Source organism: Oreochromis niloticus, linkage group LG4 (genome assembly GCF_001858045.2).
Source record: "Oreochromis niloticus isolate F11D_XX linkage group LG4, O_niloticus_UMD_NMBU, whole genome shotgun sequence".
NCBI lineage: Eukaryota > Metazoa > Chordata > Actinopteri > Cichliformes > Cichlidae > Oreochromis > Oreochromis niloticus.
Window position 1 is genome coordinate 27,332,879 of NC_031969.2, and position 132,351 is coordinate 27,465,229.

Sequence of the window (132,351 nt, forward strand, 5' to 3'; positions counted from 1 at the left end):
ATTGGCTGGCTGCATAACTTTGCTGTAGCTGGGAAGTTGTGTGAATTTAAATTTAACAGGAAGGAGCTAAGAATGTAAATTTGACAATGCTAGGATTTTTTTTTTTTAAAGCTGTCAATAACTTATATAGTACTGTTATATAAAATCCACTTTAATGATGTGATTGGGTTTTTAAGGATGCTTCATAAATCACAAATCCATATAGTTTCTAAAGACCTTGGTTATGAGTTTTTAATTGCCCAGGTATATTAAGAGCTCATCTATAGGCAGGATAAAATTTGGCAAACAATACAAACTGCCTTCTCAACTGATGGGATCACCAGGAGTCAGTTAATGTAACTTAGAGTATAGCATTACTTAAATGCAGGTTTGATATTTTCTTTAGGTTTTTGTATGGGAAATGTTTTCAGAGTTCCAAAAGGTTGATGGTGCAGTATCCCAAATAACTCCTTCTGAAAAATCCAATAAAAGCATGAAGAACTGCTTGCAACTCAGCATTTAGGAGACCGTGTTTTTGAGCAGTTTAAAGTTACACAATGAGTGATCCTCCAGCCAAATCGGCAGCAGAGAAGTGGATAATGCTGCAGGAGCAGTTTGAGAGGCACCATCTGCTGTGAAACTTGATTTCAAACTGACCACAGCCATTGCTCTTGGTGGAAGATGAAACTTTCAAGCCTGTAGGGTGTAAGCATTTGAACATAAAACCTATATACTGAGTACATTATCACTCTAAAGAGCAGCTTTTAACTTCACTTCAGGACACATTGGTTTGCGCGTCTTGTCACACCTTCGGAGCACAGCGGTGTCTGAACAGCTCGGTCCTTCATCACTCACCACTGACAATCCCTCAAACGGTACCGGAGGTGATGGAGACTGGGAAGGTTAGCCCTGGAATAGGAAGAGTTGAAAATGGCGAGCTACTTTTGACATTTGGACTGAATGTCAATCCTGTTCAGGGTGACAAGTGATTTTTATGTATTTATTTATTTTTGGCAAATGTGGGTGGATAGCAGGGGTAAGGGTAGGGGTGGGGTGGGGGTTTCTCTGCCCTTTACAAATGCTTCAGGGAAGGAGAATTGAAAGGAATTGGATATTTGTGAACAAGAACTCACTAATATGAGCAGCGAAGCTTCCTTTCTCATCGACGTATTTAGATGCAGGTTCTGTCAGAGGTTTACATCCAGTTACCTCTGTTCTATAAGAATATGATCAACTCTGTGCATTTGTTAAGTAAGCGTGCACTCAGACACGGTCCCATCACTCCTCCCTTATGCGCTGGCGTGAGATCGTGCCTGGCCCCGGGCGCAGAGACGGATGGCAGCAGTTCTTGCCGGTCTGAACACAAGGCCCCGGAGCAGTCATTACAATCTGTGGTCCCTGTGCTAAATATAGACAGGAGCAAGGTTCTGCCGTGTTATAGGGCCAACTAGGGGCACTCTCCTCCTCCTCAGTCAGGCCTTTTCCTTTGCATCTTCATCTGATTTCAACATCTCATCAGTCACCTTATCCCACAGTGTGTCCGTCCTCTGCTCTTACTTTTTTATTCGTGCTGTCCTTTCTCACTGCAACTACACACCTCTCAGGCTCTGCCATGTGTCTATGACTCAATCACACTTGTCTCTTCCTGCTAACATCATGAGCGAATCTCTCCCTCTGGAATATCCGGCACAACGTGGACAGCTATAGGCACCGAGAGTCCAGGCAGACGGTTTCATAATAAGAATCTGTTTATAGCGAAGACGTAGCCACAATTATCTACTCGCTGAAGGAAGATGATGAAGGTTGAGTCAGCCTCCAAACAATGTCATGACTACAGCAACTACAAAGAAGCCAAAAAAGAAAAAAAAAACTCATACAAAGTGAAGCAAAACAAACAAGTGCAGCTAGGACATAGAACAAAACAGCCACAGTGGGTAGTAGTCTTGTACTTTCACACTGGATGTCTCGCTCCTATGTTGAGGCCTTTCATACATGTCTGCACCAGGGGCCTGCTTTCTCATAAGCAATAAAGGCCGTTGATCTGGACGATGTTTCCAAACCTCCCAGAATATATCCTATTGCTTCTCTTTTCATATCTACCTTCCAGCAGATCCATGAAAATCTGAGGTTGGGGATTTGATCTGGCACACAAAGAAACACATGACTGTGTGACTCCTGCACCCGCGGGCACCCAAAGAACCAACAGTACTGATTCATTTCCTATCAGGGGATCCAGAGGTTAGTTCATGCCAGAGTGTAGCTCACATACTCATTGAGGCTGCACATGCATGGGTGCCTGCAGAATCAGAGGGAGGGTGGATGGACTCGTGAGCCACCCCGCCTTTAGAACAATCAAGCTGCAACCTCAAAGCAGCTAGCTGTCTCAATTTGCCAAATGAACCATATGTGTTCCCATGCTTGAGGCCTTCTAAACAAGTAGATTGAGACCAGACGTGGGCCCTCACACAGTGGTGCCACTGAGCTGGTATTGAATGGTAGAACACCTTGAAATGATCCATATCATTTCATTAATTACTCTGTAAGCCCCTGAAGAACCCTGATCCCTTCAGTCACTTCCTTGGATATCATTTGCAGCCAAATGATTATTATTTGTTTTTTGTCAATGGTTAAATTAATTAACCTATTTTTTTCCCATATAAAAAGCCAAGTATGTCAAATTGACACTTTATTTGTGCTTTATGGACTTGGACCACAAATGAAACTACACCAGACTAGACCAAGACTAATCTTGCTAAATGAAGACTTTTTTTAAACTTTGCATTTCTTTATTTATTTTATCATAACTTAATGGGTTTTTGTTTTTTTTGTATTTCTCCAGTTTGCTTTTATGGGAAGAGAAGTCTCCCCCATTTGCTCTGTAATGTTTTGCTGAAAGATCTAAGATTCACATCTACACTCACCGGCCACTTCATTAGTAACGCCTTGCTACTACTTGCTCTGTTGGACCCTCCTTTGCCTTCAGAACCACCTTTATTCTTTGTAGTATAGATTCACCGAGGTGCTGGAAACATCTAGAGATTCTGGTTCATTTTGACATCATAGCATCACAGTTCTGCTTTAGGTTTGTTGATTGCACATCCATGATGGGAATCCTCCTTTCCGTCACATCCCAAAAGTAGCTTATTTGGATTGATATCTGGCGACTGTGGAGGACATTTGAGTACAGTGAACTCATTTTCATGTTCAAGAAACCAGACTAAGATGATTTTAGCATTGTGACATGACCACCATGATTTACATGGTGGTCATAAAGTAGTGGTCATGGGAGATCCATGCTTTCATGTTGTTTAGTGTAAATTCTGATCCTATTTAAATGTTGCAGCAGAAACCGAAACTTAGACCTGGCAACATTTTGCAGTTTTCTGTTGTCCAGGTCTTGTGAGCTCAGCTGCTGTAGCCCACTGGCTTCAAGGTTCAGTGTGCTGTACATTTGGAGATGCTCTGCATTCTCTGTAAATCCTCGAGATGGTTGTTTGGGAAAATCCCAGCAGAACTGCAGTTTCTGAAATACTCAGACCAGACCTGACTGACACCAACAACCATGCCATGTTCAAAGTAACTTATATCATATTGTCTCCCCATTCTGATGCTCAGTTTGAACTTCAGCATGTCTTGTTGACCATGCCTGGTTGCTTCCATGTGATTGGCTGATAGATTAGATTTGCATTGATGAGCAGAAAACATGTGTACCTAATGAAGTGTTATTTTTACTGCACTATGACAGGCTCGCAGAACAAAAACAAGTATAATTACTATAAGTCATTAATGGAGCAAATTTAATTGTGAGGACTATTAGGTAATGTTGTTTGTGAAAAATGGATAGAATTTTCGCCAAATCCCATATTTTCCCAAAGCACGGTCAAAATACATATTTTTTTGTACCCTTTATTTAAATTTAATAGGTAATAAAAATATATTTCCAAAACCGAATCTGTAAATCTTCCACCCCAATGTCCCACCAAAAATAAAATAATACCTTTGAACCTGGGTTTATCTAATATTGCTCATATAAGTGTTCCAGACTGACACACATTTTATTAATAATGCCCCACTGCCATACTAAGGAAATACACTTGCAGTAGAATACACTCCCCCCCCCAAAAATATCTGAGAAACCACCAGCGTCTTCCGTTAATTGTGGATAAGCAGATTAAGAACATAAAATCATAGCAATACTAATTTGACAAAATAAATTAATATTACCTCTGACTTTGCCAGTGCTTTTTTAAATTAAAATATATTAAATGTAGTATTGAAATAATACCATAGCAGATAATTATCCTATTGATTATTCCATTATAAAACAGTAGAAACACGCCGAGCCTCTAACAGTGACATCTGAACGGCTGCACCACAAACAAAAACTACAAGTACAAACTGCCCCTTCCTTAGACAGATGTTTATGGACCCGAGATGTGTGACCTGTCGGGTACGCGCACTACCAAAGACACGTACGCGCAACATCGCTGCTCCCCTTCTGCAAAGATGGGTCTCCAAGCTTACAGTCAGAGACTCCAGCTGTCACTCATCGATATCGGCGTTCAGCTAATGTCAGACTGCATGTGGAAAACGGCGAAGGCTCCGTTCCCGATAAATACGAGACAAGGACACCGCTGGATGGAGGTGGACCTCCAGTGATCAACAGATCAGCAACTCCTCTGTTCACTCCCCCTGCGAGGAACAAGACGAGGGACCCGAAAGACAACGCTGGAGCCAAATGGCACATGTGAGCCGCTGACGTATTTATTAGCAAATTCTCGAGCCGGTCATAGAGATATGGACAAACTAGCGCTGAAGATTTGGTTTTAAAAAGCCGATACAGCTGTTATCGGAGCTGGTGTGGGTTCGGTTCTTGTCAAGATGACCAGACTATTGTTTAGCATCGCTGTAATGGAATGGGCCCGCAGGAATTTTGGCACCGGTTTTACGCAACAGACCACATAGTTGAATCGACGTAGCTCGACCGAAGACAGAATAGCGTGGCTGGCATGGACAAAGACTGCTTACACATCTCGTAGTGATGCTCTGAGACAAAATTGAGACACGATAGTGAAACATCCTGCTGGTTCCTCCCGAGAAGTGGAGCTGATAATCAACGGCGGGATTCAAGTTTGGACCTCACCAAGTCCAAAACGACCTTCCCCTCCCAAAAAAAGGATCATCTTATATCTTAAAGCATCCTCACAGACTCGCATAGCGGTAAGAATACGCCTGTTAATTGCTGTAATAGTGTTACAGTGTCCCTCCTTTGTTCCTAATGGGGCTAATTTAACCCAGCGGGCGCCCTGCTACGGTTGCTTGGGGGGGGGTCATAGACGCACCATTTGGCACCATAACGCACAGAAGACGGTTTCAGCTTTGCGTTTCATTTCTGTTGAAATTTGCACCGAATCTCCTCTGTTGTTTGGCATGTGTAACAGAGTGGTCAAGGCCAAGCTGTGAGCAACAAGAAATCAACTTCTTTGTACAAGTGTGCTTTGGGGAAGGAGCTGCAAAGGACACGTCTAATTAATATAAGCTGTCAATTCAGAGCCACATATCCGCGCAACAGAAAACAAATATAGGTTGAAAATCCACGCTGTGTATGTTTTGAGAATCAAAACCAAAACCATTTATTCTCAAATCATATCAACATTTAGATGATATAGACGCCGGTGCAGGGATTCTCCTCAGGGTTTCGTTAAATCCTGCAGGAGCTGTTGAGATTAGTTGAATCGCATGCAGATTCTATAATGACTTTATTGGTAAAATCTTTGTTTTGTATTATTAATGAATTGATTTCACAAGTGCTGGACGTCTTTATATATGTACATATATATACATATATATACACATACACATATGTATTGCTTTTAGGGGGGGTTGCAGTGATTTCAATTTATGAATAGAGTTTTGGCAAAACTGGAATTGTTTAAATTAGACAAAAAATGTTATCTGCAAAATAAAAAAAAATTTTTTTTATCTGCAAAATAAAAAAATATATTTTTTAATATAAAAAAATCTAATCTAATCTGAATATAAAGACTCCAAATTTTGCCATTTTTAAAAAAAAGCGCTCCCCAGGTTTTATCCCTTTGCAAGTGTCTTTCTCCTTGGTGCTCCATACCTACATATATTCGCTGATTCAGGGATTATTTCATAATTCCAGAAGTCAATATATCAAAAGAAACATTCCCACCACTTAAAGCTGAGAAGCAGCCAGCACCCAGCATTATTCACCATGATGAGAAACCCTTTCATTGTGCTGGACGTCTTTGAATTACGCCACATTGGTTTCTCTGTCGAGCATTTGTCAATGCCATACGAGCAGTGGCTCACATATGAGCCTCCATAATGAGTTTCTCCCCCTGTGCTTCAAAAAATCCTCGCTATATGTGCAGCTATTGTGATGGATTTGGGATATTGCCAGCTGAAAGAGCTTAGGGCTAGTGAGTGATGCTTACTTTGCACATAACATATGGATGCTATGTATTTATTTTGAGTTTATTCCTTGGTAGGATTCCAAGAGCAGCCTATCAACCTCCATTTGCCCTCCATTCTTTGTTCTATATTTCCATCAAGTAAATGCAGTTTTGGCATTTCACAGCCTTGCATACTATAGATTTAATTAACATTTTCTGCATGTGAAACTACTCTGCGAGGCAGTCCATCTCTGCTGTCGGATTCTCCTCCCACCTTTTTACCCTTGTACCCCACTGGAGACCATTATTTAACTCTCACTGTGCATTGGGGGTGGAACCTACGCCAGTATGGGAGGAAGGGAAGGGAAGTCCACCCCTGTGCACTCCAGCACTGAGAGAAAGATGAGGAGCACATTCTCTTTGGCAGCAAGAAAATGCCCCATCAGTTAGTATCATGATGAATGTGTTACTGTCCTCTCTTTATATTAAATACAATGCTTTTTTGCATTGTTTCACCGCTGGGGACACTAAAGAAACTCATGACCTGGCAGATATAAGTGATAAATTGTGCATGGATGTTTATGAAATGACCAGAAGATGTCCCAGAAAAGTTGGAGAAATGTTACATAGCCTATTAGGTGTCTGGTAAGTTGATTTATCCAATCAATCAAAGAAAAAAAAAGAAAGAAAAAAGAAAAAGAAAAAAATGAAGTAAGAAAGAAAAAAAAGTGCTGAGCTTTTACAGTAATCCCACAAAAAATGTAACAGTATGTCAAGTCCAGAAACAAAGAAAAAGAAAAAGAAAAAGACCAAGCAGGCGATCCGCTCTGCTGAAAATGCATGTGATGATTTCCAAATCGCAAGATCAAAGCTTGAAATTTAGAGTGTACACTGCAGAATGTGACATGCCTGAAATGAAAGAAATGCACTAGTTGTTGAGGACGTGTTAAGCTTAAGCTTTGGTTATATATGCATTAAAATATATATATTTGAATGTATCTGCACGAATATGTACTTAAGAGATAAAAAGAGTAATGTAATCAATATGTAAGCAGCATTTTACCTTTGTAGCTGGTGGACGTGGGGCTATATTCCTAAATACTTTAAAGCCTCACATTTTAAAAGCTCCATGTGTAAAAAATGAAAAAGTTAATACATGTTATTAGTCTAGCTGTTTCAGTCGATTGAGTCGATTCCTGTTGCTTGGCTCAGGACCAAGCCATAGGATACGCTGTATTAAATGTTCATGTATAGATTTCATTACGGCTTACCATGAATGTTCAGTACTGCAGTATAATGTAGAATGCATTAGCATTGTCTTCTTTCAATTTACAGTTGCAATCTAGTATGATGCTCCTTAATTAAAATGAAGATGCATTCAAGTTTCTTGAGCCTTTGTAAGACTTTTGAAGAACACAATATTTTGCATAGTTCGTGGGTCAAAGTATAAGCACAGCTCAATAGTGCAGAAGTCAAAAATTCCAGTTTTTTCGGATTCAAAATAAAATCTTTGATGCCAATATTACTACACAAGAGTGGAAATGTAAGGAAAGTTTCTAGATGTCAATTGGTTGTTTGAATCATAAAGAAGTGAAATATGTTTACTTCCGAATAGTCTACATACAATGATCTTATGTTCAGTGCCATCAGTTAATTGTAATCGTATGATTCATTATCTGTTTTGTAAATTTTCTATGAAACAGGTTAAAAATGTGCAAAACATGTTTCCTTGTATTAAATTATTTTGCATTAGTTTGATGCTCCTGCCCATTTTAGGTTTGACACCACAATATTACATACTACAGTATTACAGTGTATTATTTTTAGGCACCCAAGATAACAGCAACAATGAAGCCCTGCAACTCTTCAAATGTAAATAATAGCAGTAAAGAATCATTCATACAAAGTAGTTTTAAAACCATGAAATTCCTCTTTTAGTTTCCACCATTGAAAACTGCCTTAATCTCTAGAATATATTATGTGTATCAAATTATCTACCTTTGTGCTTTTATTTGAACGTTATTTTATGATAATCACTTGCAACTAAATCAGCCGTCTGCAATTACCATAATTGTCAGCTGAAATATCTGCGGGATGTGTTTAAGTCAATTACATGCTTTATGGGCAGCTATCTTGAATAAATGAAGTAATTCACTTCCTGCATTTCCCAGTTCTTTCCTTCAGAATGTGTGATGTGGAGCCAGTACAGTAAGAGCTACATTTTATGCTTTCAGCCACTACTTCAAAAAAACCTATCCCTGCTTGCATATTAGAAGCAGGTGTTGTGCAGCACAAAACCGTCAGTCGTCAAAACATGCAATGTTACTGGAACCTCAAAGAAAGAATGTTTGAGTGACGGAGGAGTGCAGTGTTGTAGATAAAGTGGGAAATATGTAGAGATGATGGGAGATCCTTCGCCACTGCAGCGTCTCCTAACTGGCTTTGCCCAACATGAAACATCAAGGTATTATGTCTATATCTTGTTTAGCAGACGTGAGCACACAGGCAGGCTTAATCCTCAGAGTGCAGCACACTGAGGGAAAAGTGTCTTTATGCCTGCCAACTAGTCTGGATTCCCTCTGCTTGACACTGTGTACTCTGCTTTGCAATTTCTGGTTGCCAGTTCCTGTAAACGACTTTAAAGTAAGAGCAGAAGGAAGGTGGCTTGCTCTCTTTGTAATTACCGAGCGTTTAGAATTGTAAGAGGTCACCAAATGCAAATGATAGATAGAGCAGAATGTGCGTTGTGCTGCATTGCTTCCATATTTGCTCTATAAATGCACATTTGTACGTTGTTTATAATTTGGCTCTCTTTGGAAGTACAGTTGGGATCTAATTTACGGATTTGCATGATGTGGTGGAAATGTTTCTGCAATGAGCAAATGATTCTGGAAGAATAGTTTCATTTAGAAGATTGAGTGAAAATATTGAAATTTGTTCCACAACACTGATATAAAACTAACTGGTAACTAACTGCATCTGGTGTCTTAAGATAACTTTGAAGATTTTAACATGTTTTGCAAATACTTTTCGTTAAATTAAACTAAACAGATTTTGACCTTCACGTGCTTCCCAAATTAACTAAGTTCAGTGGTGAGATTATTGTAGTTTGATGTGTGCATGTGAGTGCAGTTGAGCATGCTCTGTGTCCAGTGCGCCTGATATTTAAGGGGAGACCTTAAATATTGGGCAACAAAGAGTAGGGGAGGGTTGTGCGTGCTCTCTGTGACTCAGGATGACTCCTCTGGAAAATGAGCCCTGGAGTCGGCCCTGACCCCTCGCAGTTGTGTCGGTGCACGTGTCGCCGTGATGCCACAGCAGATCTCCGAATCTTTAGCTAAAAACAGGCGAAGGGTAGTGTCTGATTTTGTCTAACAAAGAGAATCCTGAACACCGGGATTTTTATGTCATCCTAGTTGTATTGCTGCAGCATGTTGTAGTCGTGCAATACACGTGTCCAGATCGCAAAGTCCCTGCAATGCAGTAGTGCTGTGTACTTTGATTTAAAACTGCAGTGTTGCATTTCACAGATATAATTCTATGAGACTATTCCCTGTAGAGTTTGATTAATATGTTGATTAGTAAACAGGAAATTAAGTAGCAACAATTTTCATAAGTGGGCATTAATTTTAACTGTAGAATAACAAACTTAATTTATAATGCAATTTCCCAATAAAGCTGCAAAGTGCTTCACAGAAAGAAAATAAACGCTTACAAAAACGACAAAGAAGAGCAAAAAAATAATATTAAAATATATATGCCATAAATCAAACATCTATAAAGCCCTCTTAATAAAAGGACTTTTAAAGTAGAATCTTTCAGGGAGATAAAGTTGCCATTCTGCTCTTAATTGGCAGATTGAAAACCAGCAGAATACTTTTAAAGATTAAGATAAATGTCCAGGTGGATAAGAGGTTAGTAGGTCTATGATATATTGGGGAGCAAGGCCATTCAATATTTAATGATTCTTTTATGAGTAGAATTTTATGAAGCAAAAAGCCACTTCCGGGATCTCCATTGTGAGGACTTTTGACTTTTTCCCATTAAAATATAACTTCCATTTTTGGAGTGGAATAACTAATGGAATAACTAATAATTAGTCACAGCACTAACTAAGTATGTCAGCAGCGTTAGCTTGTTGGATTTTATAATTTTTCTGCCATTCAATATGATGTAAAAATGCTAGAAGGAAGTAAATTTATTCAGCTTTAATTGAAATAAATGGCACAGTTACATCCTTAATTACTAGCACCCAAAGCAATGTCTCATTCTGGAATGACATATTCAAAACAGACCACAGGTAAAATCATTTATACTGATATGAAACAGAGAAAACTAGTAAATGCCTCCTTGCAGAAGGCACAATAGGGGACATTTATAGTAAGAGAAGAAGATATAGACAGACAGAGAGAACCCCTGTGAGTGTGGATGAAATTGGATGTCACTTTCACCTAGCCAGCACTCATGAAGACATACGGGCAGTCCAGCAAATGAAAACAGTCGTGAAGGACCTTCCCACTGGGAATGTCACTATGACATACTGGGATCAGCTCAGACATACATACCATGAGCCTGGAAACATACATGCAGATGTACCGAGCCCTGCATGTACAGAGATGTTTACGCTTCAGTCATTGTTGCACATGCATATTCAAACTGATATGTCATGCTCACGAATCTGTGTATGCTGACACATTTACATATGAGCATAGCTGTCATAGCCCAGGCTGTGATTCGGGGTGACAGGTCTTATGCCACTTCCCTCGGGTCACCAGGGGCGGAGTCACAACGTGACAGGGATGGGGGCAGAGAGATGTCTTTCATTCACTGTCACTCACCAATGACACAACCTTTCCTGTGGTTTACTCACATTCCTGGGTTCAGCAGTGATGAGGTAACATTTGAGCTTCTGCACTGTGTGCTCATGTGACTCATACCTGTTGTTTTGGTTTTGTCTGTGGTTGCTCATCTTAATATCCTCTTGTTGGTAAACTTGTATTAATGTAAAGTGTCAGTTTGACAATTATGCACCAGTCATCAGAAGTTCTTTAGTATTTGAATTATATATATGTGAAGGCATCTTTAATATATCTGATCAAACTCTCTTGGGTTTCTTTGCTTCCGATTATTAGAAATCTAACAATTACTGTGCCTGTGTATATTCTTAGTTGATTAATTTCTATTTTTCTTTCAAAATTCTGGAAAATACCCATTATAATATTTTAAAGCCTGAGGGAATGTACCCAAAACAAAGAATTTGAATTAATCATCATATGTGTAAATATACTTGGAAAAAATACTAAAAACTTGAAATTCTTCTTCGTCTTCTTTGAAAAAAGACTGAAATAAGTTTTTTGCAATTACCATAGAAAAATGTCACATTGAGTGTATTTAAAAACATGTTTTAATTTGATAGAATGCAGTTCAATTTTAAGGAAGGATTCCTTTATGAGAATGGAAAGCTGGTAATGTTTTATCTTAAATTTTGTTTCAAAGATCGCCATGGTTCCCCCTAAGAGTAGTCAGTAAAGAGTGCAGGAAATATTGTGGCCTGGGGGACCTCTGACGTCACATTACTCTCCTGTCTCTTCTTTTTAACCTTTTTATTCCTCATTTGAAATATCATTGTCTTGTGTGTAATATTTTTAAGGATAGATATCATCCATGATAAGAAGAAATGAACATTAAATTCAAATAAACCTAAAATAATGTTATTTTGAAAAATGGATTAAATACACTTTAATCCATTAATTAAAGTAAGTGGGATCAATATTGGAAGAGTAAATGAAAACAAATTTCTTTGGGTAATGACAGATGAGAGACTTAGTTGAAAAGCATATATTAAATACATCGATTTTGAAGATTAAAAAAGCACTGTAATAACAAAAGGACATTACATCTACTTTTTCTTCTTCTTAAAAAAAGCAGTTTGGATTATTTACAATGAGGGTTGTTGGGATTATACAAATTGACTAGTTTTACAGCTTGAGACATTTAAATATGCAGATCTGGTGAAATTCCAAACAACATAAATTTTGTTCAGAGGAAAAAATAATCAACTACAGGGAAACATTCAAGGCGTGCTTTCTACAAGAATAAGCATCTCATATGTAAATGTGTATAAGGATAGGATTAAAATGAATGTAGATAATTACAGGTAATGTAAAGGCTAAATTTAATGACTGTTGACGTGACTTTTCTTCAGTACAATTCTTTTCTTTGGATGATGAGAAGAGACATATAAATCTACATGTTCTCAAACTATTGGGATCATTTTCTATTCTTTAATTCACTTAAATAAGCAGGATTGTTCAAAGTCAGAGCTTCCTTTATGCACTCATCACGTAACCATGAGCATTTGATCATGAAGCTCTTCACATGTGTTCTGAGCCAAATTGTACAAGTCTTTAACATGTTGGAGTTTTATTACTGTGAATTTCTGAGTACAAAATTAGGTTCTTTATATGATAGATGGCGTTTATACTGTTTCCTCTGCATGAAGTGATCTCATTTTTTTCCAAGGCCAACGTGAAAAACAGTCATTGATATAATAAACTATCATTGCACTCAGATGAACCTTAAATGCTCCCTCAGTGAATGAGTTTTTGCTATATCTAAAAATAGCTGTGTACTATTTCAGTGTATAACTCATCTTCTTCACGTGCTTTGTTAAACTAAAATCTAAAAATCACACCAATGCATTTAACATCCTCTATAATATAAATAATATAAAATTATTTTGTGTACAATAGACAGTTTCCCATTCAATGAAAAATGGGAAAAAATACCACAATGACTAAAATCATGTTTGTTTAATTAAATTTGGCAGAGCTGCATTTGAGATTTCTTCGAATGGGTTCAATGACATCATTGTCATCAACTCTAATACATCAGCTCTAATCTACAGATTTGAATAAGTTCAAATTTATTTCATTTTTCAGATGTCACTCTGACCTTGTGATGGAATTGCGACCTCACAATTTTACAGCTGGATCTGACTAAATCTGGATGTGTTTCAGTTCAAAAGAACTGCCCACAGGCCCAGAGACCGGTTGACAAAAACGGTGTATTTCAAACAGTTGCGAGTGGTTGCTTGCAGTAACTAAAAATTGATTGCTAAAGCTCCGTTCACACAGGTAAGTGATTCCCTGGTCACAAGGAAAAAGTGCTTATTCCACGAACAGTCGGCAAGTGGCTGCTGTACTGTTTATTGCTGGCAGTCACCAGTTTGAAATTCATATAAAGAGAAATATATCTTACTGCATCCAAAATGTGCTTTGGTTGCCAGAATACAACCGCAAACTCCCATATTGTGGAAGGTTCTGACTTTTCTGCAAACAGTTTCAAACTGCTGAAACTTAAAGAAGTGCAATGCAAAAAAGAAACTGAGAATGTTGACCTTCAAAATAAAAGTTGCATCTTACCCCTGAAAGCAACATAATTCAAAAGAGACAGCTATTCCTTTAAAGGGAAACATTCCAGTTTATATTTAACATTGAAATTGTTTCACTAAAGCTGAAAAATAGGTGAGGCACCTATTATCTGTGTTATTTGGGATAATTTGGGAAATTCTAAAAAAAGCCAACTAATTTTTGACCCAAATATAGTGACTGGTATCAGATTTTGGAACACCATAGCAATCAAAATCAAAGTTTTCAGAGCAAATGCACATACGGTTACACTGAAAGCCTGTTTTTCAGCCATGTGATCACATATTCCTGTTAAACATTATCAGCACAGGTGCAGTGAAGGAGGGCACACGTATTTTTAATGAAACACACAGAGTTAACTTTATTATCTGAGCAAACACATGCAAGTCATCAGCAGAATGCCACTACAACTGTGGAGAGCATATTAGGGGATCTGTGCCACAGAGCTGCACATGGCAGAAGGCATGCGCTGATGTGACCGTAAGCGCTCACGCCTGATTGGCTCAGCTGGGGCAGCCACGGCCGGGTGATGTCCCCCTCGCTCTCTGTCACAGGCGGAGCTAAACAGAGCAGCCAGGTTCACAGACCGCGGCCGAAACCCTGTCACCGCCTTGCCTGGCAGACTCTGCCACACTCTGAGACGCACACACACACACACAGAAACGGGCTAAATGAGATGAAAGCTAGATGCAGGGCAGACTGCATGAGTGTGATATGTAAGACGTTTTTTTTATTTTTTTGTTGCCTGCATGCGTAGTCTTAATGATTCATCCACAATAACCCTGTGAACATATTACTTCAATTTCATCCCACGCCTTCTTTTCACAATACCCCTGAAGGTCACCACCTCCATTACTGGGTCACAGAGCTCATAATCATTAGCTGCTGATAGACTCACTGAGGTGTCACCAATCATCATTCATGAAATGCCTTTATTGATGCATTCTTACGTTATAAAAACCTCCAGCTCAGTCTTTTTCTTTAACGTGTTTCAAACATAAACCAGAATAGTGTCCCTTTGATTTACTTTTAAAGGAATTTTGTTCAATTCAACAACTGCAGGGGGTTACACTAATAAAAAGATAGAAAGAGACAAGCTAACACTAGGTTATTTTTAGCCGCTGTTCCATATACAACATGTTCCTCCTGACACAAAGATGCTCTGGGGTCATGTTCAGTGTTTATACAGCCTCCAATGGAGATGTCATACCTAAGACTAACTGGATTATTGGTTAAAACTCAGACAGAGGACAGTAGGTTTTGAAGGTATGCTGCAACCTGACTCCTGGCTTCCTCTAATATCGGTGAATATAAAAAAACGGTGTTTTCTGGTAATGTTTTACAGACCACGTGGATCGGAGAAGTAATGATAGAAAGTTTCTGTCCTATCTTCTGTCCCATTTCATTAACCAGGTAAATCATGAGAAACTCTTCTAAATTTTTTGAGTATGTTTTATTGCTAGACTGTGATCGCACCACAGAACTTCTACTTACATTCAGATACTTTACAGTTGTGTGAGGAAAGCCCCACACACAACCTCTCAGCTTCTTCTTCTCTGCATCATTTTCGTGCACCAAAACACCGAGTCTTTTTTTCCTCCACTTTCTTGTTACATCACCCACACGTGACGTGTCTTCCAGGACATTCCTGTCCCGTCCTTTCCTCTCTGTGTCTTCTCCTGGAGTCATGTTTAAACAAAGTAACATTCATACATGAGTGGGTTTCTATGACTACGAGGCCCCAGGATTTTTTGAGCCATAGACCACCATGGCGCGATGGGTATAGGAAAAAGCCCAAAGGCGAGCACAGATGCTCTCGTGCTACTAGTGTTGCCTTGATAATAGCCTTATGGGCTAACATTTTGAGAGTCCACATCTAAAACGAAAGAAAAAAAAAGGAAAAAGCTGATTCACTTGACAGAAGTGCTTAAGGCCTAACTTTAAATAACTCATTGCAGTTTCTGTTTCCTCTTCTGTTTTTTTTTTTTTTTGTCCTTCTGTTGGACGTAGGACTGTCTTTAATTCTTATGAAGCCTTAAGACAGCCTGTTTAAATAAAGGGTAACTCAGATGAAGATCATGTTTGTTCGAAATGATCATGATTTAGTAATTGCATGCGCAGACGGCAGGGGAGAGCAACAACATCAGTTTCCTCGACTGGAACAGTGCAGTACTTTCTGGATTTTATCACAGCTCCTGTCTCCAGTTTGGTGTGGGAAAAGATGAGCAGTCTAGAACCACCTGTCTGCTTAAACCTCAGGTCAGACACAGAAGTAGTTCCCCTTAAGGTCTGAAAAAACATCATCCTTTATCTATGTACACATTCTTATTTGCGTTGTCTTTAGACTTGTAATCCCCATGGTTTCAGATTTGGCACACTCTGCATTACCACGATAGCAGCAGACAGCATAGTTTAAGACTGTTGCAGACAAAATAAGCCATTTCCACCCTGAAGGGGTCCCTGCACTGAAGCCAGTTTGTATCTGTTATTAAAGATACACATTGTGACCTTCTACAAATGGCATTTCTAGAGGGGTGCAGAGTGTGGCACGTTCAGTTAAGAGGCTGCTTAGTATTAATATGATTCAAGTAGATACAGCTTTGTTATGCTTTAATTATGTTGGATCAATTTTGATAGAAATACAGATGAGAATTTTTAGAAGTCGGGGAAGATTTGAGTTTTAATGAGTCATTTTTGTCAGATCAGTTTTCACTCTCTGATTAACAGTTTTCATGGAGTGGTTTTATTTTCCTTTAAGTAAGTCTGGCCTTGGCAACCTATTTTAATTCTTAGACTCTACCATAGCCTTACAAGAAGTACACATCAAAATAATCCTTCTTTATATTATTCGAGGCCTTAGCACAGCCCCTCAGTTCCTCTATCAGAAATGATGCATTTCCTCTCACTTCCTTTAAGCCTGCCTTATTTTTGATTGGATGCTTCCTGCAAACAAAATATTTGTATCTGGCGCTTCAGTGTTCACAGCCTGTTACTGTGTTATTGAGACGATTGCATCAGGACTATATGATTTTAGTGATAATATAACACCATTTAAAACAGAGATTACCCTAAGCTACTTGTGCAAATGCTGGTATTGCTATACAAAGCTTTGATGGTGTTTAAAGTAAGTTTCCATGACTGTAACAGTTTATATAAAAACAGGCAATAATAGGTCCCCTTTAAGTGACATTGGTGAGTTGGCATGACAGTTTTTTCCTATGTATCCTTTAATGAGAAGCAGCATGAACCAGATGTTGCATTAGCATTAACAATCATAATTAGCAGGTGGACATCTGAATGCACACAATCACACACACTCATATAAAGAGAAAGATCAGTGAATACACTGTGTTGTTACCGCCCATAATAAACAGTTATAAAAACTTAGAGAGTATTGTCTATGTATGAGTAGAAATCAAAACAACTTTCATTTGTAACCCTTCCTACGTTTTGCCCTCATCTTTACTTTATCGCTTATCATACCAGGAGCCGTTCATAGCACTAACAAGAAGAGACTTGATTCTGTTTACTTTATTATTGATGTAGATACAAACATTGGGCTGTGTGGTCTTCAGAGTGATGAAGGAGATTTCATTAGGCCTTTGGTGGTTGTATAAGCAGGGTGCCTAGACCGTGAGGTACCCTGAAGGATTTGCCTTAGGCAATAATGTATTTATGGAGTCAATATTTTTGGCTTAAAAAATATATTTTTCTTGAGCCAGTCCTTAATAAGACACTTCTTTTTATAGGTTTACATACACATATAACCTCAGAAGACCAATTTCTGAGGGTATTAAAAACTGTTGCTCTATTATTTTCTCTGTCCTTTTCCCTCTTTTTCTCTTGTTGGGTAATTGTTGTTCGATAGTATCCACACTGTTGCTGTGAATGCAGGCTTGTCTCCTTTCATTCCTGGTTTTTAGATCCAATATCAGTCAGAGCAAGATCAATTTTTTTGCACAACCAGGCCTGTCAGTTAACATGGCAAGCCCGGTTGCATCATTAAACTTGTATTGGAACAAGTGTAACTGCAGGCAAGAACATATTGCTGGAATAGGGCTCTTTTTGTTCCCCTTTCCTTTCAGTATGTTGCCTTCTCAGCTCTCCAATCCTCTTATCCCTTTTCAGTCTTTTCTCTTCTTCCCCCTTCTGCATCCATAAAGTGTTTTGTAGGAAATTTGATTGCCAAGTTCCGTTTACATTCACCCACCATCTGCTGAAATTGGCTGCAACTGTGAATCATTTCTTAATATTGGCAGCTTCGCACTGACTTGCCTCCTTATTTTTCCTCCATTTCATCTTTTCCCACTGTCTGGCATGCTTTGACCTATTAGTAGTAAGCAAAAAGAACTGTCCAATCCGTAACTCTCAATAAAAGACAGCTCACAGAAAGAACACTTGAACCACAAGTGGTTGGGCTGTAGAGATTAGAGTTTTTACTGGGAGTATATGCTGGGAGTTCACAAATGAAGTATGACACTGTCTGCTTTTGAAGTGGTGCAGTCAATATTTTTCCAGCCAGTGATTCAAAGAACTCACTGATATTCATATAGCATGTTTTTTTTTGTTTTTGTTTTTTTTTTACAACAAATCCATACTTAACTTTATGTCTTAAAGAGATATTTATGCTTAACATTTATATCACCTGTAGAGGATAGAGGATACAATTTATGCTACTCCATTACTCTGTCACATGTAATATTCCGTGAAAATACTATAAACCGCTGGGAAGTTCAATTTATGAAAAACATCACCTTTCAAACTCTTGATCTTATTTGTTTAAATTTTGTAACAAAGCTAAAGTTGTACAAACAAGTACAACCTCACAAGTAGAACTACTATAAGGTGCAGTTGAGTAGAAGTGGATAGTAGAATAAAAAATTTAACTAAAGTTAACTCAAGGAAAGTATAGAAAGCAATTACCAGAAGTACAGCCCTTCAGTAAATACTTTGGTATGCTTAAGTGCCACATCAGCATGCTAATATCCTTACACAATACTAATATGTGGCTGTTTAATGGCTTCTGTGTGCTATATGCCCACTATCTTAGATTACCTAACGTGCTAATGCTAAACAAACTAATCACAAAGTAGTGCCCTGTTATAAGCCTTTGGTTAAAGCCATGTAGTTAAAATTCTATGTACTGAGTGAAATTGTAATCTGTTGTATATGGATGCTGCTATTGCATGTCATTAATTTTATCCGCTCCCTCCTATAGATTGCTCTCCTCTTTTCAGCTTCTTTTTCCCCTTTATCCTCAACCCAAGGTCTCAACTGTTCACGGTCTCTTTGTTTTAAAAGAGATTTTCCTTCCCCACAGTCACAAAGTGCTCGCTCACACCTGATCGTTTTCTCTGTAGGTTCTTTGTCTTATATCATAAAGTGCATTGAAATGACTATTGTGAACTGGGACTGTATAAATAAAAATGAGTGTTACTTAATGTAACGCCATCATTAAGTCTTGAATGTGAAGGAATGTCTGACAAATTTAGAGCTCTCGATCCTGTAGAGATTGAGATGCTTCAGATTGGATCATAGTGGCTTATTAAAAACCGACCAAGAGGCCAACATTGCCATAGCTACACCTACACTAGTATCTTGGGAACAATTAAGGTCATTGCCACCCACCGTTACACATTTACCTCTTGGGTCTCACCTGTTAATTTGGTATTTACAGTGACCCGAGTGTCACTGTGTGGTGGCAATTTGTGAAGGATTTTTCAGTTTGAACTCTATTTCAACTCTGTCTCTGAGTGTTATCGTTTGATAAACCTTGGCCCTTCCTTTACTCCTCAAGGAAAATACAGTGACAGTGGAGTGATAGCGTCCATGGTGCAGGCAGATGAAAGTGAATGAAGGCTGATGAATGCTGTGACACTGACAGAGACTTGTTATCTAGATATTAAAGTGTAATAACTTGAAAAATCCGTGTCCTCTGCCAGTCAATTTCCCAGTGCTGGCCCGTTATACTTATGACTGATGTCTTCTGGATTTGTCAGATGAAACAGGAACAGGGTCAGAGTTTTGTGTTCAAATGTTTTGGCTGGCTGGTGCATCCTTGAGCAAGACACTTGACCTCTAACAGCTCCTAGCACAGGGTGAAGTATTGCCTCGAAGCAAACAAGTCACGAAGGGAGAAGATGCAGGGGGAAAGCAAGGGATCAGTATTTAGGGGTTACAAAAGTAATACTAAGATTTATTTTCAATTTTAATAATTAGAAAATTAAGATAAATTAAGGATTTCTGTTCAAAAGCTATTTTAAAACACTGAAGATGTTGGTAGTCATTCAGTCTTCTGGCTGCACACCACAGGTGGGCGAGATTATTGGTGTTAACTAAATAATTTATGCCAACAGAAGATTCAGTTGCAGATTATCAAGGGTTCGTGTCATTAACTTAACCCAAATAAAATGTTAATGAGAGCACTGGGAGCTCCTCTATGCATGTGTGTGGATGCACTCACATTTATGCCACCGTGAACCCTGAATGCAGCGGGATCCCTCCTCCTTTCTCCACACAAACTCAGCCAAAATCATCATCTCGGCGTTCAGTCACTGTGATGGCAAGGATGTCTCTACTTATCTGCAGTAAACAAATTCAACCGCGGCTGGCAGTGGCATTTGGCCTCTGTGTGCTCTCCTTCCTGGCAGCATGTGTGAGTGGAGCTGCTGCAACTGGAACAACAGAGGATCCTGAAGTCGACGGTTTCTCCTCTAACGTGTCTGATTTAAACAGTGCGGCGCCGCGGGCTGAAAGTCACATTTCGTTAAACAATGCTAATTAATTTTTGCAGGAAGTCATGCGTGTTTCAAACTGATTGACTCATTGTCACACCCTAAATAGATGAAGCGGTCCACCACATGTGATGCTTTGAGTGTCAATTTCACGCCAGCTGTAGGGGTGGAAGTTAGGGTCTTAATGTTTGTAAAGTCAAATTTCGGGTATTAAGAAAGGGGTAGCTTCATAGGGCCGCTGTTAATCAGTCACTCATTAGTGTTGTTGCATTGTAATAATCTTCTGGGACCTTTTTGTGCTTTATGTTCCATTAACAGCGAGTCTGTCATCTGTATGGAGAGCGCCGACAGAGTTAGCTCTGACAGCAGGGGGGCGGATGAGCGCTGTTGGCAGGTATCAGGTCTGCTTTGGCTCGAGACAATGAGCTTCATGGTGAATCTGGGCTTCTGCACAGGAGCAGCCTAATGCTCTTAAGACTCCCTTCATCTCATTCCCTCTTTCCCGCTTTACCTTGCTTAACCCATATGTCTTTTCCCCATGCATTCCCACTATCTTTCCTCTAAGGTCAGTCTAGCTGAGCTCAGGGACCCATTATTCATGGTCAGTCATAAGTCAGTTCTTTAATCATCTGACAGGGAAGCACCCCTGAGTGCAAGAAATCAGTCTCATCAATAAGTGGAGAAATTGTGCTTTCTTTGTGCGTGTGTGTTTGTGTGTGGTAATTGACCCTTGTGTTGCAGTCGGCATATCGTTTTGCACTCTGGTGGATTATTCCTGTCCCCCTGGGCTTGTTAGTGGTTTGTTTCACATCGGTTCCATGTCACACTGAAAGCACATAAAGCCCCGTTTGGATAAGAGCGTGATAGTGTGTTTGCTCTGGGTTTCATCGACACAAACAAAAGAAGTTAAGAAAAAAAAAAAGAAGAAAAAGCCATAGCTAATTGACATTAAAACAGCATCATTTCAGCCTCATTTGTTCCTGAAAAACCTCAAGGCAATTTGTCTCCAGCAAAAAAAAGTTAAGTTAATTGCTGCTTCTTTTATGCTTTTTGTGTGCATAGCTAAAGGCTTTGTTACCCCTCAACGATGCAACTTGTGGCTGACATCAAAATGAAACATTTTACAAAACAAGAAAAAGCTAGTGTGCCTCCATTTTCCTACTGCAGTGTCTGCTTTAAAAAAGAAAAGAAAAGAAAAATAGCCATAACCATTAAAATGTTGCCTTGAATCACGGTCCTCTGTGATGGTACAGCACAGAAAAGAGAGATGGAGGAATCCCCTCATGAAAACAACATTTGATTTTGACAACTTTACATTCCCCACTAATATACAATGACAAATGTGTACTCAACAGCCACTTTATTAGGTATGCTGTTCAGTGGCTCGTTAATGCAAATATCTAATCAGCCAAGTAGACATGGCTAACAAGACCAGCTGAAGTTCAAACTGAGCTTCAAATGCCGCTTTCAAAGTCACCTACTTTGGAAGAAAATGGAGAAGGCATGGTTGTTGGTGCCTAGTGGGCTTGTAAGAGTATTTTAGAAACTGGTGATCTAATAGGATTTTCCCATACAACCAGATAATTACAGTAAATGGGTTGAATGGATCAAAATGCCTTGTTGAGGCCAGAGATCAGAGGAGAATGGGCAGTCTGCTTCAAGCTAATAGGAAAGCAATAGTAACTCAAACAAACACCTCTTACAACGAAAGAATGCAGAAAGCATTTCTGAATGCATTCTGCATCAGACCTTGAAGTAAGTGCACTATAGCAGCAGAAGACCACACCTATTGCAACTTCTGTCAGCTAAGAACAGCAAACTGAGGTTACAATTCACAAACACTCGCCAGAAGTGGTCAGCTTCTCGCACCTTGTTGAATCTATGCCACTGAGAATCAAGGCAGTTGTAAAGGTAAAAGAGGGTCCAGCCCACTGCTTGCAAAATGTAGTTACCAAAGTTTCCAGTGAGTGTACATTAGCAAGATAGAAACAAATGAACACACTGTTCCATACCACTCTCCACTTTTATTTGAAATCTTAATTTACCAACACAGCAGAGAAAAAGGAAATATTGCCCTTGTGAAGCAGGTGGCATTTAAGGAGTCCCCTACATAGTTATCATCTGGAAGAAAAAAACTCTATACTCTTTTCTGAACTTCAATCACATTTGATTGAGTGAATGGTTTATAAGGATTAGGAGGTGGGGCTGAATATTGGAATAAATGAGGATCCATAATGGGTCCAGAGGAAAAGTGTCTCAGTGAGCTTCAGCCACACCGTCCTTCTGTGCTAGCTGAAAGAGAAGGAGAAACAGTGTTTAGAGGAAGAGCTTTGAGAATTACCAAGCAGGTAAGTGAAGGAGAATTAATATGACATGTGGTGTTGTTCCAAAATTCAAGTTGTAATAACCTGATTTAATACTTTCTATATCTGTAACACATTTGGCTGTCAGATTAATAAAAATCCCCCAGGCGAGTTTGCTTCCCTCTAGCATGATGCATTTTGTCTTCTTAGCCAACTATCAGCTTGTGAAACTAATAAAAAAATAGAAAGAAACCTTATTACTAGCATAGAGTAGACTTGAAAAGAGAAGACTTGATGGCTAATTCCCAACTTTGGAGTTGGAATCCCCTAAAGGAAAACAGGAGGTGACAGGAGGTGAACTTAGATTTGTGATTGCACTTGTTAAGTTGCGCAGAGCAAATGCAAGTGGAGCACAGATACCCAAGAAATGTTGAAGAAGTCCAAATCATTTAGAATTGCACCTGGATTCCTGTGCTCTAATATTAAAGCTGAATCAACAAATTGATTAATTTGTTTTTATCTTATGGGATTACCCACTACACTAAGTCTTTTGCAGACATTGGTCAGACACAGTGAAACAAGCAAACTGGATATTATTTGGGCTTTAGGAAACTGTGACATGTTTTTTTTCTGTTAATATATGATTTAATGAAAATGTGTTTTTTTAAAGGAATTAATTTAAATAATTCATAGTTGAAGAGACACATCACATGTGAAGTGAAATTTGGACTCTAGTATGAATGCAGCTTTTTTCTAAACTTGTGGTATAATTAAATTGTCTATATAAGGGGCTGTCGGCTTCACGTGGCCTCAGACTAATGGAATAAGCCATTATGCAAATCAAGCAGTGTATCTGATATGTAGGAAGCGAGAGTCAGTCCTTATGGTTCTTGATGGATGATGAAGAGAAGGAAGTGGAAGAGGGGGGGATGGAGATGGCAAACAGCAGGAAGAGCGACTGTATCGGGATTTGTGGGGGTGGGTAGTGAGATAGGGGGGACTGTGGGGGAAGGAAACACTAGTCAGCCAAGTCCTTGCATTTCATTTATTATAATACCTCTATACTGTGAGCCAACCTTTGAGTAAGCTTCATTTTTTTGCTGTCTGTGCATTGGCACTGACTGGGATGTTACATGAGAGCGATGTCTCTGCTCTCAGTGCCATGAGCTGAAACAGGGGAGTCCATTCATGCGCTCTGATTTTGTCTCATTAGCCTGTGGTTACCATAGTGGCTCTATAGTGTAGTAGTTTACAACAAGTGAAAGAGTCTCAGTTTGGATCTAGGAGGAGACATAAATCCCTTTGAGTTGCATCATCTCGCAAATCTGGCAAATCCAACATGCAGAGTTACCCACTGTGAACACAGTGGAACCTAAAGTATCTTAGACTCTGGGTACCTATGTGCTGAGCTGCCTTTATGCATTTGTTTGTTGCTTCTATAGAGTAAGAGAATTTACATTGCTGGAAGTGTTTTCCAATTTGACATATTTGTAAACTGGACATATGTCAGCAACCTTTATTTTTTAAGATGGCAGACAGATGATAGCAACGAATCAGGGAAGGCGGGAGGGGCTGGTGTACTCGTTTGAATTTCTGTCAAGATTTTGCCGCCCTCTGGTTAAGAGTTGTGAAATTGACCCTTGTGATCCCCTTGTCCAAAAAGCCTACTTTAGTTCTTGATCCGGAAGAGTGGTTTTTGTTTTTCCTTTCACATTCATGTCAAATTACAAGCAGCAGAGAGGGAACAAGTGTGTTTGAAACACACCATCAGAGCCCTCCTCTGGTTCATCTCCATCACCATTCTGCTCTTTGTCTCTATCAGTCTTTCAGACAGCAGAATGGCCCCTACAGTATAGACCGAGGCTGAAAGCTGCAGCTGCTGCACACACTGAGCAGAGGCAAGGGACAGCACTCCCCCAGTTACTACACACACATACACACACACACACACACACACACACACACACACACACACACACGGATAGAGGAGAGAGCTGCTCCTCCCTGTTTGTCTGATGTTTTGCTTTGCTTTAATAGCAAGACTGATGCCATTTAAAACTTTCGCTTCATTTCACTCAATGCAAATCCAGCTGCATTAGTGGGTTGCCAGAGTCCTTCACTGACATAGGACAGTACATCCAGTGGCCCTATACAGCCAGCTCAACCTAATTAGTCCTAATGTTAGTTAAAAGACAGCTATGCAGAGACTTTATCTCTTTTTTTGCATATGACTAAAATATATATTCAAAAATACCTTTCTTGCCCCCAGAATTATATTACATAATTTTAAATACATCACGTCTACCACATCCTGAATAAAGAATCATTAGTGTGTGAAATTAGCCGGGTTTTTTTTCTTGCTGTTTGTTTTTCAACCAAACAAACAAAAGCGAACAAAAATGAAAAACAAAAAAATGCTGTCTTCTAAGACCTTTTCCCCTATGTGCACATTTTGACAGTTGTTCAAGGTGACAAGTAGTATTTATAATAGTTACTTTCAATAGAAATGATATCAACACTTAAATAAAAAAGAAAAAAACAATGACACTTAAAATGTTTGAGCATCTTCGCTGATCTTGTAAAAAATCTAAAATTTCTTATCATTGTCACACAACTTTGGATTTGAGCACCCAAATACAGACTACAGGGAAAAAAAGCCCCAAGTCAAAGTCTAAACATGAGGAGCCAAGGAAGAAATGGAATGCAAACTTGGGCCCAGCTCCAGAAGACAGGTTCAACAAACTCTGAGTCTAATCCTTGGTGGAAAACTCTTAGCTTTCAGTTGCAGAAAAGCTGGAAAAATGAAGCCATCATCACTGGACTTCTGATAGCAGGATTCACCATGACAATGAGTAAATGAAGAACAGAGCCTTCATTTTTATGAAGCTATGTGAACGGTGACATTCATCATAAACACGGGGGGGAGAAAAATATTATTGTCATCTATGCAGTCATCCAAGTTGACCTTTACAGGTAAAGGTGAAACCCGACCAAATTTTATGTTTGATCTTTAAGTTAAAACTATCCAGCTTCACCCTGACAAGGACAAAACGCAGGTGCTAAAGGCAAAAATATGAAGCAATGAGATAAAACATAGATTACTTTGACATGTGATATTATTTAGAACCATTAAGATTCATTTAGTTTATTTTCAATAAAAACAATGTCAAGGTTCAGACTTTGCACAACATAATTTGATGACTATATTTGAATATATGAAAATATTTCAGCATAAAATCCAGTCACACAGACTGCCTGGATTCAAAAACCTCACTTTAAACTACATTTAGTCTCACATTACAACTTTCACCTAAAATATTCACAAAATATGGAACTGATAAACAATGACAGGCATTTATTCACCATTGTGACTGATACTTCTTCTTCTTCTTCTTCTTCTTCTTCTTCTTCTTCTTCTTATTATTATTATTATTATTATTAAAACACTGATGGATACAGTAATCTATGCTAAATGTTTTAATGTAGAGGAACTAGCTGACCAGCTGACAACTGCCAGTCAAAGCGATAAACAGATAGAGCCTGCATATTTTATTTTGCTTTGTTCAGCGATCACCATTTGTGCCCTTGCATAGATGACCAATTATAAAAAATGCTAATATTAAACATAACCAATATCTAACCAGGGTTTCAGTGCTTGTGACTTGTGCAGATTAACGTGCTTGGACATCAGTTACACAAATGAAAAAGCATGAGTGAAGGAGTCAAAGAGAAACTCAGAGTTTGTTGACCCTGGCACCTGAAACAGTTTAAGTTTAAAGTCTTGTTCTAGAACAAAAAAGCCAGAAATTCCTCTCATGTGAGGGTCAACAAACTCAGAGTTTTCACTAAACCTGCTTTCTGGAACAAAGCCTTGGGAAACACATTGAGACAAAAAGTTGGACAGGACTATATATGCAGAGATCACTGATTAGGGATTAGACACAGGAGGGGGATGAGATGCAGAGGCATGCAAACAACAACATTTAATCAGAAAACAAAAAAATCAGAGAATCAAGGCAGGCTGTCACAAAACAATTTTAACTCAGGACATAAAAGAAAACTAACCTTCAAGCAGATAAAATCTGGAGAAATAAAAGCTGAACAAAACAAAAGAGAGTAGCATAGACTTGAATATTAACACTTAATAAGGGAATGCAAAAGGATGAACACGGGAACAAAAAGAAAGGAAAACAGAAACAGAAACACTCGGGCAACTGCTACTACTCATAGTAACAGACATGAACCAAAACACAAGATAACACAAAAATGAAGAAACAAAGCTCAAAAAAGGGATAAGATATAAGGCAAGTTAAACACAGACAAATTTCTTAGTTTCATAGTTGTCTTCACTAAACCTAAAACCTCAGAGATAATGAACATCTCCACAGTGGTAATCAGTTTTCTTTGTTTTCACTAGCCCAGCCTTTCTTCTTCAGACTCTGCTTGCGCTCACATAAAAGGGGCATTTGATGTATTATTTGACTCTTCTTCTGCACAACGTTGACCAGTTGAATCCCCTCCCCCCAACTCCAAGGCAGATGCATTATTGGAGGAATGTGTGAAAGAGCTCTCTGAAAGAAAAGAAACATATTACAGTAAAATGAAAGATTGCCACTGCAGATAGGACAAGAGAATCAGAGAATCACCAGAAGAATGCAGAGAGGTTAGAAAAATGTATATTTTAACTCAACATAATATGCAATATTTATTTTATTGCTCGGTGTGCTCACTGTGCTCTCGTTTAATTTTAACATGACAGCAGTACATTAGGTCTCACTGTCTTATATACTAATAAACAGGAGGTTGAAATCACTTAAGTTTGTTGTCAGATTCTTCTCAAATTAATCTTATTGATTGGTGATAAACAGTCTACATGTTATGTGTTCAGCATGTGTTACCATGGTAACTGTGTAAAAAGACAGCCATATTTGTTGTTCTGGCTGTTAGCTTCATGTATGCCTCTTCGGGGCCGGTAATACAGAGCAACTCCAACACACCCAGGATATCTTTCCACCGTCTGGTTTCACTGACCCTGACAGCAGCAGTTGGGTTAAGGATCATAAGCAGGGTATTATCACCTTGATAAATCTACCATGGGATTCCAAATCTATCAATCAATACACTTAAAAATGTGGTGAAAAAAGAGGCGGTGACTTTACAAAGAAATATATAACTATAGTACTGTGGAAAAGTCTTGAGCCACCCTTCGTTTGTTTACATTTTGTTTAATAAAAAACGGAAATTCTAACAATTCTAACAAAGTCAGCATTTGGTATGACCACTTTTATTCTTCAGCTCAGCCTGAATTCTCTTAGTAAATCATTGTTGTCATTCCTTTAAGTAGTCTTCAGGAACAGTTCCCAGGGCTTCTTGAAGGACATTCAAAGCTCTTCTTTGTTGGGTGTCTTTTTTTCCATTCTCTGTTAAGACGATCCCACACTGCTTCCATAATGTTGACGTCTGGGTCTGTCCGGGTATGCTTTTACCACACTGGCAGTATGTTTGGGATAACTGTCACTTTGAAAAAATAAGCCGTTGCCAATCAATTGTTTTCTGGATCTGGCATCATGAATCAAAAGCTGATGATACGTTGGAACATTTTTTTATTAATAATTTCATCAATTTTGACAAGATCCCCAACACCACTGGCTAAAATCCAGCAGCAAACCATGCCAGCGCCTCCACTGTGTTTTATAGGTGGCTGTAGACACTCACTGTTATACCTCTCCCCTGACCTCTGTAGATATTGATGAAGGTTTAAACCAGATATTTAAAATTTGGATTCATCACTCCATAAGTCCTCTTGGCACTGATTTTCAGTCTACATCAGCCTTTCTCCCCGTGTCCCTTCGTTAATAATGGCTGTTTGACAGCCACTTTCCCACTGAGACCATTTTGGGGGACATTTTTCTCTGTTATTGGGTAATGCAGCAGTGATGAATAAACAAGAAGGAAGGGGAGACATGCAGTGAAGTGCTGCTGGTCAGACTTGAACATTTCAGTCTTATGGAATATGGTCACCTGCTCACCCAGTGAGCTAAACTGGCTTTTATTTCTTTTTTATTTCTTTTTTTTGTGTCTGGTCATAGCTGATTTTTTTTTCCTTTCTTAAGGGCATCACTCTCATACATTGTTTTTCCACAGTTTATGTTTTTTTTAGGCTTGCCACTTCTTCTTTTCTCATCCACTGTACAGTTTCTTACAATCATTTAGACTCACACTGCATGCCGTACTGTGTATATACTGTATGGGGTAGGTACAAAATATGTCAGGTACAAGGAGTGGACTGTAAACAAGAAAGCCTGGAGAACTATTGCTCACACCACTTAAAAAAAAAGAGTCTGGCTTCTTGGATGCATAATAAAGATATAAGGAAATAAGGAAAGATATAAGGAAAGGATGGCTGGTTCAAGGCTTTTCTACAGTACTGCATACTACGGGGAAAGTATGAAGAAGTTAAACATTAAAAATTTTCATCAGTGAGCCTGAAAAAGAGGGGCCATATTAATAAAGTTTAACCTATTAAAACCAGGAAGGAAAGTCAACAAAAATTCTGCATGGTTATCTTCGAGCTTTTGCATATGAGTCTATTTATATTGCTGTAATATATTATGCTTATTATGTGAACATAACTATGTTTAGAACTCCGTGTCAAAGACCAGTTTCCCCCATGGGACAATAAAGTTTATTTTTATCTTATCTTAATGTTCCCCCACTTTATCTGTATATTTACTACTAAGATATGTTCCAGGCAGGACCTTTTTCTTTTTTAAAGTAGCCTGATGGGTAATATATTAAACCAAAAGCCCGGCATACTTGACTCCAGACAATTCACCAGTCTAATGGGAACTGAAGCATTAAATTGCCTGTTAATAGGAATTTCAGCACTAACAATTAAGTATATATAATGTATTTAATATACCATGGCACAAAGAAAAAAACTGAAAAGTTTCAGCCTGTGGCTTTCCTCAGTGTATCTGAAGTGTCAGATTACTGTGTAGGTTATGGCTTTCAGAAGGCTTTGCGGTCACAATATGCCTACATCGCATATTTAATGCAGAAGTACAAATCCCTTGTTAGCATTTATTAGAGTTATTCCTACTCCACTTGGAAGCTGCAAGTCTTTTGTGTCACATAAAGCCATAAAAATACATGCACACATATTACCATTTGCATTAATGTGCAGTATGTTTTTGCAGTCCCGCTCAATAAATTCCTATTTTGCAGCAATAATTTTGGAACCAGTGGTGTGGTGTTTATAATGCACTTCTATGTGGTATCATATTTAAAGAAATGTTCTCTTCCTTTATCTATCTTCCCTCTGCCCAGCTTTTCAGCTCCTGCGGTATTAAAGATACGCTGCTGTAAAAGAAGTCATCTGTAATCCTACATGTGCTGTATGGCCCCTCTAACGAAGGCTCATCAAGGTGAAACTCTTGTATGATTTTTTTTTAGACATTAAAAGCATGGTAGCGGGTTTTTTGGGAAGAGAGGAAAAAGCACACACTGTGCATCCAGGTGTGTGATATTTAGCAGCAGCAATCGCCTCAGGAGCAGAACCGTCAAACAAGTGAGCGCACTGTAATGAAAGACTAGCCACTTCCCTGGAGAATGTGAATAATGTGAATAGGAATAAACGACATACAGTAGTTTGCAGGAGAATACACACACAAACACACACACACACACACACACACACACTTTTTCTGCCCTTAGAACCTGTCACCAGTGGGTAAGGTGCTCTGCATGCGCACACACAGACAAACACGCACACTGAATACATCCATGCCTGAAGACACAACAGGAAATAATAATTGTGAGTCACCCTCACATATGCATACAGACACACACATACAGTATATACGCAGACACAGCCAATAGCCAATCTGCGTTTTCCATAGGAACACATTTTGTTGTTACTGGAGACATTATTTCAAATTAACCACACATTTTATTCTCATTAACTGGATATTTTACACACCTTTGATTCATAATACAGACCCACAGATTCTTCTTCAGCTCCATCTGCCCTGCTCCTCTTCCTCAGTCCTTCTCTGATGGGTCTCTATATTTGCAGGTGAGCCTGAGGAGATGATAGCAGTGTGTTTCCGTGTGCGTGGGTGTTTTTGGGACTTGGTCTGCATGAATATGTATGATAATATACACATGCTGAAGTATCCGTTCACCTCAGGTTAACTCGTCTCCTCAACACTAATTACAGATGTTAATCTAATCTGCGGCCGATGAGTTAAATGAGGCTTTTTATGGTCAGACATGAGATGAAGTGTGGCTCAGTGATGTACGTGTGATAGGAACACACACCCTAAACCTTTTAAGAATTTACTATCTCAAAAAAAAGCAGTTGTCTGTTTTACTCTAACTAATGGCTGCAGCTAATGAGAGTCAAACAGCAAATATGAATTTCTGCACTTTTTGTCTCTTTTCAACGCCATTTGCAGCATAGATAATCTCTTCTAAAATTAAAAAAATGCTGTCACTGGTTTGCAAAATCTTGTTCATTGTCACTGGCATTAGCTTGCTTTGTAACTAATGCATTTAGAGTACATAAATGCATGCCCATCTAAAGCCTTATTATCCACACAGCTATAACTGTGTGATGATAGCAGTATAAGATAAAATACGTTTATTTTAAGATGTTCAAATGCAGGGTTTTAATGGTTGAATTCTGCTAAAAGAAGTTGTATGAAAAGAAACAAGCAGCAACAAAATGCAGATCTAAGGAGCACATTCAGAGAATATGCGGTTTTAGCCTGTCTCCCCTAAAGCCTTTCCACAGAGCGGAAAGCTTTTCTATTGTCTGCCACCGTGTTGCCTCTGACATGCAGCAGAGCTATATCACATGTGCAAAGATTCCTGTTTACATACAGTAATTGAAGAGGCAAAATGGGAACCTGTTGATCTACAGATAAATGTACCACCGCTGAGCTGTACTCCCTCATGATTTGTACGTGCTTTATCTGTGAATTCAGCTCTGTTTGATAATGAATTGTATCCACAAAGCCCAAGTCAAGGAGGCAGCCTCTCTCTGAACTGCAAATATTTAACAGCCCAAATGTGTTTGTTCACTCGTGAGTCTCTGCATGTTTGTGTATGATAATGAACCTGCGCTTGTAGCATCCATCCTCCCTCTATTAATTAATTTGCTCCATGGCACAGATAAAAATCAACAACGGTTTATTATTTCCCAGGATTTTTGCTTTTTATCGTGGAGGAAAAAAGGCTTTTAAACATTTCCACACATGAGATGAAGATACATGAACCTTACAGGGAACTCGAAAGCAACATGCTCTATAATATTTTTCTAAGAAGGCAATAAAAGGATCAGAAGTCAGCTGAATAGGAATGTAATTTATATAATGATCTTTAAAAAAATACCTGACACTCGTATTATTTTTTTTAGCTTGAGAGATACAATGAACAATAGTTAATTTATTACTTTTTTTGGACATGGGCATTCTGTACTCTGCATGATATAGTTGGTTGCTCGGTTCATTAGTGTTTAATGGTATTTAGAGTGTGCATTCATTCATGGCATGCTTTCTTAGGCTCCAGTAGTTGCATGGAAAAAATACATACAAAGACAAATCTGGGTGCCCCCTGTGTTTACTTTATATGCCCATAAGTCCATGAGCGCTGCTTACGGTAGACTGAGGTTCATTTAATATTACCTCCTGTAGAGAGGCAAGAATGCCCTGAATGAAACAAGCAGGGGAAATTATTGTCACAGAGCAAGAACTACTGGCATTGTTATACAGGAGATTGTATAACAACTCAGCCACAGGTGCCAAACTGGATCCTATCAACTTCTTAAAATCTGCAGTTTTCTGTTCTAATTTCATTTATTCACTGAAAGGGTTTTTCACAGAGAAAATAGATTTTGCAGATGATCAAATTAAACAGATGACTATAATGATCAAGCATTTTCAGACAAAACTGATGAAGCCCAGCTGAGTGACCCCCCCCCCCCTTTTTAAACTTGTGTTTAAACATTTATGCGTGATAATGTCACGTTATGTGTGATAATGTCATGGTTAGAAAAGGGCCTTTTGATCCACAGTCTGACGCTTTATCTTTGTGCTGTTCCCCCTTGTTCTTCTAATTTAGGGTTCACTTATAGTTCAATCCATGAATAAAATAAAAAACTACATTTCCTTTTGCTCTCTCTGATGTATTTAATGTTTCTATAGTGGTGGCTGCCTATGTATCCAGCTCATTTCCTACAAATCTAAAAAAAAAAAGAGTGCTTCCTATGATAAGGGTGATTTCAGAAAGGCATGAAATGATTTTTCACTACAAAGGCAGCATTGATTGACTAGTGATAAAGGATTCTTAAAGGAACACTGCAGCCTCTATAAGCACCCATGATTATAATTAATATAGGATTTTTTAAATACAAATGATCTGTTCTGCTAGTCATAAGTATAAACTTTTGCACTGCAGATGTGCCATACAGTATATGCATTGCCAAACTTAATTACATTAACATATGCTACATCATCATTTACTTAGCAGCTTTTGGATCGTGTGATATTGTTACCGTTTTTTCATACTGCCACTGCAGTGGAAAAAGGGGGCACCCAGATTTGAACTGGGGAACCTCTTGATCTGCAGTCAAATGCTCTACCACTGAGCTATACCCCCTTGGTGTTAGTCCAGGAAATGACCTGTATATAAAGGCAACTGTAGATCAAACAAATGACGGGCTTTTACATGTTCTTCATTTTTAAACAAATAAAAGTTGTTTACATCCATGTAATGAACCTACTGACCTGCTGTACTTTCTGATTGGTTCAGTGGGATGGTTGCATCCACTTAAACTTTGTTTGTGAATATAAAACTGACTAATCCCTCTGAAGGGAGACAAAAGTGGTAGCTAAAGTTAAACTGGAGACCTCCTAAACTGGTGTCAAATATGTGGTCACTAAGTTAAATGATATCCAAACACTGCAGTATAAACTACTCAGACCACAAGAATGTTTCTTGCTCCTTGATTAATGTTAATCATGTGAAGAAACTCTGTGATAGCACTAGAATGGACACAGAAGGCAGCAAGTTGGTTTGGTATTTATTGTAGAAATAGATTGCAGCCGATGTGAAGTGTAGACTCACTGGAGATGCTGAGATTTGAACAGCAAACCATTAAATCTAAAGGAAATCTTTTGTTTTATATCACCTTCTGCACAAGACATGCAAACATGCTTTCCGATACAAACTGCTGAGCCAACCCAAACATTAAAAATGATACTTGCTTCTGAGTTTCTTTCTACATGCTGGCCTCATTAGATACATGGCCTTTAAAAATAAAATTAAATATATTTAAGATATTAAAGATTAAATGTCTTTAAGTATCCCTATCTTTTCACAAATTTCCTTACCTACATGTGAGACTAATGTAGTAAAAAAGAGAAAATAAGATCCCGCCACATTTACTGACAATGCATAAGATTAGAATTTAGGGAATTTTAAGGTCCCCCATTTGCATTTTATTCTAAAAATCTAAACATGAGTTAGAAACTCATAGAAACTCGATAACTGAAGCACACACAAGCAGTCAGCCCAGCCTCTCCTCTTTTTATTAGAACATCAGAAAAAAATTAAAATTTATTCCTTTTTTGGTATTTTTTGTTTGTTTGTTCTTCACTACATAAATGAAGACATTTCCACTATTAATTGATGTTGAAACAGCATTAACGTGGAAAAAAATAACTTTGTTAATGAAATGAAATGTCCAACTCTCAAAATTTCTTTGAGGATGGTCTCCTTAAACATGTTTCCCTCTTGTTTAAACAGCCGTGTGTCAGTGTATCATCTCAAATGTATGTTTGTTGATTCATATGTTTACAGCAACAGCTTCGCCTCCTCTCTGTGAGGTGTTCAACCCACCATCGAAGAGCTTAACTTGATGGCTGGCGTTTGAAAAATTGTGGTACTTTAATTTGGTAAAATTAAGACAGTCATGAGAAAGTTTACCATCAGGAAGTCATCAATCAAATTTAACTTTCTTGTTTAAACTTTTAAATTCCACACTGCACATGCAAATGGGTCCAAAACACTCCACACATCTTGTACAATTTTTTCATAAAGCTAAACTTTTTGATGAAACCCATATTTTAAGATGACTCGGCTGTCTCGGGCTTCATGCATATTAATAGCAACTCATCAGTCTACGGCTCTGAAAGAGATTTCTTTAATGGCCTGGGTGGAAGTATGTTGTGAAAATACCGACAAGAAGCCAAATGACAACTTTGTCACTTAAGCCTCTTCTTTAAGCGCTTCAGTGTTTACATGGACGATACACAGTAAAATGAGCCAAATTAGTTTGGTTTATGCGTGCCGAGTGAAGGATTATGGGTGCTAAGCGGTCCCAATCTCCTCAATCCATCTATGAGCAGCCTGTGTTATGACGTGCTCATATATACACATTTTCTGAAGGCTGCTCATATGCGCTCAGAATATAAAATGCAAACAGAAGACTTACAAGAACCCAGTGTTGATGACTTGCCTCAAATGTTAAGCAGTGAAACTGTTGATTGTTTGCTCTGGTGCTGTATGGAGAATGAAAGGCGTTTCCTTTGCAGTATGACAAGATCTTCATGTTATCTAGCAGCACGCATGAGTACTGCATATATATGCAAGCATATGCAAGTGTGACATAGATGTTTGCAGTTTATATTACCTTAATATTATTTTGTGTGGTTAAAGGACTGATGTTATCGCAAGGACTTAAAAAAAGGCATGTTATTATGGATGGATCTTTGCATATGCTATTGGTGTTAACAAATTCTGGTTTCTAGTTTACTCTTATTTGAGTAATTGTATTATTTCTACTCTTATTATCGTGTGTTTCACATAGGGTGCAAATGGAATTGCATTAAGGATCTCTTGATTTGATTTGTGTACTCACCTTACAGTATGATGTGTCGTGTTGAGAGAAGTTGTTGTCAATGTGGTGCTATTTAAGTAAATACTGAAATTAAAACTAAAAACTCTGGACAAGGGAAGCAGTCAAAGACAGTCAAAGTTTGTGGCCTTCACAGGGGGCAACCAGAGTTGAACTGGGGACATGTTGAGCAGCACTCATATGCTGTAACCCACAGCTAAACCCCTCTGTGTGGCAAACTAGCAGTGACAGTAACATGGAGTATGTCCATTTCATGTCAGCAGAGAAAAGAGTAAAACCATCTCTCCCCCTCACTGTCTGCGTAATCACACAAACACAGATGGTCTTTCACAGAATGATTTACTGTATATTACTTGAATGCTAAAGTTTGTCACATAGTCTGATTAAAAGTAGCTGTAAATCACGATATGCGTGCTTAAAAAACTATCACAAATTCGACTTCCAGTTAAGGATTTGGGTGTTCGTTCCCATCATTACTCTGAACTTCAGCATCAGCACCATCATTAAAAAACAACTCAAATGAATTGACATCAAAGGAAAGAATGTTGCCAGAGTATTCAAGGTTACTGCCAAGATGACACATTAAAAAAGACTCACAGATAGGAAGGAAACTTGGCAAAAAACTGGGATTAACAAAAACATTTTTAACCAAAGCTGTGGACTTTGAGCCACATGATATGAATTTAAAGAGGAATTATACTCTGTGCTTTCTCAGCGTATGATCTTTGAAATTCGGTGATAGGAATTGGTCCGCTCAAAAGAGAGCGATAAGAAAAGAGGCTGCGATAGCGTGCAGTCCTAATTTGAGCAACCACCACTGGTGAGTGGATTTGGACAATATCAGACGAACATCTTTTATTGTTCGTAGCGTGCATGATTATGACTCATGAGAGGACGCGAGGGAGGGGGAAGAGGGAAGGAGTGAGGAGGGCATGTGGACGCTGGAAGAGATGGAGGATTATGATTGAGTCTTTATGCTTCTGAAAGCACCAACTAAAGTCCATAAACGTTGGCAATAAATGTTCATGTTTTAAGTTTCCCAACCTTCAATTGAGAGTACACTGTGTTCTTTCATTGTTGCCCATATGATGTTGGGAAGGCATGGTGTGTGTGTGTGTGTGTGTGTGTGTGTGTGTGTGTGTGTGTGTAGTTATCCACTGGCAATAACTGACTTAACCTTTGGGTCTGAAAAGTGAACACAAGTCAAGTGAAAAGCCTGTATGTGTGTGTGTCTGTGTAGGTGTGTATACTACATACACTCACTGGGAACTTCATTAAGTGTACCCACTTCATTAGATACTCTTTAACTTCTTGTTAATGCAAATATCCAATCAGCTGATCATATCTTGTAGACACATGTAGACATAGTCAAAACCTGCTGAAGTTCAAACCAAGCATCAGAATTAGGAGGAGAGGTGATTTAAGTGTCTTACTAGGAAGGCAACAGTAACTCAAATAAACACTACTGACAAGCAAAGTATTGCTTGAGTATTGTATAGTATACATACTCAATTGAGTATTGTTTAAATAGCACAGCCTACCTGAATGTTATTGCTGATCATGTCCATCCTGTGAACTTAACATTGAGTTCATTGTGATCAAATGACCCACACAGTCACAAGATCTCCATCCAGGACTTCGGGATATCATGGAATAAGAGATTTGCATCGTGGATGTGCAGCCAACATATCGGAAGGAGCTGCATCATGTTGTTATTTCAATATTAGGCCAGTTTTGAAGACAAAAGGGGGTCCTAGCTGGTGCTAGCAACATATAGTGAATATAATGAATAGTTTAGTGTGTGTCTACAGTACGATCAGTTGTCCGCGTCTATGGGTTAGTTTAAGCTCGGGGGAAAAAAATCGGACAAACAAAAAAAATCACAAAGAAACAAAAAAAACAAGTTCATATAAAATTATTGTTTTGATTGTTGCCTTTATTTTTATTTTTTTTATTATTGATTATATTCACAGTTTAGTAAGTGTTATGTTTTCTTCTCTTTTCTTCTGTCCTGGTGAAATCTGCAGCATTTAATATTCAGTTTTTATGGTGCTACATAAACAGAGCATTACTTCTGTTTTCTTCTTTTTCGTCTTCTCCTTCTTCTTCTAAATATGGAGCAAATGAAGCATGTTATAAGTCTGTTGAAGAGGGAATTAATGTAAGTGTGAGACAGACGTTTAGACACAGGAGCCATGCTTACCTCTTTTGCCTCTCCTTTGCCTTTGGTTCTGAAAGGTCACATAGAATAAACATGTAAAGTTTTTGTCCTGTTTTAGTAGCTGTAGCAGCAGGTAGTACTGTCACAGTTTCTCATTATATGAGATTGGACATCCAAACCTCCCATGTCATGAACAGCTGACAGTGAACTGGCTAAACAACAACAACAGCTGGTTAAGCTAATGTTAAGCATTATTGTACTAACCAAAATAATAATTTCCCTCTGATAAAGAATTAAATTACATCCTCACAACGTATGAGAGTTTATTTACCATGTGTCCGAGTGCAACAATGTTAGACCCACTTCAAAGAAAGTTTGAATAACAGCAACTAACAGCGGCTAACTCCAGCTAACAGGAGTGGCAAAAGCAGTAGCGCTTATTGACAGACAAGTTCAGGATATCTTCAACAACTCATCTCGGTATCGCTGTCATCACATAGAAGTAAGCTTCACTAACTCTTCCACTTGTATTTGTCTCCTTTTACAAAGTTTTACAGCCTCTTCCTGATTAAATAGACATGGATTCATATTGACAGCTGAATTAAACAGTGGATTGACATCTGCTGTAGCTAGGATTATGCACTTGAATTGGGAGGGTTAAGAAAAAAGAATTCAGTTGACTGCAACCTACAGTCAACTCACATGTAGCAGTGAGGTTTCACATACTGTAACCTTCAATATAGAGATTAAATATCCTGGTGATGTACAAACACATTGGTCATTTCAACATTCAGCTTTGTTTTTCTCAGTTCAATTAAAGAAGACAGCACAACTTGTGGCCCTTAATGCTGCAAAAGCACAAAGACCTCTAATCACAACACTACCTTTAGATTTGCTGAAATCCTCCTCATGTCCTGCTTCTCTCCAGTGGCTAGAGGTCTCACAAAATCAGCAAGTTGAGTATTATTTACCTCCAAAAGCCCTCCTATGCTTTGACTGTCTGTCAGTCCTAGACCTCCCCCCTCGTTTACCCTCCAAGGGGTATTAGCCCCCCCACCACCTCTTCCTCATCATCACCACACATACAAACACACCCCCACCCCCAACCATGACCCAGTTTGGAGGGGATGAGGGGGTAAGTGAGGACCATTGTGTGAGTACCACAGGGAGAGAGGCAAGATGCTCTGCCTCTCTCATTCCTCTCCCTTTCAGGAAGGACTCACACTTGGTTAAGCACACACACTGAGACTCTTCATAAGAGAACGTCCAGAAAGCCGAATGTTTTGTTGTGAGGTTTTTGTTGTCGAAATGCCGCTTTTGATTTTAGGTTAGGTTTGTTTGATGTCAGGCGAGGTTAAGAGCCTGTAAAGGAGACTATAAGTGAGACGAGGAGACAGAGATGAGCGGGCCTCATGTTGAGAGACAAAGGACACAGTACCTGGGATCCGGGAGAGAAGGAGTAGAGTGAGTATGCTGCTTCATCACTTTACTTTGCTCCTTGTGTTGTTTTTTATAAAATTTTCAAGTATTTTTTAAAAATCTGAAATGATGTCAGGTTGCCTGACCAAAGATCCAGTATTTCCAAAACGAAACAGCAGATGAATGACTTCCTGAACTTGTTTGTAATCTTCTGGAGAACGTACATTACTATTTCTAACAGCGTAAGGCACAGATGCACGTGGAGAGGCTGCTCCTGCCTCAGAGATTCTTCCTGTAACATATGGAACTAGTTTTCCGTTGTGTTCCTTCCCTTCGGAAACTATTAATGAGGGATTTTTTTTTTCTTACCACAAACGCAGAGAGGCATGCTTCTTGAAAACCTGCCTCTCTTATGTAAAATGAAAAAGACTTAATTTAAGCAACGACCTCCTCATTTTGAGATCTCCTTATAGGCCGGGGTCCATGACCACTTTGAAAAAAAAAAAACTGTCAGCAGTTTCTGTTTTTATCACTCAGTATTGAGAGTGATTTGAATTCCTTTATCTTTTTTGCTGCACGCTTTATGAACCAGAGGCCCAAACTGGGGTGCAGTGCCTACTTAACTCTTTGGAATTCATAGTTTATTTGTGTTTCATGGCCGCGCACACTGATCACTCTGCAATTAAGTTTGATGACTGTTTGTATATGTGTGTCTGTGTAGAAACATGAACCATAGAATCTGAAAATGGATGTTAATTATAGTGTTCAAAACCATTTGTCATTGAACCTAATGCTAAGTCACTCTTGACATGCATGATTTTAATCACTTGAGAGAATTTTTTAAACAGAGTTACTGCTCAGGAAAAACAGAAGTTAGTTAGAAAATGTTGGTAAGAATTTCCTTTAGCTATGCTGGATTTTTGGATGATTTGAAACGCAGTACAGAAAATCCCTTTTCTACTTAATCCACACATTTGCCAGCTGTCAGTCCTCTACTGACGCTGTAGACGTTAAGATTTATTGTAATTATTATATCATGATACAGTTGTTATCTTTTAGTCAAACTGCAAATTCACAAAGCAGAAGCAGAAGCTAAAGACCTTGTTGTGACTTAAATTTGGTGGTTTTATGTGGGGGTCTTATTGCTACAAAACAGCCATGATTAAACCCAAATATGACGATCCAGGGGGTTATCGTGGACAGATGTCTGGCCAGCTACTGCGTGAGCAGATTAGTTTGATCTGTGCCGTCTGCGTAGGACAAGGTGGGACTGTGAAGGGCATCAGCGAAGCCTGAGGATGCCACTGGCAGAACAGAGGGAGAGGGCACTACGGTGCTGACCCTCAAACAAGGACAGGCAGAGGAGTTCCGACTCTAGAACATGCTCAGACGTCTTAGTCTTTCCTCTGATAACTCTGAGGCTTCCTTTTTAGTGTTAAAAGAAAAATCAGTGTTTGTGGTGAATTGTGGAATAAGACATGTCACTCTCTCGGTATGATATAAAATGCAATAGCAGAAAAGACTAATGACAGGCTATGACACATACACAACTGCCTGAATTTCCATTGCAATGCAAATTAATTATTAGCTGCAGTGTTCATTCTTTGGAAAGAAATATGTCTTTTTTGTGATTAAACTTTCCAAGCACAGCATATTAAATTTCTGAACACACTACAGCATTTAGAGCACGGGCAGCTTGGAACTCAAGCACTGGAACTCCACTGATTAAATTCCTGTTAATACAAAAATTGAAAATGTGACTTCATGACAAGCAAGTAGCGCAATTAACTCTTCTCCCAGTGGAATAGCTCTTTTTCTCTAGCTAGTTTGCCTTCCAACTATCCCTGCCTGTCAGCCATGATATTCTGCTTTAGCAATAATTGCTGAATGTTTCTTTTCATTATATGACTTTGTAGATGTGAATTTTATTTGGCGAAAGAAGATAACCCATCAGCTCAACTCTATAAGTACTAAGTACTAGTATTATACTTGTTTTGTTGGATTTAGTAAGTACTAAATCCAACAAAACCTTGACACGTGGCCTTGTTGAAGACAAGTAATATAAATAAAAAACATAGGACAATAAGGGAAACAGACATATAAATAAAAGTTTAGGTAGCATTGTTTTCACAACATGTTGCTCACTTAAAACTGCTGCAAAAAACAAAATAAAATGCAGGCTGAAATTATTTAACCTTTTACATTAACGAATCTACTGGAAATTTAATAAAAACGTACCAGCTGTAATCATAATAACATGCTGTGATTATCCATGTGATGACGTTTCCGGTTAGATACTGAAAAGAAAGAGAAACTTTTGTGTGCTGTTAACATCTACAGACAGGTCCCAGAAGGCAGTCATGATAACGTAAAAGTTCAAATGATGAGTGTTTTAAAGGCAGCAGTCCAACAGCAGATCAGCAGGATCAGGAGCCAAATCAGCGTCAACTGAATAAAACGCTGACAGTGATTTTTTTTTTCTTTACAATCACTTTAAAAACACTAAGAGAGATCTAATTGATGATTAGCAGACTAAGAAAATTAATTCCCTGTGGGAAAACAGTCTGTACTTTAATGGCTGCGGGCTGACTGATCGATGACCACTACTGTAATTGTACAGGTTTGCTGGTCTGTGAATGAGTACAGTCGGAGTAAAGTGCAATATGTTAATTATGGAAAATGTTCCAAAAAAATCAATGCAATCGCAATATGCATTTCTAAATATGGTGACCAGTAATAGAGTCATGCAGTAAGAGTTATACAAACAGAAACAAATGTATAAATATACGCATTAGTATGCTTCACTTGATTAAAGTTCAACCAAACGCTAATAAATCTATTAGCTTTACAGGCGCTCATTAGAGGTTTTTCTTTCTATGTTTTACAGTACATTTATTATTCAAACTGCCCTGAGCCTGAGAGCTCAGTACAAATATGTTCATGCTGTTTAGATTAATTTGTTTCAGTACATTATGATGGTGACCTCTGTGCACTTTAGTTTAGTTTTTGTTTTTAGATAAACAATTTCTTTTTTTAATGCATCAGCCAGAGTCTATATCCAATTCATGATCATGCCACGTCAATGAAACGTAGCAAAAAAACATTAGACATTCAGTCCTTCTTCTCAGGGTAGTACATAAAGTATAAAATAAACCTATGCAAAACATGATATATATGTAATTTAAGTACAGTGTTCAATATTTAAATGCACAACTTGCTCCAAAAATACTCCAAGTTAGTGTGTCTGAAGTCACAGACAGGAAACTGAGGGGGCTTTTGAACTTGTAAGTGTGTCTGCTTGTCTGTCGGTTTACATACTATATCTGGATATGAGTCTCTGTGGATCCTGCATTAGAAGAGTTAGTGACTGAGGGGATCCCTGCGGTGACGCTCACTGTAATAGTAACTGTCTGTTTGAGTCAGTATGTAAGGGCCGTGATGTGGAGTTTTCAACCCCCAAGAAGTGATCGTGTTAACTTCTGACCTTGTGCTTCAGCGTGGCTCCGATAAAATCAAAGAGAGACTGGTATATCTGTGTTTGCTGACCTGTGATTACACAGTCATGACCTTTTAGCAGATGGCTGTGAAGCCATTGATCCTGACTGTGATTCTCTTTCAAAGCTCATTAGTTGAAAATTGCTGTTTACACTGGAGGGGATTTCCTTGTGACTCTTACCATTTTTAACTCTTGAACTAGAGTCTGCTGTGCTTTTTGACGTTTTCTTGTGTGACATGATTTCCACCAATTTGCTGTTCATTCTTCATATCAAAAATTTTGACAGAAAGTCTGCCTGCTGTGTCTGCACGGTGCTATTCGGGAGGCTGACTCACCCTGGTAACTTAATGCACAGAGTCAGCTTCTTACCCCTAACTGCCCCACTAGCTCCTGAAGACGTAAATTGGATGAGAAAGCAAAATGCCAGGTTATACGGAACTAAGGTAGCAGGAGCATTAAACACAGGCAGCTGTGTGCCTGGATCAGAGCATCTCTCCTGGTCAGGGGGAAGCATTTCAATTCCTGGTGCAAAAATTAACTAAGGACTCAAAACAAGTGAACAAGGGCCAATCAAAGGACATAGTAAAGTTCCTCTATTACTTGTGGATTTTCAATGGTTGTTTTAACCTCAAGCTAAATGCATAAAAGGGTTGTCATGCATGTTTTACAAACCTACAGAACATTTTTAAATCTTTTTTTGTATCTATAATTGAAAACTATGGTGGGTTAACTGTATTATATGTATGTTTGGATAAAAGGGTGCAGTGTTGCTTTATCAGCTATAATGCTTAACCCGTAACACAATTTTTTAACAGATGAATAAGATAGCGAAGGAGAAAAACAGCTGCAGAAACCAAAATTGGTTTATATATCAGTCTGTGCTCTGATATAAATGTGCTCACCTCTGCTCTGGAATTTGGGTATTTCACCATCTGAGTCAGTAGGAGTTAACTCTGTTTTAGAGCCATTTGAGGAAGTGCAGTTTTGGGCTTCATTGGCTAAATTTCTTTAACCACATGATTAGAATAGACCAAATAGAGCTCATATCAGATATTAGGAAAAAAAGATTTGCAAATACAAGCCAGTAAATTAAATAATAAATAAAGCAAGCTTGCAATTCAAGTGTCTGGGATCTGTAAAATTCAAAATAAATCAGCTCCGTGACTGAACAAGTCAAAGTAGTGCTGGATCATAATGCACATTACTCCTAGGAGCTGTAAAGTGACCGCATATCAAAAAATACTGTGTGAATAACACACCAAATCAACAGTGCCTGTAAGGTGAGGAGGTCCCGGGAGAAAAGGTGAAAAACATAGCAAAAGGTCCAATGTGAAAAGTACAGAAAGTAGACAGAGAGAAAAGATAGAGTAAGATAGATAGAATAGCCTTATTAAATCAAAATTTCATCTCTGTGATTGCTTTTTTGTCTATGAGTGAAACTGGATATTATTAGCTAAAGGACAACTGTGCAGAAGAATTATGTAAAGAAATGCTGTGATGTAATGCAGGAACAGTCAGACAGAGCTGGACGATGAAAGGACACTGTTATGACTCTTTGTGCTTATGGCAACCTCTTGCTCCGCTCCGGCCATGTGCTGCTTACTCATACTTGTCGCTCACAGACTCTTATAGTTGGCGCTCTTTCAAGGACTTCACTGCTTACTCTAACTGCAAAAACACTCTCAGAAGGAGCTGTTGTGCACTCACATGTTGGTAATACACACACCGGAGCACACTCACACAGAGGATTCCTGACATCTACCTCCTGTGTCTCAGGCATGCCCTTATATGGTCAGAATGATCAATACTTACGAGATGTTTTATCACAAGCCTTCTTCAAAACATTCCCGCCCTCTTGACTCCTACTGGAGACACAAAGCAGAGGGCTGGGAGCTCATGTGTCTCTGCTATAGCTACATTTTCTCTCTTAATGCAGCTCATTTGAACTAAGCTCTCAACCTGCTTGGTAAGGATATCGTCCCTGGAAGCCCTTTAAAGCCCAAACTAAGCTTGTATTCATGCCTGGATTTTCCTCTCAGTCAAGCTGACAATAAGCCATGCGCTACTGTGGCTTCATAAGGGGGAAAGTTCTGTGGAGGTGCCACACTCATCCCCCAAAGCCACCCTCAGGGACAGCAGTGTTTGGGTTCAGCTCCACTGCCTGAGATAATGTGGGTCTGCTGTCTGAAATCCCGCTCCAGTGGCTTGTGCCTGGCCACCTGCTGGTTCTGCTGGTGAGGATGGACAGCCTGGAGCCCAGACCTAACCTACATAGGCAACATGTCTCTATCCCTGAACTGCACATGCACACATGCAGCAGAGTAGAGTTCAATTCCATTTACCTCCCAACCAGAACAAACCAGTGAAGTTAATACAATCCTGAAAACTGCACCTCATACAGAAGAAGGCTCACTAAGAGGATTTATTTCTTCTAAAAGAGATAGGCTGTTAAATAAAGTGTGTGTGTATTTGGTGATAGCAAATTCCCTATTTGGATTATTTCAGCTCCTTCTCAGTGCTGCTTGATGGCATTTTTTTAATACTGAGATCCTCTTTCCACCCCGTTTGGTCTGCTAATTCTCTAAAAAGCCCAAAGTTGACAGCAACCTCACTGTGGCACTGAGCTAAAATCAGTGGGCTTGCATTTGAAATGTATAGAGCAACAGATCAAATTAAGGACTTAATGACTCCGTGAGATCAGAGGGGAACATTCATTTTAATTAAGGCAATTATTATGTCACACCCTTAACCATCTTGCCACTAAACTTGCAGGGCTAACGCTATTTCTGCATGAATTAAAGTCTTATTAATATTTGGACAAAAGTGACTAAATGCTTTGATCGTGTTTGGAAATGTTGGTGATACTCGTGTGGAGGCATTTACTGTCAGCTCACTGTACCTTCCTTGTTTCACTCTTGTCTTGACGCTTTTTCTCTTTCTTTACTTTCTCCAGAGTCTGTGAACAGGTGAGAGAGGGACACTGTCTGCCCCACTGTCCAGCGACACCATGAGCTGGAGCTTCCTCACGCGGCTGCTGGAGGAGATCCACAACCACTCCACCTTCGTGGGGAAGCTGTGGCTCACCGTGCTCATCGTCTTCCGCATTGTTCTTACTGCCGTTGGGGGAGAGTCCATCTATTACGATGAACAGAGCAAGTTTGTCTGCAACTCAGGCCAGCCAGGCTGTGAGAATGTCTGCTATGATGCCTTCGCCCCTCTGTCTCACGTCCGCTTTTGGGTCTTCCAGATTATCTTGGTGGCAATGCCTTCTCTCATGTACATGGGCTATGCTGTCAACAGAATTGCACGATTAGATGAAGCCAAAGGAGGAGCTGGATCTGCTGCTGTTAGGACAGGAGGAGGGGGCTACACTCACAGAAAACCTAGGAAAATGTGCTTTGGAGCAAGACAGCACCGAGGCATTGAGGAGACCGAGGAAGACCAGGAGGATGATCCCATGATCTATGAGGTGCCGGAGATCGAGCCACCAAAAAGGCCACGGGACCCACTCCAGCCCACACCCAGACCCAAAATCCGACATGATGGGCGTAAGCGAATCCGAGATGAAGGGCTAATGCGGGTCTATGTTTTGCAGCTGGTGACTCGTACGGTGTTGGAGGCAGGTTTCCTTACAGGCCAGTATTTGCTGTATGGTTTCCGTGTGACGCCCATATTTGTGTGCTCAGGGAAACCTTGTCCACACAGTGTTGACTGCTTTGTGTCGAGGCCTACAGAGAAGACCATTTTCCTGCGCATCATGTATGGTGTCACTGTCCTTTGCCTCACACTCAATGTTTGGGAAATGCTCCATTTGGGCATTGGTTCCATTTGTGACATTCTTCGCCGTCGCCGCTGCCCACCTCAGGAGGATGAGTACCAGCTGGGCCTGTTGGGTACCAGCGGGGGTGTGGAGGGCTCAGTAGGGGCAGCAGGTCCTGAGGCAGGTTCTGAGGGAGGCGTAGGAGGAGATGGTGCTGCTGATTATGTTGGCTACCCCTTCTCATGGAACACCCCGTCAGCTCCACCTGGTTACAACATTGTTGTGAAGCCAGAACAGATGCCCTACACAGATCTTAGCAACGCTAAGATGGCATGCAAACAGAACAGGGCTAACATTGCCCAGGAGGAGCAGCAGCAGTTTGGCAGCAATGAGGACAATTTCCCCACCGGAGGAGAGGCCCGTGTAGCCCTGAACAAAGACATGATCCAGCAAGCTCATGAGCAACTGGAGGCAGCTATCCAGGCCTACAGTCAGCAGCACCGGGCAGAGGAGCAGCTTGGGGACAACCAGGATGACAAGCCCCAAAGTAACATTATCCAGGCCCAACCTCAGCCACAACCCCAGCCTCAGAAAGAGCGCAAGCATAGATTTAAGCATGGGAAAGGCGGGAGCAGTGGAGGTGGAAGCAGCAGCAACAGTAGCAGCAGCAAATCAGGAGAGGGCAAGCCCTCTGTATGGATTTAACCCCAGAAACAGTGACCCGTATTGAAACCATGTAAATATTAAGACTGGATGATGGGCTGTTGCAATGTTTCTTGGATATTTAAACACCATTATGCCTTACAGAATCCTGCAAGCTGGAGAAGATGCGTATTTGTGTATAATGGTGTGTAAAGAAAAAAAAGAGAGAAAAAAACATGAAAATGTGATATTGCAGCTGACAAATTGTTTTGTCTGGGTAATCACTGTATAACTTGAAACATCACACCAACACAAACTATGTTAGGCTACAGTCTGTCGTTTACATGTCTCGTTCTTCTCAAGTCCCAGAGCAGATTATTGACCTCTGTTTTCTTCCTGTTCACCTTTTCAGGAGAATCCCAGGATCATAATGTGTTCGCTTGCAAAATTAGACTGATTCCAAATTTCGATGACCACAATGTGAATGCAATAAAATGATGCATGATCCATGGTGCCGCCCAAAGGATTGGCTTTATAGTGCAGTGAGAAGATCACCTTCCTGAAGGCTGTGTCCTGTCACTCATGTTCCATGTCTGCTTCATTAATAGTGTTATATTGCTGTGACTTTGCATTTGACCGTGTGTTTGTAAATGTTTGTTGTGTATTTTTTGATAACAGTAGTACACCAGCTGCTACAGAAACCTATGAGTACAGCTGGTGGATTTTTATCCAGTCTACATCTGAAATTATCTGTGAAAAAATAAATAATAAGGTGCAGAAGCAATTCAGATTTTATAGTTTATTCTTAAATTTCTCATTTTCTCCTTACGGCTTTTCATGGCTCAGTACCATCGTTCCTCTATCTGCCTTGTGTTTGGCTGCCCCCTGGTGGTGTCTTCAACGGGGCTTGATACTGGGGAGAAGATACCAGTTGCCAATGCTACCTGCATCCAGCAACACCTTAACCAGCTGTAATGTTCCTTTTCTATTGACAATACTTGTGTCACTTATGTCTTCCCAGTGCTACAAGTCCAGTGTTAGATGCACAAGGCTGCAATATTACCACACTGTAATGGAAAAGGTTTAAAGCCATTACTATAACACAGTGAGACCAAACACTGTTTGTGTGATGCAAGTTGTCAGTGCCAAGATTTTATGCTAGGCTGCCATGAAGCCTGGTTGTTTGTAGCTTTGGAATACTGTGGCCATGCTACTCCACTTGTGGAAATATGCCTATGTGAGACCAACCCTTTTGTAAAAGTCATTTTTCTTTTTTTTCCTTCTTTTTTTTGTACAACAATATATACTGCATTTTTTCATATGGGATTTAAAATGATAAAACTTCAAAATGGAGTCAATTTTTATGTTCCAGACAGTGTTTTATATGAAAACACTCTGTTTTTCAATAAAGTTTTGTTTTGTTTTGTAAAATAAATAAACAAAAAACAAGATCTTTTGAAAATGAATTAGCTGTAAGAATATTTATGTCTATTGTGATTTAAATTGCCTTCTAATTGTAAAAAAAAATGTTAAATACGACATAGTATATTTTTATAATATGTTAACTACAGTGACTTAAAGAAGTAAAGAAAAAAAAAAAGTAAGTCTTTTCCTTGTATGTTGCCATATCAGTATTTAATGTATGTAAAAAACCTCTGGGCTGTATTTTAATAAACAGTGTCACTCCTTTTTCAACACTGGTCTGAGATCTGCTGAACACTGTTGTGGGTCATTGAATCCCTTGTCAAAATATTTTAAAGTGCCAAGCAATTCAAATAATTCGAGCTCCGCAGTAGCTTCCCAAACAAGCTGTATGAAGGCAGGAAGAAAAACCATTAAAAAGAAGGTAAATAAAGCTGATTTAATACATTTCATATTAAAAGTCTACAATTCTCTCAGTAAACATTAAATGAGTTAAACAAAACATCACCGGTGAAGCAGTGAACACATAGCTTTCTAAATATGGAATACAGTGCAGCAGAGTGCTTGAAAAACCTTTTTGGATTGTTCACCACTGGGCTCCACATGTCTATTCATCAAGCCCAGCCATCATTAGACAGACATAAGTCACCCTAAGCAATCCAACCAGCCTTATCCAAAGCAGTGATTGGCTTGTCTGAAGCGACCCTAATCCCAATAAGCCATAGGTGATTTACTGAGAATTTGCCAGTCCCGGTCAGTCTTTTCCCTAGAAGGCATATCAACCCTCATTAAATTCTTCTCCAGTAAGCAAAGTTTCTCTACTGCTGCTGTTTTTTGAGAGAAGGCAATAAGATCCAGCAGGGACCACAAGAGGGCGACATCCTGTTAAATGAATGAGATCTTCAGGAGTCAGTGAGAGCGAGTACAGGCCATTCTGTTAGAGTGCCATGAGGGTACTCGGCGACCCCATCTGCTTAAATCTTGATGACTGCCAGCTTGTCTTTATATATTCAAAACATCTCCAAGTTGTATTGTTGAGAAACTGAGAAATTTGGCCAGCTATCCAGGTCAAAAGAATTACCCTGTGGCACATTTGTGTGTTTGGCATGACCTGTTTTCTCTTCTGTGCTGAGTGACTGGAGAAAAAAAATTGAATACTAAAACAGAAAGTGTTCACAAATGGATTTTATTACCACTCTTATGAGAGTTAATGCCCCTCTGTATTCTGTCCTTGTTATCTACTGTAACATCCACTATTAACCAAACATCTCCAAAGTCTTATCACAAGGGGTTTTTTTTAGAAAAAAAACAAGAAAAAAAATTAAGGTAAACTAAGATTCCCTATCTGATACATAATAGTGTGAACATGTGTTTTAGCTTTGTGACAGTGGATTTACAAGATAATAGAAAAAATTCTCAATTCAAAAGTGTTTAATCCTCCAGCTCTGGCTGCATGTCTGTGTAGATTTCTTACATAAAAGATCATGTTTGTGCAAGTATTTCAAAAGCTACTTATCACAATTTTTGCATAACTATTTATGAGCATAGTGGGTCAACAAGCTTAATTGTATTTGACTTTTTAACCCCCCACCAAGCTGCTTAAACAACTACATTATATTCCCCATACTGTTTCTATATCTGTGATAGATATTCTATTATATGTTAAAGTAAATAATTATGATCTTCCATTACTTTTATTTCACTGAAGATTGATAAAAATCAATCTAGATAGTCATGATGAAAGTCATGATAAAAATCACTCTTGTCACTTTAAGTCATTATTCTGCTGCAGTAAATCTTGCTACTTTCTTTAGTCATGGTAGTCATGATTCAGATACAATGATTTCATAACACTAAAATCAAATATATATATTTCAACCCCCACTTTATATTATCCTTGTCACATCATTGTGCCAATTCATGTTAATGAAAAATAGTAGCAGTATGAAGCATTTTAACAACAATCTATATCAGTATAAAGCTGGGATCATAAATAATTCCACTTGGTCACTTGAAGGTTAAAAAGTTTCAGCAAACTAAATTAACTGGAATGACAGTGGCTGGATTGGCATTACTGGCAAAACCGATGAGGTGCAGGTATTAATATTCAATTCAAACATTCAAACATTCATATTCAAACATTTTATGACATAATGAAGTGAGAGAAAGAAATGCAGTTAAAGACAATAGACATTCCAGGAAACATAAACACACCTTGTGATTTTCAAGAAACTTTAAGGCTGAAAGACTATCGTCACAGTTGGCAGATTTCAGTCGCAGTTGAATTATCAAAGAAGAAGAAAGAGGTATGTGGGAACTCTTCAGGAAAACCATAATTGGTCTTGTCAGCATCTGGGGGAGGAGCAATGTTCACACATTTAAAAAAAAGTTTTTTAAATGGCTGTTTTGGATTAAATGTTTTGTGGTTGTTCACAAAAACGGCTGTGTTGTTCCCTTAGATATTTCCTCTAGTTAATTGTGTAGGTTGTGACAAATTAAAGAAAATGTGCTTAAAAACTCAGATTCTCATAGGTATTTGAGTGTTTTTCTATGCCTTTTTGTAAAATGTATATTTAATGTATATTTCTTTCTTGTATCCCTTTTTTCATATTCTTCAGCGAATGCATTTGATTTGCATGTGAAGGGGCCTATTTTACTATAAAAAATAAATCAAAAGATACATTACATAAAGTCTCTGCATCTTTTGTTTTGGGTTCACAGCAAGTAAAATGGTTTCCCTGTCCTGACACACTGAGTGTTGTCCTCTTCCTGTTGTCAACATAAGATTTGTGTTTGATTTTGATTGGTGGAAAGCAGGAGGCCCCCACCATCCTATCAGGAGAATTACAGTCACACAAGCTGATATCACCGGCAGGAACAACCGACGAGATCGAACAGATGTCGTTTCAGTTTGTGTCACCCATGTCATTTTGTTTGTCGCTTTGGCAGTTCACTTGGTGAGTTTGTGAGGAGAGAACATGTGAGTCTTTGAGGCTTAGTGTTTCCTCCAAATAGCCCCTGACTCAAAAAGCTTTTATATGAAAATGAATATATCCTCACTCTCTTTTTTCATCAAGTTCACAGTCTAGAGAATACACAACAAAAAATGGAAAGTAGAAAGTGCGTTTTTGTGATTCGCTGAAATAAAAAGTGTCCCTGGAGAGAGTAGCCTGCGGGAACAAGTAGAGTGCTGCAGCTGGGTGTTCAAACAAGGTCACTGCTACTATGACTGGAATCCCACGAGCAATGTCTGGGATAGGAACTTGTGGCAGCGGGCTATTTTCTCTATAAAGAAATAAACACTAGTGCCCCTAATTGGCTAGATGCACTGACCCTACTTGTATGTCATTTTAAAGACAATTTACCCAGTTTCTCTAAGCAGGCATGGGGCTGCCCTAGTAGCCTACTTTTGGAATTTATTTTACAAAGTCTATGAATTCACAACCACATGTCTGAATGTGTGCTTCGTTTACAAGAAGGGAAGAAGTATGTACAGTAAAATAAAGGAGATCAATATGACAACTGGACAAAAATATGATCAAATATTAATTCTAATAATGAATTAAGAACACAATGTACCCATTTTCTCCCAGCAGGATAAAAAAATGTGACAAAGCTCAAATAATCTCAACATGCCACAGCTTGAGCTCACTGTACTCAATGGCCTCCACAGTCACCAGATCTCAATCAGAGAACCTTTCAGATATGGTGAAATAAGAAAAAAGCCTTTTAATTCTTTTTTAAATGAAAAAAAATCATTTATGGTCCATTTCTAACTTTTGAAGTAAAGTGAAGTGTGCAGATGTGATCATTTCAAAGGCTGTCGACACAAGAAATGATTAATGGTTTGAGTTAAAAATAGATTCTCTAAAAAACAACAACAGTGAAATTAAATAAATAATCTGCTCACTTGGAAAAGATGTTGCTGTCCTGCCAAAAACAGACATGTTTCTATTGCTAAATTAAAATACATCTTGCTGTATTCAGTACTTTGTGTTGAGCAGCAGTTGACAAGTTGGACATTGTTTTTCTTTCCTTGACTTCTTGTGTATATGGAAGTGCAAACAATGTGGTATTTCTGGTTTACTGCACCACCCCCATTGATGCATTTTTTTCAGCTGTGCGTGTCAGTGCAAATAAACCCATATCAAGATACCATCGGCCATCTTGACAAACTGAACCAACTACATTTAAATGTCTTTTATACAACAGCTATCAACTTCAAAAGACCATTTTCAACATAGCACACAGCTTACATGCCACATTGTCAAAATAGTCTTTAGTTTGCCCTTTGATATAAAAAATACATTCTTGCACAAGATACAGTTATATTTTAATATGTAATAAAAGTTGCATGTTCTATTCAAACAGATTAATAATGACGTTTCTCAGAAATTTATGAACTTCTTCACTTCAGCCATATTTACTGGCTTACTTATGGCATGATGACAAAATGGAAGAAATAATTGTTTTTCATGTTTAGGTTACATCATTAATGTTACAGAATGCTTCAAAAAACATGTTGATGAGACCTGCTATGTGTTTATTACCTACAACAAGAAGGGAATCTTTTTGGTAGCATTTAGTGTGAATGTAATTTTGTGTGTAAATGTGATAGCTGGAAAAGTTTTCAACAAATTTTTATAAAACTTTGTTGCTAACAATCCATTAAAATATTATTTATTTTCACTAAGGTCCTCGTGGTTAACTCAATTATGTATTGGTTAATACATCATTAACCAATACAAAAAACCTTATAATTTAGAAACTATGATTCTTACAAGTGTGGTGTGTCAACATATAGTCAATATACAGAAGGTCAACGCGATAGTAATGCTATATACAGCTCTTTAAACTATGTGTCATGCCATTGTTTGCTGTAGCTAAACATTGGCATATAGGGATCATATAAATATTACATTACTTTGGACCTCTGACCTTTTCTACAAGGTCAAACTTGAATAAAATTTCGATTTTTAAAACTGTGCTTAAAATTCTTTTGCCTTTGTTTGCATTGGCAGAATTTAGGAAATGATACCAGTGTATGGTGATTCTATTTGTCAAATCATCATGTCACAATTGGCCTCTGAGCTCACTTTGAAATTTCACATCTCTCTTTCTTTTCGAGCTCAGTACAAAATCCATTATGTTCACTGAACTACAAACCTTTTAAAGTACGGTTAAAAAAACTGCAACCGAAAAGAACCTGAGGTGCACAGTGTTGCCAGAAAAGTAAATATTTGTACTGTGAAAAGCCCTAAATGACAATTCATACTTGACTGACAGTACCCATCTCCACACCCAGGGACTCCAGGAGCATGGAGGACTTTGTTGTTATGAGCCATATATATATACATATATATGGGGAGGGGGGAGGGAGGGAGGGAGGGGGGGGGGGGGTAGATAGATAGATAGAAAATATGCCATTAAAATTGTAGGAAACAAAGAGTACCAATCTCTTCAATTGAAATATAAGAAAATTGTTAAATTTATTGAATATTTGTTTCATCCCCCCATCATACGCTGCTACTCCCTTTATTCTATTGCACAATACTTTGTCACTTTCTAGAATCGCCTGCACTGATAGTTAAGTTATTTATTCACCAGGATATAGTTATATATATTACTTCGTTAGAGTTATTCGATACTATGTCTTGCACTATCCTACTGTATATTACTGTACACTACTATTCTTATTGTATATATTGTATATCTTAGATCTTATTCATCTGTTCCTCTGTCTCTCCTGCTGCTTTGAGCATGTACATGACAAAAGAATTTCCCTCGGGATAAATAAAGTTCTTCTTATTCTTATTCTTATTCTTAAATTTATGAGGATCATAAAACTGTTACTGCTCCATCCAATATCATTTTTCCAGAGTACGAGTTATTACCATCAGGAAGACAGAATGAAGGAAGTGGCTCTAAAACAAACCACTATAAGCTCTCATTACTCCCTGCATCTGCTGCACTTTAAAATAAGGACTTAGCACAGTGAAAAACACATTGTTGTCTACTTGGATGTTGGCTGGAGTTTTATTATGGGAAATACATTAACTGATCATTTTTTTTTAATCTATTTATTTATTTATTTACTGAATTTTTATGCTGGTTTTTATTCCGTGAATCTAGCTGGGGGTATTTGTTCAAGACAAATTTCCTATATGAGATTATGAAGTTTATCCGTCTTATTCTTCTTAATTATTTAAAGCTAAAAGACTTCCATATTTTAAAGGTCTTTTTGTTATTAGAGATGACCTTGTACAAATTGCTTAGCTTTAGCACAGGACAAACATACTTAAGTGGCCAAATAAGTAAACCAATAGGGAGAACAGGTCCCTGTTTATAAAACATAACATGACTATATGACTATATAAATGACACATCAGATTGACGTAATGCCATGTCAAAACATTGAAGGAAAAATCAAGACATGAAACAAGCAGCAGATGTTGCTTGTTCGTGTTAGTTTCTTTACACTAAACAACCCCCAGGAGCCAAAGGCAGATAGAGATGGGTCCAGGAGAATCTAAATCTGGGAATGATCTGGATCTGAATCCACAATACTAATCTGTTTTGCATACATCTTGCAGTGCAAGTCGGCCCACACATAATATGATGGTCCATTATCAAACCTGTGATACCCTCAGGTGGATCCAGTTATGAGTAGACCCACTGAGACTGATTTAGATTTAGAGTTGTGAAATCATTTCAACCTTAACTTCACTCAAATATTCACATTAACTCCAAACCCCAACCATGAGAGACATCTTTCTATTAGTGTGACCAGTTACAACACAACAACTGAATGATCAGTGATCAGTGACCATCAAGCTTTACACGGATGTTTTTTTATTTTATTTTATTTTTATTGTCATTACTACAGTAACTTACAGTAAGTGTTTCCAGTGCAGGGAAGCTGGCAAACAGTGTGACAGCTGCTTTACACTCCACATAGTCATGGAGTGATAACTATGAATGAGGAAATGAGGGTTCACAAACTCACTAATCTTGATTACTGGAATAATGGTTTGATTATAATGAAATAGTCAGACCAGCAAACATACTGATTCTCTGCCAGTATGGCAAGACAAATATCCACACCTACTGTAAGGAGATAGTAGTCAGTCAGTACTTGTTAGAGACAATGTCATATTTATCACAGTTTAACAAAGTCCATTCTCTGAGTGATAGCAATCAAAAGGCTGTTGATGGCCACTGCTGGGACATATGCTGACTCCACAAATGTCAGCCCCAGAAAGTATGCTGGTGGTCTTGATACAGATTTTGTTTGTTTTATAAAAGTACATAGCACCCTTTGTATCATGTACAGTCAGTATGATCGATGACTTACAATTGGCGGAGTAATTTTTTCCAGGAGTAGAGTAGTTCGCAGTGTGTGTGTGTCTGTGTGTGTGTGTCTGTTGTAACATTAATGAACAACATACACAGATTCGTGAATATCTCCTTCTTTTGGCTGCTTCCTTTAGGGGTCACCACACTGGATCATCTGCCTCCATCTCACCCTATCTCTAGTGCCCTCCTCATACGAACCCTCTGCATGTCCTTCTTCACTACATAGATGAATCTTCTCTGTGCTCTTACTTTTCTTCTGCTACCTGGCAGCTCTATATTCAACATGCTTTGTGTAATGTATGCACTATTCCACCTCTGCCCAAACCATCTCAATATATAAAAAATGAATAAATAATATATGTTTTTACACAGATGTCAGCATTTTATAAACCACGTGATGGCTTTTGTTTGGATTTGAACGTTGCAAGTGCTATCTTCTTTAACATATGTCAAGTTTCTCACCTTTACACATGTGTTTAGACAAACTAAATACTTGGCATTGACTACACTATAACATTTAAATGGTTGATTGCTCCAAATACTTTGGACTCTGAAATTACTACCCACAAGTGAATGTCACCGCATCCACTGTTCCAAAAATTTTTGATAAGTATTTATTCACGTTCACTTAATTTTCCCTCTCATCTCATACTGTTTATGAAACAACAACGAACAGCCATGAACAGTACCAGTACAACCAGAATACACCTAACCCGCACTGCCCTGCCAACACATGTATCTGATATCCACATGCCTGTGTTATTCCTGGATCAACAGAAAAATGTTGGTCAAGGATAAACATTGCAACAGACAAATCAAGGCCAAAACTTTGAAATTTTTGCTGAATTTGAATAAACTTAGAGTGTGGTTGGACAGAAATACTGTGGGACTGGTCAAAGTGACAGAAACGGGAGCGAGCAGTAATGGTCAGAAATTCAGCAGCACTGGGACTTTAAAAATTGTTTTGCAAAGGACCAATACAAAGATAAATGGACACAAACCATTGCCTCTTGCCTGCATCACATGTAGAAATGTTAGTGAAAATTATGTGTAATTTGTAATTGTGCACTGAATCTATACAGAGACTAGGGTGTAGCTTATGAAAGTGGCCAGCAAAGTTCTCTATTCAAGTTCATCCATTCCCTTCCAGTCAATTTAGAAAATGGCAGCAGTAAAAGAAGTAGCTAGAAATGCTTAGGAAATGACAGCACTGATCGGGCCAATCACAGTCATTGTAGACTGCATCCACTCAGTGTTTAATTACGATTCTATGGAAGTGCAGGTCCAGTTACTAATTATGGCACTGGGTTTCAGGGAGGTTTGAAGTTATGCTGTACAGTACCTGTGGTGCAGATTAAACACAAAGCATGAATCTCACTTAAAATCGGACAAATGTGGTAGTTGTGTGATATTATTTTTGCACTTTAATCAGGCACTATACATTTATCTTCTGCTGGTACCAAAGTACTTTTCGTGGTTACATTTTTTAAGAAATTGTCAAAATAGTCCCTATATTAAGTGCGTTAGAGTTTTCTGTCTAAAAATCAAGAGAAAGGATGGATGGATCTTCATGTAATCGAGGTATTTCAGAATACAGGGTGAGAGATATTTGTGATAAAGTTTCATCCTGAGGCTATAGCAGAGGTACTTGCTTCTGTGCTTTGCTTCTGTGCTGTTGTCTATCCCTGGGAACTATTTTTCATCTGATTTACAGTCTCCCAGGTGAAGCCTGAGTACCCCTTCAGTGTGAAGCTGCAACAAGTGGTCAAACTCAGCCGGCATTGAGTGGAAAACCGTTTTAGGTGGAACGTCATCATAGTAGTGGTTAGTCAGGGTATAGAGGCCATATGGGTGATTACTAAAGGGCCAGAATCCATACAGATGCACATTTTCACACAGTTCCAGGGCCATGCTAACCATAATTAATCCAGTGCTGAGCCGCGCTTCTTTCAGGCCTTCAGAGCGCCAGAATTGGGCCAGACTGTCAAGGTACTGAGGGTTGAAGAAAACAGGTTGAATAGGGCTTTTAAAGTCCTGTATTGTATATGCAGCCCGCTGACACACAGCAGTATTCATGCCAAAGGAGAAGGCAGGAAGGAGCAGTAGAGAGTTGCCGTACTTGCGAAGACTCTCCACAAATGGAAGGCGACGTCCAGCCAGCGCGCCATACCTGTGCGAAAGAAACAGCTGACTTTGAGCGACAACACATAAATAACGTGAGGTGACAAGTAGGGATGGGAATCGAGAGCCGGTTCTCTACAAGAACTAGTTGCCAGTGCTTGCCCATAAGTCACGTTTGTTGTACTTGTGTTATCAGATGTTTTAAGTTCATGTGCCAGAGAAGAAAAATAGCGGTGTGACCTACAGTGTGGATTTAGACATTTCATTTATACTAACTTCATTATTCTTATTCTTATTGGGAAATACCTACAACATATACACACATTTGACCACACAGCATGGAAGTAAGTTGCAGAATGTAATGTCTTTGATATGCTGCTTAGTGGCGATGGTGACTTAACGCGAAAACAATGAGAACCCAATGAGCCTCAATAAGACTCGATAAGGAATCGAATTGGAAAGTGATTCTGATAATAGAATCAGAATCACTTAATTCTTATCAGTTCCCATCCCTAGTGACAAGGATTCATTTTCTTGCTCACTTATTAAAGAAGATGGTTGGGTTTGCTGTCACAAGGCTAGTTTTGATGCCAACATCTTTCTCATATCCATTTTCCAAAGGAGGTAAGTTGCACCTGAACAAACAAAAGAGTAGACACAGAAATGGTTACATGGAATTTCCACTCTGAATTTGGTCTACATTGGACACTTTTCTCACCTGATAACAAGGTCAGCTGAATCAATCATTTTTCCACAGCTGCTCTCAGACAGGATCCCACCATTCCCAACAACCGAACAAGTGTCCCATTTCTTATTTGAGAAAGGATTCTCCTGGAATAGCGACAGATAAGGCATTATAAAAAAACATTTACATTGTTGCTGATGTCACATGTTGAAGAAAAAAGGATTTTAAAAAGACGTTTTATTCTAATTTTATACTCTGATGCTTTTTATGCCTGTTATTGCTAATGATAGGTCTGTTATTTTTATAGATTATAACCATGGGAATATTATATCCCAAAGAACAATGATCCCAAAGTGTATATAAATATAGTCATACTTATTAGAAATGATTAAAAAAATGACAAATAACTTTGTTTATTGTGTGTTTTTTTCTCTTTTGGAAAATGAATTGCACACACAAGTAAATAGAGCTGAGACAGACTATATAAATACAGTGTCTTATAATGGGATATGCTCCAATATTAGGCATTTCCAAATAAGATCATACTTAAGCTGTTTGGCCTTTTTAGTAGAGATGCAAAAAGCTCCAGGCTTTTTATAACAATTTTGCTTAAATATATTAATGGTACAGATTTTCAGTCAGTTTCTCTCTTCTATGGCTCTGCAGACCAGTCAAGTTTCAGGCTTGAGGCAGACTACACTACAAAATCTCTATAATTATATATGTATAATCACAAATGATTAATTATATTTGACTTTCTTTCTGTGAAGCTATAAATTGATACAGAAAATGGTTGATCATAAAAATGTATGTTGTTATTGAGCCTGTAGAATGTTCCTTTCACTTTCATAACCATTTTGATTTTGAGGTTGAAAAAATTTCAATGATGTCAGTAAATTGCAGATTGCAGTCACTTTAATTCTGTTTTCTTATCCCTCCAAGTTCGAGTGCATAATCTTTGCTATGATGGCTGCTATACAACAAACAGCCCAGAGACATCGCAAACATTAAAATCAGCCTGCACCCCATAATGTCCAGTAAAGAAAAAACATAGACAGTCAGTGAAATATTTTGCAGCACTTTATGGTTTTACCCCCCAAGTCTTCCAAAAATTTCTAGTCACTGTTTATCTCTAGCGAGTATACTCAGATAGCAAAGTGACTCTGGACTGGATGTGCCCCTGAGTTTTTCCCTATTGTGTAGTTTATCAGATCACTGTCTACCTCAACCATCAATGAAGCTCGCTTCTGCGGATGACAGTGAGTGACAGCGACAACAACAATGAGGGCAGGCATAAATGTCTGTGTATGACACACAAACAGGGGCGTAATTTCCAGGGGGGTTGGCGGTTGGCACCCCCCCCGCCCCGCCCCGTAGTTATATACTTACTTGCTGTCCCCCGCCCCAATAAAATTATGAATTATCTTGCATAAATTGGCTGTTGATTTTCTTTACTCATTTCAGGTATTACCAGCAAAATAGTTGCATGTTTAATCATCTGGGAATTTACCCAGATTTATTTATTTATTTAGACAGAGATCTTGACCCCCCCTAATGTTCAGCACAAAGTTACGCCGATGCACACGAACACCTACAGTTTCCCTTCACCACCTTTTTTTTGCACTATATAATTACATCTTCCAACAAATTGACCCATTCTCGTAAATGTATTCAAATTTGGTGGGGGAACATGGTGAATTCCATAAACCAGCACCTACTTCTATGTAATTTTAATAGATTAATCATAGAGTTCCTAGAAGGACATCTCCCTTCCAACTGCTTGCGTTTCCATTATGTGACTAGAGACTGCTCACATATATACTAATCAATTTTCAATTCAGTGTTATTTATATAGCACTAGATCATAGTACCTTTAATTCCTGCGATATTAATACTGTAATAAATTATTGTGGTCAACGCTGGTCGATGCTGCACTGAGGTTTAGCAGGACAAGCACAGTGATGAGTCCACTGTCAGAGGCCATAAGAGGATCTTTTGTAACCTTCACTAAAGCTGTTTCTGTGCTGTGATGGGCTCTGAAACCTGACTGAAACTCTTCAAGTAAACCGTTCGTCTGCAGATGATCAGGTGTTTGTGCAAGGGCAAGTTATTCCATAATTTAGGAGCCACAGGGCAAGATTGTGAAAGCATTTAAAACAAACATAAGAATTTTAAAGTTAACTGTAAAAGACATAGGCAGCCAGTGCATTGAGGCCAGCACAGGGGTTATATGCTCTCTTTTAGGAGTTCCTGTTAGAGGTCGTGAAGCAGCATTTTGAACCACCTGCAGATGTGAGAGCAGCGACTGACTGACCCCCACATAAAGTGAGTTACAGTAGTCCAGACGGGAAGAAATAAAAGCATGGGTCACTGTTTCGAGGTGCTGACTAAAAAGAAAAGATTTCACTCTTGCCAGTACTTAAATGATAAAAACTGGACATCTGTTTTCGTTTCATTAAAATTTAAAAAGTTTAAAGCCAACCAAGCTTTAATGTCATCTAGGCATGTTAAGAGAGGTTTTATGGCGATGCCATCCTTCTGCTTTAGTGGCAAATAAATTTGGCAGTCATCAGCATAACAATGAAAAGTGATTCCATGCCTTCTAAGGATGGAACCCAGAGGCAATAAATATACTAAAAACAGCAGGGGCCCTAAAATTGAGCCCTGTGTGACACCGCAAGACAGAAAAGCAGAAGATGATTCAGAACCGAGAAGGCTGACAGAGACAGTTCTATTTGCCAAATAAGACCAAAACCAATTAAGTGCAGTGGCACCAATACCCACTACATCATTTAATCGAGAAATTAGAATATTGTGGTCTACTGTGTCAAAGTCAGCAGTTGGGTCAAGCAAGACCAGACCATTGTGGTTACGAGAATCAAATGCCAGAAGGATGTCATTAAAAACCCTTAATAATGCAGATTCTGTGTTATGCTTTTAGTTATAAATACTATATAACATATACTCATGTAGAACCCAAGAAAATCAAATGAGACAAAAATACTGTTCACACCTTTTCAGGTTAGAACAGCACAAACAAAATTACCTAAAAAAGCTAATTTCAGAAGCAAGAGATAGAGTTCAGTAAAAGATACAAAAAGAAATACATAATGAAAAGTGGCAAAATAATCACTGTGGTCAAATAAAACACATGAGAAACAAAGAAGATATCAAAGAAGCAGCATATACAGAGTTTCCATGAATGAAAATGAACCTACCTTCGAAAACAAGTCGAAAAAGTCCAATTTCACCTGAAGAGTCCTCTTCTTTTCCCCACTGTAAACAATATTCGATCCTAGAGGAGTATTGTTCTGAGTAATAATGGCGTTGTCAAAGCCATTGCACTTAACTCTCAGATTGTCTCTGAGAAACAACAAACACTTAGTTAACATTGGCTGACTATTAACCAGATGAGCTGGTTCATAAGTTTCTGATGTAGCTGCATGTTTAACTTATGTTAGTAGTTGTTGCCAACAAAAGAAAAGGTCATTAATGTCTTTCTGAACGTCATGGCAAGGAACAATATTTTTTTATTCTTATCCTGTTCAATGGAAAGATTTGAATGTGGCTAACAGTCAACGGAGAGAGATAATGTGTAAGGACAGGGAAGGGTGAGCAAACAAAAGGTGAGTTATTTGCTCACCTGTTGTTTGATCTTAACCATCCAACACTATCTTGTTAGGATAGTTAAAATCCATAGTTAAACAAAGGAAGATCGAAAAAGGAGCAATCAATCAACAAAACAATTAGCTCCAGTTTCACTGTAAAAATGATAACAGAAAAAAGGTTAACCCCATATGTTACTGGATTTTTTTTCTCATTTTATTTTTTAGGGTTTAGATTAGGTCCCACCACCACTGCGACTGTTGTCTCCAACAGCTGTAAGCAACAAAGACATACACAACTCCTGAGAATGTTTTATCCAGCTCAAAACGTCAGGTTGATATACTGAATATCATAACATTATATCTCATACGCATGACTAGGCTCCTGTTTGCTATATTTGGTAATCTTTTTACTTCTATTTTGTAATTTTCATAGAAAAAACATTAAGCATTTGAAATGAGATCCTTACCTGAATCTTAAGTAATTTTTCTCATTCTTCTTCCAGGTTTGATTGTAACGCTGATGTACTTTGTCAATGATTTCCCTGTGACACACACACACATGCATCCAAACACAGTCAGCAGAATCATACCTGTGCAGCTGGCATGACTATATTTATGATGATGAATAAACAAAGAGGTTTCTCAGGGAAACTGTGTGACAAATTATGTTTTCTCTCACTTGCAGGCTTTGCAAATTTCTGACAGCGTTGGGGCATGTTTCTTTTGAGGAGGTGGTCGGTGAGGTTCCTCATGACTGCAAAAGAAAATATTTTTTGACAGATCAGACAGTTGAAAAATGCAGATAGTGCAGCTAGATCTGATCTGAAAAGGGGTATCAGAGTGGCCGAGGCAGTGCATAAGAGGAAGATTTGAAGACCACTTCAGCAACAACAATTCACAACAGGCACAACAGGTAAGATAACATATTACAACAGTATTTCTTCATTGTTGTCGGTTGACTGTACATGGAAGCGCATGATGTCAAAGTGCTGTTTGAAATTCAACATTGTTGTGCTTTTCTTCTTTTTTTCTGTTTGTATGACTTGATAATTATATTACACTTTTCAGAGAGGGAAATATTCTACCTTTTCCCAACTAATCTGGTCTGAAAACTTTGGGATAATTTAGAAAAGAGAGTTGGGATGTGGGAGGAACGGGTCATTCTGGGTCCATCCAGCCTGCATAAAGATATGCCGTTTGAATTCATAATTTGAGATTCTTAATCCTCAAATCCCAACTTGCAAGTCTTCAGTAGATGCCTTGAATTTTCTTTAAAAATTATAGTCTGGAAATCTCTTTCAAAGACAAACTTTCGGGATCTAAAGTTTACAAAAAAATCTGGGAGCAGTACAAAATGCATCTTTTGGCAATGATATACATCGGCATGGGGAATGCTTCCATGATCGTTACCTTGTTAACTGTATCCTGTTTGTACCTAGAATATTTAATTAGGTACACCTTGCCTTCAAAACTACCTTAATTATTTATGTCTCAGATTCAACAAGGTCTGCAAAGCCTTCCTCACAAGGTTTGATCCACATTTTCATGATTGCATCACACAGTTGTTGCAGATTTTCCAGCTGCACATTCAATTTAAAGGAGTTAATAAAGACAACAGGCTGGTTTACTGCTATTTAATGGCGAGAGTGACCTAGTGAAGAAATGGAAAAATGTCCTTCCATACAAAAAAAGAACCATAAAGTAGTGTTTATCTTATTTATTTTGATTCTGATTGTGTTTAATATATATTGAATGCTTGAAGTGACTGTGAAAACATATACATGTGCTAATATATAACTTTTTAGTCTGAAAAAAACATATATAACATCAGTCAAACTCAAAGAGAGAGAGATGGGAAATGCAAAACCCATTAAGCAATATCTTTTAACATTGACAAGATGGTGTGATCAGATAACACTGATGACATGAAACACTGAGTACACAAATAAGACACCTCCCCACCAACATGTTATTTGTCTAGCCATGTATGCAGAAGGTGTCACCAAATACACACTTAATTCAGATTTGTCATGTTGGTCAACTGCAGTAATAAATATATATTGGTTGGTATTTAGAGTTAGTAATTTTTCTGAGAAAGTTTAATATATTTAGTGTAATTAATCTGAATTAATTCAATATAATTTGATAGTATTTGGGTTATTTCCTAGCACAGAATCCTGAATTTTTGATAGCTTCAGATATGAGTAACCTGGTCTTGTTATAGAATGAAAACAATGTATCTTCAAATTTGGAGATTTTGAATTTGAATTTGTAGACTATATTTGAGGAATATGGGTGATAAATTTACTTCTGAAGGTGTATGTACTTTAACAACAAATAATATGCTGATAAATTTATTATTTCTTTCTGGACATGGGGTAGTTTTTCCAGGCTCATAAAAAGTTTGATTTCATCCAGAAACATCACAACAGAAACACTGAAGAAGTGCTTTACCTTTGACACTTTAGCTTCACTTTCAGGAACTTTGATTAATTTAATAATAATATGTTTATTATAATACTTCTTCAACAGCCTCTTTAGTTTTTGCTCTCTAGGCACAAAGGTAGTTATGTACTTACTTGCTGTCCAACTTGTACCAGATGAGAGTGGTTATCAGGGTCCCCAAACCGAGGAGAGTGATCATGAAAGAGAAGAAAGACTTTACATGCTGTCCCCTCATACTGCTCCCCTGCTGTTAGTCTTACCCTTCAGTCTGTCCAAATTTTCTCTCTCCCTCTTCCTCCTTCTCCTGCTTTTACCTTTCACAACACTTTTTTTTTTTATCTGCCCTATCCCAGTGCCCAGGTTTTCAGTTTTTCCCCACTCCTGCTCAGATTGCTCTACCTCACAGTACTTCAGACACACACACACACACTCATAAACTCATACACATACATGCCAGCTCAATGAAGATTATGAATCCTTTGCCTCATGTCCACCTGCTGTTTTAAGCACTCATCACTCCCTCCTCCCTCCTTCATTCTCTTTCTGTTTGGTTTCACTTTGTGTTTTCTTTTTTCCTCATTGACGATCACTACAAAGTATGAATCAGTGTGAGGGTGTGCTAGGAAATATTCTGTAAACCTATTGTGTGCAGAGGAAAGTCAAGGGTCAAGGCCATGCTTCCAATCAGAGGAACTCTTAATAGCAATCAAATGCGTATGAACACACAAAAACTTTCAGCTGGTGTTTCTCTAACTAAGTAACTAACAGCTGGAAAAATGAGAGAAGTGGGAACTGATAATTTACTTACTCTCTGTTGCCAAAAGAATAGTGTTAGCAGAATTAAATCCCCCCCCACTCCCGAGGGCTCTTGCGCTCACTTTTGGCATATAGAATTTCAAAAAAACATTGGTGCAGATTATAAATCTGTATTATTCTGTATTATCATGTCTGGTGTTTCCGAGTTTGTTGGTTTGTTTTTATTTTGTTTTATTTTGCAAGTTGGTTATTGGGTGCCGCTCCAGCCAGCCAGAGAATCCCCCGCCGCTTTGCCCTCTCCTCTCTGTGCCTCCCTTGTAAACAGAGGGCACCCTTACTCCCAGCGAATGGGCAATAGAAAACCGATCGGTGCCTATGCCATCCCAAAAATGCGCTGGGATCATGTCGGGGCAGCATGAGTACGAGCAACTTTTTTTTTGCCGATGCCCGTGATGCAGCCCCCACCAGGATGCCACCCTGGGCAACCGCCCATGTCCCCATATCAAAGACTGCTACTGCATATCTGATAATGTATTAATGTATTAATATTTTAAACTCAAAATTAATCTTAAATTTTACTTAAAATTAAATTCTATAAGCATGTCACATATCAGTACATGTATGTGTCCACTTTGTGGCAGCATTTCTTCATCACTGTGTTGTCACTGTTGCACACATAACATACCCGCACATTGTTACTGCTCTTTGTAATCTGGATCTTGGACATAAACTCTTGAAACAGATGCCTCCCAAAACAAATATTATTGATCAACTATTTGCTCAAATTTCCACAGATATTCAGTCCATCAAGGTCTTTGTGTATTCTGGCTCACCTTAGCATTTTCTCTCTGCATTACTTAAGAATGGGATCTTGATAGCAACCATTCCACTGAGACCATTGCTGTTAATGTTTCAGTAAACAGTAGATGGATCAACTGAAAGACCAGATAAAGCTCTCAGGTCCTGTGTTAGTTCATCTGCTGTAGATAATATTTTAGGCCTGCCACTTCTTTTGTCCGTTCTTGTTTTTTCATCAAAGTTTTTTAAGGTGACTCTGCACATCATGCAATGATAGTGTCACAGGCTCAGGAGGGACTCAGACGCAGACTAGAATCACAGAGATCAGTTAGTTTATTTTCTCACACCGAGTGCCACTATGTACAGGTGAAGGAAAGGGGTTTGGGGCCCTGGATGACAAACAAGCTCAAGGTCAAAGTTGCCTTAAAAATTTTAAGAAACTATATTAAGTAATACATCATGTAAAAAGACATTTGCAAATAAAAACAGACCTGCAATACAAACATATAAACAATCAAAGGGTTTTTTGTTTTGTTTTTCATTTTTGTCAACTTTAAAAGTTTAAAACGGTTCCAAAAATGGAAACCAATGAGCAGTTCATTTTGAAAGACCTGTGTTTTTTTCTTTTGAATATTTCTTATTACTCATTAATAAGACAAAGGTATGTGCAAGTTATCCTCTGACTGTTTAAAGTTCATCCATCCATTATCTTCCACTTATCCTTATCAGGAAGGTTGCAGTGGCCTTTCTGTGTGGAGTTTGCATGTTATCCACATGTTTGCATGGGTTGTCTCCACTTACTCTGGCTTCCTCCTGGAGTTCAAAGAATTATAATTAGTGGAGTATGGTTGGGTTGTGATTCCAAATTGCCCATATGTGTGAATTGTTGTCTGTCTCTCTGTGTTAGCCCTGTGTCACACTGGCAACCTGCCCGTGCCCCGCCTCATATGTAGCTGTGATAAGCTCCTGCCCTCCTGCAGCCTTCTTGCTGTGAGGCAACAGTGCTAACCACTGTGACATCATGATGACTGGAAATTACAGATTACTGGTATGAGGTTAAAATGTAACGGCACATTGCTGCAGCAAACACTCACCTCACAACAAGAAGGTGCTGTTTTTGAGTTCACTGGTTAATTGGGGCCTTTTCGTGTGAAGTTTACCTGTTCTTGCTCTGCCTGTGTGGTCTCTCACCCAGGTCAGACTCGCAAAGGTCAGACCCACAGGTCAATGACAGACATGTTAGGATAATTAAGTTTTTAAAAAATTAAATTAAATTACATTCTAATCTCAAATCTCAGCAAGTTTTCAGTCTGTTAATGGCTTCACGACTCTAAATCATCAAATCATAATACTTTTGCTTCCAGTTTAGACAAGAGAATCCCACCACAGCCTTGTTACATGCTTTTCCGGATATTTATTAACCTGAATGTAATTTTCCCTCCCATATTGTGCTTTTCATTAAAAAAAAAAAAATATCACAAACACATTCAATAACATTAATTTTTTTTTTGAATTAACACACCAAGAATGACCAAGTTTTGTTACTTATACATTATATTACCAAAAGTATTCCCTCACCCACGTAAATAATTAAATTCAGGCCACTGCCCCTCCCAGGAAAACAGTACTTGTCTGACCGACTGTGCCAAGTCTCAAGTGGAGACATTTGGACAAGGCCACAGAAATGGTATTGCTTCTGTTTTCTCATCTGTCCCCGAGAACTAGTTGTCACCTGTTTTACAGTCACCCAAGTGAAGCCTGAGCACACCTTGACTGTGCATCTGCAACAACTGGTCAAACTCAGCTGGCATTTTATGGACATACTTATTAACTGGTCTGTCATCATAGTAGTGGTTAGTCAGGGTATAGAGGCCATATGGGTGATTACCAAAGGGCCAGAATCCATACAGGTGCACATTTTTACATAATTCCAGTGCCAAAGTAACCATAATTAATCCAGTGCTGAGCCGCCTTTCTTTCAGGCCTTCAGAGCGCCAGAATTGGGCCAGACTCTCAAGGTACTGAGGGTTGAGGAAAACAGGTTGAATAGGGCTTTTAAAGTCCTCTATGGTGTGCACAGCCCGCAGACACACAGCAGTATTTATACTAGCAGAGAAGGCAGGAAGGAGGAGCAGAGAGCTGCCGTACTTTCGTAGGCTGTCCACAAATGGACGGCGAAGACCCATCAAAGCTTGGTACCTGCAAATAAACTGCTGATGTGAAGCAACACGACAAAATACATTTTTAATGTAAGAAAAATAAATTTTGCTGCTTACTTGATATTGAGGATACTTGGGTTTGCTGTCACAAGGTCAGTCTTCGAGCCAACGTCCTTCTCAAATTCCGTTTCTAAAGGAGCTAGGTTACACCTGAAAAAGAGCATTTTGTGAATATTCCACAAGAATTTGTTGATTAAGTTTATTATCAGGTTTTCCGTCTACTGGATACCTTTCTCACCTGATAACAAAGTCTGCTGAATCGATCATTTTCCCACAGCCACTGTTCCCCAGGATCCCACCATTCCCAACAACTGAACAGGTGTCCAACGTTTTATCAGAGAAAGGATTCTCCTGGAATTAATATCAGGAGATCAGGAGCATTAGAAAGAAAACTTGTCTGGAAAGGATTGTCCAAAGTCAACATTTTTTTTTTTGCACTAGAAAAGAGCATGACCTAACTTTGAGAGCACCTATGTTACAAAACCCATCTTTATCAAAATATTCTCCTCTGATATTAATAATGTAGTTCTTATCCCCTTTTTATTTGATTGGTCTTTGAAAGAGGGAAGTGAAGTGAATTTAGTAAACATAATTGTGAAAGTCGAATTATTTTCACCTGAGAGTGCTGTCAGTGCAATGGAAAAGTTTCACAGCACTTGAATAGGAAATAGGTGCTAAGAGTGCAAAAGAAAAACTGTATATTTGGATACAGGCCTTTTTGCTGTTTAAAAATTGATATGTCTTAAAGTCTAAGACTAGTTTTAAAAGAAGAAAAAGATCATCTGCAAATATTTTATTTATTAATTTTTTATTATAATTTTTTTTTTTTTTGCTAATATACAAGATTAAGGTTCATTTCATCTCTGGTTACTGTCAACCATTTCCATTCAAATGAGACCTCTCATTTGAATGCATGTGCAACATGTTTCCCTTGATTGGTTAGTTATACCTTCTGTGTATTGCATTGTTATAAGTAACAGTGAGCTATGTTAAAAAAAATAGGTGCACCTGTTCTGTTGCTTGATAACACAGATTTTCAAGCTTAAGTTCAAACCAAGCATCAGAATGGGGAAGGAAGGTGACTTAAGAGACTTTGAAAGTGACAGTCTCTAAGGATTACAGAGAATGCTCTCAAAAAGAGAAAAGAGCAGCAATTCCTCGAGCCAAAAATGTTGTGCTGATGTAAAAGGTCATAGAAGAATACATACATAAAAGAAGAACTGAAAGACATAGCCTGTTCTGATCGTTCTTTTATGACTACAGAGTACCTGTCTCCTGTCGGCTACTTTCAACTGTCATGGTCCAGAGACTGTGTTTGTGTTTTTGATTATTAATATCCTTTGTTTAGGTTAGTTCGTTTCACCCGAGAGGTCGTTGCACTGTCTGGCCCAGCTCCATCTTCACTGTCTTCCTGTCCACGTCCTGCTCGGCCTGCATGTCCACACTCACCACACCGCATCATCACTGGCCATTTTCCAGGCCATTAACTGTAGAGCTTTGCATGCACTACCGTGGCTTTCCACGCAGTCAGCCTCCAGACCTGCTACACCTAGCTATCACATGAATATGGACCAAAATCTAGTTTCCATCAATTTGTAGAATTTATGCCATGAATGTGGCTCAGAGAACGCAAACAAGGGTCCAGACTGGTTCTAACAAGGTGTAATTAATGAAATGTTCATAGAGTCTAGATGTTTTTAATTAGTCTACAGTAATTAAAATGAAACTATGTAAATTTTTTGTATCTAATTAGGGACAGGTTTGGGCAGCAGTGCTTTGCTGCAAAGGTAATTTACCTGCAGCATCAAAGTATTGCTTAGGTGACATAAAAGCTTGTTCTTTATACTTGTAATAATGTAAGACCTGTTTAGCCAGCTGTATTGCAGAGGTCAGTTACTGGTATCATTGTTCAGCTCATAAATCAAAGCAAATAGCTCTAAAAATACTTTTGTTTGATGTATAAAATTTTACAAGAATTAAACAAAAAGATTAAGCTATAAGAATAGCTGATACAATGACAATAAATAGTTATTCTATTCACTAGTCAATGAGCATTGTTGTTATGTGTTTGATCCTTCTCCCATTTGCTATTTGAGTATTGTACCATCTCCTGTCTTGATGGGGCTGTTCTCATATTGTTTCCCTACCAATAAGAGTACACCTTGGATGGTTTAGTGGAGAACAGCTGGTTTATTTCCCTGCCCTCTTAAGTATACCTCTTCACATGGCTAGCCAAGGCTGTGAGTCTTTACTTGACAGTTTCGAAGGTATGGGCAGTTTGCTGTACTTCTGGGGCACCGCTTTCTTCATCACACCTTTCTGCAGTTTGATAGTTGGCTAAAGTCACTCTGTGCCTTGATCTTGGCCTCCAGTTTCCTTCTCCATGAGGGTACTGCTGCTGTGGCTGTTTATTTTGTACCCAGGTCTTCTTGGGACTTGGTACCCTGTCTCAGAGACTGGGGATCCAAGCATTTGTGTTGTACCTCGTCAATCTCTAGTTTTGATAGCAGTTCCCTCTTGTGGATGTTGGAACAGTGAGTTACTAGTTGTTTCGATGTTAGTCTAGATCACGTGTCGAACTCCAGGCCTCGAGGGCTGGTGTCCTGCAGGTTTTAGATGTGTCCTTGATCCAAAACAGCTGATTTAAATGGCTAAATGACCTCCTCAACATGTCTTGAAGTTCTCCAGAGGCCTGGTAATGAACTAATCATTTTATTCAGGTGTGCTGACCCAGGGTGAGATCTAAAACCTGCAGGACACTGGCCCTCGAGGCCTGGAGTCCGACACCCCTGGTCTAGATGTTGGGTGTCACAGAGTCCATAGGTCTCACATACTCTTCATGTAACCCCTTCTGTTGGGAAAACATGCATATTAGCATTCCAACAGGCCCTTATTCTCATCCGTTCACTTATGCCTTCTTGTTCCAGTAGCCCACTTCTCATGTGACATTACAATGTGATGTAGGACCTGATCTATCCCTTTTTAATTTTGCCATCAGACATCATCTCTTTCAAAAAGGGAAGACTTTTTGTAAAAAACTCATTATTTTTAGGGCCACATTGTGTTTACACATTTATATTTAGAGGCAGGATTGACAGTCATTGGTGGTTGTATTTTGCTACCATGTTAAGCTAGAGGCTAATTTATTTATTAAATACCTAATCAAGCTATAATTTCATATTATAATTGATATTGGTGTAATAGTGTAATAAGTATCAATAGAGCATTATATAAAGTGCAATATTTAAAGTTATTGTCATTATTGTAAGGTTATTGTTTACATTACATTGTAAACAATGACATATGATAGAGAATCCAGACATCAAACGATCATTTATTCAACTTCGTTTATTAAAAAAATGACAAACTGTATACCTTTATAAAAGTCTTGAAAATCTCTGGAGTCACCTGCATGGTCGTTTGATGAATAAGCTTTGTTCCCATTGGAGTGTTCTCCTGGGTAAGAATACCATTTCTGGACCCATTGCAACTGATTTTCAGCTGTAATCTAGAAAACAACACCATAATTTGTTCACACTGCCTGGATAGTTACCTAAGGCGATTTTTGATTAGGTGAGTTGTAGCTGCGAAACTGATCTGATGAGAAATCATGTTTTGGCAAACAAAAGTAAGTGGGGGGAATTCATCTCTACATACAGAAATAATTAAGTGTTCTGCCCATTTTACAAAATTCCATCAGAATGTAGTGAAAAACTAGAGTGTTTTAGTTCCTAAACCAAAACTGTTTTTCTTAAACTTGAGTTCCCTACACTAAAAGAAAGTTCTGTATCTGGATTTAGGTTTCTGTTTAACTTTTTCCAACATTCTGTTGTTTTAGGTCTTGAATCTTGTTTCTGTGTTCTTTACTGTTCTTATAAAGTCTTTAAATGTTTGTGTTTTACATCTTGGGTTTGTCTTGAGTTATATTCTAGCATCCTCAGTTTTTCTGCATATTTAGTTGGGCTCTTTGTTATTTTCACATTTTAATTTGATAGTTCTCTTGTATCTTCCTTTGAGTTTCACCTTCTTCCCATCACTGTTTTGATTACTTTTAGCTGTGCCTCATTCCCCATCTGTCTCCACTTCCCTAAACAATAAATATTGGTCTAGTTGTTGTAGTTGTTTTCCATATTTTCATAGAGTAAGTTTCCCTCTAGTTCCTGTGCCTTGTTATTTCATTTAGTTTTTTGTGCCCTTGGGTTTCTGTAACCTGTTCCTTACTGGTCTAATCAGCTTGGGAAGAAAAGCGTCTGGACTTCTTTGTTGCTTGATTCAGGAATCTTCAAATGTTTGAACTGAAGAAGCTAGAACTGAAGAAGCTTCTCGGTTGAGAGGTGAAACGTCTTCAAGCAACTTAAAGAAGTCTAGACACTTTTCTTTCCAAGCTCCTTAGACTACGATGACCTGGATAACTGAGAACCTGAGAACCTTCACAGACATACTGTTCCTTACTGAACTTTTAATACTGGCTTTGAATTAAGGCTCATTTTTTTGTTTGTTACTCTTTGAATCCACATTTGAACATAAAAAAATTCTGACACCCAGACACAGATATGCTTTCTTTGTCTTTAGGTGATATATTTTTATTTAAAAAACAAAACAGAACATAAAAAACAGCCTCAAAATCCTTACCTCATTCTTTGGTAATTCTCCTCCTGCTTCTTCCAGGGTCTAGAATAATGCTTTGCTATTTTGTCAATGTATACTCTGTAACATAACATGATAGTGTTAGGAGAATAAAATCTGAACTGCTTGCATGACTGAATTTGGTGACACCATAAACATGGGGATCTTAACGAGTAGTTAAGACAACAGTCTTACTTGGAGCTTTTGGAAATATCCGACGGCTTTGGAGTACCTTTTTTTTGACGAGGTGGTCGGTAAGGTTCCATATTGCTGTAGTGAATAATGTAAAAGATATGAAGAATACACATAAAAATCACATTTTTCAGAGTAAACGAATTAGTGGAAAGTGGAAAAGAAGTGGAAAAAAAGACTGCGTAATGGTCCTGGGTCGGTGAATTAGCGTTGTGTGATTATTATTAGTAGTAGTATTTTCTCACGTTTTAGTTTTATTCTGAATTTGTATTCTATTAAACTGTCTGGGAACCTCCTGTTTTACTTTGTAGATCCATGTGTGACTTCACTGTGTTCAGCTTACGTTTCCCTGTCATCATGTGAATTAGGATCAGCTGTGCTTCCCTCCTGTGTGTCATTTCCTATTACCTTGTGTGTGTATATATAGTGGGTGTCAGTCTGTGCTCAGTGTGGGTTTGTCTGTGTTACTGGTGTTTTCTGCGTGAGTTGGTGGGCCGCTGTGCTCGCTGTGTCATGTTTTCAGGATTTGGTAGCTTTTCACTCCTCATTTTCTGTTTAAGGTACTTTGTAAATATACGATCACTCGCATCACAGCCTTTGCCTGCATTTTGGGTCTTTTTCTCCACAAAAACCACACGGCTTGCCCCGGCAGCCGTGACAGAATGTAATCTTTAGGTCATAAATAAAATCTTTAGGTCATATCTTAAGAAGTGATCTTTGTGATGATAATGATGTGAAACAACTGCTGTAAGTTGTACATGCAAGCTAATGTGTTGGCACGTAAATTTGACATGTGCACACAGAGCATTAAAATGGCCAATTTTTAAGCCCGTTGTACCTCTTTCAACATGGCTCATTTGTGTTGTAATTATAGTCGGGCCATAATGAAAAAGTTACAGGTAGCTTTTTAAATTGCTTTTAGAATTTTCATTAGACTTCCCAGATGGACATCTGCAAGTCAAATATTTGTCACAAGTAACATCCCAACCCTTCATGCCTTACTGAGGATCTGTATGTACAAATTCTTGAATGAGTCAAGAAATTCAATAGTAAGAGCTTTGGCAGTTTAAACAGATGGTTACACAAGGTATATGTCAAGTTTTTATTAACACTGGAATAAAAGTCTGTATGCTTTCCCAGTTTTGTCTTTGTTGTTTTTCTTTTAATGACCTTAACCCTTTCACACATAGTGCACACTACAGTGGACAGCTATTCAATATGTTGTCCACCTAAGTGGACATATGAAAAACTCTATGAAAATTACATGTTTAAAAAAATGAACTTCAAAAATCTTTTTTTCATGCCTAAAGATGAATAAAAATACTTAAGAAAAAAATCTGGATTGAGGTTGTCATAATTCATGCATGAAAGGGTTAATGGACTAATTCTGTCCAGAATAAAATAAAATAAAATAAATAATGAATCTCACATTGGTTAATTTTCTCACCTATATAACCTTCAAATCCACTTAACACAATGCTTGTTTTAAAATGAAAGCATTAGTTTCAGTGATAGAATGTAACCAAGTCGATTTATTAAAGAATTGTACCAAAAAATTCAACCTTTTCATGTTTTGGTTTTTCCATTTTCAACAACTTTATTAGTCAATATTTTTTCTCCCGTAAATTTGTCTGATAATTTTATTTATCAAAGTTCATAAAGAGTTACTTCTACATGTAATGTACGAGTAACAAAGTCATTATCAATTTCATTTTTACAAATTAACCATGAAGTACAATAGCAAGTAATTATGCATAATAATATATAAAATAATTTAAATGTGTTGTTTGTAAAATTAAGTTGACAAGTTCAAGTCGATTTATAATTTACTTATTTGCTTTGAAAAGTTCACTGTTGTTTTTGCTATTCTTTTTCCCTCTTTAGTAAAAGGTTAAAATATAAAACCCTGCGTCATCAAATTACTTGATACATTAAGTAAATTGGATGACAATGGAATACTTTGATAGTTACTACAGTTACTGCTAGTTTTAATCAAGTAATTATAGTAATATGTTTTTCAATATAGGCCTCTTTTATCCGCAGCCATAAAAGTAGTTACACACTCACCTGTAATCAAATTTGTAGCAGATGAGAATGGCGAGAAGACTCCCAATAAAGAGGAATAAGTTCAACAAAGAGAGGAGCTGTACTCTCATGTTAATTCCTCCTGTTAACCAGTTTATGATTGTTTCTTTCTGTGTCCTGCTTTAACTTCCGAAACACCCCCTCTCTCTGTTCAGTCTGCTCTGTCTTCCTGCCTGTGTGCTCAGATTTCCTCACTACTCCTCAAGCTGCTCTCCTTTAAAGCAGCAGTTCCTCCTCTGTCTGTCAAGACTGTTCATCCTTTGCCTCATGCCTTTCCACAGCTTTATCTCACTCATACCTCCCCTTCTCATATCTCTGTGTGTGTTTTATGGGATAGTGGTGACAGAGTTTAAAAGTGATCTTGACATTGTTATGAGAAAATTGTTATATTTTATGTGTTCCAACTATATTTGCCCAAATTCTTACAGAGACAGGCACCTGCTGGTCTTTGAAACCCTGAAGTAGATAAAACAGCATAGAAGTGATCATACATGGAGCATAGCTTGACAGAGGGTGCAGACAGTCTATCATGCCCATTTGACGCTTTCAGAAATCTGCAGTAGCAGCAGAGGGAGATATTTTATTTCAAGCCAACATGAAATCATGGGAAAGCTGTTGAAGAGACATTATTAACACTTTTACATATAAATACATATTAGATTAATCATTTCTGGCTATGCTTACTAGCGACTTCTTGCCTTTAAATATATTTTCTCCCACGACTGGTATTGCACCTTCTGCATCCATGTCAAGTTCATACATTGGAGAGGCAAAGCATGATAATGGATAAGAATTAACTGCCATTTTAGTAAGTGCAGAAAACACTTCAGGTATCACACGTTCTGAGTAGACCCACTGAGACTGATTTAGGTTTTCAGTGGAAAATATGTTGAGGTTCAGACTCAGAATTTCAGTAACTGTACCTCTTAAAATGTTGTTTGACATCATTTAATGACTGAATCTCAATCTGTGAACTAATTTCAACATGAAATGTTCAGAACATGACCACTCTGTGTGCAGGCTGCATTTAAAAAGTAAGTTTAAATTTAATTTAATTCAGTTTTATACTCTTAAAATCATTCCAGCCTTAACTTCACTCAAATATTCACAACATCTCCAAACTTTACATGGATGATTTTGTACTTTATTTTTTGAATTGTCATTACTACAGTAACTTACAGTAAGTGTTTCCAGTGCAGGGAAGCTGGCAGACAGTGTGACAGCTGCTTTACAGTCCACATAGTCATGGAGTGATAAATATGAATGAGGGAATGAGGGTTCACAAACTCACTAATCTTAATTACTGGAAGAGGGTTTGATTATAATAAGATAATCAGATCAACAAACATACTGATTCTCTGCCAGTATGTCAAGACAAATATCCACACCTACTGTAAGGAGATAGTAGTCAGTCAGTACTTGTTAGAGACAATGTCATATTTATCACAGTTTAACAAAGTCCATTCTCTGAGTGATAGCAATCAAAAGGCTGTTGATGGCCACTGCTGGGACATATGCTGACTCCACAAATGTCAGCTCCAGAAAGTATGCTGGTGGTCTTGGGACAGATTTTGCTTGTGTTATTGAAGTACATAGTACAGTTTGTATCAGGTACAGTCAGTATGATCAATGATTTACAATTAACAGAGTATTTTTTTCCATGAGTGAAATAGTTTGTAACACTAAAAAACAACATATATAGATTTGTCAACATCTTCTTCTTTTGGCTGCTTCCTTTAGGGGTCACCACAGCAATCATCTGCCTCCATCTCACCCTATCTCTAGTGCCCTCCTCATACGAACCCTCCACATGTCCTCCTTCACTACATACATGAACCTTCTCTGTAGTCTTTTTTTTTCTGCTACCTGGCAGCTCTATATTCAACATGCTTTGTATAATGTATGCACTATTCCACCTCTGCACATGCTCAAAGCATCTCAGACTTGCAAATATAAAAGAATAAATAAGTTATAGATGTTGGTATTGATATGGTATTGACTACGCCATAGCATTTAAATGGTTGATTACTCCAAATACTTAGGACTCTGACAGATTACTAGACTCACTTTCAAGATCCATGTTGAACATCTACTCAGAAAGTTCAAGATAAAAATGTGCTTTTGTACAGAAATAATTCATGTTTCCATTCTACCAGCCAATTGCAATGTCATGCATACATATGCACTGAGTGCAAGAGTAAATGTGTTGTATTGTCATAGTAAATCTTGGCATGCTTTTGGACATTTAATGATCATAAATATTGCCAGTTTAGATGTTTGGAGAACTCTTTTGCCACCCACAAGTGAATGTCCCCACACCCATTATTCCACAGATTTTTGATAAATATTTATTCACATTCATTTAATTTTGTAATGGAACCAGAATACACCTAACCCACAGTGCCCCGCCAACACACGCATTTGATAACCACATGCCTGTGTTGTTCCTGGATCATCATAAAAATGTTAGTCTAGGATCAACATTGCAACAGACCAATCACGTTGTAATGTCATGTGATAAACAGTATACATGCAGTATACATGCAGTTTGTATACTGCATGTATTACTTTTAAAGAGTTTAGTTATAAATACTATACACAATATACTCGTGTAGAACCCAAGCAAAAATCAAATGAGACAAAATCATGTTTACACTTTTTGAGGTTAGAACAGCACAAACAAAATTACCTCCAAAAGCTCATTTCAGAAGAAAAAGAAAGAGTTCAGTTGAAGATACCAAAAAAAATAGAAAAGTTGTAAATAATCACTGTGTCAGTCAAATAACACATATGAGAACCAATGAAGATATCAAAGAAGCAGCACATACATCTGACCAACTTTTGAAACAAGCTGAAAAAGCCCTGGTTCACCTGCAGAGTGCACTTCTTTTCCCCATCGTAAACAATATTCGTTCTGTGTAATGATGGCATTGTCAAAGCCATTGCACTTAACACTCAGATGAGCTCTGGGACACGACAACACTTAGGCTACATTCACACTGCAGGTCTTAATGCTCAATTACGATTTTTTAATCAAATCCAATTTTTTTTTTGTCTGGTTGTTCACACTACAAATAAAATGTGACAGCAAACGCGCTCTAGTGTGAACAGTTCACGGCCCTCAAAGTGGCCTGCATTCGCAAAAGAAGACGCCACAAACGCGCTCTATTTAGATCCAGACCAAACAGTACTGTTTGACTGATGGCCCTTAATATAAAGACTTGTTTCGGACTTTACGTTACCCAATTTTGCTTTAAGTTATAAAGTTATTTTGTTATTTACATTTGGCCTAATAATTATCCGTATTGCTGTTTTGTCCACAGTCTGTGTACTCAGTGTTTTTCTGTTTGTATTATCCTTGATTTCATGATGTGTTTTTGTTGGTCTCTCGGTTTTGATTTCTGTCTCTAGTATTCCTAGCTCCTTAGTTCCTTAGTATTTCTTGTGTTCTAGTTCTTAGGTTGTGGTTCTGCGCTACTTCTGTTTAGTGTACAGTCATTTCTGCCAGTGTGTTCCCTTTGTTCTCTGTCAGCTGTATCCCCTAGTCAAGTCTGCGTCTGTTAAGGTTCCTGTTTTACTTTGAAAGTCTGTGTACTATGTCATTGTGTTGAGTTTTGCTTCCCCTTTGTCTTGTCATGTCAGATTACTCCCAGCTGTGCTCTCCTCCTGTTTCACATTCCCTAATCACCTCAGCATGTATTTAAGCCCTGTGATTCTCCCTGCAAGTTGTTGCATCTTCCATGTTAGTTGTGTGTTTATCCATCGTTGTATATCATCAGGCCATGTTTCCCAGTGTAGTTAAACCCTCCTTGTTGAAGTTTGTTCTTTTTGTTGCCAAGTTTGTTGCCAGCAAATAAAGCTGCCTCTTTAAGTTAATTTTTTGTCTCAGAGTCCTGCACTTGGGTCCAGCCACTGCCAGCCACACAGCTCACCGTGACAGTTTTAGAGAGGAGCGGTGCTTCAAAGGATAGTTGCAGATTTCTGTCAGAATCTGCAGATTATACAGTACAAATAAAATGTTCACGTTTCTCTAACATTGTCTTCCCAACAGTTTTACTAACATCTACATTGGATGGCCAGGAAGCGTTCATGATGTCTTCTCCGGCGCTGATAATTGGCATCTGTGACGTAAAAGACGGATTTAATCTGACATGACCATTCAAACAGCAGCGGATTCAGTACCACATACGAAAGTGACCTAGGTCGGATTTGAAAATATCGGATTTGTGCTGTTCTGACTGTCATACCATGATCGGATATGGGTCGCATTGTGTCAAAAAAGTCAGATTTGATGTGCTTTCGCCTGCAGTGTGAACGTAGCCTTAGTTAACATTGGCTGACTATTTACCAGATGAGCTGGTTCATAACTTGAAAAAAATGTCACTATGAAAAAAGATGGTGTATTCACCATTTGCATGAAAGCCTGTGTGACATCTATAAAAAAGTTCAATTTCTGATGTTGCTGCATGTTTAACTTATGTTAGTAGTTATTGCCAACAAAAGGAAAAGGTCAGCTGACGTTCAGAATCTCTTTCTGAACGTCAACCAAGGATGGAAGTATATTTTTTTCTGCTTATCATGTTGGATAATGGAAAGATTTGAGTGTGACTAATAGTCTATGGACAGAGATAACGTGTAATTACACTTATAGGGAAGGGTGAGCAAACAAAAGGTGAGTTATTTGCTCACCTGTTGTTTGATCTTAACTATCCAACACTACCTTGTTAAGATAGTTAAGATCCACAGTTAACCTCCTAAGACCCGAACTCTTTCATGGCATGCTATATTTAATTTCTCTTTGCTATTTGGGCCGATTGGGACCTGATGAATGTAAAAACAAAGAATTACCTGGTTTTTTTTTGTTGCCTGAATTTTGTTTCTGAGAAAAATTAGATCCACATATGAGGACATTTGTTTTAAATTTCGATAGAACAGTGGCAGTATAATCTCCTCGTGGATATCAGGCCCTTGTAGAGCAAAATTTGGTATTTTGGTCTAGACAACCCAAAATGTGTTCTCCACATATGTGGACGCCAGGTCCTAGGAGGTTAAACAAGGAAAGGTGGGGGGGGGGAAGCAATCAATCAACAAAACAGTATTAGTCTCCAGTATATGCTTATAGCATCATTTGTCCATATAGGAAATGTCTCTCTATTCTTTGTTGTGCCATCAATTTTCTTACAGTTCCTCTGTCCTGAGCTCCTTGTGTGTTTTTACTTTCCCTTTATTGTCTGTAGTTGTTTTTGATTCAGTTCATATAATTTTCAATAATTCAGATTTAATAATTTCAGGTTATTTTTCAGTTTCATGTACTGTGAACAATATAAACCAGCCCATTATGAACATTTCCCCTCAGGTTTATATACTGGATATCATAACATCATATCTCATAACCATGAATAGGCTCCTGTTTGCTATATTTGGTAATCTTTTCACTTTGATTTTGTATTTTTTATAGAAAAAATATTAAGGTTTGAAATGTGATCCTTACCTGAATTTTAAGTAATTTTTCTCATTCTTCTTCCAGGTTTGATTGTAACACTGATGCACTTTGTCAATAATTTTCCTTTAACACACACATACACATCCAAACACCGTCAGCAGAATCATTACTATATTTTTGATGATGGCATAAACAAAGAGGTTTCTCAGGGAAACAGTGTGAAAAGTTATGTTTTCTCTCACTTGCAGCCTTTGCAAATTTCTGAGGGTTTTGGCGCATGTTTCTTTCTCCAAAAGAAACATGAGTCATTTTTTGGGGAGAAAGTTTAATATATCTCCAAATTTGGAGGTTTTGAATTTGAATTTGTAGACTATATTTGAGGAATATTTGTGATACATTTACTTCTGAAGCTGTATATACTTTAACAACAAATAATATGCTGATAAATGTATAAATGGACATTTTTCCAGCCTTGTAAAAAGATTGATTTTTTTCCACCAGTATTTATCCAGAAACATCCCAACAGAAACACTGAAGAAGTGCTTTACTTTTTCTTTTAGCTTCACTTTCAGGAAATTTACTTAATTTAATCATGCTATGTTGATTACAATGCTTCTTCAACAGCCTCTTTAGTTTTTGCTCTCTAGGCACAAAGTTAGTTATGTACTTACTTGCTGTCCAACTTGTACCATATGAGAGTGGTTATCAGGGTCCCCAAACCCAGGAGAGTCATCATGAATGAGAAGAAAGACTTTACACGTTGACTCCTCATACCTATCCCTCCAATTAGTCTTACCCTTTAGACTACGGCTATTCAACTACAAAGTTAGTTGGGCCAGATTTTCAAACCAAGGAATTTATCTGGGCCAGATATTTTTTAGCAGCCAGTAAGCAGCAGATCATGATAAATTTCAAACCAACACAATGAATATTGAAAAACAAGTATTGTTTATTCATTTTTCCCTTTTAAATCTGGTGACATCTCACACATGCACACCAAAAAGTCCATAAAAAAAACAAAAAATGAGCAACCATATATATATACATATATATGGTTGCAGCTTTCCTAGTGGCTTCTTCGTGGTTCACATTTGCCTGTGGATCCCCAGGTAGTTGTAGCTGTCCTCTATGTCTGCAATGTTGCCTTCTGGTAGTTCGATCCCCTCAGTTCTGACTACCTTCCCTCTCTTTGTTATCATCTGACTACACTTCTCCAGTCCGAACGACATTCCGATCTCATTGCTTTATTTCCTAGTGGTGTGCAGTGTTGGTGAAGTTACTTGAAAAAAGTAATCAGTAACTAATTACTGATTACTTCCCCAAAAAAGTAATCCCGTTACTTTACTGATGACTTATTTTCAAAAGTAATTAATTACCTAGTTACTTAGTTAGTTAGTTACTTTTTAAAAACACGATTTGAATAGGTGATAAAGCAATAGATCTTTCAGCCCAATTCTACTTTTTCTGCATAATCCATCATACAAAATGTAATCAAATGGAAATGTCTCTTTTTAAAACTTGGTTTTATTAGTTTTAATCTTTTAACTTTATGCAGCAAGCAAAAATTAAATTACATGCAACATTCTCTGACTGGAAGAAATTTGTTTAACATTTAAACCTATTTTCTGCACATTCCAGCACATAAAATAAAATATTTTTTTGTGTTTACACTCAGTCTTTCAAATAAATGCAAGTGAAACACAGCAGAAAATAAATAAAATCAAAGACTCAGCAGTCCTGTTGCTCTATTTTCACCTGTATAGCAGGCGGATGTTTGCCCTGGTGCAGGTGCCGCAGCGGTCAGTGGAAGAATCCGCAAGTTTGTCTGTGAATTTCTCATTCCGTGGTAGCGTACTTGGCGCTTGCTCGGAAGTTAAGGGGTTTTTTTCGCTGTAAAGAGAAGTTTTCTTCCCACGCAGTGAACAGCGGACGCTAATGTTTTTGTCACTTTTTACAGAATCAAACTCAAAGTAAGGTCAGTACTTCCACGCTTTAAACACTGCATGTTCATACTCTCTCCGCACTCGATATATTATCCATTGTTGATCTGCACACAGCTGTTGCCATGAACGTCGCGCTCGCTTACGTCATTGTCATGAGACAATCTCGCAAAAAAATCACGGTTTTAGTAACGCAGTAACGCAGCGTGCTTACGCGAAAGTAACAGTAATCTAATTACCGTTTTTGCAATAGTAATCCCTTACTTTACTCATTACTTGAAAAAAGTAATCGGAATACAGTAACGCATTACTTGTAATGCATTACTGCCCATCTCTGGTGGTGTGGATCACTGAATCGATGTCTCATTCACTCCTGGCATACAGTTTGATGTCATCCATGTACAAGAGGTGGCTGACAATTGCTCCATTCCATAGTCAGTATCCGTAGCCAGTCTTGTCAGTGATCTATATAGTGCCTCTAGTTTTGTGCACGACATCCCCATTGAGTTCCTGATGAAGGCTCTTAGGGTCCTGTCGATCTTGTATAGGTCTAGGAACCAGGATCCAGGGGCATTGAGTCATAGGCCTTCTTGTAATCAATCCAGGCAGTGCACAGGTTGGTCAGCCAAGTCCTGCAGTCTCGGCAGACTGCTCGGTCTACCAGTAGCTGGTGTTTTGCGTATTCTTGCCAATTCCTTTCTGTGCCCCACTCATGTATTGAGCCATATGTCTGTTCATCTTAGCCACTTATAAAGTTTATCCTTCTTATTCTTCTGTATTATTTAAAGCTGAAAGACTTTGCTTTGGTGCAGGACTAACAGACTAACAGACTTGAGTATTCTTTTATCACTGCAGGTAATAATATGTGCATACTTGTTTGTTGCTTTCTATAATACAATATGCCCCTTGGGGATAATAAAGTTGACCTTGGTCTTGACCTTTGTAACTCTTGTAATACATGAGCAGTGAGCAAATCAACAATAACAAACAATAAACAATCTATCACCTGTTTTAATCTGTTGTGTATTACGTGTAAACCATAAACCAAATATTGGTTCTCTTCGCAACATTTTCAGCTTATTTTGCTTGGCTTTAGTTGGCTTAGACTTGGACACTGGCTGTAGCTCTGGTGTCAGAGCAGGTCAGCCACTAACCAGAAGGTCGGTGGTTTGATCCCAGGCTGCTCCAGTCTGCATGCCAAATATCCTTGGGCACGATACTAACCCCATGTTGCTCTCCGATCCATTGGAGTGTGAGCGTGAATGTGTATGAATGTTAGATAGAGCACTTAAGAGCTTAGATGAAGTGATTGGGTGAATGAATTAGTTGTAAAAAGCACTTTGAGTGCTCAGAAAGGGTAGAAAAGCGTTAAATAAGAACCAGTTCATTTACCATTAAAATTCAACAACAAGATGGCAACATAGTCACAGATTATGAAAAAATCAATGAAGTATTCAGGGATTTTTACTCACAGCATTATACCTCAGAGTCCCAAACTGATTGCAATGATTTCTTAGCTAAACTTGACATTCCTGAAATTTCACCAGAACTTAAAACAAGGCTGGATGAACCCATTTCTCAGTTAGAAATTTCCTTAGCTATAGCTTCAATGCAATCTGGCAAGTGTCCAGGTCTGCGTGGCTTTCCGTCAGAATTTTTCAAACACTTTTCTTCATTACTGTCTACGCAGCTTAGTTCAACCCTCAACCCTCGCGGACTGCATCAAACAAGGATCTTTTCCTCAGTCATTCTATGAAGCCTGTATTACACTTATTACAAAGAAAGGAAAAGATCAGTTGAAATGTGCCTCTTATAGACCCATCACTTTATTGAACACAGACGCTAAAATATTAGCCAAGATTCTTGCCCGTAGACTAGAAATGGTTCTTCCAAAAATTATTTCAAAAGACCAGACAGGCTTCATTAAAGGTCGTCATTCATATTTTAACATAAGGAGGCTATTTAACATAGTTTACTCTAGCTCTACAGATTCTGATAAATGTGTAGTCTCTCTTGATGCTGAAAAGGCCTTTGATCAAGTTGAGTTCGACTATCTCTTTGCAGTCCTTGATAGATTTGGGTTTGGAGCAAAATTAACTTCATGGATTAAATTACTCTACTCTCAGCCATCTGCTACAATACGAACTAACCTCCAATTGTCAAAACCTTTCAAACTTCACAGAGGCACATGCCAGGGATGTCCTCTCAGCCCCCTGCTCTTTGACCTGGCCGTGGAACACCTTGCCATTGCGTTTCATCCATTCGCTTCCATTTATGCTTATCAGTCTGCCTTTTTCCTGTTTTATTTTGACAGTCTTGTGGTCTCTGTTCAGCGTGTTTAGTTTTGCTTCTCCTGTGGCATCATGTTCGTTTGTATCAGCTGTGTTCCCCCTGTGTTTCCACTTCCTCTGATCACCTCCTGTCTGTATATATTTTGTGAGTTTTCCCCTGACCTTTCTTATCACATTTCCCCCCGTGGCTCTCCCATGTTTCCAAGGTTTCTCTAATGTTCTGGGTTTTGTTTTGGTCTGCATTTGGGTCCTCACATAAAAATAATCCATACAACCTGCCTCGCATATCATGACAGTTGTATTCAGTACTTTGTGTTAAGTGGCAGCTGGTAAGGTAGAACGCCTTTTTGCTTTCTTAGACTTTTTGCAAATATGGAAGTACAAAGAATTTCTGGTTAAAAAGTTAAAAACACACGCCACCATATAGCCAGCACCATCCCTAGCTGTGCATTTATTACAGCTGTGCGTGTGAATACAGATAAACCCACATCAAGATATTAGCCATCCACCATTAGCCATCCTCACATCCTCACATCCATCTTCATGTATATCATGATTATATATCAGAAAAGGTAGGGCTACTTGTAATAGTCCTGTCTTGTATGAGCTAGACAGAAGATAAGAAAAGATGTAATAAAAGGACAGTACAAATAGAAATGCAATATATTGCCAGCTGCTGCACCTGTGAGTAAAATAAACATACAGCACCTGGATCACAAAAAGTCTATGGAGGACCACAAGAGCCACGCGCATCGAAATAAAAATTTCTGTGCTTTAATAATGAATTGTAGAATAAATTCTGCAATTGTAAATTCATTTTTGAATTCCAATTTAATAAACTGCATTTCAAAATCCTTTTTCCAATTGCATTTCAAAATCCTTTTTCCAATTGCACTTTAATAAACTGCATTTTAAAATCCTTTTTTCAGTTGCAATTTAATAAACTGCAGTTCAAAATCCTTTTTCCACTTGCAATTTAATAAACTGCAGTTCAAAATCCTTTTTCCACCTGCAATTTAATAAACTGCAGTTCAAAATCCTTTTTCCACTTGCAATTTAATAAACTGCAGTTCAAAATCCTTTTTCCACCTGCAATTTAATAAACTGCAGTTCAAAATCCTTTTTCCACTTGCAATTTAATAAACTGCAGTTGGGAAAATCCTTTTTCCACCTGCAATTTAATAAACTGCAGTTCAAAGTCCTTTTTCCACTTGCAATTTAATAAACTGCAGTTCAAAATCCCTTTTCCACTTGCAATTTAATAAACTGCAGTTCAAAATCCATTTCCCTTTCCTGTTCGCTCCGGGATTAGCTGCTGGATTAGCTCCTGGATTAGCTCTTCGATTAACAACTTGCTGGAGGCTATTCAAATTAGCCACACCGTGGGATGTAAGGAGCTCTCTGATTGGTTGGTCAGACACAGGCTGTCTGCCAGCCTGGATTTTTCTAGCTCATAGCTTCTCCCTGCTAGGAAGCGTGTGTGCTTGTACAAAGGCCGTTCAGCGTCGGGATTTACACTCGGCTCGACACGGATAAGTGAAGAATGAAGGGACCCTGCAGCGAAACGGAGAGCCAACCTCTGACTGAGTGCCTGTCTACACATTCTGACCACCTGTTGAAGGTAAGGTGCTAACGTGGCTAACGCTAGCATCACCGCACGTAGCCCCGTTATTTTAAGATCATCTTAGCTAATGAAAGTTTTACGTCGCAGCTGTACGAGCTCGCTACGTGTTTTGTAAGCTGCTGTGCTCTTCACAAATAAAGCTGGAAGCAGCTCAGACTGTTAGAACCAGCACTGAGGCCTGTTACATTTATACAGTGTTAGAGCAATGGCTGCAACCTACAGCCTTTAAACTAGCGATTACAATGCTGACAGTAAACTCGTCAGTCCAGATGTTACCACATTACTCTATGGTACTTAGAGTTAAAACAACTGAGACAGGCTGGTTAAAATAACAGCTGTCAGTTCTCTCATTCAACATATAAAGACTGGAGATCACACTACTGATTTCAGTTCATTTAATATGTGAGTGCACAGATTCATTCTCAACTGGACATAAATGATGATCAAAGGTTGTTTAAATGATGAATTCATCAAATCCCAGCCTCTAACACAGTGCGCTGAATCTTAGCTTTGAATGTCCAGTATATTCTAATCAGTGCAATGTAAGCATTCACCGAACCTATAGTATCTACACCTGTGTGGCAAATGTGTGGTAAAGATACAGATAATGAAATTTAATTATTAATACAATATACATCATGAAAAATGAAAGCTGAAATTGATTCAGTTTAGTACTTTTCTCTGTATGCTCTGTGATTATAAAGGCCTTAAATTCTGTGATATATACTGTAAATGATTTTCACAGAGGTCTTAAAGTACTTAAATCACTGCTGATAGTCTGGTTGTTTATATTTTCACGTTTTTGTGTCTGTAGGGCTGTTTGATGACGATTTGGACTCCTCTGGGAGATGAGGACACACCCACATCTGTTCCATACTGCAGCCATTGATGGTGTTACAGCTCTGAGTCAGCTTTGGGCCATCAGACGCACACACTGGAAAACCAGCACCTGGACTTCATGCAGGAGAGACGGCCTCAGTGATGTAGGTTCATAAGCGAGTTCAAACATTTCTGGCCTCTTATCACTTAGATTTTGAATGCATTTAAAGCAGGAACTGCACATTAGGGGTGGGTTTTAATAATCGATTCATCGATTAAAATCGCCTGGCTTGGATAACGTGAAATCAATTCATTAAAATCCTGAATCGATTTTTTAATATAAATTTATTTTGCCCGAAACGCCAGAATCTCAGGTGAAACCTCACAAAATTTCAACAACCACCAAACAGCAAAGACGGTAAATGAGAGCAGGTACACGGATTCTGCACAAGGACGTAAACACACAGCGCGGACCCGCGGATCAGAATCAGTGAGATGTCGCCTTTCTCACCCGACGGGCGCTGCAGCTTTAAGCGTCTGCGCGCGTTCCCGCGGACGGCAATCACTTTCTGGCACAACAACTGCATGGACACGGTCGGTGCTGAAAGCCGACAGCTCCCTGATTCTGATATTTCGGCGGGTAGCACTTTGTGTTCACGCCCTTTTTGCGCTGATTCTAAAGCTGTTAGTTTTATCTCTCTCCAAACAATATTGACTGAACCAGCAGCAAAAGAAGATCCAAACTACGCTTCACGTAAACATCGTCATGAATTCCTTCTGACTTTTACTGTTTTGCTTCACCCACGATAAAATCACACTTCATGCACAGCTCTCTCTCTCTCTCTGTACTGTTTTCTGCATTATTCGCTTGCTTGTTACGTGCAACTCTACTGTTGTTTACAGCGTTGTCGGCCGCTGTTTTTTTTTTTCTTTTCTTTTTTTTTCGTTTTACATACTTCCGAAAAGAAAACCTAATTTCTGCCGTTCAATACTGAACAAATTTAAACTTTTTAAAATTATGCAAAATGCAAAACGCTTAGCCGTGTCTCTAATAAAACCGCTGTAACGTCAGAGGTAACGTTCATATGTTGATTAATGGTTTTCTTTCGTTTTTGATGTACTGCAGAATATGTTTATAAAATCCCAGGCCAGGAAAATCACCTTCATGTTTTTCTGTTTTATCTTCAGCTACTTTGACACAAAGGCATCTGCTGTGACGCTCACACCTTTGATAAAGTCTTGCGTGTGTCAGCTTCCTTTTTATAGATACAAAAATATGTCAATGAAATCTGAATTATAATATTTCTGACTGTCAAAATTTCCCAGATTCAAATCGAATTTAATCAAATCGTGGATCGATTCGATTCGGGACCTTGTGAATTGGAAATGAATCGATTCTAGAAATCAGTGACGATACCCAGCCCTACTGCACACCTAGCTGTCAAAAGTTTGGCAGTATGAGTACTGTAAAGTTTTGTAGGGTCCTTGTTAAAAATTCCACAAGCACCACACCACATTTGTCATATACAGTTCCATTTTGTACAGGACATTTTTGAAATTATATCTATATATATATATATATATATATATATATATATAATATATCCTAGTTATCCACTTGTCAGTAATTTTTGAGTAAATGGATGTCACTGATAAATCAGTGGTGATTCACCTGCAAATGTTTTAACAAACTTTGTTTTTTGTAGAATTCATTAGCAGCTGTGGAGAGATGCATTTGAATATCTTCTGGTTCCACTTTTCCTTACCTGGAAGCTGAGTATTGCTGATTTCTGACAAGGACACACACCTCAGCGCTTATCATGGGTGTTACATCCTCTGTGCAGCAATTCCAGAGAAAACGAGAGAGCAACGACCACTCATTAAGGACCAGCCAGAAATCTGTCCCTTTCTGGCAGCTGTGGAAACTTCCAATAATAAAGTTTGCATTCTTAGAACAATGCTGGATCATGTGTGATGTGTCATCATATGAGGATATTACATTTTGCCTTAATTCTGCTCAATTAAGTGTTTTGATCGTTGATCCAGTATGGCAGCTTTGTGTTGTGCTGCAAGTTAAAACCCATTGTCCTCATGACCACAGCATCTAACAACTGTCCTTAAAAAAAGTCGATTGACTTTAACTGGACACAATGGTTTCCAGTGGGAGATACATTCATCACTCATCCGTGACACTGGAGAAGTCACCTGGATGAGTGATAAAACAATTTTCCATGGAAAATCCAGAGGAACTAAACTTTGTTGTTGTTTCTTTGGGCTCAATTTTGCCTGAGGCTGAAATTGAGCCCAAAATGTTTTCTTCTTTCAGAAGAATGTTTTCTGAAAGAAGAAAACATTTTGCCAATAATCAGATAAAAAGATTGTTGAACCAGGTGGTATTCTCTGGAGTTTAAGACCAAAACTGAACTCAGTGAATTGACATTAGACTGGAATTCATAAGATGAATAGAAATACTGCTGAAGCTGAATGATATGTGTGTGTGTGTGATCTTTGTTTTCTCCAATTCACCAGGTCTGTAAAGTTCAGTATGACTGTGGTACATGATACAAAAGAATAAATACAGAAGAATAACAACTTTATGTGAATAACTTTACTCTTCTTAAAAATAACTCATAAAACAAGTAAAAGTACAAATGTGTACAAGTTAGAGACTTCCTCAGTAAGTTTACACTCTTTTGGAGTGATTTTAATTGTGTGTTAAAGAAGAAAGAGATTAGAGGTAAAGTAGAGGATGCAGAGTCCATCACTGAGGCCATCTCTCCTGCATGAAGTCCAGGTGCTGGTTTTCCAGTGTGTGCGTCTGATGGCCCAAAGCTGACTCAGAGCTGTAACACCATCAATGGCTGCAGTATGGAACAGATGTGGGTGTGTCCTCATCTCCCAGAGGAGTCCAAATCGTCATCAAACAGCCCTACAGACACAAAAACGTGAAAATATAAACAACCAGACTATCAGCAGTGATTTAAGTACTTTAAGACCTCTGTGAAAATCATTTACAGTATATATCACAGAATTTAAGGCCTTTATAATCACAGAGCATACAGAGAAAAGTACTAAACTGAATCAATTTCAGCTTTCATTTTTCATGATGTATATTGTATTAATAATTAAATTTCATTATCTGTATCTTTACCACACATTTGCCACACAGGTGTAGATACTATAGGTTCGGTGAATGCTTACATTGCACTGATTAGAATATACTGGACATTCAAAGCTAAGATTCAGCGCACTGTGTTAGAGGCTGGGATTTGATGAATTCATCATTTAAACAACCTTTGATCATCATTTATGTCCAGTTGAGAATGAATCTGTGCACTCACATATTAAATGAACTGAAATCAGTAGTGTGATCTCCAGTCTTTATATGTTGAATGAGAGAACTGACAGCTGTTATTTTAACCAGCCTGTCTCAGTTGTTTTAACTCTAAGTACCATAGAGTAATGTGGTAACATCTGGACTGACGAGTTTACTGTCAGCATTGTAATCGCTAGTTTAAAGGCTGTAGGTTGCAGCCATTGCTCTAACACTGTATAAATGTAACAGGCCTCAGTGCTGGTTCTAACAGTCTGAGCTGCTTCCAGCTTTATTTGTGAAGAGCACAGCAGCTTACAAAACACGTAGCGAGCTCGTACAGCTGCGACGTAAAACTTTCATTAGCTAAGATGATCTTAAAATAACGGGGCTACGTGCGGTGATGCTAGCGTTAGCCACGTTAGCACCTTACCTTCAACAGGTGGTCAGAATGTGTAGACAGGCACTCAGTCAGAGGTTGGCTCTCCGTTTCGCTGCAGGGTCCCTTCATTCTTCACTTATCCGTGTCGAGCCGAGTGTAAATCCCGACGCTGAACGGCCTTTGTACAAGCACACACGCTTCCTAGCAGGGAGAAGCTATGAGCTAGAAAAATCCAGGCTGGCAGACAGCCTGTGTCTGACCAACCAATCAGAGAGCTCCTTACATCCCACGGTGTGGCTAATTTGAATAGCCTCCAGCAAGTTGTTAATCGAAGAGCTAATCCAGGAGCTAATCCAGCAGCTAATCCCGGAGCGAACAGGAAAGGGAAATGGATTTTGAACTGCAGTTTATTAAATTGCAAGTGGAAAAGGGATTTTGAACTGCAGTTTATTAAATTGCAAGTGGAAAAAGGACTTTGAACTGCAGTTTATTAAATTGCAGGTGGAAAAAGGATTTTCCCAACTGCAGTTTATTAAATTGCAAGTGGAAAAAGGATTTTGAACTGCAGTTTATTAAATTGCAGGTGGAAAAAGGATTTTGAACTGCAGTTTATTAAATTGCAAGTGGAAAAAGGATTTTGAACTGCAGTTTATTAAATTGCAGGTGGAAAAAGGATTTTGAACTGCAGTTTATTAAATTGCAAGTGGAAAAAGGATTTTGAACTGCAGTTTATTAAATTGCAACTGAAAAAAGGATTTTAAAATGCAGTTTATTAAAGTGCAATTGGAAAAAGGATTTTGAAATGCAATTGGAAAAAGGATTTTGAAATGCAGTTTATTAAATTGGAATTCAAAAATGAATTTACAATTGCAGAATTTATTCTACAATTCATTATTAAAGCACAGAAATTTTTATTTCGATGCGCGTGGCTCTTGTGGTCCTCCATAAATTAAATCATTATCAATAAATTAAATCTTTAAATCATTGTCTACTATAAGCAATACAGAGTGTGTAAAAGTAATGTGGGCTCCACACTTTGCATAAGTTAACTGATGGATTCTGCTGTTGTTTTAATAATAATAATAAGAAGAAGAAGAAGAAGAAGAAGAATCTCACAAATAAGATATCTCACCCTATCTCTAGTGCCCTCCTCCTATCAACCCATTGCATGTCCTGATTCACTACATCCACAAACCTGCTTAGTTTTCCTTTTTCTGCTACCTGGCAGCTCTATATTCAACATGCTTTGTGTAATGTATGCGCTATTCCACCTCTGCACATGCCCAAACCATCTCAGACTTGGAAATATATAAAAAAAAATTAAATAAGTAATGTTTGTTTTCACACAGATTGTAGCATTTTATATACCAGATGATGGCTTTTCCCTTCATCAGGACATTGCAGGTGCTAGCTTCTTTTAACATGTGTCTCTCACCTTAAAACGTGAGTATTTTATGCTTAATTGATAAAACTAAATATCTGGTATTGTCTACACCATAACATTTAAATGGTTAATTGCTCCAAATACTTACTTCTGACAGATTACTAGACTCACTTTCAAGATCTCTGTTGAACATCTACTCAGAAAGTTCAAGATAAAAGCTGTGTTTTTTTTACAGAAATAATTCATGCTTCCATTCTACCAGCCAATTGCAGTGTCATGTGGTTTTCCAGTCATTACATATGAACTGAGTGCAAGAGTAAATACATTGTATTGTCATGGTAAATCTTGGCATGTTTTCAGGCATTTAACGATGATAAATATTGACATCTTAGATGTTTAGAGAAATCTTTTGCCACTCACAAGTGAATGTCCCCACACCCACTATTCCAAAAAATTTTGATAAGTTTTTATTCCTTTTCACTTATTTTTCCCTCTCATCTCATACTGTTGATGAAACAACAATGAACAGCCATGAGCAGTAACAGTACAACCAGAATACACCTAACCCACAGTGTCCTGACAACACATGTATTTGATATCCACATGCCTGTGTTGTTCCTGGACCATCATAAAAATGTTGGTCCATGATCAACATTGCAACAGACCAATCAAGGCCAAAGAGCTATCAGTGCTGTGAGATTTTTGCTGAATTTGAATAAACCTAGTGTGGGCTTGGACAGAAATACTGTGTACTGGGCAAAAGTGAAAAACATGGCAGCGAGCAGTAATGGTCAGAAATTCAGCGGGAGTGGGATTTTAAAAGTTGTTTTTATGAAGGACCAATACAAAGATAAATGGACACAATCCACTGCCTCTTGCCTGAATCACATTCAGAAATATTAATGAAAATAATGTGTAATTTGTACTTGAGCACTGAATCTATACAGAGACTAGGAGACACAAGTGGTCAGCAAGTTTCTCTCTTCAAGTTCATCCATTCCCTGCCGGTCAATTTAGAAAATGGCAGCAGTAAAAGAAGTAGCTGGAAATGCTTAGGAAGTGACAGCACTGATCGGGCCAATCACAGTCATTGTAGGTTGCATCCACTCAGTGTGTAATTACATTTCTATGGAAGTGTAGGTCAAGTTACTGAATTATGGCACTGGGTATTAGGGAGGTTTGAAGTTATGCTGTACAGTACCTGTGGTGCAGAGTTAACACAGAAGCATGAATCTCACTTAGTGCAAAAGTGCAAAACTGATATCACAGAACTACAACATTTGTCTGATTTTCTCAGGCACTATACATTCATCTTCGTAAGGTATGAAAGTACTTTTCATGGTTACATTTTTTGACAAAATGTCAAAATAGTCCTTATATTAAGTGCATTGGAGTTTTCTGTCTAAAAATCAAGAGATTGGATGGATGGATGGATGGATGGATGGATGGATGGATGGATGGATGGATGGATGGATGGATGGATGGATCTTCATGTAACAGAGGTATTTCAGAATACAGGGTGAGAGATATTTCTGGGAAAGTACAAAAATGTACAGCGCAATGGCCTTACAAAGGCAAAAAGTTTACTGGTTTCATCCTGAGGCTATAGCAGAGGTACTTGCTTCTGTGCTTTGCTTCTGTGCTGTTGTCTATCCCTGGGAAATATTTTCATCTGATTTACAGTCTCCTAGGTGAAGCCTGAGTACCCCTTCAGTGTGAAGCTGCAACAAGCGATCAAACTCAGCCGGCATTGAGTGGACAATTGCTTGAGGCGGTACGTCATCAAAGTAGTGGTTAGTCAGATTATAGAGGCCATATGGGTGATTACTAAAGGGCCAGAATCCATACAGATGCACATTTTCACACAATTCCAGGGCCATGCTAACCATAATTAATCCAGTGCTCAGCCGCACTTCTTTCAGGCCTTCAGAGCGCCAGAATTGAGCCAGGCTATCAAGGTACTGAGGGTTGAAGAAAACAGGTTGAATAGGGCTTTTAAAGTCTTGTATTGTATATGCAACTCGCTGACACACAGCAGTATTCATGCCAAAAGAGAAGGCAGGAAGGAGCAGCAGAGAGTTGCCGTACTTGCGAAGACTCTCCACAAATGGAAGGCGACGTCCAGCCAGCGAGCCATACCTGTGCGAAAGAAACATCTGACTTTGAGCAACAACACATAAGTAATGTGAGGTGACAAGTAGGGATGGGAATCGAGAGCCGGTTCTCTACAAGAACTAGTTGCCAGTGCTTGCCTATAAGTCACGTTTGTTGTACTTGTGTTATCAGATGTTTTAAGTTCATGTGCCAGAGAAGAAAAATAGCGGTGTGACCTACAGTGTGGATTTAGACATTTCATTTATACTAACTTCATTATTCTTATTCTTATTGGGAAATACCTACAACATATACACACATTTGACCACACAGCATGCAAGTAAGTTGCTGAATGTAATATCTTGATGTGTTGCTTAGCAATGATGGTGACTCTAAACATGGACCCAATGAGAACCCAAATGAGCCTCAATAAGAGAGCTGATAAGGAATCGAATTGGAAAGTGATTCTGATAATAGAATCAGAATCGCTTAATTCTTATCAGTTCCCATCCCTAGTGACAAGGATTCATTTTCTTGCTCACTTATTAAAGAAGATGGTTGGGTTTGCTGTCACAAGGCTAGTTTTGATGCCAACATCTTTCTCGTATCCATTTTCCAAAGGAGGTAAGTTGCACCTGAACAAACAAAAAAGTAGACACAGAAATGGTTACATGGAATTTCCACTCTGAATTTGGTCTACATTGGACACTTTTCTCACCTGATAACAAAGTCAGCTGAATCAATCATTTTTCCACAGCTGCTCTCAGACAGGATCCCACCATTCCCAACAACCGAACAAGTGTCCCATTTCTTATTTGAGAAAGGATTCTCCTGGAATAGCGACAGATAAGGCATTATAAAAAAACATTTACATTGTTGCTGATGTCAAATATAATCACAAATTGTATATTCATAAATATTAGAAATTTAAAAATGACAAATAACTTTGTTTATTGTGGGTTTTTTTCTCTTTTGGAAAATGAATTGCACACAAAAGTAAAAAGAGGTAGAGACAGACTATATAAATACAAAGTCTTATAAATAGAATAGCTCCTCTAATGGACAGTGTGCCCTGCTACATCAATCGGGATATGCTCCAATTTTAGACATTTCCAAATAAGATCAACTTTAATCTGCTTTGCTACTTTTGCAGAGATGCAAAAAGCCCCAGGACTTAAATAACAATTTCACTTAAATATGTTAACGGTATAGATTTTCAGTCACTTTCTCTCTTCTATGGCTCTGCAGACCAGTCAAGTTTGAGGTTTGAGGCAGACCAGACTACAAAATGTGCATCATTATATGTGTATAATCACAAATATTTCTTAATATTTGACTTTCTTTGTGTGCAGTTATAAACTGATACAGAAAATGGTTCATCATAATATTGTAGGTTGTCATTGAGCCTGTACAATGTTGCATTTCATTTTCATAATCACATTGATTTTGAGGTTACAATGAAAAACTGCTAGATGTCAGTAGATTTCAGCCACTTCAGTTCTGTTTTCTTATCCCTTCTAGTTCGAGTGCATAATCCTAGCTGTGGTGGCTGCTATACAACAAACATGTTTTAGTTAGCCAAGAGACATGAAAAACATTAAAATCAGACTGTACCCCATAATGACCAGGTGGCATATTTCATATAATGTTTGTGTGAAAATCTATGTTTATTTTAACATCTTTTAATAATATTAATACCTAATATAAACACTTTAAATAAATCAGGAAATAAAAAACATATAGAGTCAGTTCAATATGTTGCAGCATTTTATGTTTTACCCCCAAGTCACCTAAAAATTTCTGTGTTCATCTGTAGTGAGTATACTTAGATAGCAAAGACTTTTCAAGCAACTTAAAGAAGTCCAGACGCTTTTCTTTCCAAGCTCCTTAGACTACGATGACCTGGATGACTGAGAACTTTCACAGACATATCAGATAGCAAAGTGACTCTGGACCAGATGTGGCCCTGACTTTTTCCCTGTTGTATAGTTTATCAGATCAGTGTTTACCTTAACCATCAATGTCAAATAAGAAGCACCCACCTTTATTTACTTTGGAAGAGGCTATAAAATTTTGCAAAAGGAGATCATGACAAATGAATGAGTCAATGAAGCTCACTTCTGCCGACAACCATGAGTGACAGTGACAGCAACAGCTAGAGCAGGCACATATTTAAATGTCTCTCTGCGACACACAAACACCTACAGTTTCTCTTCACAACCTTTTTTTTTTTTCACTACATATATGAACAGCCTCGAGCCACATACAGGAAATGCAAGATCTACTAATCTACTAAAATTACATAGAATGAGGTGCTGGTTTATGGAACCCACCATGTTCCCCACCAATTCAGTGTTATTTATATACCACTAAATCAAAGTAACTTTAATGCTCTAATGAAATATTGCGGTCAACGCTGGTCGCATGCAGCACTGAGGTTTAGCAGGACAAGCAAGAGATGAGTCCACTGTCAGAGGTCATAAGATTTTTTGTAACCTTCACTAAAGCTGTTTCTGTGCTGTGATGAACCCTGACTGAAACTCTTCAGATAAACCGTTTGTCTGCAGATGATCAGGTCTTTCACAACTACTCTTTCAAAAAAAAAAATCTAGATAAAAGGAAGGTTTGAGATTGGCCCATAATTAGCTAAGACACCTGGGTCAAGTGATGACTTTTTAAGTAACAGTTTAATCACTGCCAGCTTGACGGTCTGTGGTACATAGTCTATTAATTGAGAAAGACCGATCATATCTGTGCTTCATATTTACACATGAAGCTTTAATGTATCTGTGTATTTATATGGGTAAAATGTCATTTTTTCTATTAAAAGTATTAAACAAACTATTCAGTAACCTCAGAAAAATACTGACTGTAATTTCAATGTTGATAAAAGTTTGTCCTTATTTACTTTTAAATAGTTTATTTATAAATACTATACACAATATACTTGTGTAGAACCCAAGAAAATCAAATGAGACAAAATACTGTTCACACTTTTCAGGTTAGAACAGCACAAACAAAATTACCTCCAAATGCTCATTTCAGAAGCAAGAGACAGAGTTCAGTAAAAGATACAAAAGGAAATATACAATGAAGATTTGCAAAATAATAACTGTGGTCAAACAAAACACATGAGAATGAATGAAGATATCAAAGAAGAGGCACATACATAGTTTCCATGGATGAAAATGAACCTACCTTTGAGAACAAGTCAAAATAGTCCCATTTCACCTGAAGAGTCCTCTTCCTTTCCCCACTGTAAACAATATTCGATCCTAGAGGAGTATTGTTCTGTGTAATAATGGCGTTGTCAAAGCCATTGCAATTAACTCTCAGATTGTCTCTGAGAAACAACAAACACTTAGTTAACATTGGCTGACTATTTACCAGATGAGCTGGTTCATAAGTTTCTGATGTAGCTGCATGTTTAACTTATGTTAGTAGTTATTGCCAACAAAAGAAAAGGTCATTAATGTCTTTCTGAACGTCATGGCAAGGAACAATATTTTTTTATTCTTATCCTGTTCAATGGAAAGATTTGAATGTGGCTAACAGTCAACGGAGAGAGATAACGTGTAAGGACAGGGAAGGGCGAGCAAACAAAAGGTGAGTTATTTGCTCACCTGTTGTTTGATCTTAACCATCCAACACTATCTTGTTAGGAAAGTTAAAATCCATAGTTAAACAAAGGAAGATGGAAAAAGGAGCAATCAACAAAACAATTAGCTCCAGTTTTACTGTAAAAATGATAACAGAAAAAAGGTTAACCCCATATGTTACTGGATTTTTTATCTCATTTTATTTTTTAGGGTTTAGATTAGGTCCCACCACCACTGTGACTGTTGTCTCCAACAGCTGTAAGCAACAAAGACAAACGCAACTCCTGATAATGTTTTATCCAGCTCAAAACGTCTCCATTATATGCTTATAGCATCATTTGTCCATATGGCAAGTATCTCTCAATTCTTTGTTGTGCCATCAGTTTTCTTACAGTTCCTCTGTCCTAAACTCCTTGTGCGTCTTTACTTTTCCTTGTTTGTCTATAGCTGTTTTTGATTCAGTTCATATAAAATTTAACAAATCACATAGCAATTTCAGGTTATTTTTCTGCATGTCACTTTCATCTACTGTGAAAAATATAAACCAGCCCATTATGAACATTTCCCCTCAGGATGATATACTGGATTCCATAACATCTTATATGCATGACTAGGCTCCTATTTGCGTTATTTGGTAATCTTTTGACTTCTATTTTGTAATTTTCATAGAAAAAACATTAAGCATTTGAAATGAGATCCTTACCTGAATTTTAAGTAATTTTTCTCGTTCTTCTTCCAGGTTTGATTGTAACGCTGATGTACTTTGTCAATGATTTCCCTGTGACACACACACACACATCCAAACACAGTCAGCAGAATCATACCTGTGCAGCTGGCATGACTATATTTTTGATGATGGCATAAACAAAGCGGTTTCTCAGGGAAACGGTATGACAAGTTATGTTTTCTCTCACTTGCAGCCTTTGCAAATTTCTGACAGCTTTGGGGCATGTTTCTTTTGAGGAGGTGGTCGGTGAGGTTCCTCATGACTGCAAAAGAAAATGTTTTTTTGACAGATTAGACAGCTGAAAAATGCAGATAGTGCAGCTAGATCTGATCTGAAAAGGGGTATCAGAGTGGCCAATACAGTGCATAAGAGGAAGATTGAAGACCACTTCAGCAACAACAATTCATGACAGGTATGGCAGGGAGTTCAGCACATAACCAATTACAAGCCTGGCAAAATCTCAATAACTGAGGGCAATGCAGCGCTTGCGGAGGAGCTAAACCATTTCCTTGCACACTTCGAGGTGAAGGACCAGCGGCAGCCTAGCTCAAACATCAGGCGGCAGCAGCAGCCCAAGCCTCCTTCTGCAGGAATTTGAGGTGAGGTGCACACTGAAGGCAGTGAACCCCTGGAAGGCTCCCAGTCCAGATGGAGTGACCAGGAGGGTCCTAAAAGAATGTGAGTCTTACTTAGATTTTCAACACTTCACTGTCCCAGTCCTGCATGGAGGTCCGCCACAATTGTCCCACTGCATAAATGGAACAACATTAGCAGCATCAATGACTACCGACCAGTTGCTCTAACAGCTGTTATTAGTAAGTGTTTCGAGAAACTGGTCCGATGCCACATCACGTCCTACCTGCCACCCACACTTGACCCACTCCACTCTGCATACAGAGCTAACAGATCGTTACAACGGTCCACACCACCACCTCCCACCTGGAACAACAGGTGAGACTCATCAGAAAAACGGACCTGAACGGTAGAAGATGATCTGCTGATCATTTCGTTATACATGAAAACAATGTATAACCAAATTAGGAGGTAATGAGATTGAATTTGTAGACTATATTTGAGGAATATGGGTGATAAATTTACTTCTGAAGGTGTATGTACTTTAACAACAAATAATATGCTGATAAATTCTTTCTGGATGTGGAGTAGTGTTTCAAGGCTGGTAAAAGGTTTGACCTTATCCAGAAACATCACAACAGAAACACTGAAGAAGTGCTTTACTTTTGACACTTTAGCTTCAATTTCAGGAACTTTAATTAATTTAATGATACTATGTTTTTTATAATACTTCTTCAACAGCCTCTTTAGTTTTTGCTCTCTAGGCACAAAGGTAGTTATGTACTTACTTGCTGTCCAACTTGTACCAGATGAGAGTGGTTATCAGGGTCCCCAAACCGAGGAGAGTGATCATGAAAGAGAAGAAAGACTTTATATGATGTCCCCTCATACCTCTCCCCTCCTGTTAGTCTTAACCTTTAGACTGTCCAACTTTTCTCTCTCCCTCTTCCTCCTTCTCCTGTTTTTACCTTTCACAACACTTTTTTTTATCTGCCCTATCCCAGTGCCCAGGTTTTTAATTTCCCACTCCTACTCAGATTGCTCTACCTCATAGTACTTCAGACACACACTCATACAAATACATGCCAGCTCATTGAAGACAGTGAATCCTTTGCCTCATGACTGCCTGCTGTTTTAAGCACTCATCACTCCCGCCTCCCTCCTTTATTCTCTTTCTGTTTGGTTTGACTTTTTTTTTCTTCCTCATTGACGATCACTAGAAAGTATGAATCAGTGTGAGGGTGTGCAAGGAAATACTTTCAAGACCTATTGCGTGCAGAGGAAAGTCAAAGGGGTAAGGCCATACTTCCAATCAGAGGAACTCTTAATACCAACCAAATGCATATGAACATGCAAAAGCTTTCAGCTGGTGTTTCTCTAACTAAGTAACTAACAGCTGGAAAAAATAGAGAAGTAGGAACTGATAATTTACTTACTCTCTGTTGCCAAATGAGTAGTGTTAGCAGAATTAATTTCTTGCAGTGATTAGATTAATACTGGAAAAACACTTATTTCAAGATTAACTTAAATAAAAGCATGCCTGATAATGTATACACATTTTAAACTTAACTTACATCTTAAATTGTACTTAAAACTAAATTATACAAGCATGTCACATATCAGTTCATGCAAGTGTCCAATTTGTGGCAGCATTTCTTATCATTCTTTTATGTTGTCACTTATCATACCTGCACATTGTTACTGCTCTTTGTAATCTGGATCTTGGACATAAGCTCTTGAAACAGATGCCTCCCGAAACAAATATTATTGATCAACTATTTGCTCAAATTTCCACAGATATAGACAATATAGACAATATATTAAATTATTCTATATTATAGACAATGAACTGGACTGGGTTAAAAACACTACTGCACTTTACGGCAAGGGCCAGAGTCGTCTCTATTTTCTGAGGTCCTTCAACATCTGTCGGAGAATTCTCAGGATTTTCTATGAGTCTGTTGTGGCCAGTGCTATCCTCTATGCTGTTGCATGCTGGGGCCGCAAGTTGAGCGTCTGTTTTTGTTAATGTTACTGTACTGGAGCTACTGTAATCCACATAATTTCCCTAGCGATTAATAAAGTATGCTGATTCTGATATTCAGTCCATCCAGGTCTTTGTGCATTCTGCCTTACCTTAGCCTTTTCTCTCTGCTTTCCTTAAGAATGGCATCTTGATAGCAACCATTTCACCGAGACCGTTTCTGTTAAGGCTTCAGTAAACAGTAGATGGATCAGCTGAAGGACCAGATAAATCTCCCAGGTCCTGTGTTAGCAGGGCTGTGCAGAGATGTTTGAAGGGGCGGATGCTCAAAGTTAAAAAGGGGCAAATAGAATCAGACTGAATAATAACCAGCCACATTCACCAAGAATCTGTTGTGGAATCACATCATACTACACCATTGTCATCAGGTGGGGACAATACATAGCAAACATAGCCAATGTTTTACCTGATGGGGTACAATGTTGCTGTAAAGGGGTTGCTGCTGCTCCTGGTGCTAATAGTGCTGGAGGGCAGGGCTGTGTTGATGTGAGACTATAGACGTTAAAAAGTCAATAGGACAGAAACCCATGCACATAACAAGTGTTATGAGATAATAATAAAATACAAAGATTGTTGACACTTCTTAGAATAAGGCAAGAGATTAAAAAAAACTGTGAAATAAACTGGCTGTGACTCACTCTTTGCGTCTCCTCCTTCTTCCATCTCCTCATCACATCTATCACTCTCCACTTGTTCTTCATCTGAGAAAAATGCATAATTTGCATCTATTATTTAATTATCCACACTTAACAACGCTGGCACCTAATCCATAATAAAGTAATGATAAAAAAAATGTTATAGAACCAAATCATTGTAACTGTGTTTATTATTGTTTTTATACTTGAAGACCTCTGCAATGCAACAACTGGTACATGTGGTATTGTTACCTGTGCCCTTTATTCAGCTGGCAAGGGCTGCCTTCTCCAGCTCTTCCTGAGCCCTTGCTATAAGCTGGATAGTGTAGTGGACTACATGCCTTTGGAGTGGAGGATTGTAAATTCAATTCCCACCTGGTGCGTCTGCATCCAGTAAGGGTCCTAAGGCTAGACCCCCCCATGCTAAGCGACCCTACCGCATACATGAGCGAGAGAGATAAACATGAAGTCATACTGGCTTGGATGTTGCCTGGATCAACAAGGTCTGGTTGGGCGTAATATACATATATATGTGCATTGTTCATAGGTATGGTAAATGAAAAGAAATCATCATTTCTGGAATAGGTTGATAGTAACAAAGGGCCTATACAACACACTTGTTTTAGGCTTTTGCTCCCTACCAAGAATTAACACCCCAGTTCTTGACTGTTGCTCATTTTTGTTCATTGTTATTCTGACAGCTTGGTCCTTCAAGTGGATTTCAACGTCTCCTCCACTCGCCTCAGGAACATGACCGAGACCCTGCAAGGAGTCTGGAGCTCTTTACAATAAAAGACCACGAACCAGTGTTCTTAGAAATTCTATTTCAGGACGTAGAGGGTGGGAGCTAGAGGCGACTGGGAGAGTGACAAGATCCATAAACCCAGAGGAGCAACTAGAACTGCGTTCCTCCTCTCAAGTCTGTGCCTTCCTTTTTCTTTTAACAACTCCATTTGACAGCTGATAGGCCGCCTCAGGGCACAACCACACCTCAACAGGTACCTGCAATATAAAACCATGCACATAAAGTCAGTAGCCTACTACACATACAAATAAACACTAAGATCAGGATTAAACGAACTACAAAACAAGCAATAATTTCCACTGTGTAACATTTATCAGAGAATTTGATATGCAGCATGCTTAACTCCTGCCTTTAATAACAATTTCATGATGTCAATTCATTTTTTATTCAATTTTATTTATAAAAATCACAACAACAGTTGCCTCAAGGCACTTTATATTGTAAAATTGTGAATTAAAGGTAAAGGTAAATTACAGACAATGACCTTTTATAATTTTATTAGAAAGCATCTTTCACTTACTAACAACGTTGGCTGATGTTGACAGGTTCTTTGCAGTCTTAAATATTAAATATTTAAATATTAAGTTGTGGAGGTAAACAGACGACAAGGAGCTCTTAGTTCTCACTCCTGCTTTATTCCTCTTCTCACATCGCGCCACAAAACACAGTAACACATTTCCTCAACACTGGGTGTGAGTGGAGCCCTCTAGTGGTCAGCCACAAAGTATTTGTATTTGGGCATCTATATGGACCAACTATTTAAATGGGAAGAACATGTTGATTTTTTTTATTTGAAAAATGAGCTGAAAGGCTCCTCCTAACAGGAATGTATGCAGGGATCAGCAGCATGGACGTGTGATCTGACTAACCGAGATGTGGTAGGAGGGTTGCTCTGTAGCCTTTTTGGATGTTGCTGTAGGCTTTATCCGGTGTGTTTTTCCCCCCTTGTTGCACTGACCTAAAGTCAGCATGGTTGAAGCCCCCAGCTATAATGTGCACTGCGTCTAGAGTGGCTCTTCCTGTCGTGAGGGTTGACCGTGCAGCCTGCAAATTCAATACTCCGGAATTGATGGCTGCAGCCAAGTCTCTCCGAGTAGTATAATGCTGTTGTCCTGTACACACTTGTTGGCTGCAGTCTGTAATCTCAGTTCGTCGATTTTGTTGGTTATGGACCTGATGTTGGAGAGGAAGATACTCAGAAGCAGTGGCGTAAATGGTTGTTTCTTTAGTCGTGCTAGCGGGCCCGCCCTGCAGCCACACTTTTGCCTCCTTTTTTTACGTTTCCTCTTGCTGCTGGAAAGAACCAACCACGGAAACCCCGGAGTTCTTATTATTTCCTTCAGAATGCTGTGGAAGTGGTGATAGTCTGACGTAATGTTCCTTGCACAGCGTAATCCCAAACTCAGAAGGTCCTGATGACCAAGTAGACTCTATTCGATTTATAGTAGTAAAAAACACATACACCCACACATATACACGTAGAACAAGTAAAAAACAAAGCACCAAATGTGAGGAGCAGTGAGCTGCTACGTCTGTGTGCACCGCCAACTTGTTTACTACTTTACAGACAATAAATACAATAGGGTAACAAGGGAATGAGGACCAAGAGGGAAACACAGCTGGGACTAATCACACACAGACATACGAGACCAGGTGGAAGCAAACAGAATACACTCACACAAGATGTAAAACAGGAAATATGAGACACACACTGAGACATGGACTTCACACTGTAACCGGGGAAAGAAGCAGACATAAAAACATAGCCGGCTGGAAACAGAAGAGAAATTTATAAAGCAGACACATGCTGAGACATGGATTAGACATAGGGACCGTGAAAGACAGACATGAAACCATAACTGAGTCGACAAAACACAAGGAACAGGGGAGGAACAATAACAAAACCTAACTAGAAATCAGGAAATACTAAAGATAACTGAGGGAGCTAGAAATACAAAGCACGATAACTGGTAGGAAGACTACATCAATGAATATTGATAAATCAAACATACTCTGTGTCAGACCCAGGTACCCTAACAGAACAGGATGTCGACCATGTATCCAGTAGTAGCAGCAAAGGCGAAGCAGGTCCAGGACCCAACCGCATGGCCAGCGTCAGCAACGGAGATGAGGCCAGCTGCGTGGAAGACCACGGCGGTGCAGCTAAAGGCGAAGCAGGTCTGGCGGATAGTCGTGGAGCCAGCAGCGGCGAAGCAGATCTGTCAAACCGGCGAAGCCGGTATTTTGTCTGTTTGGGAGCTGACACAGTCTATGAGGGGATGGGGTTTTGGGGTTGTAAAGGGTGGCGAGAAGCTGCAGAGCGGCATGTAAGACTGCAACTCTGCTTCCTGGTCCCAACTTTGGATAGTCACGTTTTGGGGGATTTAATAAATTAGTCCAGATTTCTAGAAATGAGCTGCACCATCCACAATGGGATTGATGCCATCTCTCCTAACAAGGCTAGGTTTCCTCCAAAAAGTTTCCTAATTATCTGTAAAGCCCACATTTTTGGACACCACTCAGACAGCAATTTAAGGAGAACATGTGGCTAAACATGTCAGTCCTGGTCCGATTTAGGAGGGGACCAGAGAAAACTACAGACACTAATAGAAGTGATACTCTACTGCAAAGAGTTCAGGTTAAGTGTTATTTTAAATCAATTGAAAATAATAATAATTTAAAAAATTCCTTCTTGTTGCATGTTAAAGCTCTACTTGGAGCCTTGTTAAGATCCAACCATGCAAAATATGATTTTTTGCCATTTTTCAAGTAGTGTTAAACTTTTAGGCCTGCACTAGGAACATTTCTTGCTGTGAGCCTACTTTACCTCCATGCCCAAGCTGATATTACAGCAAAGCGTGTGATAGACATGCCAGTCCGTCTTGCCCATTAAAAGCTTTCAATAAGCTGCAGTACCAGCAGAGGGAGATATTTTATTTCAAGCCTACATGAAAATATAGGAAAAACATGTGATTTAGGTTTTCAGTGAAAAATAAGTTGAGGTTCAAACTCAGAATTTCAGAAACTGTACCTTTTAAAATGTTGTTTGACATCATTTAATGATCAAATCTCAATGTGTGAACTAATTTCAACATGAAATCTTTAGAACACAAACACGCTGTGCACAGGCTGCATTTAAAAAGTTTAAGTTAAATTTAATTCAGTTTTACAGCCTTAAAATCATTTTATCCTCAACTTCACTCAGATATTCACATCATCTCCAAACCTCAACCATGAGAGACATCTTTCCACCAGTGTGACCAGTTACAACACAACAAATGAGTGATCATCAAAATTTACGTCGTTTTTTTTTTTTTTTTTTTTTAAATTGTGATTGCTGCACCAACTTGTGTTTCCAATGCAGGAAAGCTGGCAGGCAGTGTGCCACCTGCTTTACAGTCCACATAGAAACTGAGTGATAAATATGAATGAGGAAATGAGGGCTCACAAGCTCACCAATGTTGAATCTATTCTGGAATCAGATTAGATCAACAAACATACTGATTCTCTGGCAGTATGTCAAGACAAATATCCTACTGTAAGGAGATAGTAGTTGTTACAGCCCACTTAACAGCAAAGTTATCTGGAAAGGGGTGTAACACAAAGTGAAGAAAAAACAAACTATTAACCATCTACATCAGTAGAACACCAGTTATTTTACAACTAATGCAAAACAACCAACTAGGACAAATATAAAACACAGGGAAGCTCTAAGCATCAGGGTCTCCAAGGCCAAAACAACAACCACCACACCCCTTTCTAGCTAAAAAGCAAAGCAAAACTAAAAAACAAAATAAGCCCACTCTATCTGTAAGATAATAAAGTACAATGGCTGAGCTCCCAGTCTAGCCACAAAACAGGAGAAAAAAACTGAAACAAAAATGGCAGAGAACCCCTACCTGCCTCCACTGTGGATCACTGCAATTTACATTGTAAAGACACTTTTACTCACACACACACACAAAAAAAACAGTCCCACCAAGCTTCACAAGTTTTGCACAGCTACAGTCTGTTGCCCGAATCACTGCAGCTTAAAGCCCAGGGAAAACAGAAAAGGGCAAGGTATCTTGAGATGACAATCTTTATGGAGTGGCTAACGATGCAACACATCTCAGCTGTGGTTATGAGGCAGACCTGAAACACAGGACAAGGAGAAAGAGCTATCTCATATGTGGAGAGCCCTTAGAGGTCAGTGACCGTAACAGCAGTTAGTCAGTACTTGTTAGAGACAATTTCACATTTATCACAGTTTAACAAAGTCCATTCTCTGAGTGACGCAATGAAAAAGTGGTTCATGATGTACAATTAACAGCTTTTTTAGTTCTCTCCATGAGTAGAGTAGTTGCAGTGTTGAATCTTCTCTGTGGTCTTCTTTTTTTCTGCTACCTGGCGGGTCTATATTCAACATGCTTTGTGTAATGTATGCACTATTCCACCTCTGTATGTGCCCAAACCATCTCAGACTTACAAATATATATTTCTTTGAAAAGTAATATATATTTTTACACACATGGCAGCATTTGATAATCCACGTGATGGTTTTTTGCCTTGATCTGGACATTGCAGGTGCTATCTTCCTTTAACACATGTCAAGTCTCTCACCTTAAAACATGAGCAATTTATGCTTTATTGATAAAAAGAAATCCCTGATTTTGACTACGCCATAGCATTTAAAATATTAATTGATTATTGGATTACTCGATTATATTAGATTACTACTTTCAAGATCTATGTTGAACATCTACTCAGAAAGTTCAAGATAAAAAATGTTTTTGTACAGAAATAAATTGTGTTTCCATTCTACCAGCCAAGTGCAATGGCATGTGAATTTCCAGTCATTACATATGCACTGAATCCAAGAGTAAATATGTTGTATTGTTATGATAAATCTTGGCATGCCTTCCAATAGACTCCAGTCGGTCACATCAGGGCTGAGGCGACAGAGTAATAATATTTGCTCATTTGTTTTTTTAAGTTTGTAGGTTTTAATAACTGCACAATTATTTGCATGTCTTAGTGGTTTTGTCTTAGTTTAAAAAGCCAAAAATCTCTCAAAGCCGAGTGATTTTTGCTGAATTTGTTTTAATTTATTCTTTTCTCGTTCTACTGTAATGCATATAAACTTGACTGGGGTTAGTTATGGTGGGACTGGACAAAAGTGACAGAGATGGGAACGAGCAGTAATGGTCAGTAATTCAGCGGAAGTGGTTATTGCGAAGGACCAATACAAAGATAAATGGACACAAACCATTGCCTCTTGCTTGCATCACATGTAGAAATGTTAGTGAAAATTATGTGTAATATATACTTGTGCACTGAATCTATACAGAGACCAGGAGACACAAGTGGTCAGCAAGTTTTTCTCTTCAAGTTCATCCATTCCCTGCCGGTCAATTTAGAAAATGGCAGCAGTAAAAGAAGTAGCTGGAAATGCTTAGGAAATGACAGCACTGATCAGGCCAATCACAGTCATTGTAGGTTGCATCCACTCAGTGTGTAATTACATTTCTATGGAAGTGTAGATCAAGTTACTGAATTATGACACTGAGTTTCAGGGAGGTTTGAAGTTATACTGTACAGTACCTGTGGTGCAGACTTAACACAAAGCATGAATCTCACTTAGTGCAAAAGTGCAAAACTGATATCACAGAACTACAACATTTGTCTGATTTTCTCAGGCACTATACATTCATCTTCGTAAGATATGAAAGTACTTTTCATGGTTGCATTTTTGACAAAATGTCAAAATAGTCCTTATATTAAGTGCATTGGACTTTTCTGTCTAAAAATCAAGAGAATGGTTGGATGGATGGATCTTCATGTAACAGAGGTATTTCAGAATACAGGGTGAGAGATATTTGTGATAAAGTACAAAAATGTAAAGCGCAATGGCCTTACAAAGGCAAAAAGTTTACTGGTTTCATCCTGAGGCTATAGCAGAGGTACTTGCTTCTGTGCTTTGCTTCTGTGTTGTTGTCTATCCCTGGGAACTATTTTTCATCTGATTTACAGTCTTCTAGGTGAAGCCTGAGTACCCCTTCAGTGTGAAGCTGCAACAAGCGGTCAAACTCAGCCGGCATTGCATGGACACTCATTTTAGGTGGAACGTCATCATAGTAGTGGTTAGTCACATTATAGAAGCCATATGGGTGATTACTAAAGGGCCAGAATCCATACAGATGCACATTTTCACACAATTCCAGGGCCATGCTAACCATAATTAATCCAGTGCTGAGCCGCACTTCTTTCAGGCCTTCAGAGCGCCAGAATTGGGCCAGACTGTCAAGGTACTGAGGGTTGAAGAAAACAGGTCGAATAGGGCTTTTAAAGTCCTGTATTGTATATGCAACTCGCTGACAAACAGCAGTATTTATACCAAAGGAGAAGGCAGGAAGGAGCAGCAGAGAGTTGCCGTACTTGCGAAGACTCTCCACAAATGGAAGGCGACGTCCAGCCAGCGAGCCATACCTGTGCGAAAGAAACATCTGACTTTGAGCAACAACACATAAGTAATGTGAGGTGACAAGTCGGGATGGGAATCGAAGGCTGGTTCTCTGCAAGAACTCAGTTCAGTTCCGAGGAACTGAACTACTGGAAACTTGCCTGTGCTTGCATATCAGTCACATTTGATGCACTTGTGCTATCAGCTGATTTCAGTGTGCCATAAGAGGAAAATAGCAGCGTGGTCTACAGTGTGGATTTGGACATTTAATTTATTTTATTTTATTATTTTCGTTTTTGGGGGGAAATATCTAAAACATATACAAACATTTTAACAACAGCATGCAAGTAAGTTGCAGAATATAATGTCTTTGATAAGCTGCTTATGGTGATTCTCAATGCGAATCCAATGAGAACACAATGAGCGTCTATAAGAGAGTCGATAAGGAATTGAATTGGAAATTGATTCTGATAATAGAATCCGATTCGCTAAATTCTTATCAGTTCCCATCCCTAGTGACAAGGATTCATTTTCTTGCTCACTTATTAAAGAAGATGGTTGGGTTTGCTGTCACAAGGCTAGTTTTGATGCCAACATCTTTCTCGTATCCATTTTCCAAAGGAGGTAAGTTGCACCTAAACAAACAAAAGAGTAGACACAGAAATGGTTACATGAAATTTCCACTCTGAATTTGGTCTACATTGGACACTTTTCTCACCTGATAACAAGGTCAGCTGAATCAATCATTTTTCCACAGTCACTGTCAAACAGGATCCCACCATTCCCAACAACTGAACAAGTGTCCAATTTCTTATTTGAGAAAGGATTCTCCTGGAATAGCGACAGATAAGGCATTATAAAAACACATTTACATTGTTGCTGATGTCACATGTTGAAGGAAAAATACATGAATTTTTATTCTAGCTTTATAGTCTGATGCTTTTTATGCTTGTTATTGCTAATGATAGGTCTGTCATTTTTTTATAGATTATAACCATGGGAATATCATATCCAAAAGAACAATAATCATAAAATGGTATATAAATATATTCATAAATATTAAAAAAAGATTAATAAAAAAAACAAATAATTTTGTTTTTTGTATTTTTTTCTCTTTTGAAAATGAATTACACATGTAAAGTGTACAAGTAAATAGAGCTAGAGACAGACTATATAAATACGTCTTATAAATAGAATAGCTCCTCTAATGGACAGTGTATCAGTCTGGATATGCTCCAATATTAAGCATTTCCAAAAATGATCAACCTTAAACTGTTTGGCCTTTTTAGCAGAGATGCGAAAAGCCCCAGGCTTTAAATAACAATTTTGCTTAAAACAGTATAGATTTTCAGCCACTTTCCCTTTTATGTTGGGTTTATCTAGGCACAAACACCGCTGGAACACAAGACACTCAACTGCACGGCAAAACAAGACAAGAAGGCACACTCTGTGTTTTTGGCTCGTGAGGGAAGTCAGCCCAGGCCTTCACCTGTCCTTAGCCAACTTCAACTAACTCCTTCGCTCCAGCCCTTTTTATTGTCACATACATGAATATGCAATTACAAATACACGTGACATTCTTAAGCAGGCATATCTGCATCAGTGTCTTTATGTGTTTTTGTGTGTAGGTGCATGTGTGTCTGTGTGTTTTCAGCTATACCATACACAGACATACGACCTTTCAATGAATTTAACGTGTGTGTGTATGAGCTATGCAGAAAAGCAGAAGTAAGCGTCTTGCTAAACTATAAAAACATGTTTTTATAGTTTAGTTCCTGCAGGAACTTGCAATAGGTCATATTTCAAATGAACATTTAAAGGTGTGAAGTTTTGCACTTTAATAGAACAGAACAGTCTGATTTCTAAAGCTATGATGGAAATTATAACATCGAGGCTGCTTCCTCTCATCACTTGGTACACAAGTGCACACAGAGTCCTTATCAGACCTAATAAGGATAAGATACTTTATCAGCATATAAATGATTATATATCTCTAAGCATAAATGATTATATGTTTCTAAGCATAAATGACAATATAAAAATATCAATCCTAACACTTGTATGGCTCTACAAACCAGTCAAGTTCGAGGCTAACTGTCCAGATGAGACTACAATATATGTATAATTATATGTGTATAATCACAGATAATTCATTATATTTGACTTTCTTTCTGTGTAGCTATAAAATGATACAGAAAATGGTGCATTATAATATTGTATGTTGTCATTGAGCCTGTACAATGTTGCATTTCATTTTCATAATCATTTTGATATTTATTTTGATAGAATAGAATAGAATAGAATAGAATTAGAGATGGACCGATCCGATATTACGTATCAGTATCGGTCTGATACTGACCTAAATTACTGGATCGGATATCGGCGAAAAATAAAAAATGAAATCGATCCATTAAATATCAAAAAAGCATCTCACAAAACTTGCAACACGGCGTAACTCGGCTCATAACCTTAGCACGTTGCAGCAGTATGCATCATGTGATAGAGCGGCTGTGTGTATTTGTAGCCTCGCTAGCAATCCAGCATTTCATCTCCGAGGAAGTTATCCCAGAGAGAAGTAAAGCAAGTGTGTAAGTTCATCTCTGAATGTTTGTAACGCATTCCCACGTTAAGCTCAACAACCGATATATGGAGCGACTGCCTCTCTCTCTCTCTCCTGCCGCTACTTCAATCGTGAAACTGCTTAACGATCAGCTGATCGGCTTTTCTGTCGCGACTCAGTCTCTCTTCTTTGTTTTTGGCCCACTTTGCACCAGAAAGAGGAAACCAGCGGCGGAACAACAGCAGCACGTTTAACCTTGATAAGCTGTTGTTAGAATTTATTTAATATTACTTTCTACACCAGGATCCTTTTCTGCGTAGCTGACGGCTGGTAACTGTGCAGGGGCGGATCTAGCAAAGTTTAGCCAGGGGGGCTAGGTAGGGCATGAACAGGGAAAGGGGGGCACAAAGACATACTTTTCTTTCTTATTCTCATTTAAAATACGTAGCTTTTAATAAATAATTATCTGAATCTTACACCCAAAGTTTTAATCTGATGTAAAATGTATAGAAGTCCATTACTGTATATAGTAACTGTTAAGTCTATATACCCTAGTAAGCTATAGTACTTTTTCCTTTGGGAAGGTACCATCTGTGAATTCTGCAATTCTGTTGAAGAAAGATGTTGAATCTATTTAATTATTCTTGAAAAATAATTTGTTTCTGTGCATTTTTTTTCACCCTGCATCAAATTAAAGTTGATTACATCGATTAAGCATCATGAGGTGGAGGGTGGGTGGTTCCCTATTTTTTTTTTTTTTGCTGGGAGTTTGCAACCCTATTAGTTAGGTTGCTTAATATTTCTGCTAAGTACTCTTTAAAATACCAGAATAGGGAGGATGGAGTAGGTTTAAGTTAGGTTTTAAGTTAGGTAAGGTTGATTAGATTGATCAGTGTTGCTGAACTATGAAATATTTTGGGTGCAGTGTATTTTTTACATACAGGTATAACAGAATAGCTTTAGTGTTGTTGTTTATTTAAACTTGAGTATGAACTTATACAAAATGCAGCAAGATATTAAAAAAAACAGTTTTATTGATTAAAAAACACACAATATCGGATTCATATCGGTATCGGCAGATATCCAAATTTATGATATCGGTATCGGTATCGGACATAAAAAAGTGGTATCGTGCCATCTCTAATAGTGAAGCAAGAGACGTGCACAGAGTGTGTGACCTGAGACCAGCGCTGAGTGGAGACCGTGGCATTGTGTGTGTACGTGACAATAAAAACTGAGAATTGTGAACACAGCCATTGCGTGTGTGGGTCCATCTTACAGAGGAAAAAATACAGTTCACACTATGATATCAAATAATCATGCTGCTTGTAGAAAGGTGGGCAGGTGGAGCTGGGATCATAACACCAAAATGCTTAATTAATAAATGAACAGATCAACTAACTTCGCAACAGCTGCAGCAAGTGCTTTGCACTGCAAATTTTCAGGTTAGAACAGCACAATTACCACTTGTTTCAGAAGCAGAAGGTTCAGAGTTCAGTGAAAGATATGAAAAGAAATATACAATGAAAAGTAAAAAGCAATCACTGTGGTCAAATAAAACACATGAGAACCAATGAAGATATCAAAGAAGCAGCACATACATAGCTTGCATGGAAGAAAATTGACCTACCTTTAAAAACAAGTTGAAAAAGTCCTCGTTCACCTGAAGAGTCCTCTTCTTTTCCCCATCGTAAACAATATTCGATCCTAGAGGAGTATTGTTCTGTGTAATGATGGCGTTGTCAAAGCCATTGCACTTAACATTCAGATGAGCTCTGAGAAACAACAAACACTTTGTTAACATTGGCTGACTATTTACCAGACAAGCTGGTTCATAACTTGAAAGAAATGGCACGATGGTGTATTTTTCCAGTTGTATGAAAGCCTGTGCGATATCTAAGAAAAAGTTCAATTTTTGATGTTGTTGCATGTTTAACTTGTGTTAGTAGTTATTGCCAACAAAAGGAAAAGGTCGGTAACTTGACTATTTCTGAACGTCATGGCAAGGAACAACATTTATTTCTGCTTATTATGTTGAATGGCCTTCCTGGAGGTGTTCCACGCAACCGTGGAGGCCATTGGCTGCATAAGGAATGGGCCCTCCAGCTGCACCCACTGCTGCCTGGGGAAGCACAGGTGGCGACGCTGACACTTCCCGGGACAGCGAGGGCGTCATTTCCAGACCGGGGGGGGCTTGAGCACCTGCCCCTTTCCTGATGGATGCTTCAACTGCCCTTTTCTTTAGGCAATTTATTATTTAATGTGTGTGTGCATGTGGAGTCCTGCCTATGCCTCTCAAGGCAACACAAACAATTAATCACAATTTTGCTAAATAAAAGAATCTGGCTTGCATCAGTCACATGATTACATGACACGTTGATATACTGGATATCATAACATCATATCTCATACGCATGAATAGGCTCCTGTTTGCGTTATTTGGTAATCTTTTTACTTCTATTTTGTATTCTTCATAGAAAAAATATTAAGCATTTGAAATGTGATCCTTACCTGAATTTTAAGTAATTTTTCTCATTCTTCTTCCAGGTTTCATTGTAACGCTGATGTACTTTGTCAATGATTTCCCTGTGACACACACACACACATCCAAACAGTCAGTAGCATCATAACTGTACGGCTAACATGACTTCATTTTGATGATGGCATAAACAAAGAGGTTTATGCCATCATCAAATGTTGAAAAAGGGAAACTGTATGACAAGTTATGTTTTCTCTCACTTGCAGCTTTTGCAAATTTCTGATGGCTTTGGGGCACGTTTCTTTTGAGGTCGGTGAGGTTCCACAGGACTGCAAAAGAAATGTTTTTTTTGACAGATTACACATCTGAGAAATGAAGATAAAAGAGATCACATATTAGTATTTCACTATTGTTATCAGTTGTCCATACTTGAAAAAGCATGATGTCAATGTGCTGTATTGTTCGAGAATGTGTCATGGCCAGCGGGGCAAGCCGTGTGTAAATTATTAAAGGACCCAAAATGCAAGCAGGGCTTCTGATAAGAGTGAGCTTTATTGAGGATGACATACAACAAAAGGCGAGGGTGGCGAGAACAGAACTGATAAAACCTAAACTGGGAAAACTAAGAATAAAGCTAACCTGAAACACAAACAGAGACGCAGGGGAACCACACAGGATGACAAAGGGAGACAACGCAGACAAACCAGCAACAGGCAGGCGAACACACAGGGCTTAAATACGGACAGCAGTAATCAAGGGATGGGAGACAGGAGGGGAAAACACCTGGGAGAAATCAGAGCTGATGAGACAGGGGAAACGTAATCTGAACACACTGACATCTGACACGGACCTTCAAATTAAAACAGGAAACTCAACACACATGCAAAGATACAGACTCAGAGACGCGGGCTTTACACAGAGACATGACTACACTGAAACAGAGGGAACACACAGGCAGGGATGATTAGACACAGAGCACAGGGAGCACAGAATATCATGAGAGGAAAAGAGATCAAAACCTAGGACCAAGAATTACCAAAACTAAAACACAGACAGCAATAACATCAGGGAAATAAATAATAAATTATTCAAATCACTGGGTCACAGACCCAGGACCATGACAGTGAGTCAACATTGTTTTCTTCAGTTTTTTCTTTTTGTATAACTGCATAAATATATTACACCATATCACAGGGGGAAATATTCCACCTTATACTCAATTAAACTGGTCTGACAACTTTCTGTCCAAACTGTCTGGACCTAAAGAGTATGTAAGAAATCTGGGAGCAGTACATAATACATCTTTTGGCAAGGCTATATCTCTGCATGGTGAATGTTTCCATGATCATCACCTTGTTAACTGTATCCTGTTTGTTTAATATATATTAAATGCTTGAAGAGATGGTGAAAACAAACAAACTCAAAGACAAAGAGAGAAGGGACATGCAAAACCCATTAAACAATAGCTTTTAACATTGACAAGATGGTGTGATCAGGTAACACTGATGACAGAGTACACAAATAGGAGACCTGCCCACCAACAGGCTGTTTATCTAGCCACGTATGCACAACCTGTCACCAAATGCACAATTCAGATTTTTAATAATATTAATAATAATACATGCTATTTATAGGCACCTTTGAGACCCTCAATGTCACCTTACAATAGAATAATAACAGTAGCAACAATACAATATAATGAAATATAGCAAAATAAAATTTAAAATAAGGTAAATGATAGAAAAAACAAGCATGAAAGTATAAAAGCTAAGCAGTAAGAAAAAAGAGACTTCAGTAAACAGTAAAAGTCTTGTTGGTCAACTACAATGATATGTATTTCGGGGCGATCGTGGCTCAAGAGTTGGTAGTGTGTTTTGTAATCGGAAGGTTGCCGGTTCGAGCCCCGGCTTGGACAGTCTTGGTCGTTGTGTCCTTGGGCAAGACACTTCACCTACTGCCTACTGGTGATGGTGCGATATGGCAGACTCGCCTCTGTCAGTCTGCCCCAGGGCAGCTGTGGCTACTGTAGCTTGCATTCACCAGAGAGTGAATGAATAGTGGCTTTGTGGGTCCTGAAAAGCACTATATAAGTGCAATCAATTATTATTATTATTATTACAATAATATATACATTGGTTGGTATTTAGAATTAGTATTTTTTGGAGAAAGTTTAATATATTTAGTGTAATTAATCTGAACTGATTCAATATTAATTCAATAGTATTTGGTTTATTTCCTAGAACAGGAGTCTGGATTTTTTTATAGCTTTAGCTATGACTAACCAGGTCTTGTTATAGAATGAAAACAATGTAGGTTTTAATTTGGATTTGTAGACTATATGTGACGAATATGGGTGATAAATTAACTTTTTAAGTTGTGTATATTTTAACAACAAATAATATGCTGATAAATTTATTATTTCTTTCTGGACGTGGGGAAGTTTTTCAAGGCTCATAAAAAGTTTGATTTTATCCAGAAACATCACAACAGAAACATTGAAGAAGTGCTTTACTTTTGACACTTTAGCTTCAATTTCAGGACCTTTAATTAATTTAATGATACGATGTTTATTATAATACTTCTTCAGCACCTCTTTAGTTTTTGCTCTCTAGGCACAAAGGTAGTTATGTACTTACTTGCTGTCCAACTTGTACCAGATGAGAGTGGTTATCAGGGTCCCCAAACCCAGGAGAGTGATCATGAAAGAGAAGAGAGACTTTCTACTCCGTCTCCTCATACTGCTCCCCTGCTGTTAGTCTTAACCTTTAGACTGTCCAAATTTTCTCTCTCCCTCTTCCTCCTTCTCCTGCTTTTGCCTTTCACAACACTCACTTTTTTTTATCTGCCCTATCCCAGTGCCTTTTCAGTTTTTTCCCACTCCTGCTCAGATTGCTCTACCTCACAGTACTTCAGACACACACACACTCATAAACTCATACATGCCAGCTCAATGAAGACTATGAATCTTTTGCCTTATATCCACCCGCTGTTTTAAGCACTCATCACTCCCTCCTCCCTCCTTCATTCATTTTCTGTTTGGTTTCACTTCGTGTGAAACTGAGAACCTTCACAGACATATTCGTGTTTTTTTCTTCCTCATTGACGATCACTAGAAAGTATGAATCAGTGTGAGGGTGTGCAAGGAAATGCTTTCAAGACCTATTGCGTGCAGAGGAAAGTCAAGGGGGTAAGGCCATACTTCCAATTAGAGGAACTCTTAATACCAACCAAATGCGTATGAACATGCAAAAGCTTTCAGCTGGTGTTTCTCTAACTAAGTAACTAACAGCTGGAAAAATTAGAGAAGTTCGAACTGATAATTTACTTACTCTCTGTTGCCAAATGAGTAGTGTTAGCAGAATTAAATTCTTGCAGTGATTAATTAATACTGTAAAAACACGTAAAGAAAAGCATGCCTTTAAAAACACATCTGATAATGTATTAATATTTTAAACTTAGATCTTAAATTTTACTTAAAACTAAATTATACAAGCACGTCACATATCAGTACATGCAAGTGTCCACTTTGTGGCAGCATTTCTTCATCACTATGTTGTCACTTTTGCATATATAGCACACCTGCACATTTTTACTGCTCTTTGGAATCTGGATCTTGGACAACTCTTGAAACAGATGCCTCCCAAAACAAATATTTTTGATCAACTATTTGCTCAAATTGCCACAGATATTCAGTCCATCCAGGTCTTTGTGTATTCTGGCTTACCTTAGCATTTTCTCCCTGCATTATTTAAGAATGGCATCTTGATAGCAACCATTCCACTGAGACCATTGCTGTTAAGGCTTCAGTAAACAGTAGATGGATCAACTGAAAGACCAGATAAATTTCTCAGGTCCTGTGTTAGTTTATCTGCTGTAGATAGTATTTTAGGCCTGCCACTTCTTCTTTTGTCCTTTCTTTCTTATTTCTTGTTCTTATCCTTAAAAGTTTTTAAGGTGTCTCTGCACACCATGCTGGGATAGGCCAAGATTTCAACTGTATTATTGTGAGACGGTTTTAAGGCAAAGGACCGTGGGATTGTCCAAATGTAATTTAAAAAACTCACTGGAGACTTCCCCCTTCAAGCACTTGCATGAAACCTTGTGTTTTATGCTTTTGCTCCCTACCAAGAATTAATTTCCCAGTTCTTGACTGTTGTTTATTTGTGTTCATTTTTATTCTTACAGCTTGGTCCTTCAGGTTGGATCTCAACATCTCCCCCACTCACCTCGGGAACATGACCGAGACCGTACATAGGGGAGTCTGGGGCTCCACCCGAGTATTGTTAGAAATGCTGTTTCAGGATGTAGAGGGCAGGAGCTAGAGGCGACAGGAAGAATCATAAACCAGAGGAGCAACTAGAACTGGGAGCAAGTGGCGTTGGACTGCAAAAAGGACACCTCACGTGAAAAATAAGAAAGCCCACTGATCAATGGCCATGTCTACCATTCATAGAGAGTTGGGGAATGGCTGCAATCTCAGCATTGTAAGATGGTGACAGATGTACCCTTAGGCCCCCTCCTCGATTCAGAGATGGTCTTTCCCTTTTCCACATAAATGGCCTCCTTGACTCCTCGCTCAAACCAGCGTTCCTTCCTGTCCAGGATGTGTACATCCTCATCATAGAAAGCGTCCACTGGCCTGTAGGTGTAAATAGACTGCAGAGTCCTGGCCTGACAAGTTAGCTTTTCTGTGTTGTTCCATCTGCTTCGTCAGAGGTTGTTTGGTTTACCCGATGTATAAATCCTCCTGGCACTTAACAGCGTACACTATGTTACTCTGTGTCACTTGGTTGAGTTGAACATGCTACATCCAGATGAACAGAATCAATCTTTTGGGATTTACTTACCTGGATGATTGAGCATGCATCAAGATATGTCATTTAAGGGAATGAAACACATGAAAAAAATGTTGAATAACAACACTGTGCTTTCCTCAAATTCTGTTCCACAGCAGGAACCAGGACCTTCAACAGAACGGGTGAAACCAGGAGACTGGGTGTATCCTTAAAGTCATTAAGAGCAGTGAAAATAGTGGAGAGAAGAACCTGGATATATTTAAGCCATTGTAAGTCTGCCACACACGTCAACCACAAAGATAACAAATAAAGCTGAGGTAAAGCAACACTTTCAAATGCACTTTAAAACTATCTACGCAATGGAACCTGTACCTGTGCCCTGGTTTATCTGGTTGTGTCTTTTTACTGTGGTTTTAGGCCTAAAGGCAAACACTTTGGCATCAGAAAGTAAACGTTCTCACAAATTCTATAAAAGAGACCTACCCACATTTGAATCACGTGTGTATACATATATAGACACCATAGGTTTTCCAAGGTGAGGCCCAGATGAGTTTAAAGCACATAACCAGATAGCTGCAGGTTTTAATCCATATTCTGGTAGCTAACTATTATTAAAATGTTGATTGGATAAATTAACTGTATTACAAACAACAAAGATTCTTGAGTTACTTTAGCGTTGCCATTAAGAGGCTTTTGGAAGAGCAGAAAGATAATATACTTTTAAAGGCATGTTGAAAGGCTTATTTTCAAAAATAAAAAGAAGCTTAGCAAGAGAAAGAACTCTTACTCTTCCCAAAGAGCCTGAAACAAGAAAAGAGTCTGAAACAGAAAAAGAGCAGGAAAATCTTGTCCTAAAAGAAGTGCTAGACAATATAAACCCTTGTTTTCAGAAAAAAAAAGACAGTATTATTCAAAACTTATTAGACTATAGTGAGCGAAATGCAGATGTTGAATTCATCTGTCACAGGGGTGGGAAATGCCAGGCCTCAAGGGCCGATGTCCTGCAGGTTTTAGATGTGTCCTTGATCCAACACTGCTGGTTTAAATGGATAAATTACCTCCTCAACATGTCTTGAAGTTCTCCAGGGGTCTAATAATGAACTAATCATCTGATTCATGTATGTTGACCCAGGGTGATATCTAAAACCTGCAGGACACTGGCCCTTGAGGCCTGGAGTTCCCCACCCCTGATGTATCAGAATAACTCTGTCACATGTTGGATTTGATTAAGTATTTGTAGGTTTCACATAAGACCAAACATAAGACCGAACCTGTCTTCCTAGAGACACCATGCAGGACACCACAACATGACACATCAACAAGAGACGAGCAGCTAACCCACGCTGGTTTTGTTTTCCAGAATTGTCAAGATGATTTTAGTGTAGCATATTCAGGTGGAAATCTAAAAAAGAAAAATATAAATAAATAAAACGGTCGAATTCCCAGAGTTAAAGATGACTAGTCTACTTCAGGTTTATGTCTTGCAAAAATGAGCCAACATTCCCTTCTCTAAGCAAGCTTGCCAAGAAACATCTGGAACTTATTACATCATCTGTACCTTCAATTAGGATTTTCTAAAGGCAAAGTTAGTAAGCTAGAAAAGAAGTACAAGAAAACATTTATTTTCCATTAATAATTTATACACTTTATTTAAAAAACACACAAGTGCAATAACAGGGAAAATATGTTTTGTTATTATATTATTGTTTCTGAACAAAGAAGTGGAGTGTATCATGTGAGATTCAGAGCAACAAATACTTTGCTTCCCTAGCAGTCTGTCTAATTAAATATCCAGGCCTAGTGTGCGGTTTCCCCTCATTACAGGCTACAACTTAGCATGCCAAAGTACTCAGTACACTCTGACAGCGCCTCAGACTTCAGCTCCATTACAGACTACGGGAACCTGGACACCAGTAACTCATAAGGTTGGAAGAACAATACTGTACAATAGAATACAACAAAATTTTCAAAATAAGATCCCACAGGGTTCAAAGTGTCCGTGATGGGGTTGAATTAAAGATGAATTTTAGCAAAATGGGTAATTGCCTAATACTGATGATTGTGATTTCATGCATGAGGTGGGAAGTTGTATTTTCTAAAGTATTTGACCAATAATATTTAAGAAATCTACTATCAGATGAATTTATTAAACATGCAGTTCTTTAAGGTGATCAAAAGTGCACCTCTCTGACAGAATCAACCATTGTCATGGTCCCTCAGTCCTACCTGGCTGACATATCAGGGTTTTCTCTCTCTCTAGGCTTCCATTCCTCTCTCTCCTCTCTTCTGTCTGTTATTGTTTGTTGTTGTCTGTGCTCTGAGGCAGTACTCATTTCGTGTTCCTGCCCTTGAGTCTACACACCTGGAGATAATCAACCCCCTCTGGCCTCTGATCTCATCATCAGTCATTACTTAAGGTAGTCATTCATTGCTGGATTGTTGAACTACCTTGTTAGTTAAGCACTGGCTCCTAGCTTGTATTTTGCTCGCGTGTGTTTGCCTCAAAGGCTACGACATTGTCTTCTCCCTCTGTACAGACCTTCCCTGGATTCCCCTTGCTGGAGTGTGGTGAGTGTGCCTGTTTTGAGAGAGTATTGTACTGAAGAGACAATTGGATGTTTTTGGATGCCCGTTTCGCCTTAGACCCCTAGAGCCCCATTTTTCTACCTGCACTGTTATTTATAGCATATTCTGATGAAAACGCTGTAAATAAAGTGCACTAAACTTTAAAAACATAAAACCATCGATTATCTGTCTGCATCACTAACAGTTTAAATCACCAATGAAATGCCTGCCTTGTTATAAAACCCAGTCTTATTTCTGTTTATCCTTGCTTGCTCTGGAATTGCTGGAAAGCTTTCTGAAATTCTTCCCTTAGAATTTTATTTAACCTCCTAAGACCTGAACTCTTCCATGGCATGTGTTTTGCATTTCTCTTTGATATTTGGGCACGTTGGGACCTCATAAATGTAAAAACAAAGAATTTCCAGATTTATTTTTTTTTTACCTTATTTTTGTTTCTGAGAAAAATGAGATCCACATATGACAACATTTGTTTTAAATTTCGATAGAACAGTAGCAGTATCATGTCCTCGTAAGTGGATAACAGGCCCTCGTAGAGCAAAATTTATTATTTTGGTCTAGACATCCCAAAATGTGATGTCCACATATGTGGACGCCAATTCCTAGGAGGTTAACCCTCTCAGGCTCAAATTAAGTTTTAGTTACAGGAAAAATCTGAATTTTGGGGAAAATTATCACAAAAAAAAGACTCATAAAATATGTATGTGGGGTAATCAGGTTGTTAGTTTTTAACTGTTGCAAATCGGCAACGCCTGCCTCGAGAGAGTTAAAATCAACACATAAGAAAATTAAATACCTGAGAAACCACGCTTTCATTTAGTGTGAAACATGTTTAATAACCATTTAATAAATACAATAACTGAGGCCTTGGTTATAGTTTCCACATCACTTTCCACGTCTGCAGGTCTGCTGGAGTCTACTTGAGTCAGAGTGACTTAAGGATCAGACGGTAAGTGTGAGGGTGTGTGCGTGGCATCGTGGGCCGGCCAGTTTTTTGTCACTAATTGCACATTCACCCCAGATGGCAAACTTCAGATAAGTATGACAGCTACTAAACCATGGTGTCTCCAGCTCTCTGCACCAAGGTTTAAGTGACTAAGCGCCTCTAACCTTATGGTTAGAAGAGAAGGTTGTGTCTTACTTTTCTCTGGTAGGGTGTCCCGAGGCAAATTAGACCATTTTCATTTCTTCCTATGTTTCATTGGCAACTTAAAGGCTGAATATATAGCCATCTATCATGAAATCTATCAGGAAGTATCTCCAAGCGTTTTAAGTCAAGTGTCTTAGTGCCCTAGCGGTCAGTATATTGATAGGAGTTCCACAGAGATATATTGTAAGAGCTCTATTATTTACCATTTATATAAAGAATAAATCTGTGGTTTATATTTTTACACTATTTTATATGCCACTTGAGAGCTTTTTCTTTTATCTGGACATTGCAAAACTGCCAAAAGAGGATAATAAAAGGGAAACAATGCATATAAATATATGTATATATACAGTAACCACAAAATGACCCCAAAGCACTTGAGATACTAAATCTTCCAACTGAGACGTCCAGAGAAATCTTTCCCCACCTGATTAGAGAAGTGAATGGCGCCACACTTTTTAATATTTATTTTTTCATTTGAACTTAATTTCCTTTTATAACATACTGTTAAAAACAAATATATACAAATGTTCACAATATGTTACCGTTGCTACAACAAGAGATGTCAGGTGTGGTAATTCACAGCTTTACAATGCAGTGTTATGCTGAGAAACCTTGCATAATATTCCACGTAACTTGGCATGCACCTCACAACATATGTAACTACACATCAGGGCAGATGTGTATTTACACCAGTGGATACCCACAAAGGTCCAGTGTCTCTTGTGGAAGCACAAGAGGGACCTAAATGGTAGGAGGCTTGTCATTTTAACATTGTGGCTGATTAGGGGCATTTCTGCATGACAAAAATCAATGCTAATGCTTTAAAAATACCAGCCTAAAAGGCAACATTCCCGGCTACATCAGACCCACAAACATACTGTTACAAATATTGCATAAGAAATTGTTCTGAGCAGAGGTTTTCACTCTAAGTGCAAATTTTACAATTACATTTTTACATTTACAATCAACACTGAGACAAAAAACACTTACACAACTAACATTTTACCAATAAATGTATGTTGCCACTTTGTGGCAGTAAGTTTTTTATCACTGTCTGGTCACTGCAGTGACAAAGCATAGCACACATTTGTGTGGTTTTATCAGGCACTACACATTCATTACCAGCTGGTACTAAAATATGAAGTGGTTAATAGTTTAAAAAAAGTCAAAATAGTCCTTACATTCAGTGCATTCGTTTTGTTTCTAAAAAGCTTTTCAGCACGAATGTCTTCATGTAATGGAGGTATTTCAGAATATAAGGTGAGATCAATCTTTCATAAGGCACTAGACTGAGAGTAACTGCCTTACAGAGGCATCAAACTACACTGAAATCATTTCAGACTCCAAACGGAACATTTGTTTAATAAATAGGGTTAAAGATGCACTCATCAGTGCAAATGTCTTGGTTGCTGGAAGGCAAGGAAGGTGTCTATGTGGCCATTTTCCATCTTTCCACTAACCAAAAATAATGTGTAAATTTTCTCAAACACATATGAAATGAATTGTGTCTAACTTCATCCTGAGGCTAAAGAGAAGGCACTTGATTCTCCACATTGCTTCTGTGCTGTTGTCTATCCCTGGGAACTATTTTTCATCTGATTTACAGTCTTCCAGGTGAAGCCTGAGTACCCCTTGAGTGTGCAGCTGCAACAAGCGGTCAAACTCAGCTGGCATTGCGTGAAAACTCGTTTTAGCTGGTTTGTCATCATAGTAGTGGTTAGTCAGGGTATAGAGGCCATATGGGTGATTACTAAAGGGCCAGAATCCATACAGATGCACATTTTCACACAGTTCCAGGGCCATGCTAGCCATAATTAATCCAGTGCTGAGCCGCCTTTCTTTCAGGCCTTCAGAGCGCCAGAATTGAGCTAGACTGTCAAGGTACTGAGGGTTGAAGAAAACAGGTCGAATAGGGCTTTTAAAGTCCTCTATTGTATATGCAACTCGCTGACACACAGCAGTATTTATACCAAACGAGAAGGCAGGAAGGAGCAGCAGAGAGTTGCCGTACTTGTGAAGACTCTCCACAAATGGAAGGCGACGTCCCACCAGCGAGCCATACCTGTGCGAAAGAAACAGCTGACTTTGAGCAACAACACAGAAGTAATGTGAGGTGACAGAGATTTATTTTCTTGCTTACCTCTGTGTGAAGATGCTTGGGTTTGCTGTCACAAGGCTAGTTTTGATGCCAACATCTTTCTCGTATCCATTTTCCAAAGGAGGTAAGTTGCACCTGAACAAACAAAAAAGTAGACACAGAAATGGTTACATGGAATTTCCACTCTGAATTTGGTCTACATTGGACACTTTTCTCACCTGATAACAAAGTCAGCTGAATCAATCATTTTTCCACAGCTGCTCTCAGACAGGATCCCACCGTTCCCAACAACTGAACAAGTGTCCCATTTTTTATTTGAGAACGGATTCTCCTGGAATAGACAGCGACAGATAAGGCATTATAAAAAAACATTTACATTGTTGCTGATGTCAAATGTTAGAGGGAAAAAGATTCATTTCATTGCTTTAATGTTTCCTCTTCAATTCAGACGTGAAGCACTTCAAAACAACATAACAGCTGACCGAATTGCAGTACAAACAGAGTAATTAAAAATAAAAAATAAGAGAACAAGAATAAAAGAATAAATCAGTACAGATACAAACAAAGGGTAAGAAGTTTAAATGATTTTTAAAAACAGCAAGAGATGGAGCCTGCCTGGCAGCTCATTTCACATTTTAGGAGGCAAAACTGCAAAGGCTCTGTCTCCTCTGGATTTATAAAATGTCTACAGGACAATCAAAAGCATCTGGTTATCTGATCTAAGAGCACGTGACGGCATGTAAAGGTGAAGCAGCTCAGACAAATAAGAAGGGGCAAGACCATTAAGACACTTAATAACAAACAACAGAATTTGAAATGGATGAAATGGCTGCATGTCTGTCATTACTATGCAGCTTTTCTCCTTCTCCTTTTATACTGGTGTATACTTTATGCTTAGTTTGTATCCGGTTTGAGGCGGTGTAGCATTTAAGTTCCAAAATTATATTTTGGTCCCTCCTGCAAAACTAGGCTAGGCTATGTTTGTAATACTTAAAAAAACATTTTTTTAAATGATGGTGCATTACTTACATATTTCCCAATCTGCAATTAAAGGAGCCACATGTTCTGTTTTCTCTTATGTATTTACATAAGCAGCCCACCCCACACCCCCTCACACACACACACACACACACACAGTCAAGAGAAAAATGGTAATATAATCACTATGGTCAAATAAAACATTTGGGGAACCAATAACAAAAAAAACCTACCTTTGTAAAAATGTTGAAAAAGTCTTTGTTCACCTGTAGAGTCCTCTTCTTGTCCCCATCATAAACGAGCTTCGACCCCACTGGAGTGTTATTCTTGGTGATGATGGCTTTGTCAAAGCAATTGCACTTAACACTCAGATTAGTTCTGGGGAACATAAAACACTTTGTTGACACAGACTAGCTATTTACCAGACAAACTGGTTCACAGCTATTAACTGGGAACAGAATTATTGTTTTTTTCAAAATAAAATCTATCTGGATTGGTATATAATATCATATGCAGTAAATTAGAAGAATTTTTTTTTTATATAAAATAACATTAGTCCATTAAAAACATGACAATGGTGGGATCCTGAATAAAAAAAATTTAAATGCCATTATTAGAAATGCATATTAGCCATGTGTCCGAAAGCCTGTGTGACATCTAAGAAAACTGTCAATATTTGCTGTTGATGCTTGTTTAATTTATACTAACAATCATTGGCAATCTAAAGGAAACCACTGCTATCAGTCCCTTAACGTCATGGCAAGGAATACCATTTCTTTAGTGCTTTTGATTCTCTTCATGTTCATTGATGTGTTCAGTGAAATAGTTCAGTGTGAGTAAATAGACAGAGAGAGATAAGACATCAGTACACCTACAGGGCAGAACAGCAAACAACAGGTGAGTGAGGGAAGGAACAAATATTGATCAATATAAAGTTAAACAAGAAAAGGTTAAAAATAAAATAAAAGAGCAGTGTATTACAACACAGTTAGCTTCAGTATTCAGTATAAAAAAAATCTTTCTTTCAGCTGTAGTTAACAAATACAACAACAACTCCTGTTAATGTTTTATGCAGCTCGAGCTATTAGAAAGTCTCAGTTATATAGTCTTAAAGAAACATTCATCCACATGGCAAATATCTCAAGTATTCTTTGTTGTGCTTACAGAGACATTATGTCAAAGTCAGGGCGCGTTTCATCGTCCCTCATTGCAGGGCTCCTTTGGTTTAAGCTACTGGCTCACTGACTCCCACATGACAGAGGCTGATGATGCCTGATACCTGATAGGCTGATGCCCTTCATAAAATCTTTGCATAAAAAAATCCTGTTAATGATACACTATTTGAATATATTACAGTGGGGATCATATTATGCTTGCAGAGTTCATCAGTGGCTTTAATTGTATTTTATTTTTAATTTGAAATTTACTTGAGCAGACACACTGTCAGGGTCCCTGGGTCTGCGTGACCCAGGGTCCCTGAGCAGTTATGGACTTATTATTATTATATTATATGTGTTTTTGCTGCTGTCCCTGTTGTCCACGTGTGTGTGTGTGTGTGTGTGTGTGTAGGCAGGTGTGTGTGTTTGTGTGGATGCGGCTGTGACAGGCACCTTCAGGCCTGGTGGGTGTGGCCCTGCCAGGTGGTTGGCCACACCTGAAGACCATCACACACCTGCAGCTGATCAAGCCTCGTCGGAGGAGCTACTTAAGAGTGTGGTGGAGCTCTCTCTGACACTGGATCATTGTGTGACTTCATGTTAGTCTCTTGGCAAGTTAGTTAAGGTTAGTCTGCTGCATTGTGGTGTTTCTGACGGCTGCCTCTTTGTTATTCCCCAGGAGGAGTGTGGAGACGAGAGGGCAGCGAGCACGGGGTGCTCAGACACTGAAGAGTGGAGACAAAGAATACTAACACTGGGAAGAGGGCATGTCACGGGAGTCGGGAACGCACTGGGGATTTATTGTTATTTTCCTGCACTGTAAATAAACGCACTGTTGCATCACAGAGTCCAGCATTTGGGTCTTCCTTCCCCTCATCGCCACGCTCTGCCACACAGACCGTGACACACACACACTCCTATTTAGCAAAAAGTTGAAAGTGTTTGCGAATTGGTTCTTACCTGAATTTTAAGTAATTGTCCTCCTGCTTCTTCCAGGTTTGATTGTAACGCTCTTGTACCTTGCTAATGATTTCCCTGTGACACACACGAAAACAGTCAGTGAACAGAATCATATCTGCACAGCTGACATGAATTCATTTTTGATGATGGCATAAACAAAGAGGTTTCTCTGGGAAATTCTGAGACTGTCATGTTTTCTCTCACTTGCAGCCTTTGCAAATTTCTGAGGGCTTTGGGGCATGTTTCCTTTGAGAAGCTGGTCGTTGAGGTTCCACATGTCTGCAAAAAACCACAAACAAACAAGGAAAAAAAGTGTTAAGACTAAATAATATAGATCAGGAAAATGCAGAAAAAATGTAATAATTTACAAAGGACAGTTGGACTGAATGAGAACGTTATCCTGAGTCCTTCCAACCTGCATGAAGATTAAATAATTCTTCGTGAAAATGATACCCTCAGTTTCCTGTTCCTAGCTGGCAGCAGTGACAGTGTGTGGTCATCTGCTGCTGTAGCCCACCTGCTTCAAGGTTCAACATGTTGTAATTTCCGATATGCTTTTCTGGATATCTTGGCAATAATAAGTCATTATTTGACAATCTCCACATACCTGCATTTAGTACATTGATGCAATGCAATTGGCTGACTGCACTAATAAGAAGCTGGGTGGCGCAGGTTCGAATCCTACCCGTGGCTGTTACAGCAACATCTTCCCCACTCACGCTCATTCTGCTTTCTTGACATTCTTCAGTGTACCGTTTCAAATAAAGCTGTCTTTAGCAAACACTTCAGCTTCTACACCAATTTTCAGAAGATAGTTCTGCTTTTTTCGGCAGATAATTTCCGCTACAGGGCATTCACACAGCATTTTTGTTGTTGTTGTTAAATAATAATAAAAATAAACATTTTATTGTTATTAATAGTAGCTATTTGATAATATGTCTTAGATGTCATAAGACTTATGTTTGGATAGGGTTTAAAATATTTAGTTTAATGATTCAAAACTAATTCAGTACTACCTAAGTGGTAAAACACATTATATACAATAATGCAACAGCCATCATATACAGCACACCATATAAGCTATCAATGTTTAACAGGGGGGCGGTGGTCTAAATAAGGTTTGCTATTCAATTAATAAATAAATAAAGCAATGCATATTTACAACCATATACGCATAATACACTCCAGGAGAAATTTAGCCACAATTATAAAACTGTAGAATAATCTGTCTTAGATTGCAGAATAAAAGTAGGAGCCAAACAGAGCAGATATATTTAGAAGTGGCTCAATGAACTCACCACAGACAGGTGACTGTGAGCGCAGAATATCCTCAACATACTTGTATTTGTTTTGCAAGCTGATGGATGAATATCTTTCGTTTCAAAGAGACTTGGGGTGTATTTCTCAAAATCTGTTCTGCTTAAGCTCGGTGTATGTCTCAGTCCGGGGGTTACAACTGCTGCAGAAGCATTGAACTACATTGAAATGAATTAAACTGAGCAATGAATACAAAACTGTATGAATTAGTGTAATTTACAGTTAAAATGTATCAGCAGAATTCAGCTAAAGGGCCACAGTAACTTTCCTGGGCGAGCCTGGACTCCCGAGGCCCTTAACGTTGACGCTGACTCACTCAATAGCCTAATACCTAATGTGGTTTGCATACAAGAATTTTATCATGTCTTTTCAAGACTTAACACAAAAGGTTATTACATTTTTATATTTCAAAAGGTTATTACATTTTTATATTTCAGGTTTGAGTTATATTTCTTCAGCTCCAGTGAAAATAATTGAGCCGTTTCAAAAGGCTGAATATATTATTTGAATATCTAGACTACAGGTCCAGATGTCCCCAAACCTTTACCCCGAGACGCTGGCAGTCGCATTATTTATCAAAAAACATCATAACAGAATTATTGAAAAAGTCCTTTACTTTTGACAATTTAGCTTCACTTTAACGAAATGTACTTAATTTCACACTCTTGTTGCTACGTTGTTGCTACTTTTATATAATGAGCACAATACTTCTTCAACAGCCTCTTTAGTTTTTGCTCTCTAGGCACAAAGGTAGTTATGCACTCACTTGCCGACGGACATGTACCAGATGAGAGTGGTCAACAGGCTCCCCAGACAGAGGACAGTGATCATGAGAGACTTCGAGAGCCGTCCCCTCATACCTCTCCCCTCCTGTTAGTTTTTCCCTTTAGACGGCCCACCTTTTGTCTGTCTCTCTTCCTCCTTGTCCTGCTTTTACCTTGCACAACACTCGCTTGTTTTATCTACCCTGTCCCGGTTCCTATGTTCTCGTGTTTCCAAACTCGGTTTGCACTACCTCAAAGTACTTCACACGCACACACGGCGGCTCAGTGAAGGCTTTTAATCTTTTGCCTCATGTCTGTCTGCTGTTTTACGCACTCATCACTCCCGCCTCCCTCGCTCACCCTCTTCCTGTCTCATTTGCCTCTGTGTTCAAATCCCTCCTCGATAAATTAAGCACCAGAAATTCCGTCATTTCTGACTGTCTAGTATGATTTCTTTTCTGCCTGACTCGTTGAGACAAGTTTGAGGCCCTGTGCGCACTTCTGTTACTGTTTCCTCTCGTTACACTTTGGTGGCAGTCAGCCGAGATAAAACCGATAGTGCGTTCCTCCACATCCTTATTTAATTCTTGCCACTTCTCCTTTGCTCGTCCGTCTTCTTTATGTTGTCTCGCACCCTTTTTTGTCATTTGCTCACACGAGGAAAGTCCGCCATTTCTTCGCAACTACAGCGCTGTTTTAGCCCCATTCTCTCGGGTTCTCTCAGGCTTCTGTGTCTAGTTTCCCCTCCCTCTGCCCACATTGGCTAAACCCCTCTCCCCTCTACACTAAAAGCACGCAGTAACATGAGTGCCCTGTACTGAATTAGCTCACAGTTTGTCTCTTGACTCGACTGGTTTGTGTGTGGGTGAGTGTGTGTGATAAGAAACACGTTCGAAATCAATGAGAGTCAGAGGAGGCAGGAGCCTATGACTGCCCCTCCAATCAGAGGGACTCTTAAAAACCAACCAAACTCTTACTAACACACACAAAGGCTTCTTTGATTCACCCGTCAAACTTTGCAAGCTTACAGCTGGTGTTTCTCTATGTAACTAACAGCTGGAAAAAATGAGAGAAACAGGAAGCCATAATTTCTAACTTGTTCTATGTTGCCAAATGTGTGGTGGAAGTGGAATTAAATTCTTGGAGTAATTCATAATGAGGATTATGTTAAACTAGTTGCATTTATGGGATTTATTTCACAATGAATAACCATAAACAGATGGTTACTCCCACACTAATTCCAGTTGTCAGTGTTAAATTTCTTTTTTTTTCTCTTTGCAATAAAGCCATAATTCCTACATGCTATGGGATACCAGTTGTGTCACAGCGATCACTTCTCCAAACACAGAGAAGTCAATAACAACGAGTTCTGGAGCTTTTTCCTTTTTAAAAATAAAAAAATAAAATTCAGGATTTGTGACCCTTAAAATCAGGCTAATACAGACAGAGTGTTGTTAGGGAATGTCATGGGATTTAAGTTCTTTGGAGTTTTGCATGTTTATTATAAGGCGTTTTCTGTTTGGTTTCAGCTGCAGCTCATTGGAGATGATGTCATTTCCACTCACCCATTTACTATTTAAGCACATTAAACATTCATAATGTTGTAACAGAGGAGTTTTCCTCAGGTTTATGCAGTCCTGTGCGTGTAAGAAGCTTCGAGTCTCTCTAATGATGGAGGATTGTGTTGTTAACTTTTTATTGTGCACCTGTCATGAGTAGTAATGAACAAGGTTGTAGCTGTGAATGTCTATGTGTTCCCAAAGCTGCTCTGCTGGATTAAAATCTGATAATTTTGGAGGCCATTTGAGTA

At 38.5% G+C, this 132,351-nt stretch overlaps 6 protein-coding genes and 1 non-coding gene across 12 annotated transcripts; 1 reads left to right on the forward strand and 6 right to left on the reverse strand.

Moving 5' to 3' along the window:
- Positions 1–4,440: 4,440 nt before the first annotated feature.
- Positions 4,441–48,959, forward strand: gjc1 (gap junction protein gamma 1). 3 transcript variants are annotated; one of them, XM_019357696.2, is made up of 3 exons: positions 4,441–5,199; positions 30,198–30,295; positions 45,820–48,959. In XM_019357696.2, exon 3 carries the CDS (start codon positions 45,874–45,876, stop codon positions 47,329–47,331), a length of 1,458 nt encoding a protein of 485 aa, XP_019213241.1. In that variant the 5' UTR covers positions 4,441–5,199; positions 30,198–30,295; positions 45,820–45,873; the 3' UTR covers positions 47,332–48,959. The 3 variants fall into 3 exon arrangements, with proteins under 3 accessions (XP_019213241.1, XP_005468943.1, XP_005468944.1); XM_005468886.4 differs by lacking the exon at positions 30,198–30,295; XM_005468887.3 differs by lacking the exons at positions 4,441–5,199; positions 30,198–30,295 and adding an exon at positions 39,054–39,415.
- On the reverse strand, positions 33,458–33,530 carry trnac-gca (transfer RNA cysteine (anticodon GCA)). The gene has a single exon. It is a non-coding gene; the product is annotated as a tRNA-Cys (tRNA).
- A 137-nt stretch (positions 48,960–49,096) lies between the features above and the next one.
- LOC100697500 (alpha-2,8-sialyltransferase 8F) lies at positions 49,097–65,495 on the reverse strand. Of its 4 annotated transcripts, XM_019357699.2 has the most exons (9): positions 65,040–65,475; positions 63,140–63,214; positions 62,928–63,002; positions 62,071–62,215; positions 58,886–58,998; positions 58,710–58,802; positions 58,166–58,216; positions 57,964–58,038; positions 50,946–51,042 (listed from the first exon to the last, which is right to left on the reverse strand). In XM_019357699.2, the coding sequence occupies exons 1-8, from the start codon at positions 65,138–65,140 to the stop codon at positions 57,996–57,998; spliced, it is 696 nt and encodes a 231-aa protein (XP_019213244.1). In that variant the 5' UTR covers positions 65,141–65,475; the 3' UTR covers positions 50,946–51,042; positions 57,964–57,995. The 4 variants fall into 4 exon arrangements, with proteins under 4 accessions (XP_019213242.1, XP_019213244.1, XP_019213245.1 ...); XM_019357697.2 differs by having other exon boundaries at positions 49,097–51,042; positions 57,964–58,216; positions 65,040–65,495; XM_019357700.2 differs by lacking the exons at positions 57,964–58,038; positions 58,166–58,216 and having other exon boundaries at positions 50,972–51,042; positions 65,040–65,467.
- A 1,425-nt stretch (positions 65,496–66,920) lies between these two features.
- On the reverse strand, positions 66,921–75,652 carry LOC100697235 (alpha-2,8-sialyltransferase 8E-like). The gene is made up of 4 exons (XM_025906399.1): positions 75,564–75,652; positions 68,917–69,029; positions 68,736–68,828; positions 66,921–68,658 (listed from the first exon to the last, which is right to left on the reverse strand). Exons 2-4 carry the CDS (start codon positions 68,943–68,945, stop codon positions 68,181–68,183), a joined length of 600 nt encoding a protein of 199 aa, XP_025762184.1. The 5' UTR covers positions 68,946–69,029; positions 75,564–75,652; the 3' UTR covers positions 66,921–68,180.
- A 16,701-nt stretch (positions 75,653–92,353) lies between these two features.
- Positions 92,354–101,895, reverse strand: LOC100696966 (alpha-2,8-sialyltransferase 8F). The gene is made up of 7 exons (XM_003442136.5): positions 100,559–101,895; positions 99,385–99,459; positions 99,174–99,248; positions 98,070–98,214; positions 95,590–95,702; positions 95,414–95,506; positions 92,354–94,916 (listed from the first exon to the last, which is right to left on the reverse strand). Exons 1-7 carry the CDS (start codon positions 100,657–100,659, stop codon positions 94,427–94,429), a joined length of 1,092 nt encoding a protein of 363 aa, XP_003442184.1. The 5' UTR covers positions 100,660–101,895; the 3' UTR covers positions 92,354–94,426.
- A 1,974-nt stretch (positions 101,896–103,869) lies between these two features.
- Positions 103,870–117,667, reverse strand: LOC100696701 (alpha-2,8-sialyltransferase 8F). The gene is made up of 7 exons (XM_025906400.1): positions 117,372–117,667; positions 114,996–115,064; positions 114,768–114,842; positions 113,887–114,031; positions 110,415–110,527; positions 110,239–110,331; positions 103,870–109,722 (listed from the first exon to the last, which is right to left on the reverse strand). The coding sequence occupies exons 1-7, from the start codon at positions 117,470–117,472 to the stop codon at positions 109,245–109,247; spliced, it is 1,074 nt and encodes a 357-aa protein (XP_025762185.1). The 5' UTR covers positions 117,473–117,667; the 3' UTR covers positions 103,870–109,244.
- Positions 117,668–123,716: 6,049 nt separating this feature from the next.
- Positions 123,717–131,410, reverse strand: st8sia6 (ST8 alpha-N-acetyl-neuraminide alpha-2,8-sialyltransferase 6). Its single transcript, XM_003442134.5, has 7 exons — positions 130,544–131,410; positions 128,665–128,739; positions 128,461–128,535; positions 126,577–126,721; positions 125,584–125,696; positions 125,408–125,500; positions 123,717–125,329 (listed from the first exon to the last, which is right to left on the reverse strand). Exons 1-7 carry the CDS (start codon positions 130,633–130,635, stop codon positions 124,852–124,854), a joined length of 1,071 nt encoding a protein of 356 aa, XP_003442182.1. The 5' UTR covers positions 130,636–131,410; the 3' UTR covers positions 123,717–124,851.
- Between the last annotated feature and the right edge of the window lie 941 nt (positions 131,411–132,351).

Coding starts and splice junctions, on each gene's coding strand:
- LOC100697235 (XM_025906399.1), bottom strand. CDS start 68,945: ATGATCGATTCAGCAGACTTTGTTATCAG. Junction 68,829..68,916: donor TCAGCAGACTTTGTTATCAG/GTGAGAAAGGTA, acceptor GCTCTTTTTCAG/GTGTAACCTAGCTCCTTTAG. Junction 68,659..68,735: donor CCAAGTATCCTCAATATCAA/GTAAGCAGCAAA, acceptor GTTTATTTGCAG/GTACCAAGCTTTGATGGGTC.
- LOC100696966 (XM_003442136.5), bottom strand. CDS start 100,659: ATGAGGGGACATCATATAAAGTCTTTCTTCTCTTTCATGATCACTCTC. Junction 98,215..99,173: donor AAAAATTACTTAAAATTCAG/GTAAGGATCTCA, acceptor GTTGTTTCTCAG/AGACAATCTGAGAGTTAATT. Junction 95,703..98,069: donor ATTTTGACTTGTTCTCAAAG/GTAGGTTCATTT, acceptor TCGCTATTCCAG/GAGAATCCTTTCTCAAATAA.
- LOC100696701 (XM_025906400.1), bottom strand. CDS start 117,472: ATGAGGAGACGGAGTAGAAAGTCTCTCTTCTCTTTCATGATCACTCTC. Junction 114,032..114,767: donor AAAAATTACTTAAAATTCAG/GTAAGGATCACA, acceptor GTTGTTTCTCAG/AGCTCATCTGAATGTTAAGT. Junction 109,723..110,238: donor CCAACCATCTTCTTTAATAA/GTGAGCAAGAAA, acceptor TCTTTCGCACAG/GTATGGCTCGCTGGCTGGAC.
- LOC100697500 (XM_019357697.2), bottom strand. CDS start 65,140: ATGAGGGGACAGCATGTAAAGTCTTTCTTCTCTTTCATGATCACTCTC. Junction 63,003..63,139: donor GAAATTTGCAAAGCCTGCAA/GTGAGAGAAAAC, acceptor TGTGTGTCACAG/GGAAATCATTGACAAAGTAC. Junction 51,043..57,963: donor TCAGCACTGGATTAATTATG/GTTAGCATGGCC, acceptor CTCCTCCCCCAG/ATGCTGACAAGACCAATTAT.
- gjc1 (XM_019357696.2), top strand. CDS start 45,874: ATGAGCTGGAGCTTCCTCACGCGGCTGCTGGAGGAGATCCACAACCAC.
- st8sia6 (XM_003442134.5), bottom strand. CDS start 130,635: ATGAGGGGACGGCTCTCGAAGTCTCTCATGATCACTGTCCTCTGTCTG. Junction 128,536..128,664: donor GAAATTTGCAAAGGCTGCAA/GTGAGAGAAAAC, acceptor TGTGTGTCACAG/GGAAATCATTAGCAAGGTAC. Junction 125,330..125,407: donor CCAAGCATCTTCACACAGAG/GTAAGCAAGAAA, acceptor TCTTTCGCACAG/GTATGGCTCGCTGGTGGGAC.